General features: G+C 59.0%; 6 protein-coding genes across 8 annotated transcripts; 3 read left to right on the top strand and 3 right to left on the bottom strand.

The window, feature by feature from the left end:
• Positions 1–53353: 53353 nt before the first annotated feature.
• RNF223 (ring finger protein 223) lies at positions 53354–56184 on the top strand. The gene is made up of 2 exons (XM_079698699.1): positions 53354–53486; positions 54959–56184. The coding sequence occupies exon 2, from the start codon at positions 54968–54970 to the stop codon at positions 55724–55726; it is 759 nt and encodes a 252-aa protein (XP_079554825.1). The 5' UTR covers positions 53354–53486; positions 54959–54967; the 3' UTR covers positions 55727–56184.
• An 833-nt stretch (positions 56185–57017) lies between these two features.
• Positions 57018–67352, bottom strand: LOC307048758 (tyrosine-protein phosphatase non-receptor type 11-like; the record flags this gene model as incomplete). The annotated part of the gene is made up of 16 exons (XM_079697960.1): positions 57018–57831; positions 57984–58081; positions 58154–58302; positions 58492–58559; positions 58665–58819; positions 59550–59681; positions 59893–60048; positions 60408–60487; positions 60730–60826; positions 60982–61095; positions 61294–61413; positions 61490–61676; positions 62358–62555; positions 63539–63714; positions 66465–66551; positions 67128–67352. The coding sequence occupies 16 exons, from the start codon at positions 67350–67352 to the stop codon at positions 57777–57779; spliced, it is 2097 nt and encodes a 698-aa protein (XP_079554086.1). The 3' UTR covers positions 57018–57776.
• A 3927-nt stretch (positions 67353–71279) lies between these two features.
• Positions 71280–103916, bottom strand: AGRN (agrin; the record flags this gene model as incomplete). The annotated part of the gene is made up of 38 exons (XM_079728364.1): positions 71280–71678; positions 72540–72726; positions 73078–73181; positions 73664–73969; positions 75104–75194; positions 75277–75469; positions 75619–75735; positions 75964–75975; positions 76204–76315; positions 76430–76594; positions 76685–76781; positions 76872–77006; positions 77099–77328; positions 77797–78012; positions 78125–78317; positions 78543–78890; positions 79008–79127; positions 79207–79321; positions 79481–79608; positions 80060–80197; positions 80285–80599; positions 80692–80797; positions 80873–80997; positions 81104–81247; positions 81403–81567; positions 81650–81766; positions 82485–82590; positions 82676–82824; positions 82908–83108; positions 83201–83395; positions 83470–83688; positions 84756–84962; positions 85151–85375; positions 85464–85688; positions 85894–86109; positions 89561–89608; positions 101259–101520; positions 103710–103916. The coding sequence occupies 37 exons, from the start codon at positions 103914–103916 to the stop codon at positions 72569–72571; spliced, it is 6210 nt and encodes a 2069-aa protein (XP_079584490.1). The 3' UTR covers positions 71280–71678; positions 72540–72568.
• Positions 103917–105985: 2069 nt separating this feature from the next.
• On the bottom strand, positions 105986–107216 carry ISG15 (ISG15 ubiquitin like modifier). Its single transcript, XM_079698714.1, has 2 exons — positions 107166–107216; positions 105986–106714 (listed from the first exon to the last, which is right to left on the bottom strand). Exons 1-2 carry the CDS (start codon positions 107166–107168, stop codon positions 106079–106081), a joined length of 639 nt encoding a protein of 212 aa, XP_079554840.1. The 5' UTR covers positions 107169–107216; the 3' UTR covers positions 105986–106078.
• Positions 107217–117981: 10765 nt separating this feature from the next.
• HES4 (hes family bHLH transcription factor 4) lies at positions 117982–118922 on the top strand (the record flags this gene model as incomplete). Of its 3 annotated transcripts, XM_079698266.1 has the most annotated exons (4): positions 117982–118089; positions 118177–118272; positions 118361–118448; positions 118537–118922. In XM_079698266.1, the coding sequence occupies 4 exons, from the start codon at positions 117982–117984 to the stop codon at positions 118920–118922; spliced, it is 678 nt and encodes a 225-aa protein (XP_079554392.1). The 3 variants fall into 3 exon arrangements, with proteins under 3 accessions (XP_079554392.1, XP_079554393.1, XP_079554391.1); XM_079698267.1 differs by lacking the exon at positions 118177–118272; XM_079698265.1 differs by having other exon boundaries at positions 117982–118272.
• A 12552-nt stretch (positions 118923–131474) lies between these two features.
• LOC307048815 (translationally-controlled tumor protein) lies at positions 131475–132309 on the top strand. The gene has a single exon (XM_079698040.1). It carries the CDS (start codon positions 131552–131554, stop codon positions 132068–132070), a length of 519 nt encoding a protein of 172 aa, XP_079554166.1. The 5' UTR covers positions 131475–131551; the 3' UTR covers positions 132071–132309.
• The last annotated feature ends 6398 nt before the right edge of the window (positions 132310–138707 follow it).

The following is a 138707-nucleotide window of genomic DNA, read 5'->3' as shown; positions in this document are numbered from 1 at the left end:
ACCGCAATGAGAAGCCCCCGCATCACAACCAAGAGTAGCCCCTGCTCGCCGCAACTAGAGAGAAAGTCCGTGGGCAGCAACGAAGACCCAACGCAGCCATAAAATAATAAATAAATAAATAAAATAAAAAGAAAAGACAAGCCAGTTTCACACCACGGATCAGGAGTTAAAGTGGGGTTGAATTTACCCACAGCAGCAGGTAAATTCAGAAGCTGGGGTCCCACTTTGGAGGGACGTGGTTCTGGGCTGGAGCTCTACACCCAGCAACGCGCCTCCACGTCGGGGGAGGGACATGGCATCGAAAGCCACGTGTCTTCCAGGTGCCCTTTCTCAGCAAGGACGTGCTCCACCAGGGCAGGAGTGAACTGAGAAAAAGGAGGGTGTGGGGGCCAGGAAAATCCAACCAGGAGAAGCAAAGGGAATCTTCTGGGTGAAGGCCAGGGGAGATCTCAGGGGTGGAGGGAGCAGCCCTGATGTAGACCCAGGAGGACGGGCCACCACGGGCAAAGGGTGGAGGCTCCTGGACGGACCACTTCAGAAATACCCGTGTGTTTGAACTTAAGCCACTGGCGAGAGTCTGAGGATGAATTAGTCATGAGTGCAGAGAAAACTCAGCAAGCATGAAAAAGGAAGGCGATGATTAACATCATGTATTCAACACATGTTTCAACATGTGTTGAAAACAACACATGTTCTGATTGGAACAGTAACCATGGCCTGTCACAGGCCTGGCGGGAACACAAATCTAACCGCTGAATTCAGAGCTAACTAAAATTATAACGTCATTCCTTTGGAAAAACAGGGGGACTCGAGTATGTTGGAGAGAAGGGGAGAAGAAATAAACCCAACTTCCCTGGGGTGAATTCAACAGACAATACCGAAATCTGAAACCCCGAGAAGTTGTCATTCAATCATGCTGTTGCATAGATGCTGGTAAAGAGTGCAGGAATTATCTGGGAGACAGAAACGGTGCCCCTGTGGCCAGCGTGGGTGGGTGGCGGGACTGCATTTGTCCGAATCTTGCAGAAATGCTTGACTCTTAAACCACATGCAAGTATAACTTTGACAAAAATGAAATTAAAACTCATCTGGTGCCCTAACCCCCCTCTGTGGCCTGGGAACTGTTTCCATAATGCTGGAAGGACCTGTAATCAAACTTGGCTGTGGACCTGTCTGCTTTCACTGTGTTTTCTGGGTAGTGTCTCTCGTCACCTTGCCCGATTCTTCTGCATCCCCAACCTCGCCACGTTCCCCGCCTCTTCTCTGACAGTTGATATTCTGCTGGGACACAGCCCGTTTCTCTGGGTTTTCCCATCATGAGGCCACGTGGGGTCCAGCACCTCCACCCCGAGTCCACCTTCCCAGTCAGGTGTTGTTGCCTCCACCGCATCCTGCAGGAGACCCCCCGGGGTGAGCGCTGTGGTGGGGCGGTCCCAGGTCTTAGGCCCACATCTTATTTCTTTTGTTCCCTCTTGTTACCGCGACCCCCAGGGTAGGACTGAATTTCAGCTTTGATGAAGGAAGCTGGTCCTGCTCTAGCCAGTTCCGAATTCCACACCTCTGGGGTAATTCACAGACACAGGCATTTTGTTAAGTGGAATAAATTTGGTTCCCTTGAAAGAAACTTCTGGCCACTGTCATGTAAATTCAGGTGTCTCAGACCTGCCCCCTTCCTACTGGGCCCTGGATTCCGGCTGTTCTCAGAGGTGGCTGGTCAAAGGCAGGCCCCGTGAACAGTTTCGGGCCTTAACAGTCACCTTTGCCCACTGGAAGCTCGAAAACACCCACAAACATCACCGAGGTCCCCAACTTCTCCTGGGGGAGCCCAGGGATCTCCTCAAGTGCGGCAGAACGTCCCCCGTGGCCTGCTGGGGGGCTCCAGCCTGCCCAGCTATTTCCACCTCCCCCAGATGTGTGCAGAGGGCACGATCCCCACCCCATCGCCCAACAAACAGCAGAGACAGACGGCTCTCTGGAAAACCCCTCCAGCCGAAAAACGCTCTCCCAGAGACCCCCACTCTCCCCACAGGCGCCCCCGGCCCAGGGCATGGCCCCTGCGCTCACCGCTGGGACGTCCCCAGTGGCCCCACCGGGACGCCCCAGAGACCGAGGGCTGGACGGCCGCTCAGAAGGAAAAGCTTTAGAGTTGGGGGGAAGGGATGTTTCGAGCCAGCTGTGCTCAGAAGCCACGGGGGAACCACAGACCCCACGAGACAAGCTCTCCCCAGCGCTTGCCTGGGAGCCGCAGTCCTACCTGGTCCCCACGAGGGCAGCGGGCGGTGTCGCCGAGGCTGGCTCCCCGGCTGCCTTATCGCGGCCTGGCCGGGGGATGCGGTGGAAGCCTTTGCCTGGTACAACCGGCCTCTGCAACACAGCCCAGGAATTCTGCCTTGAATAATTTTTAACTTCTGCCTGGGAGAAAACCAAGGTTGTGTGCAGTGCCTGTCTACACAGAATGCCAGGGGGCTTTCGCTCAGGAGCAAAGCCCTCAACAATACCAGGGAAACCTGCCTTGGCTAAAAAAGAGAAAGAGAAGAGAAGAAGTGGTTACAGGGCTCGGGGAGCCTGCTGGCGGTCAGGCGAGCAGCCGGTCGGTCTCGCCTCATTCTCTGGACGTGAAGCTCTCCCGCCCGCAGCACCCACCTCCCTGGCCTCTAACCCCACACCGGTTCTGTGATTCCTTCCAACAGCCTCATATTTCAAACTGCTGGAGCCGAGCCGTGCCACCCCTGCACCCTGCGCGCCCGCTTCCAGCCTGGGGTTAGCTCTGTGCGCGTCCAAGGTTGGACCCGTGACCCTGCAGCAGCACGTGGCAGGGGCCGCTCGAGCTCCTGTGGGCCCTGTGGCCACGACGGGGGAGGGGCAGTCTGGCCGCCCCCCTGCCCCCCAGGATGGCCTTCACACAGTGAGCTGGGAAACCAGGGCTGTCCTTTAAAAAGACCTCGATTTTCTCCAGCTCTGGGACAGGAGTGACTGATGCTCAAGGTGGCCTGGGGAAGGCCCACTGACCCCGTGAGGGAGGGCACTGGACTCCCCAGGACATGGGATCGCCACCACCAAAGGACGGGTCCAGGCGGCCCAGCTCTGTGCCGCCACGTGGGCCCTGGGCTCAGAGCCCCAGGACCCGCCCTAGGGAGCCCTGCGCGTTGGAGGCTGAGCTTGGTGGGGGGCTGGGGGTGAGGCTCCCGTGCAGCAACCAGAGGTGAGGCTGAGCAGGGAGGCCAGACACGAGGGGCCTGGGCAGGTGGGGCAGGAGAGGGGCTCCCGCCACCCCGCCCGACTGGGGTCCCCACATTCCTCCGGTAGCGTGTGGCCCCTGCACACCGCAGGCTCTACTCAGGGACAGCAGGCAATCAGGAGGGTGGACTGGGCAGCCACAGGCCCATGCTGGGAATAAACCCCAGGGACACACATGCTGGGGAGGCCCTTCAGGGCCTGCCTGCTGGCATGGTGGTCACCCAGGGGGCAGTGAGGAAAGAGGGGACCTGGGCAAGACTGCACGGCCAGGACCCCGACCGCCGGTGCAGCCGGTTGGGTGCGCATGGCTGGGGCTCCTTGGGCAAGAGGGCTTCGGTCCTTCCGACCTTGGATGAGGGGTGCCGGTCCCGCCCCCCCCGGCCCCTCCTGCTTGTAGGGGTCTCCCCACAGGCTGAACTGGTTGTTCTGGGCGCCGGCACTGCTGACCCCACGTTCCTCCCATCCCCCCATTCACTCAGCACTGGATTTCAGGGGGCATCTGTGTAGCCCTGTTTCCAGACCCTGTGAGTTGCCCTCCTCAGGCTGCCCACCCACACGTGCCTGCCACCCCCATACAGCTCTCTGGGGATGCCCTCACCCAGCTGGCCACGTCCCCAGCCGGGCTGCCCCACCACACCTGCCCACCCTGTCTACACTCACCTATGGGTCCCATGCCCGCACACACTCCAGTGCTCCATGTCAGACAGTCTGGTGGTGAGATGGCCCCTCCTGGTGACTCACGTGTGTGTCTCTAACTGCTAACTGGCTTGAAGGTGTCCCCACACGAGGTCTTCTGAAACATGATCATTTTCTCACTTTTTGGGTAGGTTTCCTCTCCTTTCCTGTTAAATTGCAGAGTTCCTTGTGTACCTAGATAACAGTTCCTACGGATGGGCACATTCAATGATCTTCTCCAGTTCTGCCTATCCATTGATCAGAAATCCTGATTTTTATGCATCCCTTGTTTGCCCGAGGGTTCGTGCGTTTGAGGTTGTGTCTAAGGCCTCCTTCCCCGGCTCTCCCAGGCCGCCGGGTGTCACCGACGGGCTCTCCCTGGACCACCTGTCTTGCACGTGCTCTATACCGTGAGCCTGCTTCCCATCCCCATCCCGGTTACTCCATCTGGCCCTGTCATCGTACACTAAACACACATGACTGTAAGGTCTGTGCCTGCAACCCATCCCGTCCCTCTGCCTACATGTCGTTTCTGCCTGGTTTGTGTAACTGTCACCTTGCCATGCGCCCCAACATCTGGAAGAGCTAGCTCCCCTCTTCCCTCTTTTTTTAAATGTTTACCTCATTATTCATGACGTTTTCTCTCATAAATTTTAGAGTAAATTGGTCTAGTCCCTGTGAAACTCCAACTGTAATTTTGACTAGGATTGCATGGACCTTACAGATTAATTAGGAAGAGGCAATGTCTGTGTGTAACATTGTTCTTGTGCCCAAGAAGGCAGAAGACCTCTCCACTGACCCAGGTCAGCACCCCAGCCTTTATCTCAGTTTACAGTTCTCTCCATTCAGGTTGTGTATATTCTTGCCTGAGTTGATTCCTAGATACTTTATTTTCTTCCTTGCTATTGTGAATTCTTTTTTTCCTAATGGGTTATTGCTGGTATAGAGCAATATTATTGATTTTTTCATTAAAAAAAATTGAGGTGCAATTTACATAACATAAAATTAACCATTTAAAAGTGTACGTCCTAGTGGCAGTTAGGACACTGACAATGCTGTGCAGCTACAGCCCCTCTACATGCAGCTGCTTAGCACTGTCTCCCCTGCGAGGGAACCCTGTCCGCATCACACGGTGACTCCCTGTGCTCCTTGGCAACCACCAATCTGCTTTCTGTTTCTATGGATTTGCCTATTTTGGATATTTCATAGAAATGGACTCATACAATATGCGACTTTTGTGACTTGTCTGGCTTCATTCCTATGCTATTGTTTTTTTATTTTGATAAAATACACCTAACATAAAATTTACTATTTAACCATTTTTAAGTGCACAGCTCAGGGATACTAAGCACATTCACGCTGTCATGCAACCGTCACCACCATCCACCCCCAGAACCTTTTCATCTTCCCAAGGTGAAACTCTGTCCCCACGAAACACTCCCTCCCCAGCCCTTGGTACCCACCCTCCTACTTCCAGTCTTCAGGTTTCACTCCTCCAGGGACCTCATATGAGTGGAATCATAACTGTTTGTCCTTTTGTGACTGGTTTATCTCTCACTCAGCCTAATGTTCTAATCAATACTATTGATTTTTGTAGATTGGTTGTTTATTCAGCAATCTTATTGGACTCTTATTCTAAAGTTTTCCCATCTGTTCTACTGCTTTTTCTAGATAGATGATTGTATCTTCTGCAAATAATATTGATTTTTTATCTCTTCTCTTATAATCATATGCCTCATTTGTTTTTCTTTCCTTATCATGTTGGCCATGATCTCCAGTCCTATGTTAGGCAGTAGCCATGATATGGGGGCAGCCTTGACTTCATCCAGATCTTAAAGGGAATGCATTGGAAGTTTCTCCAGTTAGTGTAAAGTTTGCTATGAGGTTTTGATGTGTGAACTTTATCGTGTTAGTGAGCTTCACTTTATTTATTTATTCATTTATTTTTTTTTTAATTTATTTGGCTCCGCCGGGTCTTAGTTGCAGCACGTGCAATCTAGTTCCCTGACCAGGGATCAAACCTGGGCCTCCTGAATTGGGAGTGTGGAGTCTTAACCACTGGATCACCAGGGAAGTCCTGAACTTCACTTTTAACGCAAGTTTTTAAAAAGGTATTTTAAAAATCACGATTAGATTTTGAAATTTATTTAAAGCTTTTCCTGAATCAAATAAGGTAACCACATTTTCTCCCTTAATCTATTGAATTCCTGTTACAAGCCCATTTGCTCATGATGTGCTGTTTTTAATGCACTGTTGCATTTCTTTGGTTACAGAGAGGATCTTGATGTTAAGAGGCAAACCCTACATGATGCCCCTTCGCTGCAAGTCCGCACAGCAGGGCACCTTCCCACAGTGCTGCTTGACCTTCCTCAGCCCTGACCTCCCTTAGCCTTTGCTCATCTATGGGAAGGTGTGCAATGCACAGGAGTCAGGGGTGGCCCAAGACACAGCACACTGAGCACCAAGCTTCCAAATACGAGGAAGACTGCCTGCTGTCCACATTCTCTGTGCTGGGCGCTGGGGTCCAGCAGTGGACACAGTGGGCAGGTCCCTTCCTTGACATCTGGCTGCATCATGAGGCCCCTTTGGAACTAGAGGGACCATTGGTGGAGTCCTCACAGGGACTCAGGTGTTAGCTTTTTGTAGGATGTGAATTCTACTGGCATTTAAGATGCTCACGCAGTTCTCAGACAGAGAATCCAGGCAAGGGGAGTGGAGACAGCATATCAGGAAACAAATCATCATATGCAGGGAACAAGGAACACGTCTCATCATTTCCAATGGAAAACATGACAGGAAAAGAGCTTACTGTCCCGACATATAAGATATTTGAGGGAATTCCCTGGCGGTCCAGTGTTTAGGGCTCCATGCTCCCACTGCAGAGGGCATGGGTTCAATCCCTGGTTGGGGAACTAAGATCCCACAAGACACGTGGCTTGGCCAAAAAAAAAAAAAAGATATTTGAAGAACTGACACGTTAGAATCCTCTGGCCTCAAGGTAACATCTTTTCACAGGGGAATCACCTCCAGGAAGCTGTGCTTAGGCAAGTATCCAGCACCAAGAATCAGAGAAACATGAGAAACAGCATCGAGGGGTGAATTTTGTTCAGACTCGTAACGTTGCTGGGGGAGCCAGGGCACCACCAGAGAAACAGGTGAAGAGCACAAGCCCAAGGGGCGCAGCTGCAGGATCTCGGAGTGTGTGTTTGCTCCTCTCACCCAGTTTGGGGGAATTTATGTCCGGGGCAGCCGGAACCGGAGGGGCCATTGGTGGAATGCAGGATCAGATCTGCGGGGAAACCACGTGTGTATGGGAGGTGGCGAAGGATGAGGTGCCCTCGCCCGGGAAGGAGTGACAAGTAGCAGCAGCAGACAAAGACCAGGAGGGGCCCTGCTGCCCGGGGGCAGGTCTGAGGATGGGGGTGGCCAGCTGGTCCAGGCCAGGGAGGGTGGGAGGGAGGCCACGGTGCTGGAACCATGACCACGACCCCCAAGAGCGGGGGTCAGCGGTGTCCCTGGAGCAAAGCACTGGGTCAGGGCAAGGGTCTGACGCCAGACAGGGGGACAAGGGTCTGACCCCAGAGAGGGGAGCCCGGGCCTGCCCTGCGCCAGGGCTGGTGTCAGAGCTGGCCCCCCATCAGCCTCCACGTGGTGACAGCCTCTCCACGTCCAGCTTTTTGTCCTGTGCCTCTGGGGCAATCACCTCTGCTTGCAGGGATGGCTCAGATGCCCGGAGTAGAAAAGGGCAGCGCCAACCGTGAGGCTCTTTCAGCCCTTGGGGGCACTGGGAGACGGCTTCCCGTGTCCACCAGTGTGTGTGGTGGCAGGGCACTGATGGGCGGCTGGCAGGACCTCCTCGGAGCGTGTGCACATGTGTGCGTGTGCCCGTGTCACCCCACTCACCAGCGGGAAGTGACAGAGGACCAGGTCCAGCCCTGCTGTGTGGCTGCTGAGGACACAGCCTGGTCCTCAGCTGGGAAGGTGTGCCTGGAGAGGCATGTCCAGGTCCAGGCTGTCAGAAGTTCAGGGGACCTGGGGTCGGCCGAGGGTCAGAACCCTTAGAATCCAAAGTCTGGGGAGCTCCCAGGCACATGCCAGCCAGTGGGGTGCCCCTTCCACCAGGCTCCAGCCCGCCTCAAGTCCCGGGGCCCAGGCAGGGGCCTGCAAGGCTGGAGCAGCAGCCAAGGACTCTGGTGATGGAGAAGGCCTTTCCCCCGAGGCCCCGTGAGCTGAGTTTCTGCAACTTCGGAAGGCCAACCACCAGGCTTTCTCCCCAGGGTGAGAGGGATGCAGTGATGTAGCATCAGCTCCTCAGTGCTTCCTTCTGGGGTGAAATGTGGACTCGAGAAGCCTACGGGCTGGAACCTGCGGCCACCCCCAGCTCTCCATGAAGAACGGTGAGGCACCGGGCCCTCCAGCCCATGCAGGCGTTGGGCAGTGCAGCAGCCGGAGGCCAGGCCTTGGGACTGCAAGACAGAGCCGAGGCCATGGGAGATGAGGAGAGAGCCCGCCGTGCCCAGCACTTCGCTGCCGCCAGAAACGCTCGACAAGTGCTGTTCTCCGTGGCTCCCGCTGCACGGCCTGCCCCAGGGTGGGGGGCTCGGTGGGCCCCTGGGTGGGAGGCACCAGCTCTTAAAAGTGGTCGGCAATTCCCGTGTTTAACCAAGGGGCCCTTGGCAGTGAGCCGGGCAGTGGGAGGCAACTGCAGGGTGCCCACGGGCCCCACTCACGCAGAAAGAGCCGTGGAGCCACACCGCGGGCAGGAGATCGCCGGCATGCGGCACAATTTTCCCTGGCGACGAAGCCAGTACTCATGGGGGAAGGTGTGCTGGACTGTGGGAAGGAGCCGCCAGCAGCGCCACTGCACACGGAAGGCGCTGGCATCTCCGTACGCTTCCTTACAAACGTTTTCCTATGCACTGGTGTAAGTAAATCCAAGTAAATAAATACTGGGTTAAAAACCCAATTATACTCGTTCCATCCAAGGCCATGTTGTATCTTCTCACTTTGTTGTTATGACACCTCCCTGATGGGGCGCGGTAGCCGCACAACCTAATGCAGGCACACTGTGGTCTTCATTGCATTTCGCGGATACTGTGTGTTTCACAAATTGAAGTTGTGTGGCAACCCTGCATTATCAGATGACAGTTAGCATTTTTTAGCAATAAAGTATTTTTAAATTAAGGAGTGCACATTGGCTCTCTTAGACATAATGCTATTGCACACTCAATAAACTACAGTACAGTGTAAATATAACATATGCTCTGGGAAAGCAAATGTGTGATTCACTTTATTGTGACATTCGCTGTGTTGGGTGGTCTGGAACGGAACCCGCAGAGGTCGGCCTGTATTATCTGTGCATAACAAGTTGGTTTGGGGGGCATTGGGTGAGCGACCTGCTGCCTGTTTCTGATCAGAATTCCAGGGATGAGCTCAGAGGGCCAGCGGCCTGGTAGGTGGCTGCCCCACTGGTGTCCCCGGCTCACGTCCACTCTACAGATGAGCCACAGGGAGGCCTCCTGGCTCCTCCCAGATCCAGTCAGAAGTAGGTGGAGAACCGGCCCCCGGGCTCTGCAGGCTGGCTGCACCCTGAGCCACACGGAAGGCCGGGCACCGTGGTCCCTTTGGTGCTGCTCCCTGGGGACACTGGGACCACACCGCAGGCCAACACTCCAGGGTGGCCAGAGAGGGGGGCTGCCCCCAGTCAGAACTGTGGGGCTTCCCCGGCCCCCCCGGCCTGTGTCCCCCTCTTCCCCTCCCACCGCCCCCCTTGCTGTCCATCTTCACCAGCTGCACGTGTGTGCTCTTGCCCCCGGGGGCTGAGGCGCCCTGCCAGGATCTGCGCCGGCGATGCTTCACATTTCTGCCTGGGACCCTGGGGCTCTCTTTCAGCTGGCGGCCAGCCCTTGACTGGGACAAAGCCCATCACTCCCTGGATGGCTCAGCTCTATGTGGGTTGGGCTCTGTGGCATGTGGCCCCTCCATGCACCTGACCACAGGTCCAGCGCCCAGAGAGCAGAGGGGAACAGGGTCTGCCTGGGTGGCACCTGCACCTGCCCAGGAGATTCCTGGGGGTCGGTGAGGGGACCGAGGCTAGACCGAGGACACAGCCCCCACCCAGCTTCTCCCTTCAGGGCACCTCAAGGGCCTGAGCAGGAGGTGTCCTGGCTGGAATCCAGGCGGAAGCCAGCTCTGGGCCCAGCCCTGTCCACACTGCCGCTGTGGTCAGGAGACAGGCCACAGCCCCCTTCCTGGCCTTCGAGCCTGTCCAGCTGAGGCCTTGTAGGACATGCCATACCCACCACGGCCCCTCCACAGTGAGCAAGGGCTAGGGGTGGTGCCGTCAGGAGCGGCCTGCAGCAGTCCCAGTGCTGTATCCAAGCTCCGGGGCAAGGGCACCGTTCCACCCCCAGGCTGGGAGCCCTGCCACCCTCGGGTGTGTCTCCAGGCCTCGGCCCCCGCAGGGTACAGGCGCTTCCGGTCCTGCTATTGGGGCATCAGTACACTGTGGGACACATCCTGTGCGGGCTGCCCACGCCCCCTGCACTGGGGATGGATGTCCAAAGCCCCTCAAGCGTGGCCTCCTGCTGGGTGGTGCGTTGCTGTGGAGCGGCCCGAAATCCCCAAGGCGCAGCCAGCTCCCCTCCCACAGCCGGGGCCCCCACACCGATGACCCCTCCCCCCTCCCCACCAGCCGGCCACTGCGGTTTACTCCTGTGCCTCTGCGGCTGTGAGAACCTTCCGTGGCCTTCGTCCCGGTGAGCCCTTAATTGCCAAATAAATATTTGCCCAGGGTGGGGCTTGGTGCTCAGTGCTCAGGGTTAAGTATTACATGGGCTGAAAGTCGGAGGACCCCATGGCCGCCCTGGAGGGCCCGCGGGGCGTGGGGATGTGGCCCGGCCGCGTTCCCAGCCACCCTGTCCAGATGGGAAAGCAGAGCTGACCCTGGCCCGGGGCAAAGGCCAGCCCAGGGACCGAGGAGGACAGAGGCAGGGGAAATCCCGGGAATCGAGGTGCAGGGGAGGCTCTATCCACCCAGAGGTCAGCCAGGACGTGGCTGCTCCTGAGCAACGGGGGACGAGGCAGGAAAAGGCACTTCCAGACCAACCCCGTGTCAGTCAGGTGCTGCTGCATAACAGGTGGCCCCAGCACGGTGCCTGGAAACAGCAGCGTCTCTGCCTTTCTGTGGCTGGGAAACCAGAGTGGCTGGTGTGGCACAAGGCTCCATGGGGAGGGTCCCGCAGCCGCCTGATGACCAGCCCTGGACGCGCCGCCTCCCTCTTCCTCGCACTGCGTCCAGTGAGCCGTGAGTCGGGAGTCGGAGGGCAGGGCTGCTCGGGGCCATGGGATCCCGGGGCACTGGTCAGGATCAGTGCATTTGGTTTGTGTCCTGGAAGCCACTCGTCCCTTGGTGGGCGTTCGTTTGTTTTTGCTGATGGGCTGGCGGTTGGTCGGATAAGACTATAAAGTGGGAGGAGTTTTGAAAAGATGCACATCTGGAGTCAACCTGACTCTAAGGAACGCCGGCCACGTGCAGCCGGCCCTGCGGCGGTTCCTGCCGTCCGGGGAATCGTGGGGACACGTGTCGTCCACCAGGCTTTCCAAGCATTCAATCTGCTTTTCACGGGCACATGTGTGCACTCATCCTATATGCATTTGTCACTCTTTGCAGCAGCTCCGACGCAGTCCCAAGTTCCCACAGCAAGCCAGGGTCTGGGCTGATTTTGCGTCAGCTTGGCTGGGCCACGGGGAGACCAGGTATGTGTCCAGACCTCGTCCCAGGCGTTTTTCCATGAGATTAACACAAATCGGTGGGTAGAGGAAAGCAGATGGCCCTCCTGTGAGGGTGGGCCTCGGCTGATATGTCAAGGGCCTGAATGGCCCCCTCCCCACTAAGGGGATGCCTCCAGCCTCTGGCCCAGAGCGACCCCGCGCTCTCGGGGCCTCCAGCTGGCCGACTGCACACCCCGGGGCTCTCGGCCTCCATGACCACCAAGTCCTCATAATGAATCTCTGTCTGTCCATGTGTGTCCTGCTGGTCTCTTTCTTGAGACCCTGACTTGCGTGTCTGGGTGAATGGGTGGCTGTGGCCACGCGGGCCTCGGTGGGTGGGGGCGGCCTGGGTGTGGGTCAGGGAGGAGGTGGGCCACTGGGGGTCCCAGCGTCCAGGCCCAGGAACCGACCGGTACCCTCCCATGGTGAGGGTGAGGGGCCGTGTGATCGGATGGAAGGGGGGGTCTGAGGTCTGAGACCAGGTACAGGAACACGGCTGCAGGGGAAGGAACAGCCCCTCCAAGTCCCAGGGACGACACAGAAAATGAGGGCGGGGCCCTGTGTGCTGGGCAGGCCTGACAGCCCGAGTTTGCTGGGGCTGTCCCAGCACTGCTCCCAGTTTTGGGGACCCCAGGCAGCCATGGTGGGGGTTTTTTGGGTTCCTGGAACAGGGAGGCACTGGGTGTCGCTGGTCGAGGCGGGGTCCCCTTCTCCTCCCCAGGGAAGGGGGCCTCAGTGCCAGCCCAGGAGCACACACACACACATTTCTGTGCCTCCAGGAAAGGGTCCAGGCCCAGGCCGGCTCCCTCTGCAGTCCGAGGGCCTGGGGCAGCTGAGGCGCTGGCCGCCTGCTGCACAAGGGCGCCACCTTCAGGCTGGCTTGGGAACGCACCATCCCCACGGCCCCAGCCAGGGACGGTTGAGCCCCAGAGGCAGCCAGACCCAGGTCATCCCAGCCCAGCCCAGAGGTTTGCTAATGACAAGCAGGGGACTGGCCTCCCTGCTGGGCTGGGTCCCTGGAGCTCTGAGAAGTTTCCAGCAAAGGTTAAACGTGCTCTTGGTCTTTCAGCTGTGAGCTGGGCGCACGTGGGGCCCAGAGGTCCGCCTGGCAGGCACGGCGTCCAGGAGGCCGGCACCCCCAAGCTGCTGTCCCCACCCAGCCCTTCACCAGGTGACCGGTGACTACACAGTCCCCACGCGGTGAGGACCCTGGAATGTAAGCTCCGGGTGGAGTGTCTGGGCACCCGGCACGGCTTCCTGCTGGTCTTCAGATGACAGTCCCACCCATTGGTCTGCAGGACATTTGCAGGCAGCCCACAGCCCAGGGAAACGGGCCAGGCTGGGGAGGGCCGGGTGGGGGTTAGGGTTGTAAAGAGCAATTAAGGCCACCTTCTAATTGCGGGCAATGAATTAGCTGGTGACTGGCCTCCCCCAGCGTAAGGGGCTGCTTGGGAAGAGCTAAGGACCTTCACCTGCTCTTCCCTGGGCTGTGCAGATGCCCAGCGGGGGTGGGAGTGGGGGACAGGCCCGAGGGGCTCCGTGGGGCTGGGGGTCCTGAGCCTGCCCGTTCCCGCCCAGGCCACATCACCTTCTGAGTACCTGCAGAGAACACTCTCTTACTGTGGGGGCGGGGGAGGGCAGCCCCCAGGGAACCCAGTGCAGAGCGGATAATTGCCTGCCCCCCCCTTCCAGGAGCGGGAAGCAGTGGGAGGCGAGCCTGGGCATGCCTGCTCCCTGGGCGCCCGGGGTACCTCCTTCCTGGGTTGACGCAACGGAAATGCCCACAGGCACTCTGGGAGCCCTGGGTCGGGGGTGTGGGCTGTTTGTGCCTCAGGCTCCTCTGGGCGACCCTGGCCCAGCCAGAGGGTTCCCCCTTTCTGCAGCAGCAGGATGTGGAGGGGCTGGGAACCCTTTGTCTGAGCAGCCATCTTACAGGAAAAGCTGAGCATGAGAAAGGCCACTGGGTTTCAGGAGACGGGACAGAAACAAAGACCCTGAGATGGTCAAGTCCAGTCGGGGCAGACAAGCTACCCCGTTTCCCTGACGGGAACATCTTCCCAAAACCGTGCGTTGCTCGCTGTGTGCTTACTTGTCACCTGGTCCCATGTGTGATCCCGGGAGCACCCCGCAGTCAGGTGAAGAGTGGCCCCCGCAAGGAGCCTTCCAGCTGCCCCCACCCACTGTCGTCTGTTCTCCACCTCCATAACTCTGTCATTTCAGGAATAAGGGTGCTTTCGAGACTGGCTGTTTTTCACCCAGCAATGCCCACAGCCCCCCTGGTGCAGGTGCCCCACAGCTGGCTGACCCGCTCTGCCACCTGGTACACCTGGGTGGTTGCCAGGTTTGGGTTTTACAAACAAAGCCGCTGTGAACATCAGTTTTTTGTGTGGACATCAGTTTTCGTCTCTCTGGAATAAATGCCCAGGAGTGCCACTGCCAGCTTATGCGGTAGGTGATGTTCGGTTTATGAGAAACTGTCAGACAGCCTTCCAGGGCCTGTCCCCTTTCACACCCCAGCAGCAATGCAAGAGTGATCCGGGTTCTCTGCAGCCTCAACAGCGTTCGGTGTTGTCACTATTTTTAATTTTAGCCATTCTGATGGGTGAGTGGTGGTACCTCATGTGGTTTTTTTAAATTTAATTTAATTGTTTTTTGCGGTACGCGGGCCTCTCACTGTTGTGGCCTCTCCTGTTGCAGAGCACAGGCTTCGGACGTGCAGGCTCAGTGGCCATGGCTCACGGGCCCAGCCGCTCCGCGGCATGTGGGATCCTCCCGGACCGGGGCACAAACCCGCGTGCCCTGCATCAGCAGGCGGACTCCCAACCACTGCGCCACCAGGGAAGCCCCCTCATGTGGTTTTAACTTGCATTTCCCTGATGGCAAATGATGCTGAGCATATCTACATCCGCTCATCCGCCATCTGTAGACCTTGTTCAATGAAATGTCTCTTCATGTCTCTTACTCACCTTCTAATATTTTAAACTATTTACAAATGTAATACATTCTATTTCTTTTTCTTTTTCCTTTTTTTTTGGCCTCGCCACTCGGCTTGTGGGATCTTAGTTCCCCGGCCAGGTACTGAAGGTGGGCCCCGGCAGTGAAAATGCTGAGTCCTAACCACTGGACCGCTAGGGAATTCCTGACGTTCTATTTCCTTTTAAACTTTATCTGAACCAACAAAATCCTCCCAATTAAATAACTGCCAGATACCTATTTTAATTAAACTTATATGTAGGCTATTTCAAAAATTCTCTTAAATTTTCAACACTTACTTATATAAGTTTAGTAGGATTTCATCTTAAAGCAACAAATGTAAATAATGTCCTCCCTTGAACGATGATTTGGTGGCAAAGTTCACCATCTCAACAGGATATGCACGACAAACACAAAACATGTACTGATCCCACTTCAACACACAAAAATATTAGCGCCTGACTTTTTGTTTCTCCTAGCCCTCCCCACAGCGAATCAACCCCCCGCCCCAGCTGGGGAGGCGCCCACTCAGGGAAAGTCTGCACACAGGCCCAGGCGGAAACCTCGACCGCAGAGATTTCTGCGGGATGCTGGCTAGATCCAGTCGCTGACCCTGGCGGGTTTTGCTGGCAGCCGGCCCGCATCCCACGTTGCTCCCTGTGGCCTTCAGGGGGCCTCCCCCCACGTGACTGCTCTAAGGGATTTGGCATTTCTGTGGTCCTTAAGACAGTAAATATATTTTCCATTTTAGCCTGCAAATTCTTCTTCAGCCGGATGGGCTCCTAAGAGACGTCCTCATATTCCCCACCAAGCTGATGGAGTTGGGACTGTGCAGCTCTTGGGGATCCTCAGAAGGTCCCAGAACAGCTCTCTCAGCCTCGTCTGGACCATACGGGGCCACCGCCCAGCAGCCACTCACCTGACACAGACTCTTCCTCACGTCCATGACGTGTCCCGCCCCCGCCGCCCACTGCTCCCCAGGCCTTGCCGGGCCTCTCCCTGCCCTTGGAGGGGGCCAGGTAACCCCCTGCCCGCCTTACAGGGCAGGGGCTGGCACTCAGGGAGCTGGCTGAGCCCTGACACTCCACACCCCCGACGACATGGCCCTGGATGCCACTGCCCGGAGACAGGCCTGTGCGGGGGGCCGCTGGGGGCGAGTCCAACACGGCGCTGCCCAGAGCAAACACCTGACAGCTAACACTGGAAGCTGACCCAGAAAGCCAGCATAACTTTCACGTGTATTGCTGGGGATGGGGGGAACCACAATACACACTCAGAGGGCTGTTCTCTCTGAGGAGCAGGAACTGGGAGTTTGGAAGGAAAGGGTGGAGCTGGAGATAAAAACAAAAATAGAAACAGACTTCTGCTCGTAGCTAGATGGCGCCACAGAGCCGATCACCCCTTCCCCAACCGGCTAAAACGCAGGCAAGATCCAGGGGACGACCGCCCTCAAGGTATTGGACATCGGGTGACCGAGGACAGTGACCCCCAAGATGCGGGGCCCAGGGACCCCCGAATCAGGAGATGGAGCTGATGGCCCAGAGGGCCCAGTGCGGCTGGAGTGCCCAGGACGGAGCTGCAGAGGGGCAGGCACAGGCGAGCCCCCGTGCACACTCGGACCCGCGGGGGCTGCGAGGGCACTCAGATGGGCCGGCCTCAGGGGTGAGGAACAGTGAGTGCTGCCCAGAATCTCCTCACAAAGCTCAAAAGAAAGATCCAAAAGGGTCAAACTCTTTCCAAGTAACTTTTGTGCATCCTAGAACAAAGCTCAAATACTGATGGAATACAAAACTGTCCAACACCAAGGTCAATTCACGTCTGGCAACCAACCAAAGATCTCCAAAGCTTGCTCAGACATAAGTAGATAACTTCACTAAAGAAATTGAAATTATGGTTAAAAACCTTCTCACAAAGAGAATTCCAGGCCCAGATGGCCTCACTGGTAAAAAGTCTACCACACATTTAAGGAAGAGTCAAGACCAATTCTCTGCTACTTGGTCCGGAAAATTCAAGAGGAGGCTAACCCTAACCCTTCTATGAGGCCAACATGACCCTGATATCAAAAAAAGGCCTTACAGGAAAACGACAGGCCGATGTCCCTAGCAACACAGATACAAAAATTCTTAGCAAATTAATTCTTAACTTGGAGAATCTTAGCAAATTGACACAGCAATATATAGAAAGGGTAACATATCATGACCAGATGGAACATAAGGTTGGTTTAACGTTAGAGAATCAATGTAATTCACCACATGAACAGACTCTTCTCAATAGATTTTTTAAAAAGCTTTTGACAAAACCCAACATCCATTCCCGGTTACCAAACAAACAGAAAAATCAAGTAGAAGTAGAAGAAACTTCCTCAGCTTAGAGAGATGGGGGTTCCCTGTGGGCCCACGGGTGTGAATTATGGATGAGACTTCCAAGCAGAGGTGTCGAGGGGACAGCGGGTTACATGAGCCTTCAAGAAACTCCTACAAGGAAAGATAAAAGGTGCAGATAATTTTATTGTTCATTTCAGAAACTTTATGGGAAAAAAAATGTAAACACGAGGCTTTCAATAGATCCTACAAAAAGACGCCTCAGAGCCCTTGCCTTGCTGTGTCACCAGCCTGGGGACCCTTTACCCAACCTGAACCAAGCCTCCTCCCCACTGAACACCCACCTTGACCCAGACTCCAGCCACCTGTTGGGGACTCTGCAGGGAGTCAGTCAGTCGAGGATGCACGTACTTCGTCTGTCTGCAGGCTTCTTTGGCAGCATTTTCAGGAAACCCACATTTGACAGGACTGAGAATCGCTGGAGTGAGAAGGTCACCCCGTGATATTAAATGATCTGTTATTAACGGATGGCCTGACCTTAGGGGCACGTGGGGCTGAAGCAGGCAGCGAAGAACACTGTTTCCCCTGCCTTCAGAGAACAACCAAGAAAGTGGAAGTGGACTAAGTCCAACGGAGCAATGATTCTGCAACAGGCACGGCGGGCGGGTGCGGGGCCCCCAGGCGGCAGAGATGCTGCTCTGCTGCCCAAGGATGTTTCTCAAACATCCCAGTGCAGGAACCGTGCAGGTTCCTCCCGACCGCACGGGCCCACGAGAGCTGTCACATTCCCAGGCACAATTTCGTCCTTGAGAGACTTTACCATCGCCATCAAGAGTCACACCATTGGGCTTCCCTGGTGGCGCAGTGCTTAAGAATCCGCCTGCCAATGCATGGGAGACGGGTTCGAGCCCTGGTCCAGGAAGATCCCACATGCCGTGGAGCAAATAAGCCGGTGTGCCACAACTACTGAGCCTGCGCTCTAGAGCCCGTGAGCCACAACTACTGAAGCCTGCATGCCTAGAGCAGACGGAAAAGCAGTGCCACGAGATCGCTCTTGGAGCCGACCGACATTAGCTCCTCCCACGGAGGCCCCCCGAGGGCCACCCTGGGATCAAGCCCCCGCCTCCAACTAAAGAAACTCAGCTACCGCTGTCCTTGGGAAGAGAAGACACAAATGCGACTTGTCCTTCGGCCCCAGGACTCTTACTTGGAGAGTAACCTCACACCGCAAGATGCTTTATTTCTGTTGAAAACTCTGGACATTCAAACTTGGTTTGAACGTCCTGAGGCGGCTCCCAAGGGGAAGAGAACCCGTGGAATTCGGGCCGGATGGCCAGCTGGTGCAGAAGCCAACTGGGAGTCCAGGGGCCAGGCGTAGGCTGGTGCCAGCTGTCCTACAGCACTCCGTACACCTGTAGACCCTGACCCTAACCTGCACCCGACTCTCACTCCGATGCCCACACCGAGGCCGACGGGGTCCCGGCCCTTTGATCGCACACATGCGACCCCACGTGCTGAGAAGCGAGGAGCGTGCAGGACACAGAGCAGAGGCAGAGCCTGAGACCACAAGGCGGACGTCCTCCGGTGCCATTCTGTCGGGACAAACCAGCCTGGGATGCCAACAGTCCTGTCACCTAGAACCCATGGTCTTTGGGGCTGACTGGGGAGCATTCCCAGCGCCTGGGAGGCACCACAAGGCCACGGGGTGGGAGCTTTCGTGGAAAGAACCACCAGTCCGACCAGCTTCACCAGTTCAAAGAAACCCGAGACCACGCGTCTTTCCCATCCGCCCCTCTTCATATTGAATGAGGAAGTTCCGGAGAGACGCGAAATGCCCGTGTTATAGGCGTCCATGCGGACCGCAGTCTTCGGCGTGGGCGCCCGTACCGGTGCAACCGGCCCAGACACTGCTCTCCGAGTAGCCGCCCTTGAGGAAAGTCGGCCCCCGCCCAACGGCACAGAAAGCACGACAAGGGCGGTGGTCGGTCTTACTCTCTTTTCTCCAAGCTCCTCGTCACAGCCTTCCCCAGAGGCAGCCTTGCTGCGGACGAGGCCCCGGGGATCCCACGTACCCCGACCCCACACCGTGAGAAGGGCTCCGCCTGAGGTCCCGAAAGTGGCAGAGCTGGGCGAGGGGCAGCCCAGGAACAGCGTCCTTCCTGGGGAACCGCGCACAGAGGATGCAAACCCCACAGAGGCCTTTTCCCGGCCCCGCCGTCCACCGCGCCCGAGCGCGGGCCGGGCCCCCGGGCGCCGGGAGCGGCCCCCAGGCCGATTCCAGAGGCGCAGCCAGAACCCTGTTCGCAGCGCGGCGCCGCCCTCCGAGACGCGGCTGTGTAACCCCGTGCTGGCTCCGGAATCGCTGCCCCGCCGGACACCGACGGGCAGCCTCGCCGAGCGTCCGCGAACACCTGCCCTCCCGTCCTGCACAGGCCTCCCGTCGCTTCCGCTGCCCTATTCAGGGCCCTAGACTACACTTCCCAGGCCGCTCCGCGCGCGCTTGCAGATGTCGCGAGAACCCTGGCCTGGCACCTACATGGCGGGGGCGGGCTCTCGCGTCGACCGCCGGGAGGTGTAGTTTTAGGCTCGGAGCCACGCTCCCTTGCACCCAGGCTCGAGCTGCGGAGAGACTACAAGTCCCAGGGGGCGCAGCGCGACCGCCTGGAGGGCGGGGGGTACGAAAGAGGAACCCGAAGGGCGCGGGGGTGAGTGAGGGGCCGGGGGCGGGCACGCGGGGGGAGGGCGGGGGGCGGCCCTCGGGGTGTGGACCCCGGGCCGGGCGGTAGCGGCGGGGAGGGGCGGAGGGCGCGGGGTCCGGCCGCCCTGCTCCTCCGCGCCCCCCGCCGCCCCGGCCGCGCGGGAGGGCCCGCGGTGGATATATCGCCCCCACAGTGTCCAGTCTGGTCTAGCAGGGTCTGTGTGCGTCGTCACCAGGACGATTTAATTGATGCTTTAGTTTCGGTTTAATTGAGACCGGGGTTCGGACGCGCGTATCACAGCGTTTCAAGGAGCAGCGTTCGAGCCAACGCAGCTCCTTGGTGCCCGAGCGCCAGGGTGGCCCTTTTGTCCTGTTCCCCGGGCCCCTGCGGGGCCGGGGGCAGAGCTGGGCCCCGTGATTCTCTGCTCCTCCCCGCACCTCCGCAGCAGCCTGGGTTAGCCAGAGTCTGAACGGCCACGGTGATCTCAGGAGCTCCTAGAAGGAAATCAAACCTGGGTTTTCCGGAAAGTTTCTCTTCCTGGCACACGCTCACCCCACCTGGCCCTGGGCGCTCCTCCCAAAGGCGGAGCAGCCGCAGCTCGAGGGTGCTCACCCCCGCACCCCGAGGGCGCCGCCCGCCCCTCCCTGCATCGCCCTGTGCCGCGAGGTAAGCTGTGATTTGTCGCGTAATTCACTTGAAGAACGACCTCTGGTCACCACAGCACTGGGAATCCCGCGTCCCCAAGGCCAAGGACCCCCCAGGTGGGCTCCAAGGGTCCAACCGGCAGCTCCGTCTCGGGGCTGCTGAGGCCCCCGAGCCGTAAGTGTCAGCAGCCGGGAGTGTGTCCCTTACGTCGGTCAGATCGTTCACTGCGCTGATCTTCCTTGAGCGTGGGGGGATTTTCAGAATGGGAAGCAGGAGAATGAGAAGGTCCGCGGTTCTCATATTGCCCGTTGGCGCCCTTTGCTCGCTGAGAGGCTGATTGGAGGTACCCGCACGGAGGCGCTGGAAATGCAGCGGGCCCTCCTGCGTTGTGCTCGACGGTGGGAGAAGGAAAGGGCAGCACACGTGAACTGTGAAGTTGGTGACCACCTGCCCCTCTCCATTCTCCAGCCACAGCTGCCCGCAAGGCTGGAAGATCGCGTCCGCCCCCTGCCATGGTCACCCGGGCAGGGCCTCCTGTCGGAGAGCTGTTTATGTGGTTTTCTGGCCCAGCACCCAACAGCTATTGATGGACCTGAATAATTCTCCCCCCGCCCCGCCCCGGTACCTGACTTGTTACTTGTTCAGAATCACAGTGGCTTCTTCCTTGAAACCAATGCTTCTAAGGAAAAATGAGAGTCATGAAAGAACACATGGTACAATTTAAATTCTCACCAAACTTTTCATTACCTTGTAGAAATTTTTGGACCCAATTCCTTAGATTTTTGGCTTCAATAAGATTTTCAAAATAGAAAATGAATTGCATTTATTCAGTTCGTGATTACATATAATCCACATAAGTGAAGTGCATAGGTTCAGTTTGCCCAGTTTTGACAAATGTATATAGCTGTGTAACTTGCACACTGGCATGATAGAGCATATTTCTGTCATCCCTAAAGGTTCCCTCATGTTGTGTCCCCTGAATCCTTGTGTCGAAGCCCTGACCCCCAGCGTGATGCTGTCTGCAGGTGGGGCCTCGGGGAGGTGATCAGGGTGAGGGTGGCCCATGAGGGGATCGGTGCCCTGATAACAGGAGGAAGACAGAGACCCCCCTCCCTGCTCACACACCAAGGCAAGGCCAGGAGGACTGCGAGAAGGCGGCCATCTGCAGGCCGGGAAGGGCCCTCACCAGAGGCTGGATCTGCTGGCACCTGGACCTTGGGCCTCCCAGCCCCGGTTCTGTGAGGAACAATGTCTGTCTAAGCTGCCCTGGGCTGACTGAGACCTCATAAGCCTTCCCAGCCCTGCCCCCCAGAATCCGGCATGGTTCTGATTTCTGACACATTCCTTCATGGTGCTGTGTTAGACTCCATGGTCTGTGGAGTGCCCTGGCTGTCCACAGCGCAGTGCCCGACCTGGGACGGCACTTGGGTGGGTTGCTGGCATTGTCTTGGGTGATGGGGTCGTGCACATTCTTGCACTTGTGTTCTGTGGGCGTGAGACTGCTGTGTGGGGCCTGGTGGGCAGGGCGGTGTTCACTAGTGTCTTCCATCTGCATCTCCTTGAGCAGTGATGCTGGGCATGCATCCGTCTGCGACACCCGCTTGAAGCATCTGATCAAGTTTTTTGCCTTTTTTAATTTTAAAAAAATTTTAAATATTTATTTTTTTATAATTTATTTTAAACTGTGTCTCAGTTGCGGCACATGGGATCTTCCTTGCAGCATGCAGGATCCTCCGCTGCGGCACGTGGGCTTCTCTCTAGTTGTGGCGCGCAGGCTCCACAGCACATGGGCTCTGTAGTTGCAGCACGCGGGCTCTCTAGTTGTGGCCCATGTGCTCAGTAGTTGCCCCGCAGCATGTGGGATCTTAGTTTCCCGACCAGGGATCAAACCCTCGTCCCATGCATTAGAAGGTGGATTCTTAACCACTGGACCACCTTTCACCACCAGGAAAGTCCCCTGCCTTTTTAAAAAATTATCAAGTTGTAGAGACTTCCCTGGTGGCACAGTGATAAAGAACCCGCCTGCCAATGCAGGGGACACGGGTTCGATCCCTGGTCTGGGAAGATCCCACGTGCCGCGGAGCAACTAAGCCCGTGTGCCACAACTACTGAGACTGCGTGCCATAACTACTGAAGCCCACGAGCCTAGAGCCTGTGCTCCTCCAGAGAAGACACCACAATGAGAAGCCCGCATACCGCAACGAAGAGTAGCCCCCGCTCGCCACCGCTAGAGAAAGCCGGCGCGCAGCAACGAAGACCCAATGCAGCCAAAAATAAATAAATAAAACAAAATCATAAAAATTATCAAGTTGTAATTTCCTCTAGGTCTTCTGGATACAAGCCATGTCAGATATATGTATATATATAGAGAGAGAGTGTTACCTCCCATTGTTTGACTTGCCTATTCGCATTATTAATAGCGTCTTTTTAAAATTAAACTCTTTTGGAGTGGTTTAGGTTTACAGAAAGATGCAGACCGAGGCACACTTGTGGAAACAGAGACGCGACGGTGTTCCGTTACTGTTCCCCGCGCTCCAGGCTGCAGGTCACGCGCTGCCTCAGGGTCCTCTTTCTGCCCGGGGTCCCATCCGGGAGCCTACTTTTTCGTGACCTTGACGGTTTTGAGGAGGACTGCTCAGGTGTTTTGTAGCATGTCCCTGATTTGGGGTTTGTCTGCTGGGTTTTCTCCTGGTTAGACACGGGTTGTGGTTTTTGGAAAGAAGACCCCAGAGGTGAGGTGGCGCTCTCGTCACATCACCTCAGGGCACCTGACGTCCGCACGACATCACGGGGGCTGTGGGCCTGGTCACCTGGCTCAGGGGGTATCTGCCCAGGAGTGTCGCTCCTTGTCCTGTCCTCCCGTCTCTTTGGCAGCCACTCAGAGGGGCAGCCCTCCCTCCCGGGGGTGGGAGCGAAGCTCAGGGGAAGACCCACCGTGTGGTCTGGAGTCCCATAAGGAGGCTGGACTCGTGGGTGTTGTCTGCACTTTGGCGGGGACGCAGCTCCGCGCTGTTGGTCTGGCTGCTCACCTCGTTCCAGCCTTGGCTGCCAGGACCTCGTCGTTGCCGTCTCCTCCCACACCCCGCCCCTGGTTGTGAGCGCTTCCTTCCCTTCTTGCGCTGCCAGGCAATCCAGCTTCACTTCTTCTTGTTGTGTTCCTGCCTCAGCCCTAGAGTCACCCAGTTCTCCGGGGAGCGCTGGTGCGTTTCATGGGAGACTGGGATTTAGAAACCAGGGCCCAGGGCTTCCCTGGTGGCTCAGTGGTTGAGAGTCCGCCTGCCGATGCAGGGGACATGGGTTCGTGCCCCGGTCCGGGAAGATCCCACATGCCGCGGAGCGGCTGGGCCCGTGAGCCATGGCCGCTGAACCTGCGTGTCCGGAGCCTGTGCTCCGCAACGGGAGAGGCCACAACAGTGAGAGGCCCACGTACCACAAAAAAAAAAAAAAAAAAGAAAGAAACCAGGGCCCGGCAGCGGGTGTGGGCGTTGCTGCTGGGGTGCCATTGCCTGTCGTCCTCTTAGCAGATGTGTATCTGTGTACCTGTTCACCTGTGTGTCTGTAACAAAAGTGCTTATATGTAACCTTCTCACTGCCATCGCCATCATTTTCTTATTTGTCCCACCCCAGTGTACATAGAAAGCAGTTTCAGAATTGTTCACCCATATACCTCCCCACTCTGAGAAACAAATTTATCACCTTGAGTACCATGTTTATATTTGGTTTCTTCTTATCGTTGGTCTTACAGTTCCCAGTCAAAACACTGTCTTCCTGTCCCCTTCAGTGTGTTGGTGTCACACGTTGTGATACAGTTAAATTCTGTGGTCACAGTCTGCTTTCCATCCTGACATCCCTGACATTCTGGTGGGTGTTGTTGATTTTTTTGCATGTATTAAAGTCTACTCTCTGTGATATATCATTCTATGGATTTTGGCAAATGCATAGAGTTTACATCCACCATAATGGTGTATTTTCATGAGCAGAAGTTTTTAATATTGATGAAGTTTAGTTTATCAATTGTTTTCCTTTTTTGGTTCATGCTTTCTGTGTCCTATTTAAAAGTCTTTGCCTAACCAAAAGCCACAAAGATAGTCTCCTGTAGTTTCTTGTAGAAGGTTTATAGATTCAGTTTTGTGTTTAGCTCCGTGAGCCATCTCTAATTAATTTTTCCTATGATGTGAGTCTAGTAGTTTCACTTTTTATTCCATGTAAGTAACCAGCTGTCCCAGCACCATTTCTTGAAAAAAACTTTCTTTTCTCCATTGAATTGCTTTGACATCTTATCAAAAATCATTTGACTGTGTTTGTGAGCATCTATTTCTGGGTTCTCTATTCTGTTACATTGGTCTATCTGTTCATCAATCCACACTGTCTTGTGACTTTATAATAAGTCTTCAGGTACGGCAGTGTAAATCCTCCATGCTTGTGCTTTTATTCTTTTTAATTTTTATTTTTTTTACTTTCTGGCCGCACCCCGTGGCATGTGGGATCTTAGTGCCCCGACCAGGGATCGAACCTGCACCCCCTGCATTGGAAGCTTGGAGTCTTAACCACTGGACCACCAGGGAAGTCCCACTTGCTCTTCTTTTTAAAAATTGCTCTGGCTATTCTAGATTCTTTGTATTTTCATATACGTTTCAGAATCAGGTTGTCAGTTCCTCAAAAAAAAAAGTCTGCTGTAATTTTGATTGTGATTATATTAAATATTGGGTCAATTTGGGGAGAAATTAATCTTAGTAATATTGAGTCCTCTAATCCATTCATGTGGATGAATGGAGATACACACATATATGTGTGTGTGTGTTCATGTTGATATATATATACCCTTATTTTATGTCTTTCTATTATTTGGATCTTGAACAACTCTCAGCAGTTTTATCTTTTTCTGTGTACAGGTCTTACACATCTTTTATTAAGTTTATCACCACAAACAGACTGTTTTGAATGCCATTGTAAATGATATTTATTTAGGTTTCATTTTCCAATTACTTGTTGCTAGTATATAGAAATGACAGTTGGTTGTGTATATTGACTTTATATTCTTGCAACATTGCTGAATTCACCTACAAATTATAGTAGGTTTTTAAGATTTCCTAGGATTTTCCATGTGAACAGCCAGGCCGTGTGCACAGAGGCACGATCACTCCTCTTTCTAACCTTGTGGCTTTTGCTTTGTTTTCTGTCATCACTGCACTGGCTTGAGCCACAGGACACTGTTGACTAGACCTGCTAAGGCTGGGTGGCCTTGGCCTCTTCACTGTTACTGTGGCATCAGCTGTGGGGTTTTTGGAGATGCCCTGCCTCACGCTGAGGGTGTCTCCTGTTCTCAGTTTGCTGAGAGTTATCATGAATGGGTCTGAAATTTTGTCAAACGCTCGTTTTTTTTTTGTTTTTTTTTTTTGCAGTACGTGGGCCTCTCACTGTTGTGGCCTCTCCTGTTGCAGAGCACAGGCTCCGGACGCACAGGCTCAGTGGCCATGGCTCACGGACCCAGCTGCTTCGCGGCATGTGGGATCTTCCCGGACTGGGGCACGAACCCGTGTCCCCTGCAACGGCAGGCGGACTCTCAACCACTGCGCCACCAGGGAAGCCCCAAACGCTCGTTTTGCATCTGCTGAAATGGTTACATGGTTTTTTTCCTCTTTAATCTATTAAAGTGGTTGATTGCATTGACTGGTTTTTGCATGTTAGGTCAATCGTTTTTTTTTTTCCCTGAAGTTACAAAGACTTTTTAAAAAATGTTTATTTATTTATTTTTAAATTTTATTTTTGGCTGCATTGGGTCTTAGTTGCCCCGCGGCATGTGGGATCTTAGTTCCCCAACCAGGGATTGAATCCGTGTCCCCTGCGTTGGAAGGCAGATTCTTCACCACTGGACCCCAGGGAAGTCCTACGTTAAGTCAATCTTATGTTCCTGGAAGAAACTCATTTGGTCGTATTCTGTCACGTTTCTGTGTTTTACTGAATGCAGTTTGCTGATGTTCTGTTAGGGTTTGGGGTCTGTATTCACGAGGGATGTCAGTCTGCATTTTTTCCCTCGTGATGTCCTTGTCTGGATTTCTGTCGGGGTTATGCTGGCCTGTGTTTGAGTCTTGCTTGCTGGCCTTATAAACGAGCTAGGACAGGTCCCTTTTCCCTTTGTTTTCTGAAGGACTTTGTTTAGTATTGGTATTAGTTCTTAGTTTTTTGGTAGACTTCACTAGTGAAGCTGTCTGGGTTCACTGTTTTCTTTGTGGGAAGTTTTACAAATATTAATTCAGTTTCTTTCCTTTCATCTTAATTCAAATTATTTCCTTTCATCTGCCTAATACGGTTGAATTCACTCTTGTTTTTCTGTCTTCTTAAGACGGAAGCACAGGTCAGTGATTTCACACTTGTCTTCATCTCTTATACAACCATTAAAAACTATAAATTTTTTTCTAAGTGCTGCTTTAGTTTCCTACACAAAATCTGATAGGTCGCACTTTATCTTTCTGTTAAAAATATTTTAAAATTTCCTATGTTTGATCCATGAGTTATTTAGAAGTCTGTTGTTTAATTTACAAGTATTTGGAGATTTTCTAAATATCTTTTGTTACTGATTTCTAATATAATTCCATTTAGTCAGAGAATATACTCTGTATGATTTTCACCCTTTGAATTTGTTGATACTTGTTTTATGGTCAAACATACGGTCTGTTAGTGAATATTTTGTTTGCACTTAAGAAGAGTGTGTATTACACTTTTTTTGAGTGTCATATTCTGTAATTGTCAGTTGAGTCAAATATTGCCCAAATCTTTTTTTTTTTTTTTTTTTCCTGCGGTACGCGGGCCTCTCACTGTTGTGGCCTCTCCCGTTGCGGAGCACAGGCTCCGGACGCGCAGGCTCAGCGGCCATGGCTCACGGGCCCAGCCGCTCCGCGGCATGTGGGATCTTCCCAGATCGGGGCACGAACCCATGTCCCCTGCATCGGCAGGCGGACTCCCAACCACCACGCCACCAGGGAAGCCCTGCCCAAATCTTTTATATCCTTACTCTTTTTTTTTTTTTTTGTCTACTTTTTCAATCAATTATTGAAAGAGAGGTACTAAAGTTTCCAATCACAGTTGTGGATTTGTCTTTTTTCTTTTAGTTCTCTCAACTTCATGTATTTGCAAGGTTTTATTCAGTGCATACAAATCAATACAAGACGATTGATTTATCTTCTTGATGAATTTACTCTGTTATTGTTGTGAAAGACCGAAGTCTACTTTGTCTGATATCAGTATATCTGCATGAGTGTTCTTATACTCAGTAATTGCATAGTCTATCTTTTCCATCCTGTGCTTTCAATGTTCTGTGTCTTTATGTATAAAGCTTGTCTGTTATAAAGTGCATATCATTTGGTCTTGCTTTTTATCCAATCTGACAATCTCTACTTTTCAAAAAAATAGCTATAATAACTACCATTTATTGAGGCACTTTATAAGCATTATGTAATTTCATTTTTTCCAGATTTCTTTTATTGTAGTAAAATATACATAACATGAAATTTACCATTTTCACCATTTAAAAATATATAGCCTGTAGCATTAAGTGTATTTATGATGTTGTACAACACTTACCACCATCCGCCTCCGGAACTTTCTCATCTTCCCAAACTGAAACTCTGTCCCCATTAAACACTCACTCCCATCCCCTTCCCCAGCCCTGGCACCCACCCTCCTACCTTTTGTCTCTATGGATTTGACGACCCTATGGCCCTCATATAAGTGGAATCATACATTATTTGTCCTCTTGTGACTGGCTTATTTCACTTAGTATAATGTCACCCATGTTATAGCAGGTGTCAGAATTTCCTCCTTTTTTTTTTTTGCGGTACGCGGGCCTCTCACTGTTGTGGCTTCTCCCGTTGTGGAGCACAGGCTCCGGATGCGCAGGCTCAGCGGCCATGGCTCACGGGCCCAGCCGCTCCATGGCATGTGGGATCTTCCCGGACCGGGGCACGAACCTGTGTTCCCTGCATCGGCAGGCAGACTCTCAACCACTGCGCCACCAGGGAAGCCCAGAATTTCCTCCTTTTTAAGGCTGAATAACATTCCATTGTATGGATGGACCACATTTTGTTTATTCACTCATTGGTCAATGGATATTTGGGTTGCTTCCACTTTTTTTTTTTTCTTGGCTGTTGTGAATAATGCTGCTGTGGACACTGGTGTACAAGTATCTCTTAAAGACCCTGTTTTTGGTTCTTTTGAGTAATAATCAGAAGTGGAATTGCTGAGTCATATGGTAATGCTGCACCGCTTTACATTTCCACCAGCAGCAGACAAGGGTTCAAATTTCTCCACGTTCATTGTTTCTGGGTTGGGTTTTTTAAAAATATTTATTTATTTATTTTATTTATTTGGCTGTGCCAGGTCTTAGTTGTGGCATGTGGGATCTAGTTCCCTGACCAGGGATTGAACCCAGGCCCCCTGCATTGGGAACATGGAGTCTTAGCTACTGGACCACTAGCGAAGTCCCAGTTGTTTCTGTTTTTTTGATAGTAGCCATCCTCATGGGTGTGGAGTAGTATATTTGCTGCATTTCCCTAATGATTAGTGATGTTAATCTCTACTTTTTGATGGAGTATTTAGTCTGTTTACCTTTAGTGCGGTTATTAGAGTGTTTGGGTTTAAATCTACCATCTTGATGTTTGATTTCTATTTTTCCATCTGTTTCTCCTTTCCTCCCTTTTTTTTTTTTGGTGAATCAAGTTTTTAAAATTCTGTTTTATGTCCTTTATTGACTTCTTAGTTCTGCCCTTTTGTGTTGTTTTATAGTGGTTCCTATAGAGATTAAATATGTGTGTTTAATTTATCATGGTCTACCTTAAAAGTTAATCCTGTACTTCACAAACAATACAGAGGGTCCCAGTGATCACCTTCTACTTCTAGTGCTCTTGGCCGCATATATTTTACTTCTTGTGCTAGAAAATTGTACAACACAGTTTTTTTTGTTTTGTTTTTTTTTTTGCGGTACGCGGGGCTCTCACTGTTGTGGCCTCTTCTGTTGCAGAGCACAGGCTCCGAATGCGCAGGCTCAGCGCCCATGGGTCACGGGCCCAGCCGCTCCGTGGCATGTGGGATCTTCCCGGACTGGGGCACGAACCCGTGTCCCCTGCAACGGCAGGCGGACTCTCAACCACTGCGCCACCAGGGAAGCCCCTACAACACAGTTTTTATCTTTACTTTAGCTAATAGTCTTTAAAAATAGTTAGAGGTATATTACATTTAATTGTTAAAGTCTTGGATGCCTTTGTTTACTAAATTGAGAATTTCTGGGTCCGGTGGTTAGGACTCTGTGCTCTCACTGCCGAGGGCCCGGGTTCAATCCCTGGTTGGGGAACTAAAATCCCACAAGCCTCCCAGTGCAGCCAAAAAAAAAGAAAGAGAGAATTTCTGTAGAACTGCACCGTACTTGGCTAGACATGCTAAATGTATTAGTTGAACGTTGTAAAACAAGCAGTACCCACTGGCCCCTGTAGAAAACCCTCAGACCCCAGGTCAGTGTTGGGGGTAAGTAGAGGCTCTGGAGCCAGGGGCCTGGCCAGTCCTCACCCTGCCGTGTACTCGCTGTGCCATGTACTTGCTGTGTGATCTTGTGCAAGCCTGTTTTCTCCGCTTAAAAGGGGTCCAGGGACTTCCCTGGTGGCGCAGTGGTTAAGAATCCACCTGCCCATGCCGGGGACACGGGTTCAAGCCCTGGTCCGGGAAGATCCCACGTGCCGTGGAGCAACTAAGCCTGTGCGCCACAACTACTGAGCCTGCACTCTAGAGCCCGCGGGCCACAACTACTGAGCCTGTGTGCCACAACTACTGAAGCCCGCACGCCTAGAGCCCGTGCTCCGCAACAAGAGAAGCCACCATGATGAGAAGCCCATGCACCACAATGAAGAGTAGCCACCGCTCGCTGCAACTAGAGAAAGCCCACGCGCAGCAACGAAGACCCAGTGCAGTCAAAAATAAATAATAAAATAAAATAAACTAATTTTTAAGAAAGGGGGTCGATAATAGACATTGTTGGGAGCGTAAAATGAGTTAATATGAGTAAATAACTCAGAGTGGTGCTTGGCACACAGCAAGTGCTATATAATTGCTGTTCTTGCTGTTGTTACACAGAGCAGGTTCACATCCCTTGGAGATCCAGGATCTGCAGCAAAAAGAGACTTTTTCATCCTTCACAAACCAACATGGGCATGAAAGTCCAGCCCGAGCTGTGTATGTGACAAACCTCTAAGGTGTGAAATTACTTTTCATAGGAGAATAAACCTCAGATTATTAATTTGATCATTCTTTGGGGAATGTTTTAGAGATGAAAGGGGCTACTAAAATAATGTTAAGTATAACTTATTATCTTAAATTTATCTTTTTGCAACTGGATTCATGTTGTTAACCAAGAAGAGTGTTTTAGCATCCATCCCAATTTGCTTCCCTGAGGCCGACTCCTGCCCAGTGGAGATGAGGCTCTGGTGGCACTGCAGTTCTCTCCGAGTGCCCTGTTGCTGACCTCTGTGCCTACCATTGGGTTTCTGAATAGAAAAGCCATGCAGTGGAGTCATTCCCAGCATAGAAGAATCAGCTCCAACAAATGACTCTCCCGTAGATGGCAGTTATCAGCCCTGGACAAGATTAAAAAGCAGCTACCTGAGGACTCTGGAAGAGAGGACAGCAGGCAGATCCTGAGGGCAGCTTAGACTTAGAGGCATGGCCGGCACACAGTGTGTCTCTTGTTTGCACGTCTTTCCTCTGAGGGCAGCACAGTCCCTGCAGGGGTGGTGTGGTGGCTAAAACTCTGGTGGAAAGACCGCGCCCTTCCTCATTAGACTAAGGGGAGGAGCTGGTATCCACAGCTGCTGGGGAGAAATCCTGGAACGAGGAATTCTGCGAATAAACTCTGCTCAGATTTCTGGCCAAGCCTTGAACCGTGCACACACACAGGGCAGGGGGAGAAGCCACCTGCAGTGAGAGCGAGGCCACCGCTTACCATAAAATTGACAGCAACACAGTTTGCAGTTTGAATCTAACGAGATTGATCGCCTGCTAAAGCAAAACCATAAACTCTCTTCAGGGGAATATAATGGAATTCAGAGTCTCTACAACATAACATTTGCAATATACATGTTACAATCTGAAATTACTCAACATACAAAGAGCCAGGGGGGTGTGAACCATCCTCAGGGGAAAGACAGTCAACGGACACCAGTCGTGTTATGACCCAGGTGTTGGATAATCAAACAAGCACTTCACAGCTGGCTTAGTAACTGTGTTCAGTGAGGTAAAGGAAAATACACTCATAATGAACAAAAACATAGGAAATCGCGGTAGAGGAGTAGAAAGTATTTTTCAAAACAAGCCAGTTGGAAATTTTACTGGAAAATAAACACCTGCAATAAAAAATTCACTGAATGGGCATAATAGAATGGAAATGACAGGAAGTAGTCAGACTTCAAAGACAAATCAGTAGAAATCATCTGGTCTGAAGAAAAACTGGGGAAATGATTGAGGGAAAAGCATGAAGAGCCTTAGGGACGCATGGGGCAGTGTGAAGTGTCTCACGCAGGGTAACTATGGAGCCCAGAGGGGAGGCGAGACACACAGTGGGGCAGGAGAAGCACTTGAAGAACAACGATCAGACTCTTTCCAAATATGGTGAAAAACATAAATTTATAGACTTAAGAAGCTCAGTGAGTCCCAAACAGGATGACTATGACTAAAACCATGCCTAGGCACATCATTTTCAAATTACTGAAGACTCTAAAATTAACTTTAAAAATCTTGACGGCAGCCAGAGAAAAACAAGACTACATACACACAGCATCGCAAAGACTAGGAACTTATCATCAGAAGGCAAGTGGAGCTGCATCTATAAAGTTCTGGAAAAAAGATAGTCAACCCTCCAGGAGTGTGTGTTTAATACAAACATTTTCAGAAGAAGGAAAACTGATAGAATTTGTTGCCATCATCTGTGTACTGCCAGACATGCTAAAGAAAGTCTTTCCAGGCTGAAGGAAAATTATACCAGAGTGAAACTCAGGTCTTTATGAGTGAGTGATGAGCATCAAAAAGGGTAAATATCTGGGGGGAATGTTTTCTTTAAAATATGTATTTAAAGGAAAAATCAGAACATGTCTTGGGTTTGTAATGCACACAGAAGAAATACATATGATAACTGTAGCATAAGGAACAGTGAAGGGGATCTGTGGACCCACAGGCTCTGCCTTTACATGAAGTGCTGCAGTATTAATTCTAAGTAGGCTGTGAAACAGTGGGGATGTGTGTTGCAGTCCTAGAGCAATAACCATAAAAATAATGCAGAGAATCATAACTAAAGAACCAAAAGATAAATTGAAAGGGGATTTTTAAAAATATTCAAATAATATAAGAGAAAACAGGAAAGAGAGACAGAGAAAACACCAGAGAGACAGCAGAAAACAAAGAATAAAACGGTAGCCTTAAATCCAAACAGAGCCTCATTATACATTTGCCAATGCCCAGCATCAAGAGCGATCCTAATGTAAATATGGACTTGAGGCAACAGTGATGTGTCAGTGTAGGTTCATCAGAGTACCTATCTGGGGCAGGATGTTGACAGTGGGGGAGGCTCTGCTTGTGTGGGGGCAGGGGGTGTATGGGAATTCTCTTACTTCCTGCTCAGTTTAGCTGTGAAACCAAAACTGCTCTAAAAAAATTAAGTCTTTTATGTATTAAAACCAAGGAACAAGTAGAAAAGTAATAAAATGGTAGCCCTACGTCTAACCACAGTGATAATTACATTAAATGTTAATGGACTAAACTCTCCACTTAAAAGGTAGAGATGATCAGAATGGGTAAATAAGCAAGACCCTACTACATGCTGTCTATGGGAGATTCACTTTAAATATCAAAAACACAGGTTGAAAATAAGTGAATGCAAAATGTGTATGTATACAAATAGCGTAAGAAGGCTGGAGTGGCTATATTAATATCAGATAAAGTAGATTCATAATATGGAGTATTACTAAAGAGAACGAGGAAATTCTAATGATAAAGAGGTTGTTTTATCAGGAAAACATCAATTATGAACGCACCCAATAAAGGGAGTAATAAGCAATCATAGTAGGCAATTTTAGCATCTTTCTCTCACCAGTTATTAGAACAAAAGACCTAAATAAATCAGTAAAGACATAGAGGATGTGAACAGTACTCCCAGGCATCTTGACCTGATTGATATTTGTGGAAAGCCACACCCATCAGAAGCAGAACACAGATTCCTTCTAAGTGCATATTCTGTAACAAAGACCAACTGCTGTGCCCTAAAACAAGTTTCTAAGAAAAGTAAAGTACAGCTGTATTTATTTGCATAGGACGTGATTATATAGAAGACCCTAAGAAATCTGTGAAAAACTGCTAGAACTATTAAGTGAATTTAGCAAAATCTCAGAACTCAAGGTTAATATGCAAATTTTACTTGTATTTTTGTATACTAACAGCAAACTGGTATGAAATGCCCCTGGGAGCCTGGAAAAGGGGAACTGCGAGTGAGTGAACGGCTCAGTCCCCGGGGGGCAGCGGCCGGTGGGGGTGGGGTGCTACTGCTGCGAGGAGCTGGCAGTGGTCCGCACCAGCCACGCTGAATAAAAGCAAGAAGGAGAAGGGACCACGAGAAGCGGGACAAGTGGACAAAGTTCAAGAGGAGGACAAGACATAGTAGAATCAGACGGCCGCTGTCTGAGAGCTGGGGCTACAGAGCTTGAAATGACCCCAGTAAACCTCTGAAATGTTGGGCCCTTCACCGCTTCCTCCTAAGGACTCCAGAGGCAACACACCATATGAAGCATGACAGTTGGCAGATCACTGTGTATATTTTGCAGGAGCACAGACTGAGGTGCTTCTGTTCCTCTGACCTTGAGTTAACCGTTGCTTTCCATTGCGGTCCCTTTCCCCTCAGTGTTCCTCTCCGTTCTTCACTACTAGTCCCACCGCCTTACCAAGTGTGATCGACTCACGCAGGTGAATTAGACCATTTTTTCGCATGCTCTTTTCCTCCCCTGTCTGCCAGTATTACTCTGAACTTGACTGTTTTAACCTGAACCGTTCACGTGGGTTTGCAGTTCCCACTCTGCTCTTCAAACTTTCTGATGTCACGTCACCATGACAGTCCGCACTGGCTCGGGTTACCCTGTGGACATACCTCTGTTAGGACAGTTAGCACATCCGGGGCTGCCCAGCCCAAGAGGTGAAGAGCAGGTGCTCATCCGGGGCAGAGAAGTAATCCCAACAGAGAAAACGTTAAAGAGCCTGGCCTGCGGTTGACTAAGACACCACTTCAAGCGTGGGGACGGTCCTTATACAGAAGTCCTGGCCGGTGATCATCTGGCCTCAAGGAAAACAAAGGAGCAGGTGGCTTACATTGCAGACCACTTTGTGGTTAGAACAGGCGGACATTTGATGGCGCGGGTTTTTAGCAAGAGGATGAAGTCCTTTAGTAAAGGAGAGAGTGCTTCAGCCGGGGGGCTAGTGAACAAAATGCTGACTCCCGACGGCCATAAGCGATGGCACCTAACACCTGGGGCCCTGCCCCTCATCCCTAAAACGACTTGGTGAGTTTCCAGTTTGGCCATTTTTAAGTTTATGGGATAGATTAGGCATGACCCCTCTTGAAAGTTTCTCTGCAAGATATATGGCAGGATATGTCTTTCAGTGTAACAAAATACCATTAAAAGTTGTAACTGCTGCTTTGCAACTTTTGCCTTTTAGTAGAAACTTCTGTTCCTTGAATGACGTGTATTGGTGCATCTTTCTTTGCTTTTATTCTCTTTCAAATAGAATGTTTAATGTTTGACTTGCTTATCCGTATGTCTCCTGGGAATCAGTTTCTGCCCAACACTTCCTGCTGGTTTATTTCATAGGACACTTTTAAGGAGTGAGGTTGCAGATGGGTTCACAGGTAACTTGACCTTGGAAAACTGTGGAGATTGACGGAGGGAACTCGTCTTTGAGCACCTGTTCTCAGAGCAACATTCAAATCTGTAGAAACATACCTAGGCTCGGAGATTCCTAAAGTCCAGTTTAGAGGATCAGACCATGCGACTGTGTTGTTATTATTTTAATTTGTGTAGTGGCCAAAGTTACTTTTTTTTTTTAATTTTTATTTATTTATTTATTTATGGCTGTGTTGGCTCTTTGTTTCTGTGTGAGGGCTTTCTCTAGTTGCAGCAAGTGGGGGCCACTCCTCATCGCGGTGCGCATGCCTCTCGCTATCGCGGCCTCTCTCGTTGTGGAGCACAGGCTCCAGACGCGCAGGTTCAGTAATTGTGGCTCACGGGGCTAGTCGCTCCGCGGCATGTGGGATCTTCCCAGACCAGGGCTCAAACCTTCCCAGAACCCATGTCCCCTGCATTGGCAGGCAGACTCTCAACCACTGTGCCACCAGGGAAGCCCCAAAGTTACTTTTTAAAAAAATTAATAAATTTATTTTTGGCTGTGTTGGGTCTTCATTGCTGTGCGGGCTTTCTCTCTAGTTGTGGCGAGCAGGGGCTACTCTTTGTTGTGATGCATGGGCTACTCCTTGCAGTGGCTTCTCTTGTTGTGGAGCACGGGCTCTAGGCGTGTGGGCTTCAGTAGTTGCAGCATGCGGGCTCAGCAGTTGCGGCTCACGGGCTTAGTTGCTCCACGACATGTGGGTTCTTCCCAGACCAGGGCTCGAACCCGCGTCCCCTGCATTGGCAGGCGGATTCTTAACTACTGCGCCACCAGAGAAGTCCCCAAAGTTATGTTTTAAAAAGTGTTCATGCTTTTTGTAAAGTGATTTGTTCTAAGCACATTAAAGGTCATTCGAGTGTTCAAAAAAAAAAAAGAAAAAAGAAATTAGAGGGCTTCCCTGGTGGCGCAGTGGTTGAGAGTCTGCCTGCCGATGCAGGGGACATGGGTTCGTGCCTCGGTCCGGGAAGATCCCACATGCCGCAGAGTCGCTGGACCCGTGAGCCATGGCCGCTGAGCCTGCGCGTCCGGAGCCTGTGCTCCGCAACGGGAGAGGCCACAACAGTGAGAGGCCCGTGTACCGCAAAAAAAAAAAAAAAAAAAAAAAGAAATAAATTAGAGATTTAATTATATTTACAATAATACCTAAAGACAAAATATTTAGTAATATGTTTAACAAAAGATGTGTAAGAGCGCCTCCTCACTGAAAGCCACAGAACATTGCTGAGAGAAATTAAAGACAACTTGAAGGGACTTCCCTGGTGGTCCAGTGGCTAAGACTGTGCTCCCAATGCAGGGGGCCCGGGTTCAATTCTTGGTCAGGGAATTAGTCCCACATGCTGCAACTAAAACAAGATCCCGCATGCCGCAACTAAGACCCGGCGCAGCCAAATATTTAAAAAAATAAACAAAGACAACTGGAAGAAATGGAGAGAGAGCACGTTTGTAGATTAGAAGACTCAATATTGTTAAAATGTCAGTTATCCCAGTCAGGATTCCAGAAGGCTTTTTGTAGTAATTGTCAAGATGATTCTAAAACATGGAAATGCGGGTGACCTGGATTCGCCAAAGCAATTACACAAAGCTGGGCTTCACTCTACCTGACTTCAGACTTTCTGTAAATCTTCAATAGTTGAGACTGTGTGGTACTGGTGACACACAGATGAATGGAACAGAATAGAAAGTCCAGAAGTAGACCCACACACAGACAATTGATTTTCAACAAAGATGTCAGGATAATTTAATATGAAAAGGAAAGTCTTTTTTAACACATGGTGCTACAACAACTGGATATACATAGGGAAGAAAAATGAACTTGATCTTTACTTCACACCATGACACAAAAGTAACTCAGAGAAAACACAGGAAATCCTTATGACCCTGAGGTCAAGGCAGAGATTTCTTAGGACGCAAAAAGCAAGAACCATAAAAGAAAAAAATGGATGCATTCGATTTTATCAAAATGAAAACATTTGTTCTTCTAAAGCTACTCATTAGAAAATGAAAGACAAGTCACAAAATGGGAGAAAATATTTACAGTACATATATCTGACAAAATACATGAAGAGTTAGCACATAATAATAGACAGATGACCCAGCCGAACAACGTGGCCCAAAGATGTGAACAGACACATTATGAGAGATGTAAGATGTGTGAATGGCTGACAAGCAGGACAGAGGTGCTGACTGTCGCTAGTTACCAGGGAAGCGCAGGTTGGAACAGCAGGAGAACCGCTGCCCGCCCACCGGTGCCAGGCCACTAGCTGGCAGGGCCGGGGCAGGTGAACCGCCCAGGGCAGCTGGGACTGCACACAGAGCCGCTGCCCGAGAACAGCAGGGCAGCTTCCCAGAGAGTTCCCTTGACCTGGTGCTTCCAAGTATTTACCCAAGAGGAAGGAAAGCAAGCGACTGTGCAGGAACGGGCCCAGGAACATCCCCAGCAGCGTTAGCCACTAAAATGTGGAAACAGCCACATGGCCATCAGCAGGCAGTGGGCAAGGGAAGTGTCCTTGCAATGGATGCCACTCAGCCACGAGAGGGCAAAGTACGGAGGAATCTGAAGATCGCTGTGGCCATGCTAAAGGGCAGGAGCCCGACACAAGGTGCGCGGACAGTGTGGTCCGTTCTCCTGAAATTCCAGAAGACACAGTCCACGTGCAGCGGCCGGGCTTGGCCAGGCGGTGTGGACACTGTGCTCAGTCGTGTCCACTGACTAGCAGACAGAGGTGTCAACTGAGACCTGATTCCTGAATCAAAGGTGTCAATGCAGCTGTGACACCAGTAGTTGCCACCTGAGGGGATTTCACGTTCTAGAAAGGGGATGGTGCCGCAGGGAAGAGCAGGTGTTCTTTTTGGTTTTGGTTTTTTTTTTGCGGTACATGGGCCTCTCACTGCTGTGGCCTCTCCCATTGCGGAGCACAGGCTCCGGACGCGCAGGCTCAGCGGCCATGGCTCACGGGCCCAGCCGCTCCGCGGCATGTGGGATCTTCCCGGCCTGGGGCACGAACCTGTGTCCCCTGCATCAGCAGGTGGACTCTCAACCACTGCGCCACCAAGGAAGCCCAAGAGCAGGTGTTTTTAATGGGGGGACTTGACGTGGGGTGGGGCGGGGCGGCGTCTGCTCCATCAGCCTGGACTGAAGGCAGCACAGAACGAATGGCAGGACAGACCCCAGCCCGGGACCCCCAGGCCCTGGGCCAGTGGCCGGAGGGGCTTCTCGTCCCCCAGCCCCAAGTGCGCCCTCTCTGGAACCTGAACCAGTCCCCCTCACGCGCAGCTCCACCCTGCAGCTGTTTTTGTTAAGAAAAAAGTCTTTTTAGAGGTGACTTTTATGTGTTTGGCACAGATTATAATTGTGGTTCCCACCTTTCAGAATAAAAACCCGACTAACGATTACTTCCGGGGTTGTGCAGGCTGGTGTGTTTCCCCGGTTACGTTAGAAGTGTGGCACCGTGAGCACTGAATCACGTGGGCTGGCACGTTTCATGTGCTTTTAGTGTCAGGAAGTTTACTTGCAGTCTGTGGTGGTATTTTGTCTGTTTGCTCTCTGGATCCATCACCCTGCCAGAAGCACCTGTACCCAGTACTGCCTGTGTCATGGCTTTTATTGCCCCAGCTGGATGTTTTTCACGCACCCTTCCACGATGACAACGGGGCAAATGGCACAAAACTGTAAGACCGAGGGCCCCTGGCCAGCCTGGCCGCCCCAGAGGCACCCTTGCCATTCCGTCTCTGGGTGAAAATACTGGAAATCGAATTCGGGTCTTATGAGGACAGGATGAGATGGCGGGTGGGAGGGCCGTCTGAGCTCGGGGGCAGGACTGGCTCACCCAGACCCCCTCTGCTCAGTCCTTCTTCCTGGAAGCAGCAGCGAACGGTGGGAAACTGGCGGAGGAGGGAGTGAGTCCGTCGGATCCTGGTCCGGGTGGGCTGAGCCGTGGGGGTTCCTGATGAAAAGTCCAGTTGGACCCCGAGCCCCAGGCGTGGTTTGGCTGCGCTTGACCAGCAGCACGGCCTCACCTGTCCACCTCGATTTGCAGGCCCCGGACCGAGGGTCTGCCGGGCTCCAGGAGGGCCAGGTAAGCATCCTACGCCCTGGCCCCTGCCCGGTGCCCTGCCCTGCCAGGCGTCGCCTGTGGCCACACAGCACCCCTCTCTCTCGCAGACCCTGAGCTCCGGGACATGGCGCTCCAGCGCGCCGTCCTCCTGGCCAGCCTCCTGGTGGAAGTTGCCAGTAGATCCTCAGGAAGTGCGGTGAGCACCCGTCACGTGGCTCGTGGGCTCTTCACCCAGGGGCTCGCCCTTCCACCTTTAGGTGCCACCCTTGTCCTGGCCCCCGAGATGCTGGCCGTGCCCACTGCCAGGGTCAGAGGGGCCTGTGCCTCTGGGCGGGCAGCAGACGCACAGCCCCGCCCCGGCACCCGCTCCACTCTGCCTGCTAGAACCTCCTTTCCCTCTGCCCAACTAGACCTCTTTCTGGAGCTGAAATAGGGTCTCCACAGAGCTGCCCCCACTGGCACTGGCCACAGCTAGTGGGGCGGACAGAGACGCCCACTTCAGGCTCAGACTCGGCCAGGTCATGGCTCTCCCAAGCCGGTGACACAGGTGTGCCAGGCTGTGGTTTCTGGAGGTGCCCGGCCATGTCTGCACACACGCAGCTGCTCGTCCTCCAGGATGGTGAGCCTTCCAGCCACTCTGCCCCTGCTGGGTTGGGTGGGACAGGATGGCCAGGCATCCCTCTCGGGCTTGGCCTCGGCCCCCTGGAGTCCAGGACGCGCCCACCATTCCTCAGCCGCCCTGAGGTGCCCCTTGCAAATCACGGTGTGCCAGTCTTGGGAAACCAGCTCGGTTGGTCTGAGCACACGGAGCGGAGCTGCCCGGACGCCCCTCGAGGCCCCTGCCACCACCCGGTCTGTGAGTGCAGTGCCCGCAGCGCCCACTCCTGCGCGTGGGCCTGGGCTTCCCTTTGTGGGGGCCGAGCTGGACCCCGATGGAGGTGCCTGTAGACTTGCAGAAGCATCACAGACGCGTCCAGGAACGTGGGCTGTTTGCTCGGGCGCGCGGGCAGACACCCTGTGAGGGCCGCACAGGCCTCTCACTAGGGAGGCCAAGGGGGCCTGGATTCATCTTCCTGTTTCACCACTGCCCAGAAACACATGTGCTTCCTTTCTTAGCAGCTTCATCATTTGATTTTCAAAGCCACCAGCTGCAAGTGGCGACTAATATAAATAACTCCATGGTTGAAATGCCTGCCCTGTGCCCACCTGTGGCCCGCAAGGCGCGAGGTGGCGGCTCTTCCCATGACCCAGGAGACCCCCGTGAGAAAAGAAAGGGCTGCAGGGAGGCCCCAAGGGGAGGGTGGGTGGGCAGTGGAGGAGAGGACCACCCCCTGCCCACCAGGCTGCTCCAGCCCACCCCCAGCTGAATCTCTGGGTGGGCCCCGAGGGATCCCCCGTGGGATTCCTGCCTTTGGGAGTCCAGGTGCCACGGAATGTGCCCTGGCAGGTCCCAGCCCAACCCTTCGGTTGTTGGTTCAGTCACCAAACGCTCGCTGGACACCAAGTCCTGTCCCAGGGAGCGTCCGTGCGGTGTGGCCGTGCGTCCTCACCTTGCTCTGGGTCAGCGAGGCACAGTCACCGGACACTGACTACAAGAGGCCAGAGCCCCGGGTGTTGGGGTGAGCTTGCTGGGAGCCCCTCTGTGGATACCGCCCTGGGCCTGGCCCGCACAAGCTGCCCGGCCGCAGGGTCTGGAAACTCACCACTATCTCCCCTCTAGGGCCAGCAGCCCAAGTGTTGTGTGGACGTGATGGACACCAACGCCACCTGCCCAGGCACTAGCCTGTGCGGCCCAGGTGAGCTTTGGCATAAGCCAGCTTAGACGGCCTCGGGAAGGAGGGGCCAGAGGTGTGGGCAGAGGCAGCGAGGCTGATGGGGCCTCGTCCTGGGAGGTGGGGGCAGGACCCCAGGAGGACACGGTGGCTCCAGGCCTGCGGGGTGGGGGCAGGTAGGACTGCCTGTTCCCTCGCAGGGAGCTTCAGCTGGCCTGAGATAAGCTGACGTAAGACAGGAGCAGCAAAGTACAGAAACGTGTACAAGTTTTACAGGACGCGAGAGGAAGTGGAGTCCCAAGTAAGTGGCAGAATCTCGGCGCTTACACATCAGGTTGAACAGAGAGGCGATTGTGGGCAAGTGGCTGAAACACTGGGGCGGCTGAGGAGGACGGGGGTGACTGTAACACGGTCGCCCAACTCCCGTCTCCTCCTGGCTGGGGGCGGGGGCAGCTCCCATATGGGGTTCGTCCCCTCCCCACTGGAAACTTTACCTTCAGAAAGTTTCACGTATTAAAAGCCAAGTTGGTAGCCGTGGAGAGATTTGGGTTAGAAGTTGTGGGATAGGAGGTCGGCAAAGGGGAGAGGAAACAGATGGAACAAGCAGAAAAGAACCAGATAAGCACCAGCTCCCGTGTCTCACTGACCCTCAGTCCTGGGACAGGCCGTCCCATCAGACTCAGTTCAGGAGGAGGATTGTGGGTGGGCCCCCACCCGTGAGGCCTCTGTGTGTGGGCAGTAGGTGGGGAGGGGGCAGCGTGGAGACCCTCGACGCAGCCCTGGTCTCTCAGGAACTTTCCCCGTGGCCCGCCATTGCCGCAACCTGTCAAGGTGACTGCCCGAAGTTCACATCAGTTTGCAGGGCTTTGGGAAACAGCAGTTTTGGTCCTTGTGATTCCAAGTCAGAAGGTGGGGAGAGAAGCGGAAACGATAGTATGGAGAGTCAGAGCCAGACAGTGAGGGAGACTGGGAGATTTCAGCACCCGGTCCAGTTTACAGGTGGCTGGGCCTCAAGGCCCAGATGAGCAGGACTGGAATCTGCTCCAACAGGCAGATCATAGTTTCCTACTGAAAGGTCACTTCTCTCTGCAGCCATCCCCCTTTCTACCAAAGAGAATCACAGTGACACTAATTGTCTTAAAAATAAGCCTGGCCGGGCTTCCCTGGTGGCGCAGTGGTTGGGAGTCCGCCTGCCGATGCAGGGGACGCGGGTTCATGCCCCGCTCCGGGAGGATCCCACATGCTGCGGAGCGGCTGGGCCCGTGAGCCATGGCCACTGAGCCTGCGCGTCCGATCCTGTGCTCCGAAACGGGAGAGGCCACAACAGTGAGAGGCCCGCGTACCGCAAAAAAAAAAAAAAGCCTGGCCTCACTAAACTTGGCCTGATTGTTTAAGGAAATTTAGCCACAACAGCGACTGACCACATAGGCTCTTTTTAAGTCTGCTTTGCTGGCCTTTTCACAGGGCCTCTTGAGTCCAGGAAGCCAAGCCAAGGACTCAGCACCAGACTTTGCCTGCAGTACCTATAGGTTTGGGTGAATTCCCCTCTTCTTGAGGTCCCCACATCCTGAGGTTCCTGGCCCTGCCAGACGGTGACCTTCCTTACTCACTGGGCAAGGCAGGGAACCCAGTGAGCCAGGCCCTGGGCTGTTTTTCACGGGGCTTTAAGGCTCAGCAAAGTCACCCTTCGCTCCTTAGATCTGGTTACTGGTCCTGCCCGCAGCTGTGCTTTGTCTCTGCACACACAGCGCAGGGCCTGCTTGTGGCCAGCAGCCCTGGCAGCTTCACCAGGGAGCCCAGGTACCCTGGGGCTGGCGGAGGGAGCTCTCGGGAGAATCGTTGCCTTGGCGACAGGTCTGTACCCAGGACCCCGTGCTCCTAGGCCTCCTCGAGCAGCCCCCCAGAGGTCAGCCCCTCCCAAGAAATGCCGAGTGAAGGGAAGGAGCGCAACTACCTCGGAAGAGAAGCCCTGTTCTCACAAGAGACGAAGGCCTGTTCCTGACACTTGTACGATTCCACGTTGGGTCTGGCGTGGCCTCCTGGCACGGCGCTCAGCCCGTCCGCCCCCGTCACTCTTCAGACCCTGCCATCTGCTTGGCGTCACAGCAGGAAGGCCTTCCTCGGAGGGGACCCGTTGGTGTGTAGAGTGCGTGCTGGTCAAGTCTGTGCTGGCCTCCAGCACCTGCAACCAGTATTTCTCCAGTACGTTCTCTCAGCCCGTGCTACGTGCCAGGGTGTTGAGAAGAAATAAAGGTGTAAGACACAATTTCTGCCCTTAAAGGGCGCAGTTGGCAAGGTGGACTGTCTGCAGACCGCTGGCTGGCAAGAGCTGGACCACTCCCAGCTCCAGGGCAGGCTGCAGGCTGTGGGGAGGCCGCTGGCCGTGGTGCTGGTCAGGGCAGGAATGCGGTTCGAATGTGCTTGGGCCGCCGGCGGGCAGCAGCACACTGGTGCAGACGGACCTTGTCCCTCGTGGCGGCCGAGTGGGAGTGCGCTGCAGCTCCTGGTGGACGTGGGAGGTGGGGCTCGCCTCTGGTCCCCTCAGCGTGTATACTCGGCACCTGTCGATTTCGGGTCCCCATCCGGGCCTCTGCAACCCTTTCCGAGACATCTGGCAAGGGGCCGGTGGGAATCCCTGTGCGAGAGAGGGCTGGCTGCGGTTCCCGCGGAGGCGGTTCTTGTTCTGAAATCCATCCAAGCTTCCAGAGTGGGTAAACTAGCGTCCTGGAATAAATGTGGTTTTACAGACTCAAAGCATAGCGCTTCCCGAAGGCAGCCGGCTGGCGTGGCCTTGCTTTGAGCTGAGCCTCCTGTCTCCCGGCACAGGCTGCTACGGGCACTGGGCCGAGGACGGGACCGTCAGCTGCATCCGCTGCAGGAACGGAACTCACAACAGCTCCGAGTGCAGAGGCTGTATGTCCCCCCGCCCCTCCCCCTGCCTGCTTCTCACCAAGAGTCCACACCTCCTCCAAGTTCTGGAGGAAAGGGTGGGAGTTCTCGTCGTTGTCCCCACACCTGGGCCACTGTCCCTCGGTGGACACCCCCCAGGAGCCCTCTCCCCGAGTCCTCTTGCCCCCCAGGACAGCTGTGGGTTGGGGGCTGCTCTGCGCCCACGGCCACCTCCCTGTCTCACTTCCGGCCCACTTGGGCTGCATCTCTGGCTCCCCAGGGGTCCTCCGCGGGGCCCCTGTGCCTGGTCCAGGACCTCACGTGGGTCTGGGCGGCCTGTGGAGCCAGCCGCACTGACTGCTCTGCTGCCCGCAGTCGCTGCCCGGGGCGCACACTTCCCCATGAACAGGAGCGCAGGGATGCCCGGGCGGCCGAGTTTTGGTAAGTCTCTCGGCTCACCGGACCAGTCCTGGGGCGGCACGGGGGCACCATCAGAGCCATTCCCAGCGCAGACCCAATCACCAGTGCTGGCCATGGCAGGGCCATGTCCACAGTCAAGGGCAGGCTCCACCCCAGCCAAGAGCTCTGTACCGGGACCCAGCCCTGGTCACGGAGCAGGACCCCGGACGGTATGGAAGCTCGGCCGGCTTTGAAGTCAGGGTCTGGGCTTGATTTAAAAGGGTGCGTGCTGGGCTTCCCTGGTGGCGCAGTGGTTGAGAGTCCACCTGCCGATGCAGGGGACACGGGTTCATGCCCCAGTCCGGGAAGATCCCACATGCCGCGGAGCGGCTGGGCCCGTGAGCCATGGCCACTGAGCCTGCGCGTCCGGAGCCTGTGCTCCGCAACGGGAGAGGCCACAACAGTGAGAGACCCGTGTACCGCAAAAATAAATAAATAAATAAAATTAATTAATTAATTAATTAATTAAAAGGGTGGGTGCGGCTGGGGTCGCTTGGTGTGGACCCCCACGTGCCTCTGAACGGGCTGCACGTCTTAACCCTTTGCCTGGCTCAGAGGCCCCCCAGCCCCTTGGTCCCTGGGAGCTCAGGATGTGCAGTTCTCCAAGGTGGGAGGGCATCTGAGGTCCCCTTGCACCGTTCCCGGTGGCTCTTCTAGGACATAGGTCTTGGAGGGGACTGTAGACGCTGCAGACAGGCAGACGTGCCCTCCACACCACCTGGTCCTCAGGTGCAGACACGGGAGACGCCCTGGTGCCCCGCCTGTTCCTGCTGCGAGGCGTCCTGTCGTACCTGAGATGCTGGCCGAGCCACAGGGAGTGGCCAGGCTGCGGGGGTGTGGTGCCCAGGCCACCAGTGACCACTGCAGTCACGGCGCGGGACCTGCCCCAGGGTGTAGCCACCTCTTCTGAGGTGACTGGGTTGCGATGGGGGTCATGACCCCCCAGACCCCGGTCCTTCAGCAGAGGACACGTTAGGCCTTCCCTGTGAGTCTCAGGACCGGAAGCAAGTGGCCTTGTGCTGGCGTGTGCCGACCAGCAGTGTTTGGGGCAGGGTGGGCCCAGACAGCCCCAGCTTCTTGTGATGTGGGCCTGGGCCTTGCAGCAGAGGGTGGCAGATGAGGCCCCTGCAGTCCAGTGTTGAGCCCGCTTCCAGTTGGCAAGTTTGGGGCAGTGTAGCTGGAACCTGTCCCTCCTGAGGCTCTAGCGTGGCCGGCCTTGTGCCTGTGTGTCAGGGTCAGAAAGGCGCTTCCCACGGGCACCTAAACGCAGAGCCTCCAGCTTGGCATCCGCCCGCCGGCCCGCCTGAACCTGTGGAGGTGAAGACGGCGGGCATCTTGGTGCTGGGAGGGCCACCCCGGGTGACAGCTGACCAGCTCCAGAGAGGCGAGGTGGGGTGTATCCACGCGCCAGGGCCTTGGGGGCCCCAGAGTCTGCACTGAGTGTCAAGGGAGGAGACGGGGGGCTCGGGGGCCAGGATCACTGAACGTCTTGACAGCCCACGCCTCCGAGAACCTGAGGCCTGGGCAGTTCGAGTGCAGGGGGGACCCACACCCCTATGTGTGAACCCCTTGGCCCATGCGGGAGTCCAGGTGTGCACCCCGGCAGCCCTCACCTTGCTTGCAGGGGGCCCCCAGGTGGCAGCCTCCCTCTTCCTGGGGACGTTTCTCATCAGCTCGGGCCTCATCCTCTCCGTGGCTGCATTCTTCTACCTCAAGCGTGCCAGTAAGCTGCCTGACGTCTTCTATGGAAGAAACAAAGGTACCCCTCCTGCCGGGGTGTGCCCGGGGGCACGGAGCGGGGCTGGGGCCGAGATGCAGGTGTCGGTGCGAGGCCGCATCTGCGGCACCCTGGAGGGGACTGGGTTGTCACGTGGCTCTCGGGCCTGAGGATAAGAGGGGCGGTCACGTCCTGGGAGTGCTCTGGGTGGATGTCGTGGGGTCTCAGTGTGGAGGGTGATGGGGGTAGACACTCTGCAGGCCGGCTTGTCTGCTGGGGGTGGGGGCGGCTGGCCCCAGAGCGCTGGCGGGACCACCAGCGTGTGGTGGGAGATGGGGCCGGGCAGGCTGAGGGCACCGCTGGGCACAGGAGTGAGGGACTGGAGTGAGCCTGGAGCCGGGGACCCTCTGCAGGCTTGTGGAGCCCCCAGGCTGATGGGCCCCCACCTCAGGCCTGTGGACCCCTGCCCAAGCTGAGGGCCCAGCAGCAGAGGCTGAGGGTCCCTCCCAGACGGAGAGACCCCTGCCCCGAGGCTGAGGGACCCCCCCCAAGGCTGAGGGCCCCCCCAGGCTGAGGCAGCTGGGTGGCCTCCAGGTGACACCTGTGCTCTCCCTTACAGCCCCCGGCCTGCAGCCTGGCGAAGCTGTAAGTACCTGATGGGTGGGCTGAGGCCCCGTGTGTGTGCGTCTGGGTGTCTCTGTGTCTGGGCTGGGGGCCATCCCGTCTGCAGTTCTCACTGTGCCTTTTCCCCTTCTCAAGGCCGCGATGATTCCCCCACCTCCATCCTCAGGTGCGTCAGTGCTTCCTGTCCCTCGCCCTGTCGGGATGCCTCGTCTCTGGTGGGAATTTCAAAACGCCAGGCCCGTGGCCGCTGCAGGGGTGCCGGCCAAGCCCCCCTTCATCAACCACAGCTTTCGTGCCTTTTCCCTTTTATTCCTGAGATGCTGTGTCTGTCGAGGGGGCAGGGTGTTCCCAACACGGGTCAGGGGTCACCCCTGCCGCCCTCAGCCCTCCACCAGGTCCCAGCTCTGCCTGAGCAGGGAGCCAGTGGCCAGCACGGGGCCCTCCTGTGGTCCCTCCTGAGCAGTAGCTGTGTCACAGGTGACCCTGTGAGCACAGAGGTCACATCACACAGGCCACCTGCCTCTTCCCCAGACCGTGTTCCTGCCACCGTGTGGAGGTCTGGAGTGGGGACAGGTGAGGACATCCTTCTCCTTGGGGACAGAGAAGTCCCTCGGTCAAGGCGAGATCTGCCCTGTCCAGTGAGACACTTGTCTGATCTCTCCAAAGTGGCGCCATGTCCAAGCACAAGGTGCCTGCGTCAGTCTCCTGGGGCGGCCGTAACAAAGTATGCAACCCAGGGGCTCGGGAGAACAGAAGTGTCTTCTCTCACGGTTCTGGAGGCTACCTGCTCCCTCCGGAAGCTCTGGGGCGGGTCCTTCCTGCCTCTCCCGGCCTCTGGGGCTCCAGGCGTCCCTGGGCTTGGGGCCGCATCTTCAGCTGGCTTCTCCCCTCTGTGTCTCCCTCCCTCTCCCGAGGCCACTGGTCGCTGGATTTAGGGCCCATCAGATAATCACATCTGCAGGGACCATTTTTCCAAGTAAGGTTGCACCCGCAGGTTCTGGGCCTTAGGACATGGACACGCGTTTGTAGTAGGGGGGATACCATCCACCCTACAGCGCATCACATGACCTGTGCCTTTGTGTTTGGGAGAGCCGGGCCCTCTCCCGGGCCGAGGGGCGCCAGGTGTCCGGGAGCTGGAGCCGGTGGGCTTCCTCCCTGGTGGCTGCTCCAGCCCCACTCCCGGGAGCCCCAGGGAGGCCCGCGACCTCAGGCCCTCCCTGCCGCCCCAGGCCCCACTCTGATCCCGCCTGTCTCTGACCCCGTTTCAGTGCGGAAGCCGCGCTACGTCCGGCGCGAGCGGTCCTCGGACAGGGATGTGGGCCCCACTGCCGTCTCCTCCGTGGAGGCCCGGGTGAGCAACGTCTGATCCCGTGGCCCAGCCACAGCCCCGCGTGCTGCTGAGGGGGGGCCCACACGAAGGCTGGGCGCTGCCCAGCGAGGCCTCAGGACAGGCCTGCACGTGGCCCTGGCTCGTCCCTCTCCGGCCACAGGTGTGGAGTGCGAGCCGCCTGCCCGCGGGCCTTGCCCACCGCACACAGCTGCTCAGCGTGACGGACCCGGGGCATCACTCCAGCCTCCGTCCCTGAGCCGCGTGGGGTACAGGCTCCTTGGAGAGACAACCTGCAGGACCCGGGCGCTCCTCCGCCTTGGAGCCCGTGGTGGGCAGACCCCCTGCACCCGCTCTGGGAGCAGTGAGGCCGAGGCCTTCGGGGGGTCCGGCCGCATCCACACACAGGCAGTTTGGGGCCTGCAAACCGGCCCCTGGGCTCAGGCGCCCGCAGGGCTGTCCTGCACGGCCACAGCTGCCCGTTTCCATGCACTGCAGGAGTGATTCGTCTGGTCTCCTGCTGACTCTTTTCTGTGTTTAAGCAGAAAGCATTTTGTGTAGAAGTCCAGGAGGCACGCTGCCCTCATCCGCACCCCGCCTGGGCCCCAGGCACTGCAGGTCCTCATCCACCTTGGGACTGACACTGGCCTGAAGCTGCTGGAGGTCATGGCCCCCCAGGGACGTGTCAACCCGGGGCCACGTTTACCTGTGACTGCCGCCTGGACTGGCTGTCTCGCTGGACCTGCTGAGGGCCGCCCTGGCTGGCAGTCCCGTCCCGCCGCCCCCGCCCCGAGGCAGCAGCCCGTGTTCCCTGCCTCGGCCCGATGCGGACGGACGGCTCTGGGTTCCTGTGGAAATGGGGGAGCGTCGGGGTGCCCACTGAGCATGGGCAGGGTGCTGCCTGACCTCCCCAGAGCCTCCACGGGGACTGACGTTTTCTCCTCCGGTGTCTGGTCCACGTCTGCGGGGCCCACGGCAGGGCCTGTGTGGCCAGCCTCCTGCTTTCTGCACTGGGGTTCCCACTGGGGTGTTTGTGGTTTATGGACACGAGCTCGGTCGCCAGGACGTGAACGATGACTGACCGGCAGCCGAGAGGGGCGGCCGCTGAGATCAGCGTCAATAAACCACTCAGGCCCTTCTCGCCGGCCCGAGGTTCACCTGCTCCTCAGCGGGGGGGAGCCTTGCTGCCGAGCCCTGCCTCGCACTGGGGAGGGCGGGGAGCCCTCAGCCCTCAGGACCTTAGCCTTGGGAGAATGGGGCTTGTCCCAAGCTGCCTCATGAGAGCAGGACTCCCTGGTGGCCCCCAGCCGTCAGGACCGAGATGGGAAAGAGTGTGGGTGCCCCCTAGGGGGGCTTTTCTGTAAAGTGACTGGGCCCATGGGGGATGTGAAGTCACGAGTGACTGCAGGCCCCCGTGCAGCCAGGGCACCCATGGGGCCTCTCGGGGAGGTCACCGTGGTGCCCGGCTCACAGCCCCCAGGAGGAAGCTACACGTGGGTACAGAGTGCAGGCTGGCGGCACCTTGGGGAGGTGGGGTCCCGTGGGTGGGTGGCCCTTGGAGGGACCTTTGCCGACTGGCAGCAGGCTTCATCCCAGGCGTCCCAGCCAGAGCCGGGGCAGGGCAGAGAGCCTGGCCCGCCCCGTCTGAGGCTTGCAGCCATCGGGGCACCCGGGGGGTGTCTGCTTGGCCCTGGGTGCTGCGTCAGCACAGTCAGGGCTGCGGGGAGGCTCTGCCCTCTGTTCTGGGGGGCGGCTGCCCGAGAACCTCCTGCCTACAGGCTGACAGCTTTAAGGGGCCGTGGGTCGCCCACGGGGTTCCTGTGGGCACAAGATGACCCTCGGCTTCCCCAGGGCCCCCCAGAGCCCCTCTTCTCGAATGTCCTGTCCCCGGCCCTGCCTGCAGCCCCCAGCCTCAGCTGTGCCCCATCCCCGGCGGCAAAACTCAACTCTGAATTTGAACCTGCAGCCCTCTGGTCCCCACACTTGAGATGCTTCCCGACTTCCCAGGCCTGTGTGGCCTGGGCCCTTGGGCTCTCAGCTGTCAGAGACCCCTGGGCCTGGGTGCGGCTGTCTCAGGCCCCCAAATAGTTGGGGGGGGCATCACTGGACTCGTGAACCCATGACCCTGATGGGCATCCTGGCGAGAAAGCAGTGGGCAGGGTTGGGGGGCACCCGAGATGGGGGTGGGGCAGCTGGCAGGGGCAGGGCGTCTGGGCCGGGCACCATGCACAGCCGCCTCCCCAGTTTCTCTCCGTCACCCGTTCCTCACCCGGACTCCAGGCCCTCACGTAAGAAGCCAAGATAAGGCCAATGTGTGGGGTAATCAGTTCAGGCCAAAGCAGGCAGGTGGGGCACCCATCCCCTCCCAGCCCCACTGTGTCAACCACCACGGGGAACCCCATGCCCCGGGAGGTGAGCCCGGCCTGGGGCGGGTGCTGGGCACGGCCCTGGGGTCACGCTGCAGCTTGCTCGTTCATTCATCCGCTCACTCAGCGCCGAAGAAGCACCCAGAGCTGTCAGAAGTCAGAGGTCAGCAAGAGGCTGCACCCACTGCAGAGGTGGGAGGTGGGAGCACAGGGCAGGGCGAGCAGGGCCTGAGGGGGTGACCCGAGGGCAGAGGGCCTGGCAGGGGCCTGGGCACCGGGCCCCAGCAGGAGCTGGCTTCCAAGGCCAGGCCGACTTTGGGGACCAAGCTCACTGCTGGATGCTGGAGGGACAGGACCGGAGGAGTCCCCTCGAGGCCAGAGGGCCTCACCAAGCCTGTCGGGAGCCCAGAGTGTGTGTGGGGACGGGCGGGCGGTGGGGGAGGCCGGGCGCATGTGCGCCCCCTGAGCCCCTGCTTCAGCCCAGCCTCTGACCTGTGGGGGACACCAGAATCTACGCCCGTGTGGGGACCTCCCCACACTGGCTGTTTCGTGTGCCCCCGGCAGCCCTCAGGGATCTGAAGCCGGTCCTCACCCCAGTCCTGGGGGCAGGGGGGCCGTGGCCAGCGGGGGCCTCGGGGGGCAGGCCTCTCTCCTGCCCCTCTGGCCAAGGACAGCTTCTGTGTCCAGCCCAGGACTCCCAGGTGTCCTGAGGGCTCCGGGACCCCACATCTGAGAGCCGCGACTGGATGGGGGTGCTCGCCGTGGGCCTCGTTCTCTGCCCGGTCCGGCAAGTGAGTCCCAGCCCCGGGGTCACGTGCCGGCCGCCATGCTCCCCTCACACGTGCACACGCACGCAGACACCTGCACATGCAGACACCTGCACACGCAGACACGTGCGCTCGCACACCCAGCCAGGGTGGGTTGGTGAACAGCTCGGCCACTCAGGCGAAGCCCACGCTCACACCTGGAGCAGCTGCTCTTCCCGCGTGAAGGTGGAGAGCGAGCAGGTGTGTGGGGACCAGGTGGGCCCCAAATGTGCTGAGATCCCGTGCGGTGAGCCCTGGCCACCACCCCAGATGGCACATCCCTCAGGTGTTCCTGTCCCCTTGCCTCTGGGCACTGACTGTCCACCGAGGAGCTCGGAGATTCCCAGGAACCCTTGGGAAGGTGTCCTCAGAGCACCGAGGACGCTTCCTGGAGGCGGCATGTGACCGACCCTGAGTCACGACGCTCGTGGGAACCAGAGCCCCGTCACACACGGACTGGCCCGCCCCTCACAGAGACTCCTCGTTCTCTGGGCCCCCACCCCTTCTCCGAGTCCCCACCCTCCCCCTCTGAGCCCCACCCCCTCGTCAAGCCCCTGGCTGAGGCTCCTCCCCCTTCCTGGAGCACACAGGGGAGCCCCAGCCCCTTCCTAAGCCCAGGTCCCCTCCCCTCCTGCAGCCACCCCACACCTCAGCCTCCTTGTGGCTGCAGGCCTGGCTGCCCTCCCATCCCGCTGTGGCTTCTCCTGGGGTCTGGCCCAGGCAGCCTGCTCTGTGCACCCACTTCCTAACCCTGAGGGAGGGTCTTCCTCTTGCTGACCTCTGACTTCTGTTGGCTGTCAGTGCTTCTCCTAGTGCTACTGGGGCTGGGCAGCCTCCGGGGGTCCTGGACTACCCACTGAGGAGTCAGGGGGCCCCTACCTGGTGGGTGGGGATGAGGTGGGCCGTCCCCCACCAGGGTGGACCACTGCTCCCAGCCTCACCAAGCCCAGCATCCCCTCCCCACAGGCTCGTGATTGGGGTCCCACCTCAGGTGGGCTGGGCCCCAAGTCTAGATCAGGTGCACACTGAGGTGTGCTGCGTGCAGCTGGGGGGTGGGGGCAGGGAAGCCACGGGGCGTGGGGGAGAGCCTGCTGTGACCCTGGGACCAGGATCCGGTGTCAGATGGGGGAGCCCCTGGCTAGGACCCAGGGCCCTCTGGCACAGCCTCACCCCCTGCATCCTGGCCTCCAGCCAGGCCTCTGCACGGGCTGGCCCTGTGGGCTGCTGGGACCCCGTACCTACTGGCTGAAACTGCTCCCCGTCCCCCGGGGAGACTTCCGGCTCCCCTGGCTGAGTGGGCGCTTCCCTGGAGTCCTTGCCCTACGTGTGTAACTGAGGTGCCCCAGCAGACGCTCCCCTGAAACAAGTTCCTGTGGCCAGCCTGGCGCCTGGCCCGCCCTCACCCCTGGCTCAGCCCTTGGGTGCTCCCAGCCCTGACCCCTCACCCCACTCTCTGGACCCAGAGCAGGGAGTTCCCTCCAGGCCCCCAAAGGCTGTAAGTGGGGAGGGATGGGCGGGGGCAGCAGAAGCCCCAGTTCGGGTGGTGCTGCTTACGGTGGGGGCGGCCGCGCGGATGAGGTGGGCGCCGGGGTGAGGGGCAGGGACCCTCCGGGGGGCCCACCCGGGAGCTCAGGTGCCGCCACCTGGAACAGGGTTGGTGAGCAGCTCTGTTTCCGGAGGGGCTGCTCCGGCATCTCAGGGGCCATGGGGGTAGGGGAGAGCTTTCAACCAGGCATCCGGCCACCCCCCCAGACCTGCCCAGACTACAGATCCCTACTGACCCCCAGCCCCACCCCAGGCTCCACCCCAGACCTCTCACTTCTGACTCCCCGCCCTCGGCTGGCTGCCCAGCCTGCCAGGGACAGGACAGGAGGCCAGCCAATCCTGGAAGCGGGCCGCGCCCCTGGCCAGCATGATCCCGAGCAAGCGTATAAATACACCTGCCGGGAGCCCACGCCCAGAGGACTGACACCTGCCTCAGACAGCGCTCCACACCTGGAGGAGGACACACACCCGCCCCCCCGCGCCCCGGCGGCCCTCGAGAGGAACAGCGGCCAGGCAGTGCACAGGCCGGCCTGGCCTGGAGGGGAAGGACCCAGCGCTGCCCGGACGCGTGAGCTCGGGGCCTCAACCTGGCCGTGCCAGCCAAGAGGGTCGTGCCCGGGCCCCGCTGACCCCGGCTACCAGGTAAGGCCGGCTCAGCTGGCACTCACCTCTCACCTGTACAGGCTCAGGGTGGGGCACCTCCTCAGATGGGTGGGGCCTCCATGCCAAGGAACCGGTTATATGGGGTGAACTGGCTGGGGGAGGACAGCCCGCAGCACCCCCAGACCCTGCTGAGGCTGCTGCCTGGCCTGCGGCAACTGCTGTCACCAAACGTAATGACATCTCATGCTGCAATGCCGGGGCACTGGTGACATCACGGTGATGTCACCGTGACTCACAGCGGTCACCGTCAGGAGGCGGCAACACCTGAGCCTTCGTGGCACGTCCCTGCGAAGTCATCCCACCATCCCTCCTGGACTGACCAGCACGTCAGGGTCAGGTCACCCCTGGGGGGCCTCCTGGGCTCCACGGGGTCACGTGGCCAGCGTCTTCCCAAGGCCCTGGCCTCCCCTGTCCGTCGTGAAGGTGAAGGGCGAGTCAGCCCCTTACCTGCCCTCCCCCAAGCAGGAGCCACGTGGCCGCCTGGGGAGGAGGCCTGGGCCCCGTGAAGGGGCAGCGGGCGAGGGGGGAGGACGTCCCACTGCCTCCCGACGGCAGCTGCGGCTGGTGTGACCCTCCCCGGGGGCGGGCCGGCCTGGAGACGGTGGCTGGGGCTCGTCCAGCACCCCGCGCCCCCCGCTCCCCTGGCCACAGGCTGAGGAGCGCTTCCAGGCCCTGAGGGCCAGCATCAGGTGGCCCTGCAGGTTCAGGCCGTAGCTGGGAGACAAACCTCCTCCTCGGGCCACGGCCACCAGGCTTGCTCAGGCCCTCCAGTCTCCCGCAGCGCATCCAGCTCAGGCGGGCTCTAGATCCAGAGTCCCAACCCTCACCCAGCCAGGCCTGGCACCCACCCTCACACAACTGCCCGCAGGTCGGGTGCGCGCCAACCAAATCGGCCGCCCACACTGGGATCTGTGTTCAAACCCACTCCACCTGACCCAGAGCCACACTCCTCCCGTGAGAGCCCGGGTCCCACTGGCTGTCACCCCAGCCTCTGAGCTGCCTCTTCTGCACCGTGGATGTTCTGTATCACGTGCCCGTTCTGTATCACGTGCCCAGGGCCCACCCCGGCAGAGCCCCGATGCAAATAGTTAACTGTTGTGGGCCATTGTCATCATCACCTTTATTTCTGCCCAGTGGCACGTCCAGGTAGGCCAGGGCTGGTGGGAGGAGTCTACAGAGCAGTGGTCCACAGGGCCCAGGCAGGCTGGGACACCCCAGGATGCTGACCCCTGACTCAGCAGGTGAGGGGCTGGGGAGCGCAGGGTTACAACTTGAGCAGAAAGACCTTGAGCCAGGGACACGTGGGACTTGGTGGGGGTGCCTGCAGATGGGCAGTGTCCTTCCCGGAATCTCTGGGTGATGCAAGAAAGGGACGGGGAGACAGCGACAGACAGACCTTGCAGGAAAGGGGCAATCGAGGTCACTCACAGGGGTCTCTGTTTGTCCCACAGCCCAGAACCATGTCATCAGGCCCGCAGGTGTGGCACACGGCCACGCCACCTGCCGGCAGGAGCAGGCCCACAGCCACAGTGCCCAGGTCCCCCGGCTCAGCCAGCAGCCCCAGGTCCCCTGGCACCCCTGGATCAGAGAAAGTGGCCTCCCCTCTGGAGTGCTCCATCTGCTTCTCGGGCTACGACAACGTCTTCAAGACACCCAAGGAGCTCTCTTGCACCCACGTCTTCTGCTTGGAGTGCCTTGCACGGATGGCAGCCACCCAGCCCGCAGGCCAGCCGGGTAGCGAGGCCGTGCCCTGCCCGTTCTGCCGGCGGCCCACGGCCATGCCCGCTGCCGGGGCCCCCGCGCTGCACACCAGCCGCCAGCTGCAGGCTCGGATGCCGGCACACCTGCGGCGGGAAGAGCCCGTGTGGCTGGAGGGCACCAAGCTGTGCTGCCGCCTGCCGCCTTCTGCGCCTGGCCCTGCGGCGCCTGGCTTCGTGTATGTGGACGTGAGCCCGAGCAAGCCCGCCACGCCCACAGCGCCCGTGCCCACCCCGGGCCCTGCCCGCCGTCGGGGCTGCCTGGCCCGCTGCTGGGCGCACCGCAGCGACTGGAGGCGCGCGGCACTCATCGCGGTGCTGCTGTTTGTGCTCTTCTGCGTGGTGCTCTGGCCCGTGCAGTGCGCGCTCAGGACCGGGAGCCTGCACTGCCTCCCCCGGCCGCCCCCCGCCGCCGCCACAGCCGCCACCACCTTCTCGCTTGGGTCCCTGGCTGACAACTAGGGTTACCACCCTCACCCCCGGGATCCCAGAGGAGCCCCCTGGGATCTCTGAGGAACCCATACCCGGTTCGGCACACCTGCCCCCCCCTCTCTGGGCCTGGCTCCTATCGGGTGGACAAAATGGTCCCCCGAGCTCCCAGGGATCACAGATCCCTATGGGCCCCAGAGGCCGCCCCCCTAACTTCCATCTTGCAGATGGGGAGACTGAGGTCCAGGAGAGAGCTTGGCGAGGCCCCCTCCCCGTACACACTGTGAATCGCCCGCAAGACCAGCCCCTTGCTGAAAAGGGAGCGGGCTCGCCATCTTTCTTTTATTTTCACATTTCGCCCACGGCTCCTCCCTTCCCCAGGCAGGGCTGGCCCCTCCCCTTGGGTGGCCAGGGGGACAGAGGGCAGTGGCGGGGAGCCCAGCCCGCCCTCCTGAACTGTACCGTTTTAAATACATTACTTTGTACTCGCAGTGGTAACGGGTCCTCACCCTGTGTGTCCTCTTTCCTGCATCTTTAAGCCTCTCCCTCCAGAAAAGCCCCCAGTCTGCCCCTTCCGCAAAGACCCTCAATCCAGAGGACACCCCCACTGGACTGCACTCCCAGCAGCACCTAGGGTGGATGGCCGCAGGTTCTAGAGGGTCCCCTCCGGGCTGTGGATGGGCTGTGGTGCTTCTGGACTTGGCTGCCCCCGGGGCCGTGAGGCTCTCCCAGGGAGATGGGGAGGGCCTGGAGTACCTGGGGCAGGCGGGACTGGTGTGGGGCCTTGGCCTGGTCCAGAGCCCTCCTCCACAGCCCCCACCATGGTCACACCAGGCCGCATCCCCCAGAAGTCACGGCCCCACAGTCCTGCCTGGAGCCCTGACTGGAGGGCCGCAGGACCCCGTGGTCCCCGGGAACCGAAGCCCAAGTGTGCACGGAAGCGGGGCTGGCGACAACCAGCGTGTCCTGAAGACCCACAGACCTCAGGTTCCTCCAGCAGACCCTCCCGGGCCAGGCCTGGCTGGTGAAGCGAGTGTCGCGAGGGCGGGCAGGAGTCCTGCCAACCCCCACCCCTCCCCCACCGGGTTCTGCCCTTAGCCCCAGGAATCCTGCACCACCAGCTTGGCATGGCAGAGAGGCCAGGCCGGTCCCGGCTCGCACAGGTCCAGCCTCCTCACCCCTCACCCCAAAGCCCAGGACTTCCTGCTCCTACCAGCTGGGCCTCTGGCTCAGGGACACCCTGGGGAAGCTGGGCCCAGTCGTGGGGACCCACATGCTCCCTTTCTCCAGGCCCCGACAAAGACACAGAACTGAGAAGAAGGCATTTTACTGAGGAGACCACAAAGCCACAGGAACATCCGTGATGGGAGGGTGCAGCTTGTGGTGGACCACAAGGCGGTGACATCACACCATCACAAACCAGGCAGGCACACACGGAACCTCGCCCTCATCACCGTGGTCACACAAGCACGTCACATATTCTCTCATTCAACAAACATGTCTACACGTGACCGCAATGTGACGGTCTGGGCTAGGCCTGGACACGGCAGGGACTGAGCCACTGCCTGGGCCACATCCTAGACCACGGCTGTGGGCAGGGCTGAGAAGCAGCTCTGAAGGGGTGGGGGGCATGCAGGATGCAGGGGAGAGGGGCACAAACGCTGGTGACCACAGACGGGCACTCACTTGCTGGTCACTCGAGTCCCACATACAGGCTGACACTCAAACGTGTGGCACACACAAGGTCACACATAGTCACTGCGCCGTGCAGGTGGTCACCGGTGGCCTCCCACACTGAGACAAACCGCAGCCCTGCAGCCTTGCCTCCTCTCCTCCAGGAGGGGCAGGGACACCGGATCTCCTGACCTTCCCTCACCATTTCTGGACGTGCAGACCTGGTCAGGGAGGGTCTGAGGGGCTAGACCCGGGACCCCCGCCCCCCAACCCCGCAACTATCCGGGCTGGGCGCCGGTCTGCACAGTCCTAAACACAGTCCTTTGGAGGAACGCGAGGGCCGGCCTTGCTGGGCTCCCGCCTTCTTGCACGGCTCCAGCCCCACTCGGGGCGCGCGCACTCGGGGCCCTCACGGCCAGAGGCGCAGCAGGTTCTCGTATACGTGGCCGGAGGCCTCCGGGGTGCTGCGGGCGGAGACGGGCTTCGGCTGGGGGCCACCTGCGATCCCGCCCCCTCGCCCGGGCCACGCCCCCACGCCCGGGCCACGCCCCCGAGGCCTCCCTGCCGGGACTCCGCCCCCCCCCCCCCCAACCCCGGTCCCCGACGCCCCACTCACGCCGCCGGCGCCCGGGACGGCGCGGGTCCGGGGCTACAGCCGGGGTCGGAGGGCGAGGCGCCCACCTTCAGGGAGTCGCGCTCCTCGTGCGGCTCGCGCTGAGGGGAGGGGCCGCTGGTCACCATGGTGATGCCCCCGCAGGTTCCGCCCCGGCCCGGCCCTGCCCCCACCTGCTCGCGCAGGCGTAGCTGCTCGCCCCGGATGTACCGCTGCAGCGCCAGGTACACGAACTTGTACTGCGCCTCGGTCTGCACCATCCCCGAGCGCTGCCGCCGCACATGCTGGATCGTCTTGGGGACGTCGATGTCGCAGTCCAGCCCTGGGGATGAGCGAGCTCAGGGCGGGGCGGTGAGGCAGGGAGGAGGTGGGAGGGCCAGATGAAATAGGCGGGGCCGGCAACTGCAGGAGGGTGGGGCTAGATGGAAGGGGAGGGGCAGGTACCCGGGGCGGGGCTAGATGGGAGGGGCGGGGCTCGATTGCGGGGCGGGGCCTGCCTGGGGTGGCTCACCCTGCCTGCGAATGACGTCCACCAGGATGTCAATCACAATGATTGTGCCAGTGCGTCCGATGCCGGCGCTGTGGGGACGGACCAGGAGGCCTGTGGCCAGTTGGCGGGACAAAGCCGCGGCCACTTCCCCGGTGGCACCTGTGCCGCCAGCCCCGCCCCGTCCCTGGTCGCACCTGCAGTGCACTACCATGGGTCCGGCCCCTGGCATGCTGCTCTGGGCCCGGTTCACCTCGTCCAGGAAGCCAAGGACGCCGGTGGGCTCGGCCGGGACCCCGTGGTCCGGCCAGCCGAAGTACTGGCAGTGCGTCACTGTGCGCGGTGACTCCTCCTGGGCAGGGCGGGCTGGTGAGCGCCAACCGGGGGGGTCTGGGCAGGTCCCAGGCGCCCCGCGCAGTGTCGGGGCTGACGCTGCTGTGACCCTCGGTGGGGAGGGGCCCAGGGACTGAACCGGGAGGAGGCAGGCTGTGGCGCGGTGGGGTTTGCCAGAAGGAGTGACCAGCGGGGCCCAGACAGAGAAAGAGGGAGTGGGAGGAAAAGATGGGATTCAGGGCTTGGGGGACCCCCAGATGGCCCCAGGAGGCTCAGGTGCCCGGGGAAAGGAAGAAAGACGTCTGGGGGAGGCAGCAGCTTTCTGGGAAGTGAATTCTATTTGGGAAAGGCCAAATGCAGAGGCTGGCAGGACCCCCCAGGTGGTTAGACAAAGGGAACTGGCCAGGAGGGATCTGTGCCTGGGACAGGAATGGGCGCCACTAACATACAAAGGAGGCCGAAGGTGCTGAGACGGCCCAGGGAAGGACCGGAGGGAGAGGTGCATGTGGGTGTGAGCCCGCCCTGGAGCCAGGCAATTGTGGCTGAGAACGTGCCCGATTGGGAACACTGCCCAGCAGAGCCCACGCCAAGCCTGTGCCCACTGGATTGAGGGACGTGGAAGCCACCAGGGCCAGTGGGGTCGGGTGGAGGCAGGGCCAGCCCAGGGCCTCCTCACCCCAGCGCAGACCCGGGGACTTCCCGACCACTCTGACCCTGGCCCCACAGGTCTCGTTGCCCTCCAGTCTCACCTGGTCTGCCCGCCACACCTGCAGCTCCCTCACACAATAGCCCTGGGCCTGGTGCTCAGCAACGTTGCACACACGCAGGCGGCCATACTCTTGGCTGCCATGCAGCTCTGGCCAGTATCGGAAACACTTGTTCTGGGAGGGTGGGGGCATGGCATCAGCCATACTGGAAGACCACCAGCACCCTTGCCCCTCTGCCCTGTGGGACACACACGGGGTCTCTTCAGTGCCCTCCCTGCTCCCCCAGCGCCCCTAAGACTGAAGAAGCAAGGCTGGGCCAGCACCAGCACCGGTCCAGTGGGGCAAACGGCAGGAGGAGGGGAGGAACACGATCCTGAGCCCCTACCCGGCCTCGCTCCACCTCTCTGGTGGTCATGACGATGACACGCGTGTTCTCCTGGTGCACCATGGCCCAGAAGGCAGCCACCGTAGTTGGCAGACAGCCCTGGGTGGCGATGTACACCTTGCCTGGTCCACGGCCTGGCTTCTCCTCTGGGTCACCCTGAAAGGAGGTGGGGTCAACTGCCTGCTGTTTCCAGGAATTAAAGTGCCAGAGGACCAATGCAAGTTGATGCAAATGATATGCAAAGTAGCCCAGTGGCTCACACACAGTCTGCCGAGGGTGGGAGGGTCTTAGGACCAATATTTAGTCCAGCAGGCTCTGAGGACCCTTCTGAGGACCCCTTGTGGACTGCCGCACCCTGAATATCTGACTGTGCCCCTGACTATCTACTGTCTTGCCAAGGTCCACAGATCACTTCACGAGCTCCAGGCTCATTATTATGGGGGATGGGGTGACTGGTGTTTGATCCACGCGGGGCCACGCATGCAGCTGGCCACCCACACCTCATGCACACTCACCCTGATGTAGTTGGCGTTGATGTAGTCGGCTCCAGGCGCGCTGTCCTCCACATCGCGAAGGATGACACGGGTGGTATCAACTGGGAAGGGAAGAAGCCGCTTCGGTCTCCAGGGCAGAGGGGATGCTCGTGGACCCCACCTGCTTCCTGGCCCGCTGACCCGTGGTGAGCAGAGACAAAGGACAAAAGGGCAAGAGGGGGCATCACACCACTGATGGGGAACGACCCCTGCCTTCACCCCCCAGGACCCCTCTGCCAGATGGGCCCGTGAACGTGGTGAATGGAGCCCTGGCCCCCCATGTGGCCCCAGGCCCTGGCCTCACAGGGGAGGATGTTCTTGTATCGGTTCTTGGGCTTGTTCTCCAGCCGCTGGCCCTCCTTCCGGGGATACAGGAGCCGGCATTCCTGCTGCTGCAGCATCTGGGGGAAGTGGGGCTTTAGCCCGTGGCCCCAACCCTTCCCCGGAGCCCTCAACACCCACACCCCCTGACCCACACCCCTCTGCTGGCCCTTGCCACAGCCCCAGAGGATGGGAGTCGGGGCCGGGTTGGGGGGAGTGGGCAGCAGCCCGGCACCTCGAACTCCTCCCAGAAGCCCAGCTTGGCCTTCTCGCTGGCGTCCATGGCCTCGCTGAGCTCCCGCACACGGCTCTCAATGCTTGTGGCGCTGATTCTCGTGGTCTTGAGGGGCTGGCAGGGAGAGGCCCGCGTCCAAGCTTAGTAGGGTCCAGTGGACCCCACAGTGCCCCGGCCCCCACACCCTTGCCCTCGGCCACCCTGCGCCAGCCTGGTGTCCTTTTTCCCGGGTGGGGCCGTGCCAGAATCCCTTGCCCCCCCCAGGTGGAGAAGCCCCCTCAGAGCCCAAGGTTCAGGTGCCCAGGGGCGTACCTGCTGGAGGTGCACTACGGTCCCCGACCTCTCCACCAGAGGGTTCTTCCTGTAGCATTCCACCAGATCTCCCAGGGTGTGAAACCGCTCGCCACCTCCCACATCGTACTTCCCATCTGGCTGTGGGGGCGGCAGTGAGCGGCCGGTGGTGCCCCCTCCCCTGGGTCACCCCCCAACCCCGGCCACTGCCTCCTACCTGGAAGTGGATCATGACGTGGGTGACGCGTGCCTGGCGGTCTGCCCTGTCCAGCTGCTGTGTGAGCACTGACAGCACGAAGTCCCCAGGTTTGCTCTGACTCTCCCGAACCAGAAAGCTGCCCGGGCGCCCCTTCTGCATCAGCAGCTTCTCGGCCTCCTTGCCAGACAGGTGCCCGTGGTACCACCTGGCCCGGGACGGCACAGGTGAGACCAGGGGCCCCGGCCTGGCCAGGTGAGGGGCACAGACCCACATGTAGCGTAAAGCTCTGAGACACAGATACCGAGAGAGGCACAGACCCACCCAGACCTCGGGGGCCCAGGCAGCACCCGCACCCAGGCCAGCCTCCGTCAGCCCTGCCCACCTCTCCGACCCTCCTCCGACCCAGAAAGCAGCAGGAGGCAGGACAGGCGGGCTCTGCAGTGCCCCAGGGTGACCACCAGGTGGCAGCCTCGTCCTCAGCAAGGAGGGGCAGGATGGTCTCCCCAGGCCAGCCCCACCCTGCTTCCTCGGCAGATGCAGCTGGCTCAGACCTCCGCAGTGCACATGGGGAAACCGAGGCTGGGGGAACCTGTTCTCCCCAAGTCACCAGCCAGGAGGGCAGGGGGCAGGCTGTCTGCAGCCCTCCCACCCCGCACCCACCCCTGTGGCTGGTGCCTGGGACCTGGAAGGAACGAGGCCAGAGCCCCAGGGGAGGGGGTGCAGGACGCTCCCTCCGCTTTGCCACAGCTGTGCCCGAGCCTGACCCTGAGTCCTGGGGGCAGAGGATACCCAGAGGCCATGCCCAGCGGCCCCTGCCCCCTCGGTCACTCGCACGCACACCTGTGCAGACACAGATGCCTGGCTAGATGCAGACCCAGCTGCTTACCGTTCCGACGTGGGGTCCTGGCAGCTCAGCGGGTGCCAGAGCTCCACGGGGGCCCCGCCACGCTCTCGGAGCAGCCCCTCACGCTGGCCTGTGTAGTGCTGCACCAGCTCGGCCAGCGTCGCGAACTTCTCCCCTCCATACAGATCGTAGTAGTCGCCTGTGTTCTGGATCTTGATGTGGGTCACCTCGTTGTGGCGCCTGGAAGGGCCGGTGCGCCAGCCGCCGTTGGGGGTTGCTGCTCCCATCACCACCCTCAGCTTCCCGAACAGTCCCTGGGGTTTTCCTGCCCTGAGATCCCTGCTGTCCCCCTGCCACGAACAACACAGCCAAGGCCAGGCCCCTCCCCTCTGCAGCTCCCCATCCAGCCAGTGTCCGGGCCCCACCCTGGGTGGTGGGCACCCCACCCCCACTGCCCCTGGGGCAGCCAAGATGGGGCTTGTGGACCACAGGCCTGACTCTCCCTTGGCCTGGAGGCCGAGGCCGGGGCAGCCTCTCCAGACAGCCTCTGCCTCCCTCCAGACCACCTGCCCAGGGGCTCCAGAGGATGGGGGCTGGGGCCCCGAGACTGCTTCCCCAGGTGTCCCCGTGTGGCCTGGGAGGCCCCAGGGGAGAATGTCTGTGTCTCCAAGGTGAGGGAAGTCCATCCTGAGGGCTAACCTCATCCCGCCTGCTGCCCAGGTTTAGTAGAAAACCCAGAAGGATCCGGAGCCCTTTGGGCAGACCCCTCCCCAGACCCCAGACTGACCCGCCTCACCCAGGTGGACACGGATCCGGCTGTCCACTCTGCTGGTCGCGACCCCTCCTGCCCATCCTCCCCGCACATTGGCCCTTTCAGGCCTCCAGTGAGACCCCCAGTGGGCGGCATCCCCAGGAGATGGGGGCACAATCCCGGCCATTGAGGCCCCTCAGAGGGTGGGAGGGAGGCCCTGCCGAAGCCCACCTCACGGAGTCCTCCCTGAGGGCCTCTCTAAGTGGCCCCCTCCTGCCCAGAGGCCACCTGGCCAGGAATGCCAGACTCCCCCCCAGGATCTCATCCCCAGCAGGGGTCCTCACTGCCCACCCCCTCTGGAAGGACTGGAGAGCCTGATCCCCAGCTGTGCCCCCAGCTGAGGGTGTTCCGACCCCTTGAAGTCTTGCGGGACCTCGGGACCTGTCCACACCTGGCAGCACCACCCACCCACCTGACGGACAGTGTGAAGCCCCCCGGGCGGCTCTTGCTGGGTCTTGCCAGGAAGCTCCCGTGCTGGCCCTTGGACAGGAGCAGCTGCTCCGCCTCAACCCCGCCGATGTTGGGATGAAACCACCTGGAATGAGGACAGCAAGTTGGTGACGAGAGAGCCAGGATCACTGGGCAGTCCTGACCACACCCACAATGGCTGCTGGGGCTGCCCTGCACTCACCACCGTCCTTGAGCCATGACCACAGGGTCTGGGGTCCGTGGGGAAGGAGGGGGCGTTGGGGGGGGAGCGGGGACACAGATGGGCAGTCACTGTCCCACAGTGGCAGGTGGGGAGGGCAGAACCCCTCCAGAGCCCCCACAAGGACACCAGCAGGAACCTCAGCTCAAGCCCTCGGCCGTCTCTCCCCCCGCCCACCGCCCACCGGGCGTCCCAGCTCAGCTGAAGGCACTCGGGACCCCCCACGGCCACCCAGGGCTCCCTTCCTCCCCTTACAGCCCAGCAGCAGACCCTGGTGGCCCACCCCCCCCCCACCTTCACCGACCCTCCCGGTCCTGGCCACCACCCTCTCCCAAGGGACCCCAGCATGGCACGCCAGTCACTGGGTCAGCACCCCCGGAACAAGAGCACAGCCCACAGGCCCGTCACCCCCGAGAGCGCCCCCCACCCCGTTGCCGCCTGCCAGTCCCGGCCCTTCACCCCCACCAGGCCGTGCCCCTCAGGGCCTCTGCCCCAGCTGTTCTCCGCTCCCGGCCCACATCGAGTGACAGAGGGTCCCTCTCCCCTCACTCTTAGACACTTATTCTGCTTTATTTTTCTTCACAGTACTGGTCACCTTCTGGACATATGTTACATATTTATTGGCTTGTAGTCTATCTCCTTGATTTAAGCTCCACAAGGGCAGCGTGTACGGCAGGGTTGAAAACAGAGCCTGGGCGTTAACGAACATACTTGAATTCAGAAGTGAGTGACCTACGAATGGGTGGTGGGTGCTGGGCAAGCCCAGAGAGTCACCATCTGTTCTGCTGGGGGTCCAGGCTGAGAGGGACTCAACCCCACCCCTGCCGCTGCCACCGCCCTGGGACTGACCTTCACAGCCTCCCGCAGGAGATGGGGGGACGGGGCAGGGGGACCTCATCAGGACTGCACATGAGCCCACGGCTGAGGTCATGACTGCTGTTAACTTTACCCGGGTGGCTTCTGTCTCTGTGCGTCTCCCAGGAATTTCTGGGCCTCGTATTAAATCATACTCGTGCGGTGGGCCCAGAGCGTCTCAGAGCAGGGTCCCTGCACGATCCCCCAGAGGGACACTGTGACACAGTAACTGGCCTTCCATTGGCAACACTGTGTCTCCCAAAGGTCACTGCAGGAAGGGTTTGGGATCTCTGGTTCAGAGGTGTGTCCCTGGTTCACCGCGCAGGTGACACATGGTGTTGGGGGTAGTCCTGCCCTATCCTGCATCCAGTGGGAAACTGGGGCCCCCGACTCCAGCTCTGCTGCCTTGCGACCCCCCAGGCCCCGCCCAGTTGTTCACAGTCATAACCCGGGCACAAATGGGGTGGGGCTGCTGTGCCCTGGGCAGACCCTGCCCCGCCCCACAGCTGACCCAGTACCATCTCGCCCCATTGAGAGAGATCTTTCTGGAATGGGAATCAGATCACATCTCTTGCGTAAAAGCCAGCCTGCACGCCTCCTCCGGTCCTCCTGCCGCTCCCTTGCCTCTCCTGGGCCCCCTTCGTCCCTGCCATCAGCTCCTTCCTGACCCCTCCAAGGAGCCACTGTGCTCAGTCTACATCGCACTGTCTGATGCACAGTCCATGGCAGGTGTGGGGTGTGCAGGTGAATGGATTAAAATTCAGCAGAATCATAATCCCAGTTCCTGGGTCACAGTGGCCACATTTCACTGCTGAAAGCCATGTGTGGCCACTGGAGGCTGTTGACTGCGGGTGGGAAAGAAATACTTCCAGCATCACAGAAAGTTGCGGCCTATGCTGGTCCACACTGCCCATCTGCGCCTGAGTCCCCACAGACCTGTCTCCCTGGGCTCTCAGGGTCTCCCCCGGCCTCCCAGGACCAGTGGTCAGGCCTCCTTCCAGAAGCACGCACTCCACATGGGAGTTCCCCACACTCCCCTGCTTTGCCACCTCAGCCGGCCTGGGTCCTCTTCCTTCTTCTGACCCCGCGGTGTTGGAGCCCCACCACCTGTGCCCTACACGTGTCTCCACGTCCACGCACTGTCTACACCTCCAGCCCCACCTGGGCTCTGAGCTTCAAGCTCATAGACACAACTCTTTCCAGTATCTCTGTCTGAAAGGTAACAGCATCTCTATCTTAACGTTTGCAAAATTCGAAACTCCTCATAGGGCCCCTGAAGCCCTGTTCTTCTATGCAGTCCTCACTCAGTGAAGGGGGTCACCGCCCGCCCATCACTCAGGTCCCTGCCCTCAACTCCCCAGCACTCTCCCAACGCTGTGCCCTCTTATCCTGACTTCCAAACACCCCAGAACCAACCACTTCTCCCACCGCCCTGGGACCAGTGCCCACCGGCTCTTGCCTGGACAGCAGGATCGATTCCAGGTCTCGAGGCCTCATCCTTCACCCTCAGCAGAGCCATGGCAGACAGAAGGGTTCTCAGAAAATGCGCATCAGAGCCATTTAAACCTTGCCAGGTGTCCTGCGTGGCTGTCAGGACGCTCACACACACCTCAAGGACCCCCCACTAGAAAGCCCCTCCCCCCGTCGTCCATCTCTGTTCACTGACCTCACTCCTCACCTGGCCACCTCCAGCCGGCCCTACGGGGCACGGCTCACACTCCCTCCCTGACCATCCCGCTGCCCCTGCCGTCAACACTGCAGCTGCATCACTGCCCCACCTTCCACGTGTGGCACCTGCAACAGCAGACGGGCACGTACAGGCTTCTGCGTTTACCTGTCTCCCGGTGTCTTCATCACCAGACGTGAGCCCCGGGGAGGACAGGCTCCGTTCTGACCTCTGTGGCTCCCCAGGGTCCATGTACTGGTTCAGAGAGGCCCAGAAGCTCAGGTGACCTGCCCAGGGCCACCCAGAGCTCCTATCCAGCTCTCCCTGGGGGAAGGAGGGATACCACCAGCCAGGCACTTCCTGGGCACTTTTTGGGCCTGGGGTCTCAAGCTCCCTCCCGCGCTGGCTCTAGAGGAGTGGGACCTGGGGGTGATTTGGTCGAGTGGTCCAGCAGATGAAGCTGCCAGGGAAGGCTTCCAGGGGGAGGAGCTGCCACATGATGCCCTCCAGGGCCAATCACAGGACAGGAGGCGAGGCCACCAGGAAAAGGGCGAAGGCCTCGTGCCGTCAGAGACATGGCAGTGTGTGTGTGGGGGGGGACTGGAACCCAAAGGAAGGCCTCCGACCCCCCCACCCGGGGGCCACCCACTCTGCTGAACCACATCCTGTGCCCAGATGCCGCCTCCCCCAGTCCCAGCAGCCTCAGACGCCAGTCCAAGATGGGCGATGCCCAGAGCGTGGGACCAGGGGCAGAGGGGGGAAGGCCCCGCAGCAGAGCCGCGGAGCGGGGGGAGGGGCACGTCGCTCGTCCTTTCTGGGGCTCCCGCTCACACTTTCCGTCCCGCTCTCCTCCCTGAAAGCCGCCCCGGGTCTATCGGGTGGAAATCTCCGGGGGGGGGGGGGTATCCTGAGAGGCCACAGCAGCTGCAACCCCAGGTCGAGGTAGGCCTCGCTCCCCCGACCAGGCCCAGCGGTGGAGCCAGTTGTCCGCAGGCTGGCGCAGCCGGCGGCCCCTGGCCGAGGGGTGGGACGAGGCGGGGAGGCTGCAGGTCCCATCTCCAGTCTCCACACCAGGGTCACTTCTGTGCCAAAGGGCTCCCTGCTCGGTGGCAGGTCGGTGACTCAGCTCTGCCCTGGTCACATGGTCAGGCAGGCCCGGGAGAGGGGCAGGTGAGGTGGGCAGGGCACACTGGGCTCCCCATGGGTCTAACAGCCTGGGCCTGTCAAGGCCAAGCTGAGTCCAGTCGGTGCTCCGGAGCCCAAGAACAGCCCAGCCTGAGCCCACTGACCACTGTCTGGTCCAGCTTTCTGTGTGGCCTTGGTGTCCCAAATGTAGATGGCACAGCTCCAACCCTGGGACCCTGGGAGACCCATGAATGGCCTGTCGACATGCTTACACACATGGTACAGGGGCTGGACACACCTGCAGGGAAGACATTGTCATGATGGTGGGAGATACACAGACAAGTGGGGAGGGTCCCCCCTTGGAACTCCGGGGCTGGGGACCCCAGAGCACAGTCAGTGTTCTCCAACCCCCCGCCCCCAGCCCCTCCTGGTCCCAGAGGAACCTGAACCAAGGCCTGTCCTGTCTATGCAGAACCGAACTAGCCAGAGACACGCTTTCCTCTCCAATCTGGAACCGGGCGGGAGCTCGAGGGTGCTCAGCAGCTCCCCGTAGGACCCGGCTCCTTCCCAAGCACCAGTATCAACACATCAAACAACAGCCCTAGGCAGGACTTGCGCCCAGCCCTGCCCACAGCGCCGGAGTCCTGGGGCGAGTGGTGCCGATGACGGGGCCCGTTGACCCACAAACCACAGGGCGGTGGGAAGGCGCCACAGGGTGGGGGCAGGTGTAGGGGGATGGGCTTCGCTTGGGATTTGGTTGGGCCTGCCCGGGCCTGATAGGGGTGTGGGCAGGGACCCAGGGGCCGGAGGAGTGACAGTCCAGATGGTCATCACAGGGTGGGGCGGGGAGGGTTGGCGAGGGCGGGCAGAGCCGCACCCGGGGCTTTCCCAGGCTGGCCCAGGGTCACATGCACATGACACGGACATGACCTTTTCTGAGCACCAGAACTTGCCTGGGGGACAAGAAGGAGTGAGGCCGAGTGGAGCCGGAGGGGTGGTTCCAGGCAGACCCCGAAACATCCTCCTGCCTGAGCTCCAGCTGGATGTTAAACCTGGGAATCGCAGGGCTCTGGGGCTGACAGGTTCTTGGAGACCCAACCCACCTCCACTGTTCCTGAGCCTGAGCAGGCCCTCGGCCCTGCCGCAGGCCGCCGTGCCAGCCACACCACAGCCCTTAGGGATTCTGGAGCCCCCACCGCTGCCGCGCTGCCCTGGCCCCGCAGATCGGGTCTTGTCCAGCCCCCTCACTGATCTAGGGAGTCACTCGGGGTCTTAGGGCGACCCTCCCTGTGACCTCCAGCCTCACCAAGCCCCAGAGGGGGGTGTTCCGGATGTGCCAGGAAGTGGCGACAGGCGTCTCACAACTGCGGCTCGCCACTGATGTCCACATCCAGCTGGGGTCTGAGCTCACAGGAGTGTGTGCACACCCCGGGGTGGGTGGGGGGGCTGGTGGAAAGGGCAGGAAGGGCCCCTTCCTGTACACGTCCCGTCTTCCCTCTTCACGGAGGCCAGAAGCTGGCTTGACTTGAGCCCTGTCCCGGGTCTCACACACACCCCTGCCAGGAAGCTCACCCCTAAACCTGGTCCTTAGGAGGGTCGGGGCAGCGGGGGGTGAGCCTGTCAAGGGAGGGCTGGTCCTTGCAGGTCAAGGGGCCACGACTAGAGGGGGAGACCAGAGCCTCCAGGATGGCCCCAGTTTCAGGACTGGGGAAAGGGGGGACCCCGCCAGGTGTAACACATCTCTGGTGGCCCAAAGCGAGCCTGGAACAAGGCAAGGAGTCCAGGGGAGTGAGAGAGAGAGGGTCTGTTACTGACCTGACACGTGCTGCCCACTCTAGGCTCCAGCCACTGCCACCCGAGAGCACCATCCATTCCCTAGGGTCAGGGTACCTCTGACCCCCCCCACCCAGACCCAGCCCCCGATCGGAAAGAGTCCTATCCACCCGCCGGGGTGAGGCTGGGCCCCGCTGGCCCGGGACGCGTGGAAGGGGGCGGCTGTCAGAAGGTCAGGCCTGAGCGCCACCGATCTGGAGCAGGAGGCGCCCCGGGGAGCATCTCGCCCGCACCCCCTGTCCGCGCCCGTCGGCCGGAACCGCACGTGGTGGGGTCCCGGCTTTTGGCCACCGGGCGGCCGGGCTCACCTGCGCGAGGTCATGTCTGCTGGGCTCAGGGTGCTCCGGCCGCACGGAGGAGGCCCCGCCTACCTCGAGGATCCGCCCACCGGAGCCCCGCCCACCGGGACACCGCCCCGCCCACCCCAGAGGCCCCGCCCCTCCCGAGCTCCCTTAAAAGGAGCCGCGCCCTCAGGTCTCGCTACGGTGCTGGGAGGCTGCACCAGTTCCCCAGGGTGCCGGGCTTCAGGACGAGGGGCTCACGCGACATCACGGGCTCGGAAGGCGAAGGCGCCAGGCGGCCCTGGTCCGAGCGGCGCGGAAAGTGATTAATTATGTGTCCTGTTCGTCTGGGTGCTTTCCTCCCAAGAACCTTTCCAGCTCCGCCTCCGTCCTGGGGGAGGAGGGGCTGCACTCCCCACACCCTGGGGGGAGGGGCTCGGAGCTAGAGAAGCGGGTGGAACAGGTCCCACCCGCCCCGCGGCCCGGAGGGGGACCCCAGAGGGGCGGAGCTGGGAGCCCACGTGATAACCAGCTCTTCCCTCTTGCCGTCCTGGCTTGGGCTGCCGGCTCCCCTTCTGCCCACCTCTGCCACCCGCCTAGTCGCCACACTTCCTAAGTGATGCTGACACCCCCTTGACCTCAGGGCCTTTGCTCCTGCTACAACTGCCCCCACCAGGCCGGCTTGTCCCTGGGGCCCGCTGGCCAATCGCCTGGGGGTTCCACCCTTCCTTGCCTGGGCTCCTAACCTTGGGATCCCGTTAGGACTGTCAGGGCCTGCCCAGCGCCCCCCACCTTTTCAGGAGTGGTACACCACCAGCTTGGAACCTTCTGCTGCTTGCAAGCCCTGATCCCAAATCACCACCACCGGTGCTGAGAGCAGGTGAGGGTGCTCCTTGCCCTCCTTGGCTTTTCCTCTTCCTCACGGTCCTGACAACCGGGAGGGTCCTGCACCCTCAGCACTGGTTGCCCCGAGAGCCCCTCCTTCTGGAAGCATCAGCTCCCAGAGCGCCCTCTCCTGGTCCTCCCACCACGGGGGTCTCTCCTCCCCTCGCTCAGCCGAGCCCAACTACTCCCTCCTGTGCCAGGCCGCAGCCCAGCTTCCCCTCTGCCTGGTAGCCCACGGCCTCCTGGACTCCACTCAGGCGGCCTCAGCCCCTCAACCCAGCCACTCCAGACGCAGTAGGCGGCCTGCCCAGGTGCCCCTGCGCCTCAGTCAGTGCCTCCTCTCCCGTGTCCAGCCCACACCGGCCCACCAGGGCTCCCTCCCCCCAGGCCTCACCTCCGCCCCATCCTGGCTCCCCCGAGGCCCTCCTTGCCCTTAGTACCGCCAGCCCGCTCTCCTCGCAGCCCCTCTTCCCATCCTGTGCTCACAGACACCCAGACGTAGGCTGATACACGTGCAGACGCGCACACGCACGCACACGTGGCGGGGGCTGCGGCCCGCCTGCAAGGCCCGCCATCCCTAAGGAGGCGACCTGGGGTGTAGGCCTCACAGGCCCACCCGGCCAGCCCCTCGCACCACAGTGTGCGCACTCACCGCTCAGGGTCTCCTCGCCAAAAGCAGCCCCCACCCCAGCACAGGACCCCCTCCTCCATCCAGAGCCACCTAAGGGAGCTTGAAGCCTGCATCCACCACAAAGCTCAGCGAGGCGCTCCCGGGCAGGAGCCGGCCGGGCGGGCGGGCAGCGCAGGGCCAGGCGGGGCCGAGAGCAGTGGTGTTGGTGTGGACAGACGCAAGCGCCTCTTGCAAGTGTTCAGACTTTATTTCACGGTGATTGACACAAACACAGATGGGAGTTAGTAACAGGACTTCTGAGGCTCCTGCAGCCTCTGAGCCTGACAGCCCAGCCGGGCTGGGGGAGGGGCTGGGGGAGGGGCTGCCACCCCCACCAGGACAGGTGAGGGCGGCTGGGGGGACGGGACCAGATGAGACCTAACACTGCAGTTTAAGGCGTCTCTGGCTTTGCAGCCGTCTCCACCACCCCGCACCTGCCCCTTGGTGTTGCTTAGACACCCAGCCCGCTCCCGGTCACTCCTGGATAAGGACAGCCACTCCTCACACCAGAACTGGACAGGTTTGCTGTGCGGTGTCCTCAGCTGCCCTCGGGCCAGGATAGGAAAGACAACAGCCCCGCCACCCCAGCTGTCAAATAAAATCAGTACATAAAGACTCTGCAGTTGGTGGCCAGGCCTGGACGTGCATCCTCAAGAGGGGATGCTGGCCCCCCCAGGCAAGCAGGCAGTGACGTCCACGTCACAAGTGGCCCCACGCCCTCTCAGGGCTCCTCGTGGGGCCTTGGGGGGAGGGGGGAGACACAGCCATGCCCAGGGTGGCTGGGTGGATGGGCAGGGCCAGCTGCGGGCCAGGGTGCCCTGAACAGGCCTGTGCCCGGCCTCTGCTCTCCAGTGCCCTGGGACAGGTGGACTCAGCTGGAGGGAGGGGCGCAGCATGGCCTCAACAGTGACATCGTTTCACAGGACTGGCTCGAGAGGCCTGGGCTCGGCGGGCCCTGGTGAGGCTGGTCCTGCCCAGCACAGGCAGGGAGGAGGGGCGGCTCAGACGGGAACCCAGAGAGGCCCTGTGGGGCTTGCACAGAGGAAGGGCCCCGTACACCCTACAGTGCCTACCTTCTCTGGGGACACAGGCCTCACCAGATGGAACATGGGCCGTGTGTGTACGCAGGGCCTGCCGACAGGCTGGGGAACACGGGGGCCAGCACAAGTGGATACTCGGGGCAGGCGCAGCCTGAGAGGCCAGGACACGGTTTCCCAAGGCAGAGGGGCACGTCCCAAGGCTGCTGAGTGAGCCAAGCCCTCCGTGTGCAGCATTCCTCCCCCAACCCCTTGGAGCCCCTTGGCACCAAGTGTCTCTGCAGCGCGCCTGCCTGGATGGGCAAGTGGCCTGGATGGGAGGGAGGCCGGGCCAGCAGTCCCTCCGGCTGACACATAGGCAAGAAAATCATATCAAAAAAGCAACAAGTTTACAAAAATAGAAAATAATTACAGCGGGGTGGGTCGTGGCTGCATTGTGGCTCACGGGGCAGGACAGGGCCGAAGGTCCGGCTTGGTGACGGCATCCTCCAGCAGGTGCAGCGGGCGCCGACCCACCACCACGTCCCGCAGGCAGCCCACGAAGCCCGTGCCGTAGGCCTTGGGCAGGGCCTGGCCCGCAGGCAGCTTCTCTAGGCCACCTGCAGGAACACAGAGGAAAGGTCACTGGGCTCAGTGACAGGCAGGCCAGACACTGGCGGGCAGAGGGGCCCACTGCATCTGAATGACCAGGTGAGTTACCTGCAGCCCGCCAGTGCCCGGGGGTCACCAGGGGACCAGCAGACGAGCTCCAGCCTCCTGGCCCCACACCACCCAGGGCACGGCAGGGGCTAAGACAGGAGAGGAGAGGGCCCCACCCCAGCTGGCCCATCTGCTGTCCTGGATAGCGCTGACAGGGGTGCCACTCTTCGTTGCCAGCTCCAGGGGATGGGACCTGTCCCTCAGAGACCCTTCGCTGTCCCTCCCCTGGCTTCCCCCCACCACTCACTCACCCAGCCACAGGGCTCCGTCTGTGTCCAGTTGCGTGGCACCCAGTGGGGAGGAACCAGTCACAGGGGCCTCATTGCCCACCTGAAGGGAGCCTTCCCTCTGTTCCCTGGGGGTGTGGTGGGTGGGGTGAGGCCATCAGGTGGCTCCAGGTCCTGACCCCTCCATCCCTTTCGCCCCAACACCACACCCTGGGGACCGTCACCAAGTGTCACCCCTGGGGGCCAGGATGGAGTGGCACTGACCCCAGGAGAGCGCCAGGCGGCCAAGGGCAGGGGGACCTCCTGGGGGTCAAGCTTTGCTGGAGGGAACGGCCAAGGCTCAGACCAGAGGGACATGTCCCCAACCAGCGTCTGGGTAGAGCAGGGAAACCCCTTTCAGATCAGGGGTTCCCTGGCCATCACTGCTTCTCCTGGACCCCCTCATCCCTCCTCCCGCACTGGCAGTGACCTCAGGTCGGGCCACCAGCCCTCCTCACCCTCCTCCTCTACCAAACTCCTACCCTAGCCACGAGTGGCCAGGCACGCCCTGGCCGGGCAAGTCCAGGCAGCGCCCACTGCTATTCTTGGTGGCCCCAGGATCCCTGCTGACCTGTGTGCCCTGACCCGCAACCAGCGGTTGGTGCTGACTGGTACGGTGGAGCGCAGCACCATGGGCTGGGAGCCCAGGTCGTAAGCCAGTTGCAGGCGCCCGTCCACGATGGCCAGTGCGATGTAGTCGGCCCGCTCTGTGGCTTTGCCACTCCACAGCACCAGCCCCTGCGTGGCCTCGGTGCGCAGGCTCAGCTCAAAGTGGTTGCTCTGTAGCGCCTTCTCGCTGGTGGGCAGAGGGCTCGTCAGGACCTCTTGGGAGGGTGGTGGGGACGGGGTAGGGGTGGTAGGAAGGTGAGGCGCGTGACTATAGAGGCCATAAGGGCTAGTGATGCCACCGGGGCAGCTGGATGGGCAGGTGGTGGACACCACCAGTGGGACAGATGGGCCGAGAGATGGATGGTGGGAGGTGGGGCCAGACGGGCAATCAGAGGAGTGAGGTGGACAGACACAGGGACAGCTCGGCAGAGAGATGCTCAGAGAGATGGGAAGGCAACAGGCAGACAGCAGGGGCCAGGGGCCGCTGCTCACCTGGGAAGGGCCCTGGAATCCGGAGTTTCAGGGCTTAGATGCAGGAAGAGAGGGAGGCAGGTGAGCAGGGGCACAGACAGGCTGCAGTGCAGGGTGGGGCGGGACCCAGCAGCAGCCCCTCCCCACACCCCGTCTCCACCAGTGGAAGGCGGGAGGAGCAAGCATCCACGGAAGACACACAGGACCCTGGGACGTCGGCTCCACCCACCAAGAGCCCTGGCCATGACACACGTGCAACACACACGGGCAGACACAGAGCTGGTGGGCACGGCCCAGGCCAGGTGCAGACGGAACAGCTGGGGCATGGGCGACACGGAACGAAGACCGAGGGCCCCTGGTCGGGAGAGACCCCTGGATGGGCCCCCCCCCCCCACGTGGGTGTGCGCACACACGGGAGCACATGGACTCATGTGCACACCGAGACGCACGTGCTCGTGTATGCACACAGACACGTGGGCATGAATGTGCACGTCTACAAGTGTGCACACGTGCACACGCCGTGCCGGTGCCCCGTGCGAGGGGAGCAGCTGCAGGGGGTGGAGGGGCGGCCTGGCATCCAACACACATCTGGGGGAGGGGTGACTCCCCACTTCCGAGCTGGGAAGCAGCCCCGGGCAGCACCAACAGCTCCCCCAAAGCCCCACCCTCCTCCACTGGGGACGCCCTCGCCCTTGGGATGTGCTGCCTGGTGGGTGGGGAGCAGAGGGTGGAGACAGTGAGGGTGGAGGCGGAGCTACTTACGCTGGGATCTCATTGGTCAGTTCGCTTGGAATCAAAGAGACAGAGACAGTGAGAAGGAAGGAGGGCGGACGAGGGGCGGAGGTGGGGGTCCCACGTCTAGCCCTGTGCGGCTGCGCAGACAGGACCAGAGGGCGGAGGGCGGAGGGGCGCCTGGCTCCGGAGGGCACACTACCTCTCCGTCACGGCGTTGAGGTACTCGATGTAGGTCCGTCCGTCAAAGGCCAGTGTGTCCAGGTCCCCGGCCGACTTCTCAATCAGGCCTGTGACACAGCGGGGTGAGTGTGGCCTCGGGCGGGCTCCCCCCGCCCCGTCCAGCCTTGGCTCTGTGCCGGAAGCGCTCACCCTTCTCGCAGTGCAGCCCCGAGAAGCCCCCAGGACACAGGCACTCGTAGGAGGCCTCCCGAGGGAGACAGGAGGCCCCGTTGAGGCAAGGGTGACCCTCGGCCTGGGTACAAGGGTGGTCTGCAAAGGACGAGACACCCACCGCCCGCACCACGTGCTCCCGGGTCAGCAGCTGGCGGCCGTTCAGGGAGACCTGGGGTCGGGGAGCAAGAGCCTCTGTCCAGCTGCGCGGACGGCCCCCGTCCCAGGAGGACACGAGCCCCCTCTGGGATGGGCCCTTCCTCGACACCGTACCAGGGCACCGCCCCCCCCCCCCCAGGGCCCCAGCCCCGCCCCACGCACCAGCTGGATGGCACCATCCAAGCCAGAGGACACGGCGGCTGCCCGGGCCAGCTTGCTGAAGTCAGGGGCCCCCCCCACGTAGAGCGGCTCCTTCAGGTTGAGGACGGTGTGGGGCACCTGGGGGGACGGGCAGCGGGGTGAGGGGCTGTGGAGCCCACCCACCGGGCAGGAACAGGCCGAGCCCCAGGCCAGGGCCCGCCCGCCGGTGATGACCCACCGCGCGCCCTCCAGCCTGCTGGAAGCAGCGCTCAGCACAGACACGCCACACGGGCTGAGTAGGGGAGGAGCTACGCTAGGGGCGGAGGCGGCAGAAGATGGGGGAGGCAGGAGGAGAGGAGGCGGTACCTTGCGGGATTTCTGGCATCCGGAGAGCGAAGAGCGAAGAGCGAAGAGCGAAGAGCGAGCAGGGTGGGGTTGCAGAGCGAGGGCCGGGGAGCAGTGGGAGCAGAGAGGAGACAGACAGAGGCCCAGGGCGGAGGAGAGAAAAGAGTCCAGTGAGCTCGGGCTACGGGGCGGGGTCGCGCGCCTCCCGGGAGGGGGAGGGCGGCGGCGAGCGGGGGCGCAGCCCAGGAGACACTCGCTCACCGGGGACTCCCCCAGCACACGGGGCCCATCGTCGACCCGCATGGCTCCTTTGCGTCCGTTTCGCTCCAGGGAGACCCTGGTCCAGGCGCCCAGGGCCACTGGCTCCTTGCTCCTGGAGAAGGGGGGGCGCCGTGAGCGCACTGGGGCTCTGCTGGCCTGCCCGGCAGGGGCCTGAGGGACACTGCGCAGGCGCCCAGGCCGGCCCCCTGCACCCCGTGCGGCCCACCTGATGACCGCTGCCCCCTTGCCCAAGTCGTAGCGGAACTCCAGGACACGGTCGTGCAGTGCCAGCGACACGAAGTCGCCCTTGCCGTCTGTCTTCTGCCCGTTGTAGAGGAGGAGGCCGCTGGCGCCCCGGGCCAGGAACACCACCTCCAGCGCCATCTTCTCCCTGGGGTCACAGGAGGGCAGGCGCGGGTGTCTCGATGCCTGGATGGGGTTGGGGGCTGCTTCCCCTCATCCACCCCTCTGCCCAACTGACCCCAGGTCCCGCTCAAAGGTGTGCAGGCCTTTCAGCTCCAGGTAGGAGAAGCTGTTGAAGTCGGCCAGGAAAGGCTGGCTATCCTCCCGCTCTGAGACTGCGAGGACAAGAGAGGATCACACAGCGTGCCAGGCCCTGACCCCAGAGCCCCCACCACCCTCCCTGCCCTGAGCGCCGCTGTCCCCACCTGTCTGGCAGAGGCTGCCCTCCCGGCCCCGGGGGCACTCGCACTTGGCCTCGCCCTGGGGCAGCACGTGGCAGGGGGCTGCCCCATGGCAGGGGTTCGGCTGACAAGGGTCCTTCTCGTCAGCACAGGTCGGGCCTGGAGGGAGGCAGGTTGGGATCCCGGGAGGCCTGAGTCCCAAGCACAGACACACAAGTCCCCCCAGCACCCGGCCCAGGGCCCGCCCTCACCAAAGCGGCCGGGGAGGCACCGACAGCGGAACATGCCAGCTTCCAGGGCCTGGCACGGGGCCCCGCCGAGGCAGGGGTTAGGCACACAGGGGTGGTCCCCGCACTCGCCCACTCCAGAGCTTCGTGTCACAGAGCCCTGCCAGTCACTCAGCTCCAGCCGCTGGTTGTTGATGTCCAGCAAGCGGATACAGCCCCTAAGCCCGACGCCGACAGAGGTCCGCTCGAGCACCCTGCCACCAAGATGAGAGGGTCAGGGGTCAGGGGTCAGAGGCCAGAGCTGTCTGTCCTCTCTCACAACCAACTGTGACAGTGGCGTCCCTCAGTCAGCCAGGGTCGTGAGTCAGGGCTGCTACCCGTCCCCAACCCCTCTTTTGGTCCTCGCAAGATGGACAGTCAACCCACAGAATCAGGAGGCGGGTTGGGTTGAGAGTCAAGGGTCGGGACTGAAGGTCAGGGCCAGCCCAGCCCCTCCTTGGTGATTACATGGCAGCTTGGTCCTCAGGATCAGGACAGAATCAGGATCGCAGTCAAGGGCTGGGGTTGAGGCCAGGGTCACAGCCGTGGTCCACACCCATCCTTCCAACCCTTTTGTTATCCACAGGGAGCTTGGACCTCCTGGATGCCACCCCAAGAGTCAGGGATCAGGGCCAAGGTCGGGGGTCTGCGGTCGGGGCCACGCCCCCCTCCTCCATGCTCACACGGAAGCCTGGTCCTCCGGGACGCCACCCACAAAAAGGTCCATGTCCAGGTTGAGGCCGTCAGTGCCACTGGGGCTCTGGCCCAGGACAGGGGTCTCACCGTCCACCGAGAGAGTGCCCTGGCGCCAGTGCCGAGACAGCTCCAGGTGATGCCACCGGCCGGGCTGCACGGGCACTGAGCTGGTCAGCACCGCGGGCCCCGAACCTGTGTCGAACCTGGGGGGCGGGAACAGGCGCTCGGGACAGCCAAACGGAGCCAGGACCACAGGCTGGCCCTGCCCCCCAACCCCCACCCTCATCCCTGACCCCCCAACCGCCCGCCACCCACCTGAGCTGCACGCGGCCCCCCAGCAGCGCCAGTGCCAGGAAGTCCTTGCCCCGGGCATTGCCGTTGTAGAGCAGCAGACCCTGGGGCTCCAGCGCCCGGAATTCAAGCGCCAGGCGCAGGGTGTGGTAGGCACGGAGGGTGGGGAAGGCCAGGAAGGAGTGGCCCCCGAAGGCCGGCGTGGAGGGGCGCGGTGCTGCAGGAGACGGAGGGGCAGTGGAGGGCACAGAGGACCCGGCTGCCCGGGCTCTGACTGCTGGTCCGAAACCCCCAGCGCTTTCCCCGGCGCTGGGCCAGGGAGTCCAACCGGCCCCCCACCCCAGCCTGGCCCCCCTGCCCGGCCCCCCACTCCCGGCGGCCCGGCCCTCCCCAACCTGGCCCCCTCTGCCTCCCTGCCCCTCCCCCGCGTGGATGACCTTACCCTTCTCGCAGACAGCGCCCCCCCTGCCCGCTGTGCAGTGGCAGGTGAAGTCTCCACCTGAGCCCTGGTCCTGGCAGGTCCCCCCGTGGAGGCAGGGCTGGGAGTCACAGGGCCTTGGGATCTGCTGGATGCCTGGGAGTGGGGGCCGGTGTGCAGGCATACGGCTAGGGGCAGGGGTGGGGGGCTGGCGTGCGGTGAGGGGCACTGTGGTCCTGCTGACGGGCCGGCTTGTGTGACTGGGATAGAGGGCCCGAGGGGTCACAGCTGAAGGTGGCAGGCGGGCCACAGTGGTGGCTCTGGCCGTGGCTGCAGCAGGGGTGGCTCCCGTGAAGAATGCAGGAAACCAGTCTGGGGGTAGGGGAAGCTGTCAGGATCCGCGAGGAGCAGGGATCCCAAGCACAGTGCGCGGCGTGGGGGACGGAGGGTGGGGACAAGCCGTGGCTGGCGGCCGGACCAGGCTCTCACCGAAGTCCATGAACCGCACGTGTTCCTGCAGAGGCCGCCTCACGCCCAGGGACCGGCGCCTGGATGCCTGGATCTGCCGGACCAGGGCCTGGCACACATCGGGTGCCCTGAAGGCTGTGGCTGGGGAGGAGGGACCCTGAGCGTGGTGGAGACCAGGGCAGCCCCCCCACTTCCCGGGGGGACTGGGGTGGGGGCTCACTGGGGTCGAAGTGCACATCCACGATGGCTCGGACGGAGTTGCCGGGCCCCAAGTCCCGCAGGTGGACACTTCGAAAGTCCTTCTTGACATCCGAGTTCCGGAAGAGCTCATCCAGCTGCGGGTGGAGAGTGAGTTGGGCTCCAGGGAGCTGCCCGGGCTGGACCGTTGGGCCCTCCCCCACCCCGCCCCCGCCCAGCGCTTCTCTGGGTCTGTCCTGGGAGAAAGGCCAGTGGCTGGGCAGGGGCTGCCACCCTGGCCACGGCCCCACGCTCACCGCACTCTCGATGCTCCTGGCCGTCTCCCCAAACAGCTCGGACTTGGGGTCAGCCATCTCCGGCGTGTAGAACAGCTCCTGCCCCTCGACCCCCTCGAGCTCCAGCACACCCTGGAACACCTTGGTGGCTGCGGGGGAGGGAGCAGTGAGGTCCTGCCTGGCACCTGCCTGGCCTCTGGGCCAGCCATGGGCACCGGCCCCAGCAGCAAGCCACGCGGGGTGCAGGGCAGGTGGCGGTTAGTCAGATGGTCATGAGGTTAGTGGGGACCCCGGGGCAGGGCTGGCATCGGTTACCAGACAGACTCCTCGGAGCAGTGCCCCAGGCCGGCTTTGCAACAGGAAAAACAAGTTAGCCACGGGGTCCTGGGCACCCACGCGTGCGCGGGGGCCGAGAACACACGTTCTGTGTGTATGTACTGAATCCCCAAGACCGCTTGCACATGTGTGCTAAAATCAGAAGATCACAAACCCTGGGTGCCCACCTGCTGGACAGGCCTGTGGCCGGGAGGAGAGACAGCATCTCCGGATGTGTCCAGGCCATTCCTCACGCTCCCCCCTGGCCCCCGGCCGCCCACTCACCGGGACAGTTGGAGCCCTCTGCGTCCAGTGAGGCTGTCTTGCCATCTGAGCAGCAGCCCATAGGCCAGTTGTAGCAGGAAGCCCTCTCCATGGGCGGCCCGGGGGTCCCAGCGCTCTCTCTCTCAGGGGGCTCGAGTCCTGGGGAGGTGCCGTCTGAGCCCAGCCCCAGGCGCAGCCCTCCTGGGCCCTGCCCTCCTGCCCCCATGTCCCGGAGCCTGTGCTCACCTCCCGAGCCAGCCGCACTGGCCTCCAAGTCACCACTCAGCTCCTCGTCGCCGCTCCCATCGGCGCTGCCAGACTCGCCAAAGGCAGATGCGGCGAGGCTGGCTGCCAGGGAGGGGGCGGTGGGAGGCATGGTCAGCACAGGCCTTGCAGCGGTCCTGGGGATGCTGGCAGTGGTCCAAGGTTGCGATGCGGGTCGAGGGGTACTGCTGGGAGCCAGGGAGAGGGCACTGGGTGGAGGCAGCAGTGCCTTGCTCAGGTCAAGCCCTGAGGTGGCCACAGATGCAGATGTCGGACGGGGGCCGGAAGTGATGTCTTCTGTAAGGAGAGGAGGTTCCAGGTGGCGGGGCTGGTGGTCAGAGCAGGGTCAGGCCTTCCTGGTCAGTCTGGGGCAGTGGGTAAGGCCTTACCCTGGCAAGGGCCGAGGCTCTGGATAGAGATGTCCAAGCCCTGGCGGCAGGCGATGGTCCTCAGCTGGCACTCGTTGCCATAGGTGACTCCATCTGACCCACAGACCTGGGGCACAGGGCACGGATGCTGGGAGAAGGCCCCTCCGCACCCCTGCTACCCTCCACACTACCCGTCCCTCACCTTGGTAGCATTGGCCCCTGGACAGGCCGGTGTCGGGCACACGCAGTGGGCAGAGCCAGCCTCCTCCACGCAGGACGCCCCGAACTCGCAAGGCATCTCCGCACAGGTCTTGGGTGCAGAAGAGTCTGGGGCACAGACACGGGAGAGCCCACTGGCTCAGGAAACCCCGTCCCTATGACGACCTCATCCCCAGCACAGGGGGCCAGGGGCAGTGCCAGGTCTGGCCCTCACCTGTCTCACAGCCAGCAGGGCCCAGGGCACGGCCGTCTGGACACTGCCCGCACCTGGGTCCGGCCACCCCGGGCTTACAGGAGCACAGCCCGGTCATCTGTTCACAGTCGTCCCGCACGGCCCCCTGGGGGTCACAGCTGCAGGCTGGAAGGCAGGGGAGGAGGCTGAGACCTGTGCCTGGCTTCCCCACGGGCTCCAGAGCCTGGCCCAGCCCCTGCCAGGGGGGATGAGGAAAACAGGGACAGGGTGGACAGGCAGCAGTGCTCAGCTGGGGACCGATCATGGGCCCTGTCACTCACGGGTACAGCCACTCCGGCCATCGGTGACAATACCACGGAAGTTCCAGAAGCCGGGCTCACAGCGGTCACACTTGAGGCCCCCCACGCCCGGGCGGCAGGAGCACTGGCCTGTGGCCGGGTCACAGGTGCCACTGTAGGAGCCGTGTGGGTTGCACTGGCACAAGCCTGCAAGGCCAGGGCAAGACAGGGTCACTGCAGCTGCGTGGCTCTGCCTGGCTGTGGGTCAGGGCCAGGCTCGGGTACTCACTGGGGCAGCCGGCCAGGCCCACGCCCCGGGCAGCAGTGATGTTGTCCAGGCAGCAGCCGTAGGGGGTCTGAGCGCAGTGCAGGGGAACCGCAGGCAGCAGCGGGGCCAAGGTGGGGGCTGCAGGGAGGGGCAGGGGTTGCGATGCCAGGCAGGGCCAGACGCTCAACCTGGGCACAGCCACTCTGCCTCAACCAGCCCCGCTGTCACCACTCAGCCCTCCTGATGCCGGCTCCCACCAGGGCCCGGGGGTCTGCAGCTCGGGTCACAGGTGGGAACCCCATACCACACATGAGAACAATAATGTGTCTGCACGCCAAGTACCAGCAACATATGAAACGCCCACAGATCGTGGACGTGAAGCCCCGTGTGCACACATACAACCAGAGCCGCACGCTCAGATTAATGGGCCTCTGCAAGGTGGCAGGCACACATGTACACCACATTCCCCCGCGCACAGACACACACAGGAGCACTTGTGCGTGCACAAAGATACAACGATTGCCGGTCACCATCAGTCTCCTCCCAGAAGAAAAAGTGCCCAGAGGGTGGGCCTCGCTGGTTCACTGATGCCCCCCTGCACACAGTAGGTGCTTAGTGCACACTTGCTGACCGGCAGGCACACATGTCCACGCACCACAGCTGCACAAATACGGATATACACTAACAGCACACACTGCAAACACGACACACGTGTTCACACACGCCCACCACGGCATACACGCAACAACTTCGAACAAGACACGGACCCCCACAAGCCTCACACCCGTGGGCACACGTACCTTTGAACAGGCCTGTGTGCCCACACACAGCCGGACACGCCCGCACGCCCACTCACCACTGCAGGCTCCCTGGGCCACGACGTACAGCTCTGGCCGCGATTCACACCCGGCCTTCTTCAGCTCACACTCGGTGCGGTAGGTGACCCCGTCCGAGCCGCACACCTGGAGGAACGGTGTCAGGGCAGGTGTGGGCGGCCACGGCCCCTGCCTCACTGCTCAGTGGGAGTCAGGGGAGGGGGGGCCTCACCGGGCTCCTCAGGACACTCTGGCAGCTGAAGTCGCAGACGCACGGCCCGTCCTCCGAGTCCTCGTCCCAGATGCCGCCTCGCTGCCGGCACAGCTCCTGCCCGCACTCACCGGGCTCTCCAGAGCCCGAGCCTCCCGAGCCGCACTCGGCTGCGGGGAGGAGGCCAGGTCATCTCGGGGTCCTGGCTGAGGCTGGCGCCCAGCAGCCCACACCAGCTGCCCCCCGAGCCTACCCTGCTCACACGGCCCCGCCCGGGCCTCCTCTATCTGCATCTGCTGCTGGCAGGCCGCCTCGCGGAGCTCGCAGGAACTGCGGTAGGTCACGCCGTCGCTGCCACACACGGGGCCGGGCGGAGGGCGCTCACACCGGGGACACACGCACCGCCCCGCTGAGCACACGGCCCCGAAGGCGCACACTGTGTCTCCGCAGGTCTCTGCAGAAGGCGGGGCCGGGCGGGGGTCAGCTGATACTGGGTGGAGGAGGCACGGGACCACAGCCCGCCGGGTGCCCCCCAGCCCCACTCACGGCAGGGTCCAGCCGAGGCCACGTGCAGGCTGATCTGGCGTGTGCAGGCGTGCACGTGCAATTCACACTCGCTGGCATACGTGCGCCCGTCAGAGCCGCACACGGGCTGGGCCGAGGCCACGCACTCGGAGGGGCACACGCAGCGCCCGGTCTCAGCCTCGCACAGGGCTCCAAAGCGGCACTGCCCACAGCGGTCTGGGGAGAAGGCTCCATCACCACGGTGACGAGGACGGCCACCCCCCAGCTAGACCCACTCATCCACCACTGACCACAGGGTCCTCGGCGAGCCACCCGGATCTCCCGCCCAAGGGCGCAGGCCGTAGCCTCCAGCTCGCACGTGCTGCCGTACGTGACGCCATCGCTGCCACACACGGGATCGTAGATGCCTGAACACGCTCGCTGACACGCACACTCGGCTTCCCCATTCTTCACAGCACACACCGCCCCAAATGGACACTGCACCCCGCGGCATGGGGACGGGGGCTGGTCTGGGGAGAATGTGGGTACTCAGCAGGGTCCCCACCTGCTCTCCCAGGCAACGCGCAAAGCCCCCAGCCCCACGCAGCAGACCCTTTCCCAGGGTGGGGATGGTGTAGGAAGAGTGGACCAGGAGAAGGGCGGGATGCGTAGGACACAGCAGAGAAAGGGACAGACGCAGGACACACATGGACAGGGACACAGACTCAGACGGCCCCAGGTCCCTGCATGAGTGTGGGGCGGGGCTGCCCTCTAGACACAGGAGCTTCTGGACTGATCTCAGGGGCTGGTGGGAGGGCCAGGTTTACCAGCCCACCCAGGCCACTGACCCTTGACCACCAGCAGCCCTGGGACACCCATGCGTGGGTGCTCTCTCTGTGGGGGGAGGAGTCTGCAACCCAGAGCCACACCCAGGGCCACACGGGGGAGGAGGTGTCTGTCCACTTGCTCTGAGGACCACAAGGCCAGGCAGCAGCGAGCCACCCCCCCCGTGCCGCGCGGGGGGCAGACCTCGGGCTGTGGGCTCCTGGCGGCAGGCGCGGTACCTCATCCTGCCAGCAGGTCAGGCTGGAAGACACAAGAGGTGGAGCCAAGAGGGAAGGGAGAGCAGAGGAGAGGAAACAGACGCAGAAAGAGAGACCGGAAAGATGGACAGACCGGCCGACGGGGACGGAGCTAGAGGTGGGCAGAGCCCCAGTCCACGCAGGACACGCCGTCTCTGCCCGTTCCTGGTCCCTCGAAGCCCGACTGAGACGCTGCCTCTAAGGGGGCTGTGTGTCCCAAGAGTGTGGGACCCGGAGGACTTGAGGGCTGTCGGGCAGGTCCCAGGGAGCCTGCCCACGGACCCCTGCCTCTGCCCCCCATCCCCCCGGCGCTGCAGCACCTTCCTGACAGATCCCAGCACCCCAGAGCCCGCTGACGGACAACAGCCCTGCCCAGGCTCCCCAGAGTGACCAGCTGTCGCCCACAACCCCAGGAAGGAGAAGCATGACTCAGGATGGAGATGGTATGTGATGACAGGCAGCAGGGACTGCCGGACCAGCCTGCTCGCAGCACGGAGCCCGCCCACGGTGCTCACCACACGGGCCCTGGCGTTTGGCGGGGATGCTGCGCTGCTGCTGACACTCGGCCTGCTGGCGCCAGCAGTCGTTGTCATACGTGTGCCCGTCGTGGGCGCACACGGGTTTGTAGGCCCCATCACAGATGACACGGTCGCAGGAACAGCGAGGGCGGCCTCGGCGGGACAGACACACGGCACTGAACTTGCACGCCTCTGGGCACTGGTCTGGGGGGGCACGGAGGTCAGAAGAGCCAGAGTACCATGCCAGCCCCCACGCTGGGATGTGCAGGGGATCCACGGGCACATGAGGTGATGAGTGGGGACCCATGAGGCATGCAGGGGAGGGTGGGGACAGGCAGGGCCCTGGGTCATGCAGAGTGCCAGGGCGGGGCCCTCCCCCAGGAGCCGCCCACCTCGAGGCTGGCACTGGCCAGAGCGCACTTTCTGGAGGAGGAGGCCTCGGGTGGCCCCGGTTCGGCCCATGACGCAGTCGTTACCGTAGGTAACCCCATCATCCCCACACACGGGCTCCTGCCTCGGGGGGCAGCTCTCTGGCCGCAGGAGCATCTCAGGGCGCCGCGTGCGTGGATCCACACGGCAGATGAGGCTCAGGTCGTTGAGGGCGCCCTGGCAGGGGTCTGGGGGCGGGAAGGCGGAGGTCAGGGCACTGCCGCTGTGCGCACACACTGACTGAGGTCCTGCTACACGCGCAGGGGTAGCGCTCACCGCAAGGGCCATCGAACTTCTTGAACACGTTTTCCTGGTGGGCGCAGGCTTGGCGCAAGAGCTGGCACTCGCTGGGGTAGTCAGTGCCGTCGCTGCCACACACGGGGCCCTCGGGGGCCCCCAGGCACGTGGCAGGGCACAGGCACGTGGCTGTCAGTCCATCTGCGGAGCGCGCACAGGTGCTGCCAAAGCTGCAGGTTACATTTGAGCAGGGGTCCCTGGTCCCTGTGGGCGGAGCAGGGTGGGGTCACACTGGCCGGCGCCCGGCCCTCCGCGCACCCCCTCACCGCAGGCCCCGCCCTCCTCATCCCTCCTAAGGCCCGCTACAGCACCCCCCCGCGCCGCGCCCCCACCAACTGCAGGCCCCACCCCCCTCACCACAGTCTCCGCCCCCCGCATCCCTCTCACCAAGGCCCCGCCCCGCACTCACCGCAGGGCCCCCGGCGCAGCAGGCGGATGCGCCTCTGCTGGCTGCACTGCGCCCGCTGCAGCTCACACTCGTTGCTGTAGGTAGAGGCATCCGAGCCGCACACGGGCGCCACCACGCTGGGGCAGGCGCTCTTCTTGCACACGCAGGAGGCTCGGCCCGGCTCCTCCGCGCTGGGCTCGCAGACGGCGCCGAAGCCACACAGCATTCCTCGGCACGCTGCAGGTGGGGCGGAAGACGCGGCGGGGTGGGTAGGGGCCCGGCCCCTGCCGCCTCCAGGCCCACGGTCGTCATGCACACAGTCCAACGTCCGCACACCTGCCAGGATCTTGCACAGACGGTCACACATGCACATGCGTTCGTGCTGGAGCTCACAGGAACCCCGGGTGCGCCCATCACAGCCAGGGCCTCATGCCCTCCCCCTCTCAACAACGCCCCCCCCCCCCCCCCCCGCGCAGAGCCTTCTCTGCCCCCGCCCCCCTCAGCCCCACAACTGCGGAAGGGGCATTGCATCTGCTCCTGACCCACTCCCCACACAGAGGAGAGACAGACAGACAGCCCCCAGGCCGACTCTATCACAGGGAATCAGCATCCCCACCTCAGAATCAAAGCCCCTCTTCCGACTGTGACCTACCCCTCAGAACCCCCGCTCCCTCCCTGGGAGCTGCTCCAGTGTCCCCACCCACACCGGGTCCCTGCCACCTCCCCAAGGACCAGCTCCTCTGCCTTTCATGGACCGGCCTGGGGTCATACAGCCGCAGGACAGGGGGTGGGGTTATCTGAGGTCGGGTCGCATGCTCCACCCTCGGCCCAGAGCCCAGTGCCCTGCGGCCCCCACCCCTCTTCTCACTGCTTCCCCTTCCTGCTTCTCTGGAGGCCTCCCCTCTCCTCAGGCCTGTCCCCACTTGGGCTCTTGTCTGCCCACTCCCCCACCTGCCACGTCCCCACAGCCAGCCTCCCCCAGCTCCGTGCTCTGCTGTGGCTCGTGGCCTGCCCTCCCTCCTAGGCCTCCCAGCTGCAATCCCTCGCTAGGGCCCCGCGGGCACCCACACAACTCATCCTTCCTCACCTATCCTCCTGGGCCCCCACCCCCTCCCCAGGCCCTGCCGCGCCACCTCACACTCAGCATGACCTCCTCAGGGACCCTAGCACACCGGGCCCTGCGGACCCGACTGTTTTCTTCTTTAAACATTTTAGTTCTCAACTTTGCAGTGTCGCCAGAGCACACCCGCTCAGAGTTGCAGAGCCGTCAGGACAGGCCCTCCTGGGCACAGTGTCAGGGCAGCGGGCAGGCTGACTCCTCAGGACTCCCACCCAGGTGACACCCCCACAGGCAGGGCAGGCCCATTACGGGCTGCGGCTGTCTGGATCCAATAAATGTTTAATTGGGTCCACTTATCATTAATAAGTTATGGGGGTCGGGGGGCGCCCCCCATCACCTCCCAGCAGGCTCAGGCAGTGGGGCAGGAGGAAGCGGCCTCAGCTCCGAGGGGCGTGGAGCAGCACAGGGAGCTGGCGCTGTCACCATAGCAACAGCCCAGCCCAGGCTCCCGCGAGTCTGTCTGGGAATCCCCGCCCCCACCCCCCAGGGGCTGAGTGAACTGGGGCTGGAGGCAAGGGAGGGGCCAGCATGGATACCCCAGCCTGAACTCCCTGCGACCCGCCTCTCCTCCCCCCACCTCATCTGGGCACCCACGCAGGTGCGTCATCAGATCCTGGAGCCAGGCTGCCCCACCTGCGTTCACCCGCCAAGTGATCGCCTCGCCCTACCTCAGCATCTCCTCCAGTGAATGGGGACAATAGAACCCACCCTCCAGGGTTGTTGTGAGGCTAAATGGGCCAATACCTGCAAAGGCTTGGAGAGGCCCAGCACTCCACTCCGTGCCGGGTGGGGGGTCAGCCGCTGCGATGACTAGAGCAGTGAGGGCTGCCAGCATCTGGGCCACCCCTCCGTCCTGGCTCAACACTTCGTCTACTCGTAGGCCCGCTCCCCACTTTCCGTCTCCCGCGGTCTCCTTCTCTCTCCCATTAGCACTTCCTCTCACTTTCAGCCCTGACTTGCCCAAGGCCCTGGGGACCCCCGGCCAAACCCAGGGGCACTTGCCCTGTCTGGCTGGCTGCTCTATCTGGCTTCAATTGGACCTGCCGAGCAAGGTCTCTCCCAGGGTCATGACCCCATGGCCGAGGACTTGGTCACCGCACAGCCTCTCGGGCTCCCTGCCCAGCTGCTCTCTGTCTGTGCCCTGGGGCTCAAGGCTCTCTCTCCCTCTGGTCACCCTGGTCCAGCCGGACACCACCCAAGGTCCTCACCCCTGGGCCAAGGACACCTACTCCTGTATGACCAGTAGGTTCCTCATCCCCCAAGACTTGCACACGCATCATGCAGGCTGCCCCTCCTGAGCGCAGGTGGGGCGCCCGGAGACCTGCCAGCTTCACGGCCCTTGAGCGTCACCTCTGGGGCTCTGCCGTGCTTGGCCTCCTGAAGGAGCCTCACTCCTTCCTGGCCCAAGGCTCCCTCAAAATGTGCGATGCCGGAGGCGGTGGTGGCTTTTTATAGCCTCCGCCGGTTGGAGTGGGTATATTTAACTCTCTCCCCAGACTTGGGTAGGTTGGAGGGTGGAGCGCATGCCCTGAGCCCTGCCTGTGACCAAGAATGTGCTGTGTGTGCGCCTGGGAGGGCTGACGATGGTCATGTGGGGTAGCTGTCCCGAAATGTGTGATGGGGTCAGAGGGCAGGTGTGGGGCCCATGTGGGATCAGAGGGCAGGTGTGGGGCCCATGCGGAAGGCTGTGGGGCGAGCCAACGCATGTGTGAAGGAAAAGAGACACAGCAGGGCTTGGGGCTTGAGGAGAGAAGGCTGAGGACGCCGGGAGAGAGGAAGGTGTTTAAATCCAGCCAGCTCCAGGCCTCTTGTCCACAGCCTGTGAGAGGCTCAGTCCTGGGCCCAAACCCCCAGCCCCGTGCAGACATGCCCCCTCCCACGGCCCATCCCATGTATGGACGGCCCTTTGTGTATTTCCAGGGACCTGCGCCGTGCCTGTGAGCAGGGGGCCCAGGCACTGAAAGCAGAACTGGGAGCAGCCTCCTCTCCCAAGAGGACCCCAGGCCACCCCTTTCCCCTGCCCTCCTGAGGCACTGACAGCTTCCTCTCTTCCCCTCTCACATTAGCTTAATTACAGCAGCCCCCCAGGGAGGCCGGGCCCCAGCCCACAAAGCAGGTCAAGAAGGCCAGGCCCAGCCTGCTCAGTCCAGGAACAGACCCGCCCATCCCTCCTCAGGCAGCTGTCGTTGGTCCTGCTGAGGCCCTCTCCCTGAGCCTCTGGCCGCCCACGCCCTCCGTACACATCTTCTGACCCATCTCTCAACCTTTGGGCTCCAGGACTAAGCCAGTCCCAACTTTGAGGCCAAGATGGGGCCAGGCCAAGATGGGGCCAGGCCAAGATGGGGCCAGGCCCAGGGACTCCGGACCCCACTTTCCTTTTGCCGTCCGCCACTGTGGACTCCCCAGGAAGGACCCAGGTTCCCCCATCCAGCCTCCTGCTGCTCCAGACACAGCTAACATGTCTGATGTACACACCCCAAGAATGATCCCCTGACCACCAAGAGTGCCACCGTCCCTCCAGGCACAGATTGCCAAGCTCAGTCTGTCACCAATTGAGCCCTCACTCACCATCCGGAGGCGTTGGGGGCACTGGCGTGAAGTGGGTCCCAGGTTTGTCTGGAAAAAAACAAATCTCCAAGTCAGGCGCCGCCCCCTCCCCGGCCCGAGCCAGTCCTTCCATAGTCTGTCCCACTGTCCAGCCTGGAAGGGTCACCCCTGCCTGCACACATCCCTTCCCTGGCTCCACTCTGAGCCCTGAAGGTGGACAAAGACGGCAGAAGCCCTGGCTTTTCTCTGCCCCTCCAGCTGCACCATCATGGTCTGACACCTGTCAGGGAGGCCCAGTGGCAGGGGTGTGGGCGGCCACCTATTCCCGAGATGAGCCCCAGGCCCTGCCAAAGCCCCCATGCCCAGCGTAGCCAGCTGTCCCCAACCCCCCAATGAAAGTTGTCTCTGTAGCTCAGGATGAGGGCCGGCCCCTGCCGCCCGCCAGCCCACAGACAGCCTTCGGGGGGCCCAGGCGTCCAGAGAATGACCCATGGTGTTCCCAGAAGATGCAGTGGCCCATCTGAGCCACGTCACAGCTGGTGGCCTCTCTGTGACCCTGCCTGTCCCCTCATCTTTGGTCGCTGAGGCAGGGGACCTCAGCGAGCAGAGGCAGGGTCACCTGGGCCCAGGAGGCTGCCACACCCACAGACGTACAGTTGTTCAGGAAGAGTAGCACCGCGAAGCCGAGCGTGGCGGTGGCCAGGAGGATGAGGCAGACGTTACAGGGGATCATGAAATATCGCACCAGCAGGGAGACCCCGCGCCGCCGCCGGGGGTCCCGCTCCAGCGGCAGTGGAGGCATGGCCCGGGATCCTCAGCCCCCACTCTTGAGGCGTGGGGGTCCTCACGGGGCGCCCTTGGGCCTCTTCGGTGCCACTCGCCCCATTCTTGGACCCCTGGGCCAGCTGACAGCCGCTATATTCTCGAAGTTCAGCTCCAGTCACAGCTGGGGAGGGTGGGGCACCAGGCCCCCTCCACAGCCCTTGAGGCTCATAAAGGGAGGTGTGCAGAATTCTCCTGGAGTAGAAATCCCAAGTTTGGGCTCGGAGGGAGGCGGACGAGGAACCGAGGGCCAGCACCACCCCTGCCGTCCACACCGGCCAGGGCCTGGGCCGGAGGCGCCAGCAGCTCTCCGCGGGGCTCCCGCTGGGCTCGGGCTTCCCAGAGCCAGCCTCGGGGAGTCCCGCAGCCCCGGATCCTGCCCGCGCGGCTGCCCAGAAGAAGCCGGTCGGAGTGGGAAGGGCGGCAAGCGGCCCCTCGCCCGGGACTCGGCGGGTCCCGGCTGCTCGGTCCCCGGCAGAGGCGGGAGCGGCGACGGCTGCGAGCGGGAGGGGCGAGCGCGCCTCCGGAGAGAGAGAAGAAAGAGCCGGCCGCGGAGGGCCGCGCCCGCTCCCCGCGCCCAGGCCGGGGCCGAGGCGGTGAGTGAGGGGCGAGGGGCGCCGCGGAGGGAGGGCGGGGAGCAGAGACAAAGGAAGACGCCTCCGGGGACCCCAGCGTCCGCGGGGAGTCGCGGCTCGCGCCGCAAGGAGGATCGGGCGGATGAGGACGGGAGGGCGACGGCACAAAAGAGAGCGCAGGGGCTGCGGGCGCTGGGGGCCGGCTGGGGGGACCGGGGAGGGCGCAGAGGTGGGCGCTGGGGCTGGGGAGGGCGCAGGTCGGGATGGGGGCCGGGGTCGGGGATGAGGGGGAGCGGAGGCTGGCGCTGGAGAGAAGGCAGGTGTGAGGGCGGGGTGGGGGTCTGCGGAGTGGGGGCGAGCAGGTGGGCGGGACAGGGTCCCCTCCCGCTCCCACCCGGCTGGGCTGGGCTGGGCTGGGCTGTGCGTGTGAGCGGCGGCGCGGCGGAGTGTCCGAGGGTCTGTTTGTGTCCCCGCAGGGGGGATCGGCCTGCACGAAGGACCCGGTTCTGGGCTGCGGTCTGCGTGTTACCGCGTGTGCGTGTCAATGTCTCTGCTCCTGCTGGCGCGACCCAGGCACTGTGGGGGTAGCGTCTCCAGGTACATACACACAGGTGGGGAGTGGGCTGGGCTCAATTCACAGGGTGCGCCACCCCACCCTAGGAACTGACAGCAGCACCTCAAACCATCCGCGCACCCCCAACTCGCGTCCGCGAGGTGACAGGATCATGCAAATGAGTCCCATGTAAATGAGCGTTATGCAAATAGTCGCGGGGCTCCAGGCCCAGACCGCAAGCCTGGAGCGCCCCCCAGAGGCCTTCCGGGAACGTCGAGACCCTGACGTCACAGCGGGCCAGGGCGCGCGGCCCACCTGGGACTCCCGTCCTCCCCCGTCACGTGTGCAGCTGCCTCACAAACACGTCCCTGGGGTCCTCCCACACACACCTCGCTCACTCCCTGCCCGTCGGGTGGGCTCTCCCCCGCCCTTCCTTGGCTGGGACAACCACCTGCCAGCCAGCACCCAGTTCTTCAGGTCCATCTCCTTGGACTCCTTTCAGTTCTGCGCCCAGGCACACTAGTACCAAACCCCAGCAGGGTCAGCCCACCCTGTCCGGGTCCTCCATCACCCACAGCGGAGGTCTTCAAACCTCTTGGAGCCCTGGAACCTGAGGGTCTACTGAAACCTTGCAGGAAAAGTCAATACACAAAGTGCTCCCCCCTAACCCTGGGCCGCAACGGACCCAGAGTAGCAATCTGTCAGGCCTCCTGGAGACCCGGCCCCTGGCTGGCCTCACTCTCTCCTCAGGGGAGCCTCCCACCCCCTCACCTCACCTCACCTCACCACACCCTGGCACTGCCCACACCACACTGAAAGTGGCGATGCCCCGGACTTGGAGCACCCAGGGCAGGGTCTGACTTTTTATCTCCTCCGGGCAGAGCTTGGCCCACAGCCCAGAACTTGGTGTGGTGAGCCCAGGCAGTGACACACTTCCCATTTACTTCTCACTGCAGCCCCCAGGACTGCAGTTTGAATCCCTTGACTCAGGGAGGGGCCCATAGACAGTGCCAGGGTTTAAAGCACAGACGTACGCACTGGGCACACGCCCGCACAGGAGCCCTGTCTGCTGTCACTGCAGCTTGGGACATCATGGGTGGGCCCTGCTGGGGGAGGGGAGGCAAGGGGACCAGAGTGTGGGAGGGGCAAGCCCTGGGATCAGGGGGAGCCCGTGCTGGCAGGGCAGGCCTCCCCCAGGCAGAGACCCTGGACTCTGCCGGCAAATGGGCTGGCCTTAGGGCTCACGTGGTGGTGGTGGCGGCGGCGGTGCTCAAGGCCTGTCAGGTCTGGCCTGGGGAAAGGGGACCCGCATGCAGCCCGGTCCCTCCCAGCCCCAGCCCGAGCCTGAGCCCCCACAGGGCTTGGATGCCTTCAGAGAGACAAAGGGCCATTGAGGCCTCAGAGCCGGCTGGGGGAGGGGAGCTCAGGCTACCCGGGCTATTTTGGGATCTTCAGACTCAAAATCATTCAGCCCTGACCAGGCCACAGCAGGCTCAGACCCCAGGAACAGAGGGTGCTCCGAGCCAAGAATCGGCCCCCCTCTGGGCTTACACACAGCAACATGCTACCGCTCACATGTGTACACACACACTCGATGTCCCAGGTCTCACGTACGCAGATACATGTACACCCACTCACTAAAGTCTGCACAGGCACTGGGTGTCACACGCTCACCTGCGTGCATACACACTGCACGCCCTCATGCAATGCAAAACTTGCCCCTCAGTCACACAATACACTGGGTGTGCCCCCAAGCACACGGTGTGGTTGCGCCCCTCCAGGTGCTTCCCTGAGAAGGAAGATGGGGAATGGAGTCTAGAGAGGATGGGAAGTCCTACCTACAGGACCCCCCCCCCCGCCGACCCCTTTCTTACGCAGATGACCCCTCCCTCACACCGGAGGGGCCGGGCCCAGCTCCCCCCGAAAGGAGGGGGTGGGGGTGGGGCGGCACCGCCCTCCCGGCGGCGAGCACACACCGCGCGTGCGCACACACCTTTAATGTCGGGCCTCTCGGCCGGCGGCGCCTCGGCTGGTCCCGCGGAGCGCGGGGTCCGCCTCTCCCCACCGCCGGGACCTCGAGGGTACCCCGCTTGTGTGTGAAGCGCATCGAACAGTCGAGCGCCGGCCGCCAGGCGGCCCGGAGTCACAGGTGTCTGGCCGTCCCGGTGGGGGAGGGGAAGAGGACGGGGCAGGGCGGCCCCTTCCCCCAGCCCCGGCCTCCTGGTGTCTGGTCTCAGGCTACGGCCGTCCCCTCCCCCTCGGCCTCAGCAGACAATGGGCGTTTCACGGCGGGACGTCGCTGCTGGACCCGGGCCCGCCGCTGGGAAGGAGCCGGCGTCCAGCCCGGGCCCCGATCGCCGCCTCAGGTGAGGCCGAGGCCGGGAGGCGCCCAGGTTTGAGTCCGCTGGCTGTGTGCCCACCCACCAGCCCCCGGGCAGGGCCCACACTCTGCCGGTTAGCCGGCGCCGCCGGGCGGTGGGACTGAGTGAGAGTTTGGGGAAGGGGCTCAGCAGGACCAGCTCGCAGGGTGGCGACCGCTGGCTGCTTGGACGGCAGCTGCGGCCGCTGACCCCTGGCTCCCCTCCTCTCTCATTACTCAGCCTTCATCCTGCCCGGGGCCCAGCCTCCCTCAGCAGCCCGTCTGCGCTCCTGCGGGGGTAGGCTCAGTGCAGGAGGTGTGTCCCGAGTCGGGTCGGCTCTCTGCACCCTGGGAGGTTACCCTGGACAGAGGGTGCACTAGAGATCGGAGGGTCGGGGGAGGCGGGGTTATCTGTCCAGAAACCCGAAGGATGGGGAGAGGGGTTTGCACCTCCGGACAGAGGCAACTACAGAGGCCCAGGTGAGAACGGGCTCAGGAGGCTGCAGGAGGCCAGGAGGGGCCAGCCTGGTGAGGCCTCAGGCCGACAGGGGCCATGGGCGGGTCCTCCGGCCTGGGGAACGCTGGGAGGAGGGAGCCCAGTCCAGGACCTGGACACCTGCCAAGACATAGGCTGAAGCCACCAGGGGGCGCCAGACGCACAGAGGAGGGGGACGGTAGGCACCTGCAGAAAAGGGGGACGCGGTGGAGCTGATCCATGCCTTCGGTCCCTCCCCTCCAGGACAGCCCCAAATCCACCTCTTTCGGCCAGGCCCTGCCCATCTCCGGGAGGAAAGAGAAAGCTGGAAGAGCCAGGGTGGCACCCACGTGTGGTCAGTGCCTGGTGAGTGGAGACCCTGTGTCCCGCTGAGGGCCACGCCAGGCAGTGAGGGATGCACAGTCCAGCACAACGGTCTGAGCTGGGGGACAGTGCTTCCTGGAAGTATTGACCAGCTGGATGTCAGGATGAAGAGGAGTGACAAACAGACACACCTACTGGAACCAGAAAGGCAGGGGACAAAAGGGCAGAGAGACCGGCCAGACAGGAGAGAGCCGCAAAGACGGAAGACCAGACGCAGGACAGGAGATTGCAGAGGCAGCCAGGGTGCAGGCGGAGTTTCTCCCATGGGGGAGGGTGACCGGGACCAGCAGCAAAGGCGCAGCGTCAGGTGGGAAGGCTCCTGCTCAGAGGGGAGGGTCCCCCTCTTCCAGCCAGTAGGCTGTAGCTCTTGAGTGCAGGTTTCCAGCTCTCTGGCTCGCACCACGCCCGCAGCTGCCTTCTCCCACCCCTCAGCCAAGCTACAGGGACTGCCTGCTGTTCCCTGCATCTGAAACCTTGTTGTGCTGTCTTTCCTGCCCGGAATACCCTTCCCCCTTGGCCTTCGCTCCTCCACACACAGCTACACCTGGCCTCCTTGGAAAGCCCGTCCAGAACCTCGAAGGGCCCTGTGCAGGTGGCAGTGGCAGGCCTTCCAGCGGCCCTGTGAGGATCTGCTGCTGGGCCGTGAGCGGACGGGTGGCTGAGGAAGGAACCCACGGATGGATTCACAAATGGACCCTAGCGACCCTCACCGCCTCCCCTCCAGGGAGAGAAGTGGACGCACATTGCTCCCCACTGGTGGGTCAGGGACAGGCCACAGTCTGGCCCAGATGCTGTGCTCTTATTTCGCCCTAGTGTACACGGGAAGCCCGCATCTGTGGCTGGAGGGACAGACTGCCTGCTTCTGCCGGGGCCAGCGCGGGGCGGCCCAGAGGCAGCTGCCGGTGGGAGGGGCAGGGAAGCTTCAGGCCCACCTCAGGCCAGAGGCAGACAGCCTCTCCTGACTTGCCACACCTAACCCCTAATGGTGCCAGACTCAGGGTCCAGCAGGCACGAGATGGGACAGGGAATCCGAGTGGCCCCAGCGACTCTTCCTGTCCCTACCACAGTCCTTCCATCTCTGGCATCGAGAAACCCAGAGGCAGAGCCCACAGGAGGCGGGGCCCAGACCTCGGCCGGGTACGGGGAGTGGGAGGAGGGCATAGCTGGACACTGGGGCAGCAGGCAGGAGACGGGAGCCACATGAGGGCAGGCCCCTGGGACACAAGCCAAGGTTGCCTGCTACCAGCCCGCTGGCAGAGCGCCTGCAGGGTCCCCTCCCCCGGCTGATACAAGGGTGGCAGGAACCACAGCCCAGCTGGGGTTTCAATCAGAATCGTGTGCCGGTTGGTACACCTGAGGCTGCAGGCACACGTGCAGGCCACACCGCTGGAAACAGCAGGCTGCCTGGGAGGACAGAGAGCGTGCCCCTCCCATGCCTCTGTGCCCTGGTGGGGAGGGGAGTGGGGAGGGGCCATCTTGCCCTTCCCAGGTCCAGCCGTAGGCAGCCCCTGGCAGGGGGCCTTCCTCAGAGGAAGTTCTCAGGATCTGCTCTGGGGGGAGAGGCCCCTTCTAGGGGAGCTTCCCTCCCCACTGGAAACTCCACCAGAGGCCTAGGTCGCCCCTGCCCGGCTCCCAGCCACAGCCTGGGACTGGAACGTGATCCCTCCTGAGCCCCAGTGTAGCCCGTGGGGGCAACAGGGCCCTCTCATGAGCTGCATCAATGTCATCAGGGTAACTGTCACTAGGGCGCTGTCTCATTTCTGAGATCCCTTTTTCTCTTCAATGAGAGGTGGGCACTCTCTGGGACTCTGGGGGGTCAAGGGTTACCGGGGCTATTTCAGTGATTGTGCCTGCAGCCCCCAGCCCGGCTGGGCCTTGGGGGCCTGCGTGGGGAGCCATGGTTCCCCTATCTCAATGGTGAGGGGGGGCTGGGGCCAGCAGAACAGGACAGGAAAGGGGGCCCATTTTTCATCCCCCCCCGCCGCCCCAGGCCTCTAGACAAGGGTAGCACTCGCGGGGGGGGGGGGGGGCAGTTGGCCTGGAGCCCGCAGGTGGAGGCAAAGGACTGGGGCGGGTGCGGGGGCAGGAGAGAGGCCTGTTTCTGCGGCTGTTTTCCACCTTCCTGTGGTGATAGGGGTGGGGGCAGGCTTTGCTTCTCAGGGGGCCGGGGGGAATTAACCCTTTAGGAAGGAAGCAAAGCAGGCTGGAGGAGGCTGTGCCGGCCTGACTGTAGCAGGGTGAGGGTGAGAGTGACCTCTGGCTAGATCCATGGCCCTGAAGTCTGGGCCCACTCCCCTGCTCACCTTACCTGGCAGCCCCATGCCACCCACTACACTCCCCCCACCTCAGCCTGTAGGATTGGTGTGGCAGGGGTTTGTAGCCCCACACCTGGGTCAGCTATCCCTGACCAGGTGAATCTAATTTCTCCTCTGTGCACATGGGTCCCAGCACCCCCAGAGATGCTGTAAGGGAACAGGCAGGCCCCACCGGAATCCACTCTGTTCAGCACCCTGGGGGAGGCCAGTATAGACAGCAGGAGAGGGGAGGACAGTTCCAAAACAACTTTTTTTTGCATTTCCAATCTGCAGGGGAGAATGGAGGCCAGCGCTGTTCTCTGGGTGTGGAGCAGGGGGATGGAGTGGGGTCTGGAAAAAGCCAAGAGCTGTTTCCACTAGCTCAGTCCGGCACAGTGAAGGGACACGATCCAAAGGCCTTTGGTTTCAGGAGCAGCCCCCCACCCAAGCCCCCGGGGCTGCCCCAGGGAGGACGCCAGCCAGCCCACCGTGGGCCCAGGGGAAGTCAAAGCCGGCACAGGTCCATTCTAGCGCTGACTATCTACCACGGACCCCCAGGTGGGGAGAGGACAGGCAGCGGGGGTTCACGCCCCACCTGAGCTGATGCCCCACCCCTGGCTGCTGGAAGGAAGGAGAAAGCCTGGGCGGGCAGCCTCCAGCCTGGGCCTGCCTCCTCTCCGAGGACCTGCCTGGGGGAGGGGCCGAGAGGGCGCTAGGCGGGTCTGGAGGGGTGGGGTGAGAACCTACAGTCTGGAAGAGGGAAACAGGGACAGGAAGCAGCCACCTCCCACCTCAGGGAGGAATGTGGCGGGAGTGGGAGGCTCAGAGGACTTGGGGTACAGCAGCTAAGTGCCAGACAGCAGAGGGGGCCCGCCCCGGAAACTCCCCCTGGACTTCCACCGGCCCCCGCTCTGCTTCAGGGACAGCCAGTCCCTGTCTGGGGGTGTCTGCAGCCCACATCCAGCTCCGAGGCCACAGGGCCTGCACCAGTGCTGGGCCGGCGGCCCAGGACCCAGCACCTCTCCAGCCTGAGCTATATAGGACTGCCTTCCCAAAGGCCCTAGAAGGCTGGCCTGGCAGGGAGGAAGGGAGGGAGGGTGCTCACTGGAATCAGGCTGGCCAGGCTAGGCCACGGCCGCCAGGACCCCGGGCTTCAGGGCTGGGCAGGGCTGAGCTGGGCCAGAGCCAGACTCACCGACCCTGTCCCTGTGCCAGACCTGGAGAGGGCAGACAACACTTCCTTTCTCTGCTCCTGGCTCCTAGTGGGCAGGGAAAGGCCTGGGAAAGGGCCCCAGGCCTGCGTCCCTCTCAGGGGCTTCAGGGGGCCCCAGGCCCAGTCTTCATGAGGTGGGGGAGGGGAGGGTGGTGGGAGTGTATGGGTGCTGCCCAGACCAGGGCAAAGTGGCTGAAGGCTGGAGGAGATGCCTGCTCAGCTGCCAGCATGGGCAGGCTCATGGTGCGTGGGCGGCTGGCACTGGAAAAGGCCAGGCCACTTCCCTGACAAGGCAGGGGACGAGGGGCTCCTTCCTGAAGAGGCTGCTCGCTCTGCAGCAGAGCAGCGGCCTCCCTCACCCACAGGTAGTGCAGAGGGAGGGACACATACCTGTCTCAGTTATGCTCGGAATGTGGCTCCCCAGGCGGAGGACAGGGGAGGAGCTTCCTGGGGGCTGGAGGCTGGGGAAGCGGCCCAGAGCCAGGAAGACCCTGCAGGCCCTGGGGGAGAAACTGAGGAAGGCAGTCCCAGTAGAGCTGGGGCCCAGGTGGGGATGAGCTGGGGGCATCCAGGGAGGTGGACCTGGCAGGATGTGCCCCTGACCTTGGCGGCTGTGGGCCTTTTGGGGGCCGGGGAGAGGTGTGTTAGAGACAGGGGTCTTGGGTGGTCTTGGGGTGACCTCCACAAATCAGTGGCTGCCCAGCCTTCACTCTGGGCCCTGTGGGGCAGGGGCAGCTGTGGGCTCCCAGGAACAGAACAGGGTCAGAATCAGACAGGGAGGGGTCATCTTAGTTCAAGCCCTGCCCATCCCTAACCCTAACTCCTCACTAGGGTGAGGCCTTGGCTCCCTGGAGAGCCTGGACTGGGGTCTGAGGTCCGCATCTCCCTCCTCCCAGCCGCATCCTGCTGGGGAAGGTGGGGAGACGACTGTCTCTTCCTCAAGCCTGGCCCCAGCTCCAGGGGGCCTTTTTCCTCAGGCCTTCGGGAGGCTCCAGGGGGAGGCACCCCCATCTAACTGGGGTCCCTGGGATGCACCCACCCTGCCCGCAGCCCCTGCCCCTCAAGGCGCCCCGGTTTGCTTCCAAAGAAGGGATCCGTGTCATGGGCTCAAAACTTCCAGGGCTCCCCGGCCCCTTACAGTGGACCCCAAGCTTCTCACTCTGGGCCCCGCCCCTCCCTGGGGGCTTCCCCTCCACCCTGGCTCTACCACAAGGCTCCAGGCTCCAGTCGAGGCTCCTTCCTTTCCTTTCCTCTCCACGAACCTCCTTCCCCAAGACCCTCCTCCTGACAGGCCCACCCCAGAAGAGTCTGGTGGCCTCGGCCCCTTCTGGGTGCTCATCCCATCGCTACACACTGGCCTGTGGGTCCCAGCACCACTCTCCCCCCACCGGCCCCACTGGAGCTGGGGGCCTAGCCTGGTCCCCATCCTGGGCAGCCAGCATACAGTAGGTGGAGTCTCGCTGGGAGCTCTCCCTGGGGGCCCTCCTTCCCAGGTGTCCCTCTGCCCAGCCTGATGTATCCGGAACCAGGGCCCGGCCTGGGTAGAGCAGGATCTGGCAAGACGGCAAATCTTGTTCTGCCCGGGGTGGCCCTCCTGCCTCATGCCCTCTGACCCCACAGAAGGCCTCAGTTACTGAGTCGTGGACCCTCAGGCTGGACCCGTCTAGCTGCAGAGTTGATGATGCGCCTTCTTGATCTTGCAGAAACAGGGACCTGACGCCTCTCCTTAGCCCCCAACTCATCTTTCAGAACTGGGCATCACACGCCACAGCCGGCCCCATCTCCATGCCACCCTCCCATCTTTTCCCTAGACCACGAGCTTCCAGAGCAGGGCCAGGGGCTCCAGTCCTCGCCTGGTGGGAGGGCCATGCTGGGACCTCCTCAGCTAAGCTGGTGATGCAAGGGACCAGGGACACAGCCCCACTAGCCTCTCTGTATGATGTTGCAGGCCGGGACCCCGGACACAGCCCCAGGAGCAACGGACTACAGGCTGAGCAGGATGCTACCGGGCTCCCCACTTCAGGCCCTACCCCTCGCCCTGCACAGTCCACCCCAGGCCAGATGGGTCCACCACCCAGGACCCCGCAAGAGCCAAGTCAGCATCACAGCAGTAAGTTGGGTAGAAGATGGAACTTCCCTGCTGGCCAACAGAGCAAATCAGAGGGACAGGGTCACCTTCCCAGGACAGAAAGTCAAGGACCCTTCCCACTGCCCCGGGAGGAAGCGTTCTCTCCTCTCTCCGCCCTCCCCGGTACATCCCTTCCCAGGCAGCCATGAGGGGACAGACAGGATGTGAGGGCGACGGGCAGTTCCTACGTTGTTCTCCCTGCTACATTCCGCAGCCAAGGATCTCAGCCCCCAGCTGGGATTCTCCTGGGTTGAGGTGGGCGGGTGAGCCCTGGTCATGTGATTCCTGCTCACCTCTCAGAGGCTGGGGTGGGGGAGGGATGCTCTTGGGCCATTCAGAACGGACACGTGGGGAGAGCGGACAAGGAAAGGTTCTGTACCTCTGTGAGGGGATCCCACACCCACTCAAACTCCTGGAAGCAGCCCACTCCACATAACTGCCCCTCCCAGAAACGACAGGCCTCTTGGAACACATGGCGAGGTAGCCCCACCTCCAGCACAACCCTTAAGCCCCACCCCAACGGGTTTGCTCAACATCTGGGCCCTGTCTAAACAGATGTTTGGGCTTCTGCAGAACACAAACAACTGATGTTCATTCACCTGGTCCCAGCCTCTCTCCTAGAACAGGGAACTCCGGGAAGGGGCATGCAGCACTACGGAGGGGGAGGGGAGGAAAGAGGAGGCCGGTCCCTTTGCAGGGCTGGACTCGCTTGGCTCCAAGGCCAAGAATGGCGGCACCTCCAGGGCCAGGGTGGGGAGCGCTGCTTAGGTCAGAGACTGGAGCTGAGATGGCTGGGAAGCCAGGGAGCCGGGACTCAGAACAGGAGGTTGGACCACAAGATGCCAAGTGCGCTCGCCTGCAGCAAACTCTCTCCTGCCCCCCAGGCGCCGCCTCTGCTCTGTGCCCCGTCACGCACCTTCCACGCAGTGTTCCACCTCCTCCAGGTTCCGCAGGGTGATGCGCATGAGGCTGGAGTTGAGCATCAGCTCGTTCTTGTGGGCCGGCCACAGGTACGGCGGGGCAGGGTTCACGAAGAAGATCCTGGTGTCCCCGGTGGACACCTGGTTGTCACAGATGAGGGGGTCTCCGAAGCCGCCAATCACCACCTTGTTGCCTCCGTCCAGCAGGCTCTCCTGGGCCACCACATCTTTGCCCTTCAAGTACCGCCAGACCCGAACCTGGGGTGGACGTGGGGGGTGCACAGGTGTCAGGGATCCTCTTCCCACTGGGGAGGGGTGGCCGCAGAGGCCAGAGGCAAACACCAGACTGGCACCTGGGCTTTTTCCTCTCTTCCCACCTCACTTGCTCAGGCCAGATGTCCAGAGTAGATAGACCCAAACCCTGGGCAGATGTGTGGAGATCTTTGGGTCAGCCCCCCAGGAGGAAGCTGCAGGGAAGCACACACACGATGGATGCCACTGCCCACCCATGTGTGTCACACACTAGGACACCTGGCCTGCAAACACACCCCTTTCCTCAAGAAGCAGCCCCCCAACCGCCAGGTCTAAGTGACCCCAGCCACCCCAATTCCAATAATGTCCATCTCGGCTCAGGCTGCTTACGGGAAGGGGACCCAGCCGGCCTGGGGTGCCTGCCTTCCATGCCCCCCTCTCCCTATCGGCCCACCCACTGCTCCGGCCCACCCCTGGGCAGAGCCAGGAGCAGCTAAGGTGGATGATGAAGTTCCAGGGTGATGAGCTCTGAGCTCAGGGCTCCGGGCCAGCTTGGCTCCGTGCAGCCCTGTGGGTGGGCGAAGACACCATGCCCCCCAGCAGGTGAAACGCCCTCCTCCTGCAAGGCTCCTACAGTGAGTGCGGTCGAGGCAGCCTGTGAACCTCAAAATCAGGCCTGGGCAGCACAGGGCAGCCCCGCCCTCCCCACTCTGCTCTTGGGGCCCTGAGGGTACCTGCTCTGACAAACCAGGCCCTGGGACGCCCACGGCCTGCTGGGGGTGGGGGGAGGAGGGTCGCAGGGGCTGCAGTCGGAACAGGCGGCCCTAAAGGAAAAGGTCCATAGGGATACGTGCCCATGCATGCTGCGCCTCGGAAGACACCCCTTTCCTCGGGAGCGCTGGGGGGCCAGGACTTCCAGAATGGGGAATGAAAGACAATGGTGGCCCGTCCACCTGCCTGCCCCTGCTGGGAGCCTCGGGTCTGAGAAATCTGCAGGGACTCCCTCCACCCTCCAGTGGCTCAGGGGAGGTGGGGGAGCCTTGGCCAACTCCCCACCCCCGCCGCCAGACACACAGTAGGCTCTAGAAGGACAACAACTAGCAGGGGAGGGCTGGGTGGCTTTCATCGCCTCCCCCCACCCCAGCCACACCCAGGAGCAGCGGGGAGGAAGTCGGGAAAATCCTGCAGGGACTTGGCAAAGTGCCCTGGCGGTGGTGGAGGGGAGGGGGCCCGGCGGGGGATCCCAGCTGTAGCCCGCACAGGCCAGGCTGAAAGAAGCTGCCACCCCTCCCCATCTCCAAGGAAGAGGAATGATCCGATTTCTGGTCCGGGAGGTGGTTTTAGGGGCCAGAGGGGGGCAGGGCCCTGGGTCCCTTGAGCCCTCCCTAGGAACAGATTGTGGGAAAAACCCCACCAGACCTATCCCAGGGGGCTCCCAGATCCAACTGAAGGAGAGGCCGGGGAAGTCCCCCCTCCTTGTGGCCGGAGGAGATCAGGTCTCTCCGGAGCAGGATGGGGCACCTGCCCTGCACCCCGACACTTGAGGCTCAGCAACGGCCCCGCCCACTTCTCTGCTCCGGCCCCCACACCCATCACTGCAGCATGCCCCACCAGGAGCCCTGGGGTTGGGAGATAAGATGTGCAGCCCTCCACTCTCTCCTGACCACCCCTTCTCGCCTCTGGGGGGAGGGGGGCGACAGCACTGACCACAGGCCAAAACCCCACCTCCACCGCAAGCAGAGAGCGTCCCCTGCCCTCGCCCCTGTTCCTTTTCTTTGGCCGGTGGGTAGGGGGTGCGGTAGCCGAACGTTCTCCCTGGGGGGAGGCGCACTTGTTTCCAGTAAGGGAGTGGGCTTGGGTTGAAGGGGCAGACACGATCAGGTCTCCGGGGCCTGGGCACCGCGAGGCGGGATGGCAGCGGCACCGCAAGAACTTTCCCTCCAGCGCTCGCGAGTTTTCCCAGACCCGGCGCCCCACGCGGGGGTCGGCGGTCGCCAAGGGAGCGGGCGCGGGTGCTGCGGAGCGTCTGGGGCTCGTTCCCACGGCCCGGGGCGGGGGTCTCAGCGGGGCGGCCGGCGTCGCGATGGGAGGACCTCCGGGCGAGGGGGCCGGGATTGCGGGGGAGAGGCCCCAACCCAGGCTTCCAGGACGGCCCGAAGGGGGCTCAGGGTCCCGGGGGTCGCGCGGGGGCCCACCTTGCACGAGTACGTGTGCTGCACCGGGTCCACGTTGAGGATCTCCTCCACGGTGCCGGTGAGCACCACGTTCGCCTCCTCCTCCCGCCTCTCCAGCGCGCGTTCGGGGCACGTCCCGTCGGCGCCGGGTAGGGCGCGCGCCGCCACCACCAGGAGCAGCAGCAGTGGCTGCAGGGGAGCCTGGCCGGACGGCCGCAGGCTGGCCATGGCGCGGGCGGAGGACGGCGGAAAGCGGCCGGAGCAAGCTCACGGGCCGGGCCGCGCCAGGGACTGGACTGGACAGGACGGGACGCAGCTCCTGGGAGGCGGCGGGAGCGCGGGCGGCGCGGGGGCGGGACGGGGGCGGGACCGGGGGCAGCACCACCCCCTTCCCGCCTCCCCCCCCCCCCCCCCACCGCCTCCCGGCCCGCCCGCGCCCGCCCCCGCCCCCGGCCCGCCCGGCGCCCTGCGACCCGCGGCGGCCGCGAACAAAGCGCCGGGACGGCGGCGCCGGGCGGAGGCCTGGCTGGGGGAGGGAGAGGGCCAGTCTGGGTCGGTACAGTGTGGGTGATGGGCCGGGCCCGGCCGAGGGGCGGGGGCGGGGCGGGATCGAGGGTGCTCTCCCTGCTGCGGCGCAACCCCCACGGACGCCCCTCCCCCGCCTGCGCGGACGTTCCCCACCCCCGCCAGGAAATGCGGCTGAAATCGGGTTAATGCATAATCTGGAAGCGACGTGACGGGACTTCCAAGGGGCTCCAGGCTGCGCCGGGGCTGGGGCGGCGGGGGCTCCCCGGCCGCGGGGAGGGGCTGCCAGATCCGGGGCCCCGCCGCCCCTCGAGCCCTGCAGGGCTGCGCCCCTCCCCCGTCAGGTCCCTCCTGCCGGGGGACCCCAGCCCCTCGCTGGAACTGGGGACGGAAGCTCGGCCGGCCCGGGACCCCCGGCCTGCCGGGACCAATGCGGGCCGGGGGCTGCGGCGATTGGTCGCAACGGAGCGCAGACCCGCCCACCTCCCGGTCCCGGGTCAGCTCCGGACCCTCTGCAGGGCTGCGGGCTCCCCCTGCTGTCCGAGGCGGCGATCGCGTCTGCGGTGGACGGCCAGCCACGCCCCCTCCCCAGCTCCCCCAAGGCGCTTCTCCAGACATTCCCGCAGGGTCCAGGGCGGTAAACCGAGATCCAGAGGGTCCAGATTAGACGCCGACCTAGCTGAAGATGGTGGGGGTGGGGAGGGAGAGGAGATCCCTCTGTGCCTCCAGGGCCGGGCCTGCCGCACATCCCCGCACCCAAGCCAGCCCCAGACCTGTGAGCCGGAGGCAATGAAGGGTGAGCAGCAGCGGAGGCCCCTCGGGAGGGCCCTACGTCGCCTAGACCCGGGTGGGGGGGGGTTCAAGAAAGGAGGGGGTGTGCTTACACTTGTTAAGTTACAGGATGACAAAGAGGTGAGGTTGGGGGCCCAGGAAATGAGGTTGGAGCCAGGAGCCCTCCCCCACACACACCTGCATGTCTACACATATCTGCCACAGGCAAGCCAGACCTGGGGGGTCCCCCAGCTCAGATACGGACCCCCACAGACCAGAAAGGGGGCTTCTGGGTCTCCAGCCAAATGCCACTGAAGAGTCTGAAGGCTGAGGACTGAGTGTCCCCAGAGTCATGGACTTTGGCCCAGAGAGGTGTACGTTCTATGCTCCCCCGCACCCCCACCCCCCGTGTCCAGGGCTGACTCAGCCTGGCTCCCGAGTGGCTCATGTGGAAAACTGGCACAGAAAGATGCATCCGGTGTGGAAGTGGCTGTAGTTTTGCCAAATTAGGTGCCCCTTATCTGGGACAAACTCTTCCACGTGGATGGGAGGACCCCCATCCCAGACACCCCCCCACCTACTGGCTGCGGCCCCTCCATGAACAACCCTGAAGGAGGGCGTATTTGCTGATTCAGCAGCTCGCCCTGATGGTGATGTGAGTGCCCAAGGCCCTGTCACCACTTTTCCCCAGACCAACGCAGGCTGGACAGTGTAGGCTGATGGTTCCTGGAGGGTCAAGAGGCACCCAGCCCCCAGCTGGTGTGGGGAAGCCTCCCTCACAACTGGCCCAGGCAGGCCCTACGGACTCACCGCTTCCAGGGACACTCACCTTGTGGCCTTTGGGACCTCGCCAGGCCTTCCCCTCCCTGTGCTATCTGCTGACCCAGATGTGAGGAGTGGGGACCATTTGTGTGGACCATTTGGGCTGACCATGGCTCAATGTGAAGACAGGGACGGGCTCCAGCAGATATGCCTCTTTTTATTTCTCTAGAAGTTAATTTCCCAAAGACGTGGGGACACATTTTCAGTTTCTCTGGGGGCGGGCGGAGGTCATGATTTTGATCCCACTAGGCTTGTCCCTTAACTTGGCCATCCTAGCCTGCTGATTCCCCCAGCGACCCTGGGTCCCCTCTTACCACTCCCTCCTCCACCCTTCCCCCAATCTCACCAGAAGGGTGCAGAATGGTGCTACAGAGGGTGCAACAACTGTATTCCTGGTGCTCCGTGGGGCGCCCTCCCCGCGGCCCTCCTGGCCCTGCCCCGCCCCCGCGCAGGCGCAGATTCATGAACACGGTGCACAGGGTGGTGAGGCCGTACTCCCCCAGCTGGCGCTCGTCCTCCATGGGCTTCCCCTCGAAAGTCAGCCAGAACTGGTCGGCTTGCACGTGCTCCTTATGGCACACTTGCTGCTTGAGCTCGGCCACCCTCTGCGTCAGCCGGACCACGTAGGTGCTGCTGCGACCCTTGTCATTCCTCACCAGGATGCTCAGGGGCTCTTTGCAGCTCTGCACCATCAGCAGGACGACGCTGTCGGGGCCCAGGCCCTGGCAGACCAGGGGCACCCCGTCCTGTAGCACCTCGCGAGTGTCCGGGTGGGCCAGGAGCTGCTGGAAGGCGGGCACGCCGATCTGCTGGGCGATCTGCTGCTTCAGCTCGGATGCCAGCATGGAGTCCCTCAGGGGCACCAGGATCTCCTGGCCCCCTAGCATCTTCACCTTCAGGTTCCTACCCTGTGGGCATCACACAGGCTCAGAGACCCTGGCACCAGTTCTGGGACCACTGCACGTGTGACACTGGCAGTGGGGCAAGCTGTTAGACCCCGGGGATGCTGCTCCCTCCTCTCCAGCCTCCCCACCCACCAGGAGGGGCACACCAGGTGCTGGAGAGTGCATGCGGGCATTTCTAGAAGAAGAGCCACCACCCACAACCATCATGTTGCCTCCCTTCACCTGCTAAGATGCCTCCCTGTGCTGATCCCAAGGGATCTCAGGGTTGGCCACTGGGCAGAACCCATCCCAGACCCTGCTGTCAGAAGGAGCCCTGTCCCTCCCCTCACGCTTTAGAACCTGGGGGTTCTGAGCAGCTCTGCCTGCTTTGCACATGTAGGTGTTCCGCCCCTGGGAGATGCCACCAGGGAGAGGGGTATGAGCCCACCTGCCCCACTTGTCAAACCCGCCTCACCATGGCTGTGGGCTTTGGCGCCAGGTCCTCCGCAAACGCTGGTTGGCTGCCTCTCCGCTCTCAGCTCTTCTCCAGCCCTGGCAGCTCAGCCCTTTTAAAGCCTGAGCAACCACGTCAGAGGGCGGTGTCGGGGAGCCAGCCACACAGTAGCGGAATTCAGCTTCAGTTTCGGTTTCCTTTTCCCAAGGCGGGCCCTGGAGTGAATAGCAGAAACAAAACAGAATGACAATGACTAGGAACTGAGGTAGGGGTGAGCTGGGGCTTTCCACCTGGCCAGCGGGGCCTGGGGACTGTGACAGCATCCCGGCCTCCAGGGGTGTGTGTTCAGAAACCCCCTGCATGTCCCAACACCTCGGGTCCTTTGCAAGATGTACACACATCATAACATGAGCTAACAATTGGAAACTTTCACTTTCCATTTACCAATCTGCAAAATTAGTAAACTCGGAAATCATTGCCAGGGTTAATTCAGAAATAACATAAAATAGTGACAATCTAAACTACCCAGAGGTAACCACCATTTGTTTATGACAATATTTGTTCAGATTGTTTTTTAATTAATTAATCAATCAATTAATTCACGGCTGCTTGGGTCTTCGTTGCTGCGTGGGGCTTTCTCTAGTTGCGGCGAGCGGGGGCTACTCTTTGTTGCTGTGCGTAGGCTTATCATTGCAGTGGCTTCTCTTGTTGCGGAGCACGGACTCTAGGCGTGTGGGCTTCAGTAGTTGCGGCATGTGGGCTTAGTTGCTCCGCAGCACGTGGGATCTTCCCGGACCAGGGGTTGAACCCGCGTCCCCTGCATTGACGGGCGGATTCTTAACCACTGCGCCACCAATGAAGTCCCTGTTCTGATTGTTTCAATGAAAGAGATGTATCTTATTTTCTACAAAAATGAACTCCTGGACACTATTGACAAAGTGAAAAAAAAACTATACACAAAATGGTAGAAAATATTTGCAAATCACATGTCCGATAAGGGTCTAGTATCCATAATATACAAGGAACTTTTACAACTCAACGACAAAAAGGTAAACAACTCAATTAAAAGTTGGGCAAAAGACTTAAATAGACATTTTAAAATATAAAATATATAAATGGCCAACAACCACATGAAAAGATGGTCAACATCATTGGTCACTAGGGAAATGCAAATCAAAACCACAGTGAGGGACTTCCCTGGTGGTGCGGTGGTTAAGAATCCACCTGCCAATGCAGGGGACATGGGTTCGAGCCCTGGTCCGGGAAGATCCCACATGCCGCGGAACAACTAAGCCCGTGCGCCACAACTACTGAGCCTGCACTCTAGAGCCTGTGAGCCACAACTGCTGAGCCCACGTGCCACAACTACTGAAGCCCGTGCGTCTAGAGCCCATGTTCCGCAACAAGAGAAGCCACTGCAATGAGAAGTCCGTGCACTGCAAGGAAGAGCAGCCCCTGCTCGCCGCAACTAGAGAAAGCCCGCGCGTAGCAACCAAGACCCAACGCAGCCATAAATAAATAAATTTATTTAAAAAACAAACAAACCCACAGTGAGATACTATGTCACACCTGTTAGCACAACTATAATAATTTAAAAGGGAATAATGGGCTTCCCTGGTGGCGCAGTGGTTGAGAGTCCGCCTGCTGATGCAGGGGACACGGGTTCGTGCCCCGGTCTGGGAAGATCCCACATGCTGCGGAGCGGCTAGGCCCGTGAGCCATGGCCGCTGAGCCTGCGCGTCTGGAGCCTGTGCTCCACAACGGGAGAGGCCACAGCAGTGAGAGGCCCGCGTACCGCAAAAAAAAAAAAAAAAACAAGGGAATAATAACAAGTGTTGGTGAAGATGTAGAAAAAATGGAACCCTCATACATTGCTGATGGGAATGTGAAATGGTGCAGTCACTGTGGAAAACAGTCTAGTCATTCCTCAAAAGGTTAAACAGAATTTTCACGTGACCCAGCAATTCGACTCCTAGGGATATGCCCAAGAGAACTGCAAACAGGTGTTCAGATAAATGCTTGCACACAAATGTTAACAGTAGCTCTATTCACAGGAGATGAATGGTAGAAACTGGGGGAGCAACCAAACCCATCAGCAGGTGGATGCATAGACAAAGTGTGGCATCCTTGTAATGGAATATTACTCAGCCGTAAAAAGCAATGAAGCACTGACGCAGGCTACAATGTGAATGAACCTTGAAAACATGGTGCTCAGTGAAAGAAGCCAGACACAAAAGGTCACATATTGTGTGATTCTACTGATACGAAAGGTCCACAAGGGACTTCCCTGGTGGTGCAGTGGTTAAGGGACTTCCCTGGTGGACTTCCCACCTGCCAATGCAGGGGACATGGGTTTGAGCCCTGTTCCGGGGAAGATCCCACATGCCGAGGGGTAACTAAGCCCGTGCACCACAACTACTGAGCCTGCGCGCCACAACTACTGAGCCCACGTGCCTAGAGCCTGTGCTTTGCAACAAGAGAAGCCACCACAATGAGGAGCCCACACACTGCAACAAAGAGTAGTCCCCGCTCGCCGCAACTAGAGAGAAAGCCTGCGCGTAGCAACAATGACCCAACGCAGCCAAAAAAAAGTTAAAGAAGAAAATAATTAGGGCTTCCCTGGTGGTGCAGTGGTTGAGAGTCTGCCTGCCGATGCAGGGGACACGGGTTCGTGCCTCAGTCCGGGAAGATCCCACATGCCGCAGAGCAGTTAGGCCCGTGAGCCATGGCTGCTGAGCCTGTGCGTCCGGAGCCTGTGCTCCGCAACGGGAGAGGCCACAACAGTGAGAGGCCCACGTATTGCAAAAAAAAAAGAAAAAAAGAAAAAAAGAAATGTCCACAATAGGCAAGTCCATAGAGACTGAAAATAGATTAGTGATTGCCAGGGGCTGGGGGGCACGGGGCATGGGGAGTGTGACTGCTTCATGGAGACACGGCCTCCTTTGGGAATGATAAAATGCTTTGGAACTAGATAGAGGTGATGGTTGTACTAAATATACTAAATGCCATGGAATTATATACCTTAAAATGGTTAAGTTTATGTTAAGTGAACTTCACCTCAATAAAAAAGAAAACTGAAAAAGAAGAAGCCCTCATGCTACTCTCACCATTTTGTAAACTGCTTCATTCACAAGTATATCACAAACATTTTTCCATATAAATAGATACTTTTATGCAAGTTGTTTTCATGGCTGCATATGTTACCCATAGTATAATGAGTCCATTATAGAATAGAGTGTAATTTAGTTAACCAGTTCCATATTGTTGAATATGTAGGTTATTCCCAAGTTTTTACTATCACAAACAGCACATCACAGGCATATGTTAGCTAAAAGTAAAACTAAATACTTAGGGAATTCCCTGGTGGTCCACTGGTTAGTACTTCAGGCTTCCACTGCAGGGGGCATGGGTTCAGTCCCTGGTCAGGGAATTAAGATGTCACATGCTGCATGGCACAGCAAAAATAAATAAGTAAGTAAGTAAATAAATAAATAAAATAAAAATAAATACCTAAAAATAAATACTTTTAAATACATTAAAAATCAAATAAATAAATTTTTAAATAAATAAGTAAAAGACTGGAAAGAAAAGCAAATTGTTTTGCATATGAATTGATCATTCCACCTCCCCTCCCCCAAAATAATCTCATATGGCACCAAAGTTGTTAACATGCACAAAACAGTTTAAAAAATTGTTTCTTTATATTATTTTAAGTTTCTATCTTGACTTATTCCTTGCATAAATAATATTAGTATTATAAAAAGAAAACCAGAAGCATAACAAAGAATACAGAATGTGAAACTCTCTCAATCTCCTTCAGATGACCATTATTTTGTTCTTGTTTTTGTTTTTGGCCGTGCTGTGTAGCATGCGGGATCTTAGTTTCCTGACCAGGGATCGAACCCATGTTCCCTGCATTGGGAGCTAGGAGTCTTAACCACTGGACCACCAGAGAAGTCCCCAGATGACCATTATTAAACATGGCAAAGATACAACAAAATTTTTAAAAAAGAAATTAAAAATTAAAAAATTTTTTAAATTTAAAAAGAGAAAACAAAAACATGGCATATATGTCTCCTGCTTTCTTAATACTGACATACAGTAATAGAATCTTTATTTTCTTTTAGTTACCTCATTGAATGTCACCTGCTTTTGACAAGAGAAACTAAACACAAAGGCTTTAGGCAGGCAAAGTGATAGCACCTGGAAGCACGTGTCTCTGTGTCTTGGTGGCTTTTAAGTCACCACAAACTGGTGGCTTAAAACAACAGAAATTTATTCCCTCACAGTTCTACAGAGCAGAGGTCTGAAATCCAGGGGGACTAAATGACCAGGGTTGGGGCTTTCCTGGTGGCGCAGTGGTTGAAAGTCCACCTGTTGATGTAGGGGACATGGGTTCGTGCCCCGGTACAGGAAGATCCCACATGCCGCGGAGTGGCTGGGCCCGTGAGCCATGGCCACTGAGCCTGCGCATCTGGAGCCTGTGCTCCGCAACGGGAGAGGCCATAACAGTGAGAGGCCTGCATATCGCAAAAAAAAAAAAAATGACCAGGGTTGTCAGCCTGGTTAAAAATAATCTGATTTTATGTGGCTTACAGAAGACACGAATCATCTGAAATATAAGGATATGGGAAACTGAAAGTAAAAGGATGAAAATAAACCTACCAGGTAAATGTTAACTAAAAGGAAGCCAATGTGGCTACATTAACAATTTTATTAACAGATTAACAAAGAAATCTTATAGTCAAAGCATTATTAGATACAGAAGGTTGCATAGCAATAAAAGGTTGAGTTCACTGGTAAAAAAAAAAAAAAAGATTTTAAATTTGTATGCACCTAATAACATGACCACAAAATATATAAGTTCTAGTCACAAACCTGCCTGAATATCCTATTTATGAAATTACAACAGCCACTTATAAAGGGGTCTTTGGTTAATATTTGGTTTCATTTATAAACTAACTTAAACTTCCTTAAACCTTTAAGACAGTATCTATATCATGTTTAACACGCTTGCTTTTTTTTTTTTTTTTTTTTTGCGGTGCATGGGCCTCTCACTGTTGTGGTCTCTCCCGTTGCGGAGCACAGGCTCCGGACGCACAGGCTCAGCAGCCATGGCTCACGGGCCCAGCCGCTCTGCGGCATGTGGGATCCTCCCGGACCGGGACACAAACCCGTGTCCCCTGCATTGGCAGGCGGACTCTTAACCACTGCGCCACCAGGGAAGCCCCGCTTGCTTTTTAAAATAATTTTTTTTAATTTTTTATTATTTTTTTAACACACTTGCTTTTATTTTTAAGCCCTTCAATGATCTAACAGCAGCAGTAACAACAAAAAACCCTCCCAAGAAGTTCGCAGTCCTCACCACGCACACCCGTGCACCCTGATCCAGGGCACATTCCCTTCTCGCCCAGGCTACTGCGGATACATCCCCGAGGTCGTGCTTCTATTCTGCCCCCCATAATTTGTTGTTGGCCCATTACCCGAGTGACCTACACACAACCTTCTTTCCCATGGCTTCCCATCACCCTCGGAGTGACCAGAGGAGCTTAGGCTTCGTCTGGCGACTCTGCTGGGCCTCTCATCTCCTCTCCTGCCTGCCTCCCCCCACCAAGCGCTTGGCTCCAACACTGGCCTCCTTGCCGTGGCAAAGAGCTTCTGCAAAAATCCAGGCCGAAGGTGGTGGAGGCTTGCAGCCGGTGGTGAGAGAGCAAGAGGTCAGAAGTGGGTGTTCGGACACATCAGGGAGACAGCTGCTGTGGGACCTGATGGGGAAGCATTGGGAGTGGACTCCAAGGGTCAAGGATGCTGGCAGAATGTTCGTCTGAGAACTCGGAGAGGCTCAGATGCAGAGGAGGCTGGAGCCTCAGTCAGGCTCCCTCACCGGGCAGAGACCTCTCCAGCTGTCTGGACAGAAAACTTAGTGTGAAGACTTCTTCCCCAAGTACCAGAGGACTGAAAGGCACGAGGAGAAGCTGGGGCCCTGCTGAGTCACGAGGGGCGGGAGACAGGACCTGAGAGAAAGGGCTGGGGATGTGGAGGAAGGAGGCAGGACCCCAGCCGACGCTGTTAGAACAGCGGCCGAAGGGCGCTGAACCTTCCGCCTCAGGCTCCAGCCCCGACCTGTGCCCCTGTGGGTGGGGCTTCCGGTGGGTGGGGCCTCCAGGGTGGGTGGGAAACTGAGAGCTACAGTCAACGCCCAGCACCTGGCATCCGGAGCTTAGTTATTGACACTACACCAGGACACCCCATGGAGGCGAGGAAGTCCAGAAGGTTGGAGGATCATCCGTATGGATTTTGAAATCACGAAGAACTGTGACAAGAGTGTCTGGAGAAAGTGACAGGGAACCAGGAGTAAACCCTTCAGGAAGGGCGGGGTCGACTCCACGGTTGCGGTCGACTGTAGTCTGTGTGGTCTGTTAAGCAAGGGGTGGTCTGTTAATAAGCTGAGCTTTCAAAGCTGGGGCTTTTTTGGTGAAGAAGACACCGGTCTGGACGCGCCAAGCAGGAGGGACAGGGAAGCTCACCTCTCCCGCAGAGCGGTGGCCCAAGGACAGTGGACAGAAAAGCAGCACCCACGGGGGCCCACAGGGAGGCAGCGTGCCAGGCAGATAGGGGTTGGAAGGAGATTCTGTCACCACCCAGAAGTTGGGGGACATGGCTCCCCAGATGTGGAGAGGTGTCAACGCCCAATTCAGCAGAAAGATGTTGACAGTGCCCAGATCACGGGGAAGGTACCGTCATGCATCAGGTGTTGGGAGGATGCTCCCACTACCTGGCATCAGGTGGCCGAGGGAAGGTATGTTGGTCTCATGACCTGTAAGGGTGGAAGACGCCCCCTCAGTCACAGGGGTGGGGACTGCCCTTGAACCTCAAGCCTCGTTGTCGGCATCCTGGTGCTCCTGGCCTCTGCCTGGGTCCTGGGTATCTGCTTCCCTCATCTCTAGCCTGAAGGCTGGATTCCTCCAGCCCTGGCCTCTGCCACTTTATCATCCCAGCGACCAACTCCCATGCTGCAGGAGAGGACCTGCAACGGTTCTAGCCTGCTTACTTGGCAACTCTGGTCCTGGCTGCCTGAGTCCACAGGCCGCTGCCTCTTGGCAGAAGAGGAAGGAACAGGAGGGTAGGGGGTGCCGGAGGGGCTGGTCTGTGATGTCTCTGATGTTCTGGGGCTCATATGCCTGTGGAATGCTGAGGGGCAGAGTGGGAATGCAGGTGCCGCCCCCACGTTGGCGGTTGGGAGGGACGTGTTCACAGATCGCACGTGGCAGACCCCCAAGGGACACTGTCTGAATGCTGTTGTGTGGAACGCTGTCACGGTCGGCAGAGGACCATCCCTCCCCCCCCAACCCAAGGCTGGAGCCCAGTGTCTGGCCTGGAAAATACACCCGTCTTTCCACACAGACTCCCCCACTGACTTTCCTGCCTCAGTCCCCTGCTCCCCATACCCGGTGGCCAACAGTGGGCCCTGGAGATGCCCCTGGGACCACCAGCCAAGTGGGGCTTGGCCCACTCAAGCCTGGATCTAGGAGGACAGCTAGTTGGCCTTTGATGGCTTGCAAAAATCAACTCAAACTCGTCAGATGGACAGCCAGGGCTGCAAGCTCCTGCGCCCCTATTCCTGCCAGAGAAAGGAAGGAACAGGATGGGGAGTGGGGTGGGGAGGGGGGAGGGGGGAGGGCCAGATCCAGGGCTTGGGCCTTATTCCAGCTACTACTGTTGTGTAACAAATGACCCCCAAAGGTCACAGTAACAACTGTCCTATTCTGTGAATCAAGAATTGGAACAAAGCACCCAGGAGCAGCTGGGAAGGCGTGAGGTGGGGGCTCTGAAGCAGCAGGTTGGGATCACCTGTCCAGCAGCTGAGATTTCTGGGCTCCTGGCTCAATGGCCTCTCCTTGGGGCCTCTCCATGGGGCCAGTTTGGGCTTCCTCACAGATGGGCAAATGGGTTCCAAGAGTGGGTTTCCCAAGACAGCAAGGTGAACGTGTGTGGCATTTTTAAGGTCCAGCCTCAGAATTCACATCTCACCCCTGCCCCTGTCTTTGCTGGTCGATGTCATCACAAAATCTCACCAAGGTGCACCATAAGGGCATTTGGAGTGGGAGATGTTGTTGTAGCCATCTTTGGAAAATGCAATATTCCACGTCAGTATTCCTCAGCACTACTTCCCAACTGCAGCCCAGGACTCTCCCTCCTTGCTCAGAGCAAGGGAGCCCCTACGACCCCCAGGAGACCCGGCCGCCCTACCAGAGATCAAGCCCAGATGTAAAAGGCGGGGTGGGGGGAGGGCCAGAGGTACGAGGGCCCAGAGACACGACCACACAGACGGTGTGGGTGACAACCCAGGGAAACTCACTTTGCTCTGGGCTAGTGAAGGCTCCTTGCCGGGGCTGGGGCTGGGAGGCCAAGACACAGGCCCCTGGAGACCCTGGGTGGGGAGGGGGCGTCTCAGAGGGCAGAGGGTGCACAGGGGCACATGGCCGAGGTGAGTCCAGGCGGCTCCTCCCTGCCCGCGTCTGCTTCCTTCCCCCAGGCAGTAACAACTGAAGCTGACACGTGCTGCGTGTTTTCAGAATAGGAGCTCATTTATCTTCCCAACAACCCAGGGATAAATGAAAAGATGGCCCATTTTACAGGTGAGGAAACAGGTACCGGAGGGTAAGCGAACCCGTCTAACCACTAGCAGGTAAAGAATGGTCAAACGTGGCTCCTCGAGCCTCTCCTTGCGGTCTGAACCCCCTGCCTGTGTGGTCTCCTGGGGGCGGGGGGCTGAGCCCACCCAGACCGGGTCCCAGCGCCCCGCCTGCCGGCCTGGGGTTCCACCGACGCTTCCCAGCGGGGCACTCGCGAGCTTTCTCTCCTGCGCGCAGTCCGCCGGCGGGGGTGGGGGCGGGGTGGGGACTCCGCGACCCCCGCGGCCTCATCCACCGCAGGGCTGGTCCCAGCCACCCCAGCGCCGGGGCAGTCAGTGCTCCCAGGGCTTTCTGCGCTGGGTGGGTCCCCACGGCCCGCTCCTGCCCGATGCCCGCGGCTTCCCAACGCTCCCCGCCCCGCACGCTCCTCTGGGGCTGCGCCTCTGGGGCCTGGCCTCGGGGGCGACAGCCCACAGACACACCCAGTGTAGCCGCCTCCCGCCCCGCCCCGGGCGCCCCCGCAGACCGCTGAGAGGTCGGTTTCGCGCCGGGGGTGGGATGGGGGGTGTTCCAGAGGGCGAGGCTAGGGCCAGACTAGGTTGGCCTCAGAAAGGAGAAAAGGCGTCTACACCGTGACCCCGGGCTGGGACCCCGGGAACTGGTGTTGGGTAAGGGGCCAGCCGGAGACCCCACCCACTGGGTACGCCTAGCACCGAGGTGACCCTTCCGAGCTGCCAGTCGGCCCACTCCGCTGCTCCGAAGAGCCCAGCACGACTCTCCCAGCCCCTTGCCCACCTGCCCCTGCCCCTCCCCCCTCGGGCCTGCGGTCCCTTCCCACCCCGGGCATCGCCACTTCCTCCCGGGCCTTGCAGGTCTGCCTCCTTTCCTGGAACCCACCCAAAGAAGCCGTCCGGACCACCCAGTCGAGAGAGGGCTTTCCTCTCACCCAGCAACCTACCCATTTCTTTTTGTCTCTGGCAACTGCGACATGACTTTGCTGGTTTGCCGTCGCCCCCCGCGTCGGATTAGAGCCCGGGAGACGCTTCCTCAGCCCCAAGGGCAGGCCGGGTCTACCGTGGGCCTCAGGAGACATCTGTGCGATGCCCACGAGACGGCCGCCAGGCCACAGTGGGCTGGAACCCTCAGTACTCAAAAGACCAGAGTGCCGGCGCAAGGGAATTCAGAACGAAAACATCAAACGCGAAAATAAGCTTAGCACTCTTTTTTCCCCACAGTGCCGCTTTGAATTAACAAACAAAATTTTAACAAGTGTCCCTCATTTTTTGTGAGCCCTACTTTGCTGGTGCTTGGCTCACTGTTGGGTAATCTGGAAGAGAGTGACATCACCAGCGACCATGACATCACCCCATCTGGCTTGTGTCATCGTCGACCTTAACCCTGAGACGTCACCAGCCTGACCAGTGACAGCCTTACATTCTGTTCCATGACGTCATCCTGCCTGGCTGATGACGTCACTCCGCCCGCCTTGTGGCATCACCTTCACTGGTCCCGTGATACCACTCTGCCTGTCTACGACCTTGGCCAGCCAGCCTCTCTCCTGCCCAGCGGCTGGTGTTCCACGTCCACTGTGTCACGGGCCTCGTGCAGGTGCTGCAGCCGGCGGGGGTCAGATTCGCAGGCCGCGCGGAGGCCCGAGGGCCCGGCTGGGTCCGCGGAGAGCAGAGGCGCGTGGGCCGAGGCTCGCCGGCCCCTCGGGGGCGCCTCCCGGTTCCCCTCGCGAGTTTTCCTTTCAGATTTCCCGCGGCCCCCGCTCGCTCTGAAGGTGAGCCTCGCGCCTCCGCCCTCCCGGAGAGGTCCCCTCCCGGCGCACCGCTCGGAACGGGGGAGCGGGCGCGGCGACTTTCCCGCCTCGGCCCGGCGTGGCCAGAGGCGGGCGCGGGCGGGGTGCCCCGGCTCGCCTTTGTCGCCCGCGGGGTCGGTGGGCCGGGAGCGGACGCGTGACTGACAGCCGGCGGGGGCTGCGGCCGGGGGCGGGCTGCCCGGCGCCGGCGGCTCATTGGCTGGCGCGAGTGTGGGAAAGAACGCGGAGCCGGATTCACACGCCCCGCGGCGGCGCTTCCTTAAATAGCCAGGCGGTTGGCTGCGCGCGCTCGGTCCCGGAGCCTGGAACCCGCGGGAGAGGGGCTCGGGAAGCCACGCGTCCGGCCCGCCCTCGGCCCCGCGCGGCGCGGGGGCGCACCATGCCTGCCGACACCGCGGGGAAGCTGAGGGCCTCGCCGCCGGCGGGAGCGCCGGCCGGTGCCCGCCGGACCCCGGACCAGCCCCGGAGTGCGGCCGAGCACCGGAAGGTGGGGACCCGGCCGGACGCGGTTGGCAGGAGCGGGGGGGAGAGGGGAGCTGACGCCCGCGGGACTCAGCCGCTGCCGGCCCCGCAGTCCTCCAAGCCCGTCATGGAGAAGCGGCGCCGAGCGCGCATCAACGAGAGCCTCGCTCAGCTCCAGAGCCTCCTCCTGGACGCCCTCAGGAAAGAGGTGAGTCGGGGGCGGGAGGGCGAGATCGGGGAGCCTGGAATCCCGGCGCTCCTGGGCTGCCAGCCGCCCACACCGGCCCCGCCCCCAGAGCTCCCGCCGCTCGAAGCTGGAGAAGGCGGACATCCTGGAGCTGACCGTGAAGCACCTGCAGAGCCTGCGGCGCGTGCAGGTGACAGGTGAGCGCGGGCGGCGGCGGCGAGGGCTCTGGGGCCGGAGCCGCCGCCACCGCAGGCCCCGACCGCCTGTCCCCTGCCGCCCCCGCAGCCGCCCTCCGCGCCGACCCGGCAGTCCTGGGCAAGTACCGCGCCGGCTTCCACGAGTGTCTGGCCGAGGTGAATCGCTTCCTGGCCGGCTGCGAGGGCGTCCCGGCCGACGTGCGGTCCCGCCTGCTCGGCCATCTGGCGACCTGCCTGGCCCGGCTGGGGCCCTCGCGCCGCCCGCTTCCACCGGCCCCCGCCGCCGAAGTTCTGGCGCCCGCGGTGTACGCGGGCCGCCCGCCGCCGCCGGCCTTCGACGGCCCCTGCCCCTTGCCGCGCTCCGGGGCGGTCTTGGCGCCGCCCTTCCTGCCGGGCCGGACGGGGGCGCCCCTCGCCGCCCCCGGGGCCGCGGCTCAGGGCCGGGGCGCACCCTGGAGGCCGTGGCTGCGGTGAGGTCGCGGCCCCAGAGCCCGCTGAGACTGTGTCAGAAAATATTTATTTCCAGAGACCGCGTCGGGAGCTTTGTTTTGTCGTCTTCGTGAAGGGTCCAGTCCGGCAGAGGCCCGGCAGCGGGGTCGGCTGATGTCTTCGCGCGAGCAGGCAGAGCGGGCCGCGGGGGTTCTGCTCCCACCTGGGCCCGCAAGTGCCCGGCGCGGAGGTTCGGCCGGCCTTGCGTTTGCCTGTATCTAACTGCGCTGGAGCCGCGACCCGCCTTGAAGAGGTTGGGGGGGAGGGTGTGTGTGAGAGGTCCCTCGGGAAGCTCAGGCAGGACGGTGACAGTCATCACTTTTTCCAGAATGTCTCCCAGTGCCGGGAAGCGGTCCTGCAGCTTCACTGGGCATGTTCTTTCCCACTCTCACTCTCGAGGACCCTGGAAGGTGGAGACATGTATTTTCACACTGTTGTCTTGGTGCTGAGCTGTGGTGAGGCCTGACTGTCCCTGAAGCTTCGGTTCTGGCCTGTTCCACCTCCTGCCTTCTTGTGGCTGACCGCAAAACTGCTTGTGCCCACCCATGCGTCAAGCCTGCCCCAGGCCACTGTCTGCCCAGGAGAGGGGTGCCAGCAGGAGAGGGCATCTGAGTCCCAGCGGCAGGGAACGGGGGCCAGCCCGACAAAGGGCACTTAGTGCTGGGGCTCTTCTCCTGCCAGAGTCCAGCCCTGCTGTGTGCCCCATCCTGCCCTGAGAAGGGAGGTCCCCCTACAGTACGAAGGAACTGGCGTTGGTCCGGCCTACGCATCCGTCCTGAGCACCGGCTGTGTGTTCACCCTACAATACAGCGATCCTAGGCGGCGTTGGGCATGGCCCCCCACCCCCCCACCCCAGGAGTCGCTGTCCTGTGGTCCCAGGCCTCCCCAGGCTGCTGCTGGGGGCTGTGCTCCAGGTGCGGTGAGGGGTGGTCCAAGGCACGCAGCTGGGAGTGCAGTGTCTCATCCTGAGCCCTCCTGAGGCTAGATCTGTTTCCCACCCACAGCCAAGTTCACCTGATGGTTGCCGGCCGCCTGCCTGGCCAGGGACCATCACGGAGGAGAGGGTGAATCACTGCCGGGGCTGGCCTGCCCTCCTCCAGTGGCCCCATCAGCTCCCGTGTCCGGGTCGTGCGCAGGGTTCACCTGCCCTCCCGGACTCAGCCGTGCACACCCGGCAGGGCCTGCCACGTCCCACCAAGCCAGTTCCTCCCCGACCTCTAGCTGCCTGGCCCATCTCCCTGAGTGTCCAGGGCCCAGGCCAGTGGTCCTGGCCGGTTGCAGCCATGCAGGCCAGGTGCCGCACCCTCTGCACACAGGCCCTGGGGAGGCTGGGAGAGCCGGGTCACCAGCAGGACTGTGGGGGAGTTGCTGCTGACCAGCCTGGGAGGCCCTCCCAGCAGGAGAATTGTAGAGGGTCCATTTCAGAAGCCAGAAGTTCAGCTTGGCTCGGGGAGGGGAACTGCTCAGGGAGGGCCTCAGTGCAGGAGGAGAGGGCCGGGGGCTTTGGGATATGAAGCTGGGTGGGTGGGTCCGTGGGTAGGGGGAGCACCCCACCTGGTGGCCAGAAAGAGAAGGGCTGCCCGGGAAGGTCACCTGGAACTTGGGTCATCACACTCTCCCTTCTCCAGGGAGAGGGTGGTGACAGCACCAGACCAGAGCCCCCCCCAACTCCGTCCCTGGGCCTTGCCCCCTCCCTTACCTCCTTACTTCCTGTTCCTGGTCATCTGTTCTCAAGACGCTATTGCCAAAGGGATCTTTGCACCGAGCACCCTGGTAGCCCCCCAGGGACCTCTCAGGCTCAGAGGGAACCACACTGTTCCTCACACAGGCAAGCTCCTCCCGTCTCCATCCCTTTGTACTCCCCCCCCCGCCCCATTCTCTCCCCACTTTCCCACCTGAGGCAGTCACCCCAGGCTCCGAGGGCTCTGGAGGCCAGGGCCGTGTCTGTGTCACTCACTCCTGTCCCCAGCACCTGCTTGGAACAGGAAGACGCTCAGGTCGGGCTCAGGCCTTACACACCTCGTTAATTAGCTTGGATGAAGGAGGAGCCAGGAGGTTTGCAGAGGGTGTCGCTCTTGGTTAGATTAGGGGGGTGTGAGGGAGCACAGCGGGGGCTGAGGCTGGGCCCCTCCCCAGGCCGCCCCTCCGCAGTATCCTCGTCTGTGGGAGGAGGCCACACCCCTCTCCCCACTCAGCCTGGACACCTGCGCCATCCGCGGAGAGCTGGGCAGGGGTCTCCCCCTCACACCAGGGGCTCTTCCTACTGCCCCCTCCCCCCTCCTCCGCCCCCTCCCATGCCTCAGAGGGGCTCTGGGTAGTCCCTCTGTCCCCCTCCACCCCTTTGGCTTGGCTTTTGTCTTGCAGACCTTTCCTGCAGAATAATGGAGGAAGCATCTTCTCCGGTGGCTGTGTTGGGGGGTGGGTGGGAGGAATCAGAACTTCCTCCTCCTGGGGGGAGGGTGTGGCCAGAAGGCCTGCTGATCATTTCTCCTCCACTGGCGGATGGAGCCTCATTCATCTGTGGCCTCCTTCCAGCCCAGTTCCTGGCAGGGACCAAGGGTCAATAAATGTTTGCTGAATTCATGTGCAAGATCAGGTGATCTGCCTGGCTCTGTGGGTGTCTCATCCCTGTGGAGCCCTGTGACGCTGGGCCCCTCTGTCTTGCCTGTGGTGTCAGGGCTTGGGGACCAGACAATGACAGCAAGTCATAGGTGTTTGAAATCTGGAGAAACAATTAGTCCTCATGGTGACAGAAGTCGGCCTGGCCAGGCCCATGAAACTCCAGTCACTTGGGAATTTGGGGTGGGGCAGGGCCTGGGGCTGCTTGGAGCCCTTGCTTGTGAGAGGCCTTAGCTCCCCCCCAAGAACTCCTGTGGTTGCCCTAGTATCTCTAGGCCCCAGCAGCCTCGTCCTCTCCCCTGGTACGCACTGGCATGCCCTGGCTCCAGGACCTCCCTTTTCCCAAGGAAGAAGCTGAGCCCAGAGGGTTCTGCAGCTGTGCCTGGCTCTTCTCTGCTCCATGGAGCCCTGGGGGCCATACCCATCCTAGGATGCACCCTTGGGCAAGGAAGAGGCCGTGGGGTTGATGGCCTCCCAGGAGGCCCCCAGGAGCCCCCAGCTGGTATTCAGCCTTGTAAATGTACTGAGGTTGACCTGCGTGACCAGTAAGGTCCTGTAGATAATGAGGTTGCAGGGGCATCCTGGCCCACCTCTTTGTCTCTCACATTCTCCACTCTGAGGGAGGCCAGCTGTTCTTTGCTATGGAGAGGCCAACAGAGTGTGGTGTTTAGAAGCAGATCCTCCAGAACTGTCGAGCCTTCAGATGAGACCCCAGCCACTGCCGGCATCTCAAGGGCAACCTTGAGAGATGAGAGCCAGAACCACTCAGCTGAGCAGCTCCTCGACTCCTATCCCTCAGAAACTGTGCGAGATAATAAACGTCTGTTGTTTTAAACTGCTGAATTGTAGGTTAATTTGTCATGCAGCTATAAATAACAATAATGTTTTATGTAAAATTAAAATAAATATAAATAACAATAGCAATAAACAACTAATGTACCCACCGCCACCCAGGGCCACCACCACGTGCCCACTTGATGGGGTTGTGGAAGAGGTCAGGCGGGGCGGGACCCAGAAACAGCCACTGAAGCTGTAGTGAGGAGCGGAGTGGGTTGGCCTGATGTCTGCCTGGAAGTTGCTTCCCCGTGAGCTCCAGCTGGGGGTGCAGGGACAGCCAAGGCCCATCCCTGTGGCTTCTGGGCAGGGCAGGGGCCCATTTCTGTTCTTGTAACTGACAGGGCATGGCGTTGGGGATTCATGGGCCTCAGACTTCAAACAAGGACAGGTGTGGGAGATGCTCCATGCTGAGACCCACAGAACCCAACCTGCCCCAGGGCCACACTGACCTGCCCTCAATGGGCATGTCAGCCCTTTTTGCAGCCTGGTATCTATGGTGACCAAGAAGCAACTGGCTGCTGCTGCTTCAAAGGTGTCTCTTCCTGGTGGACTGCCTGACCCTGACACCCATCTGGTGGCTTTGGGCTCCCACTTCAGAGAAGGAATCCCCATGTCTGTGTGGGGAGGTGGGGGCCCACTTCCTGCCTTCCCATCCTTACCCATGCGTGGGCCAGAGGCTGGGGGGGAGGAGGGCTTCCCCAGCTGCGCTCGTCCCCCCAGCACCCCTTGTCTTGTCTAGCACAGTGGGGTAGGGGTCAGCAGCTCTGGGTGTGGGGAGGCAACTCTGTCCTCTCCTGGCCCCTACGCCCACCCCCCAACATGTGAGCTGACCACGGCCTGGGCCATACACGCACATGCAGGGGCCGGGGGCTGGCCGGGTTCCAGCCGGAGCACCCCCAACTCCTGGCCCTTCCTTTTCATGGCCTCTCAAGGCCCCAGGCCTGTGGGGCCCTGGGCTTGGGCTTTTGCTGCCAGCCTGAGGTTAGAAAAGTGTTAGGCAAGACATGGCCAAGCTTCTGCCTCTACTTGGATCAGGAGGCTGGCTCTGGATGAAATGCCAGGAGGGACGGGGCATCATCTGGCTGTGTGTACATGGGACTTTCTTCTCTCTGTGTCCCTAGGAGTTTGCTTTGTTGAATTAAGAGGTGAAGGTAACATCCCAGGACTGAGCTGACCGGTCTGCCCACTTGGAGTCTGCAATCTTTGGTCGGACTTTTCCAGAGCAGAGACCAGGTCCAATGGACTAAATGTTTGTGTCCACAACCCTTACCGCCTCCCCGCCTTCCCTGCTAATTCATATGTTGAAACTTGCCCCCCAAGGTGGTGGCCTTAAGAGGGGCCTCTGGGAGGGGATGGGGTCATGGAATGGGATTAGTGCCCTTACAGAGGGACGAGACGGGAGAGCTTTCGCCCACTCTGTCGGCCATGTGAGGACACAGCCGGAAGGCAGGCTTCGCGCCTAAAAGGGGTCCTCACGGGAACCCACCCGTGCTGGTACCAGCCTCTGGGTCCATGATGAATACATTGCTTTCTTTCTTTTTTTAAAATAAATTTATTTATTTATTTGTTTTTATTTTGGGCTGCATCGGGTCTTTGTTGCTGCGTGTGTGGGCTTTCTCTAGTTGCCGCGAGCGGGGACTACTCTTCGTTGCGGTGCGCGGGCTTCTCATTGTTGTGTCTTCTCTCGTTGCAGAGCACGGGCTCTAGGCACGTGTGCTTCAGTAGTTGTGGCTCGCGGGCTCTAGAGCGCAGGCTCAGTAGTTGTGGCACACATGCTTAGTTGCTCCGCGGCATGTGGGAGCTTCCCGGACCAGGGCTCGAATCCTTGTCCTCTGCACTGACAGGTGGATTCTCAACCACTGCACTACCAGGGAAGCCTGATGAATACATTCCTATTATTGATTTGTCCTGTTGCAGCAGCCAGGCTGACCAGGACGCCTGGGCTTGATGTTACCAAGCAGACTGGAGGCTGGAGGTAGCGGCTGACTTTCCAGAAATCGCTGGGACAAACGCCTGCCCCCTGGTGAGGACAGAAACTAAAGTTTCGGGTGTCTGGGCTGATGCTCCTTGCTCACGGGGTCCCTCCCTGCCGCACGGATTTGACTTGTGTGGTAAAGGCAGCTTCTTCCTGGGTGGGGAAGAGTCCCAGCCTGAGCCCAGAATCCTGGGGAAGGTCTGGGCCACCCCAGCGTGGAGCTCGGGAGTGTGTGTGGAGTAAATGGAATGATGCCTGTAATGTGTCAACGAAAATTCAATTAACTATCAAGATAAGAAGAAAAAAAGGGAATTTTATTGGAGCCAAACTGAGGACTGTAACCTGGGAAGCAGATTCTCAGAAAACTCTGAGAACTGTTGCACCTGTTAGAAGTAGAACGCATAGTCATACACTGGTTTTGTTTTTGTTTTTGTTTTGGCCATGCTGCACAGCTTGTGGGATCTCAATTCCCTGATCAGGGATTGAACCCAGGCCATGGCAGTGAAAGCTCGGAATCCTCACCACTAGGTCACCAAGGAACTCCCCTCATATACGTTTTTTAGACAAAGGCTCTCACATCAAAATGACCTACTGATATTTTACATAAAGGTCACTAAGGATACGTAGTCCAGGTACACACCCACAGAAGAGCAGCAAGTCACCATGACCCCCCAGAATCGGGAAAGAACTCTAGTCTTTTTTTTTAGATGATTTTTTTAAGATTTATTTTTGGCTGCATTGGGTCTTCATTGCTGCACGCGGGCTTTCTCTAGTTGCGGTGAGAGGGGGCTACTCTTCGTTGTGGTGCGCGGGCTTCTCACTGCGGTGGCTTCTCTTGTTATGGAGCACGGGCTCTAGGCGCGCGGGCTTCAGTAGTTGTGGCACGTGGGCTCAGTAGTCATGGCTTGCAGGCTGTAGAGCGCAGGCCCAGTAGTTGTGGCGCACGGGCTCAGTTGCTCCACGGCATGTGGGATCTTCCCAGACCAGGGCTCGAACCCGTGTTGCCTGCATTGGCAGGTGGATTCTTAACCACTGAGCCACCAGGGAAGCCCAGGGACTCTAAGAAGTTACATTGCTGGCATCAGAAGAAGAAAATTGATCTTTCCTGTGGAGCAGGCGCCCCACCTTGGAGGAGCTCCGGTTCACGTGTGATGCAGATGCACATGGCGGGTCAGGGAGGGAGGAGGCGCAAACAAACACGCGGAGAGGATCTTATGTTTAATTTTCTCTTGTCCTGCCTTCAAATATAAGGTGGGTTTTTTTTTTTTTTTTTTTTTTTTTTTGCCCATGCTTCAGGGCTTGCAGGATCTTAGTTCCCCGACCAGGGATCGAACCCGGGCCCCAGCAGTGAGAGTGCTGAGTCTAACCACTGGACCGCCAGGGAATTTCCAAAATATAAATTTTATTTCATCAAGTGTCCCAGTCCCAAAGGGTGCCTAGAGCTTGGTGGCTGTGCTGACAGGGCCCGCAGTTGTGACTGGTGCAGCTGTGACGCTGCTGCAGGTTTCTCAGCTACATCACTGGAACAGTGATGTGGCCTTGAGGAAAGTTAGGAGGAGGGAAGGGGAAAGGGAGACAGTTACCACTTGTTCCTGGAGCACACCTGCCTCTGGGCTCTCAGTAACCAGCCCACCAGGATAGTCTCCACCTGGACAGGTAACTGAGGTGAACAAACGCACAGAGCCAGAGGTCCACCATCTCATGGTCAGGACACACAGTCAATAAATCGAGTCCGACACAGAGGCCTCTCAGAGCCAGCCAGGGCCCTCCCCACAGAGACTCAGGCCTCTTCAGTCTGCTCTGTGTTTGGAGAACCTGCAGGTCCACACCCTGCCCCCACATTCCACGCGGGGCGCCTGTGCAAGACAGCCTCAAGCTCCCCACCAGTGGTTCAAGGATGCGCCTGACACAGCCCGGGACTGAGCCCTACCTCTGCTGTCACTGTGACCTTGCGTGCTGTCACTGTGTGTCACAAAATCTCAAATGTAAGACGGGATTAGTAATAGTACCTGCCTGTGGAGCTGGGTGGTTGAGAGGATTAAATAAAATAAATAATCTGCATTATGACAGCTTCCAGCCAAGACTGAATAGCAGGGGCCAGATTTACCCTTCTGTCTAAAATAATTAAAAAACTGTTTAAAATATATGAAACTGCAGACCATGAAAAAGAGTGGTCCCTGGGCTTCCCTGGTGGCACAGTGGTTAAGAATCCACCTGCCAATGCGGGGGACACGGGTTTGAGCCCTGGTCCGGGAAGATCCCACATGCCACGGAGCAACAAAGCCCGTGAGCCACAACTACTGAATCTGCGCTCTAGAGCCCGCGAGCCACAACTACTGAAGCCCACGTGCCTAGAGCCCATGCTCCGCAACAAGAGAAGCCACTGCAATGAGAAGGTGTGCACCACCTGCACACCTCAACGAAGAGTAGCCCCTGCTCGCCGCAACTGGAGAAAGCCCACGCTCAGAAACAAAGACCAAACACAGCCAAAAATACATAAAAAAAAAAAAAAAAAAAAAGCCCAGCTCTTTAAAAAAAAAGAATAAGTGGTCCCTGAGAAGTGGAAAAGAAATGAAGTGAGCCCTACATTGCCCCAGCTGACTGCTTGGAGACAGTTTCCAGGCCATGGTGCAGGGCAGGAAGCCAGGCAGACTCCCTGAGTTAGGGAGGTTAGGGGCTGACAGTCCGGGGGACCAATGCAGCTGGAGTTCACAGGACAGGATGTCAGAAGGAAGAGAGGTGGTGCCAGAGACAGAACTCCAGAGAGCTGCAGGGGTTCCCCTCAGACCTGATTAGAACATCCTCGTGCGGAAACTCCTCCAGGCCGGGGAAAGGACCACCCAAAGAATTAGGTGGCAACCCCTGAGTTCACACAGGGCCAGACACAGTTCCAGTCTCCACTAGCCAGAAGTGAAACCCCATAACTACAGGGCAGGTGGCAGAGTGCCCAGCAGGGTCTTGTCCAACAGTGAGGAACGATCAGCATAGGTTAGGCACTGTTCTAGGCCTGCCCAACAAAGTTTACAAACAAGACCTGAAAGGATCAAACTGCTTCCAAATAACAGCCGCACCCAGAACAGAGCTCAGGAATGTTTATAGTAGTATAAAAATATCCAGCACCCAATACATTAAAATTCACAATGTCAGGCATCCAGTAAAAATTTACCAGGCATGCAGAGAAGCAGGAAAATCTGACCCATAATGAGAAAGTTCAATCAATTGAAAGCACCCTAGAAATGTCGCAGGTGATAGACAAGGGCATTAAAACAGTTGTTATAGCTGCACTTCACATGATTGAGAAGCTAGAAGAAAGACTGAATGTCTTGGAGACAATGAAGGTACAAAAACCCCAACTGAACTTTTGGAAAATTATGATGTCTGATGTAAGAAATACATTTGGTGGGGGTAATGCAGACTAGAGATTAGACATTGAAGAGAAAACTATTAGTAAACTGCAAACATAAAAACTATTGAAAATAAAACAGAGATTTAAAAAGTGGTGACTGGGGGAAGAAAAGAGCATTAGTGAGCTGTGGTCAATGTCAAGGGCCTGACATACATGTAATTGGCGTCTCAGAGGAGGGGAGAAGGTGAGAAACATTTGAAGAAATAATGACAGGAAGTTTTACAATCTTGACATAAATGATAAACCCACAGATGCAAGAAGCTCAAGGAAACTCAAGCACAAGAAGTTTGTTTATTTATTTATTTATTTATTTATATTTATTTATTTGGTTGCCCCAGGTCTTACTTGCAGCAGGTGGGCTCCTTAGTTGCAGCTTGTGAGCTCCTTAGTTGCATCTCGCTGGCTCCTTAGTTGTGGCATGTGAACTCTTAGTTGTGGCATGCATGTGGGATCTAGTTCCCAGGGATCGAACCCAGGCACCCTGCATTGGGAGGGCAGAGTCTTAACCACTGCACCACCAGGGAAGTCCCAAGCACAAGAAGTTTGAAGAAAATTGCATCAAGGAACATCATAATCAAATTGCTAAAACACAGCAATAAAACAATGATTTCTGCTCTCACAACTTCTAGTCAGAGGTGTGGGCATAATGAAGATGAAGATTCACCAAACAAGCTCTATACATTGGTTACCTGTGTACCTGTCACCACTTTCAAAAATCTACAGACAGTTAATGTGGATGAGAACTATCTGCTGATTGTCCAGTAAAATTATAGAACTGCCAAAACAAAAACAAAACCAAAACAAACAAAAACCAAAAGGTGTGGGAAGTTCTAGCCAGGCCAACTAGGCAAGAAAATGAAATAAAATGCATCCATATTGGAAAAAAGAAGTAAAACTATCTATGTTCAAATGACGCGATCTTATATGTAGAAAGTTCCATGGAATGCACTAAGAAAAACTGTTAGAACTAATGAATGAGTTAAGCAAGGTTGCAGGGCACAAGATCAATATTTTAAAATCAGTTATATTTCTATACGTTTTCAACAAACAATCTGAAAATGAAATAAATCTAGTCAATTTATAATAACATCAAAAAGACTAAAACATTTATGAATAAATTTAATAAAGGAAGTGCAAAACTTATACTTTGAAAACTATACAATATTGTTGAAAGAAATTAAAGAAGACCTAAATAAATGGAAAGATATTCCACATTCATGGATTGGAAGATTTAACATTGTTAAGGTGACAGTACTTCCCAAATTGATCTATAGATTCAACACAATCTCTTCAAAGTTGCAGTTAACATGTTTGCAGAAATTGACAAGCTGCTCATAAAATTCATATGGAAATCCAAGGGACCCAGAATATCCAAAACAATCTTGAAAAAGAACAAAGTTGGAGGACTCAAACTTCCTGATTCCAAAAGTTACTGCAAAGCTACAATAATCAAGACAGTGTGGTACCAGCATGAGGTTGAACATATTGATTTATGGAATAGAATTCAGAGTTCAGAAAGAAGCCTTCACTTTTAGTCACTTGGTTTTCAACATGGATGCCAAGACAATCCAGTAGAAGAAAGAACAGTCTCTTCAACAAATTGTGCTGGGACATCTGAATATCCATATGCAAAAGAATGAAGTTGAACCCCTTCCTCACACCATACAGAAAAATTAACTAAAAAGGGATGATATACATAAATGTAAGAGCTAAAACTATAAAACACTTAGAAGAAAATATAGGCGTAATTCTTCATGACCTTGGGTCAGAAAGGACCTGAAGTCAGGTCCAGAAGACAAAGCCTTCTTGGATATGTTTCCAAAAGCAAAAGTGACAAAAGATTAAAAAAAAAAAAAAAAAGATAAATTGGACTTCATAAAAATTAAAAACTTTTGGCTTCAAAGGAGATTATCGAAAAAGTGAAAGACACATAGAATGGGAGAAAAATATTTGCAAAACATATTGACAAGAGGTTTGTATTTTAAAAATATAAATAACTCTCTCAACTCAATAATAAGACAACCCAACTAAAAAATTGGAGAAAAATCTTAATAGACATTTCTCCAAAGATATGTAAATGGCCAATAAACACATGAAAAGATGCCTGACATCATCAACCATCAGGGAAATTTAAATCAAACCACAATGAGATACCACTTCATATCCACTAGGGTAGCTATAATTAAAAAGACAGATGGTAACAAGTATTGGTGAGCTTGTGGAGAAATTGGAGCACTTATACATTGTTCATAGGAATGCAAAGTGGTGCAGCCACTTTAGAAAACTGTTCGGAAGTTCCTCAAAAGGTTAAATGTAGAATTACCATATGACCCAGAAATTCCACTCCTAGGTACATACTCAAGAGAAATGAAAATATGTCTACACAAAAATGTATGCATAAATGTTCACAGCAGCATTATTCATAATAGCCAAGAAGTGGAAATAACCCAAATTCCATCAACTGATGAATGGATAAATTTTAAAATGTGCTAGAGAACTTCTGTGGCAGTCCAGTGGTTAAGACACCATGCTTTCACTGCAGGGGATGTGGGTTCAAACCCTGGTTGGAGAACTAAAATCCCACATGCTGCTCGGCATGGCCAAAAAGATAAATAAATAAATAAATAAATAATACGTACATACATACAATTTATTTACATATCTTACATATCTTATTATTTACATATCTTACATACATACACACACATAAAATGTGCTATATCCATACAATGGAATATTCTTTGGCAACAAAAAGGAATGAAGTACTGATACATGCTATGACATGGATGAACCTTGAAAAGATTATGCCAGGTGAAAGAAGCCAGACACAAAAGGCCACATATTGTGTGAGTCCATTTACATGAAGTGTCCACAATAGGCAAATTGGTACAAAGTAGATTAGTGGTTGCCCACGGCTGGGGTGGAGGTCCAGGGAAATGGGGAATGACTACATATGGGGGTACGGGATATCCTTGTGGGGTGATGAAAATGTTCTAAATTTGTTTATATTGATGGTTGCACAACTCTGACTATACTAAAACTATTTAATTTAAATGGGTGAATTGTATGGGGTGTAAATTATATATCAATAAAACTGTTAACCCCTTCCCTATAAAAACAGCAGTAAAGAGAAGGTTTTAAGAGCCTCTATGGAAAAAAAGACATGATATATACAGAGGAACAAGGATAAATGATGGCTGATTTCTTGTTGGAAACAATGCATGTGAGGAGACAGTGGAACTACCTCTTTACTGAAAGTAAAAACTATCAACCTAGAATTCTAGAAACAGAACCACCCATACCTATATGGTCAGCTGACTTTCAACAAAGGTGCTAAGACAATTCAGTGGAGAAAGGAGAGTCTTTTCAACAAATGGTATAGGTACTGTTGGATATCCATACACAAATAAAATAATCTGGAACCATATCTTTACACCATATACACAAATTAACTCAAAATGGATCATAGACCTAAATGCAAAACCTAAAACTAAAAAAAACTTCTTGGAGAAAATTTAGAAAATCTTTGTGATCTTTGGTTAGGTGAAGATTTCTTAGATACAACCAAAAGAACAATCCATGAGAGAAAAATGGATAAATTGGAATTCATCAAAATTAAGAACTTCTGCTCTTCAAAAGACATTGTTCAGAAAATGAAAAGATGAGCTTTTCCGCCCGCTCCCCCCTCCCCCCGAGCGCCGCTCCGGCTGCACCGCGCTCGCTCTGAGCTCTGTGCTCCTAAGCTAGTGCCACCGTTGTCTCCCTCCAGTCGCCATCATGATCATCTACCGGGACCTCATCAGCCATGATGAGATGTTCTCCGACATCTACAAGATCCGGGAGGTCGCGGACGGGCTGTGCCTGGAGGTGGAGGGGAAGATGGTCAGTAGGACAGAGGGTAACATTGATGACTCGCTCATTGGTGGAAATGCCTCCGCTGAAGGCCCCGAGGGCGAAGGTACCGAAGGCACAGTAATCACTGGTGTGGATATTGTCATGAACCATCACTTGCAGGAAACCAGCTTCACAAAAGAAGCCTACAAGAAGTACATCAAAGATTACATGAAGTCAATCAAAGGGAAGCTTGAAGAACAGAGACCAGAAAGAGTAAAACCTTTTATGACAGGGGCTGCAGAACAAATCAAGCATATCCTTGCTAATTTCAAAAACTATCAGTTCTTTATTGGTGAAAACATGAATCCAGATGGCATGGTTGCTCTGCTGGACTACCGTGAGGATGGTGTGACCCCATATATGATTTTCTTTAAGGATGGTCTAGAAATGGAAAAATGTTAACAAATTTGGCTGTTTGGATCTATCACCTGCTCGTCATAACTGGCTGGCTGCTGCTTTTCATCCACACAACACCAGGACTTAGACAAATGGGACTGATGTCATCTTGAGCTCTTCGTTTTGATGTTGATTTGTTTGGAGCGGAGGCATTGTTTTTGAGGAAAAACATGTCATGTAGGTTGTCTAAAAATAAAATGCATTTAAACTCAAAAAAAAAAAAAAAGAAAATGAAAAGATGAGCCACAGACTAGAAGGAAATAATTTCATATCACATAACTGATGAAGAACTTATGTAAAGAATATATAAAGAACTCTTAAGACTCAACAATAAGAAAACAAATAACCCAATGAAGAAAATGGGCAGAAGATTTGATCAGTCATTTCATGGAAGAAGATATATGGATGCATTTTTTTATTTTAAAAATGTTTTTGCCACGCGGCTTGTGGGATCTCAGTTCCCCAACCAGCGATCAAACCCAGGCCCTCGGCAGTGAAAGCGCCAAGTCCTAACCACTAGACCACCAGGGAATTGCCTGGATGCATTTAAACACACGAAAAGATGCTCAACTTTAGTCATTAAGGAAATGCAAATTAAAACCACAATGAGGGACTTCCCTGGTGGCGCAGCGGTTAAGACTCCACACTCCCAATGCAGGGGGCCCGGGTTCGATCCCTGGTCGGGGAACTAGATCCCATATGCATGCTTCAAATAAGAGTTCACATGCCACAACTAGGGAGCTGGAGAGCCGCAACTAAGGAGCCCGCCTACCACAACTAAGACCTGGCACAACCAAATAAATAAATAAAATTAAAAAATAAAATAAAATACCCTCTTTAATAATCGTTTAAAAAAAGAAGCAAACAAACAAAAACAAAAAACAAGAAAACCCCACAATGAGATAGTACTAACCATCTACTAGAATGGTAAAGTTAAAAAGTCTGACCAGGGCTTCCCTGGTGGTGCAGTGGTTGAGGATCTGCCTGCCAATGCAGGGGACATGGGTTCGAGCCCTGGTCTGGGAAGATCCCACATGCTGCGGAGCAACTGGGCCCGTGAGCCACAACTACTGAGCCTGCGCGCCTGGAGCCTGTGCTCTGCAACCAGTGAGGCCACAATATGTGAGAGGCCCGCACACCGCGATGAAGAGTGGCCCCTGCTTGCCACAATTAGAGAAAGCCCTTGCACAGAAACGAAGACCCAACACAGCCATAAATAAATAAATAAATAAATTTAAATCATATGGGCTTCTAAGAAGACCTCTGCTTTAAAAAAAAAAAAAAAAAAAAAAAAAGTCTGACCAGACCTAGTGCTGGTGTGGATATGGAGCAACTGGAACTCTCAGGAACTCCTCCTGGTGGGGATGAAAAAATGGTAACCACGCCAGAAAACAGTTTACCCAAGAGAAATGCAAGCACATGTTCACACAAAGACTTAAACACAAATGTTTGTAGCATAGCCCCAAATGTCCATCAACAGGTGAATGGTAAACAAATGTTGGCATGTCCAACAATGGGACACTACTTATTAATTATAAACATAACTATTGGCTACACAGTGGCATAGATGAATCTCAAAATAATTACGCTCAGTGACAGAAGCCAGTCACACTGCACTCTTTTGTACTACAGCAATGAGTGCCTACTGTATGATCCCATTTACATGAAGTCTGGACGGTGCCACCCAACTGCGGTGACAGGAGGGAAAGAAGGCCCCCGTGGCTGCCTGGGCAGAGGGGGGCGGCAGAAAGGGCACAGGAACCCTTGGGGTGACGGGCGTTTCACTCTCAGGAGTGTGGTGATGGCTTCCCGGGTGACTACACCTGTCAAAACTCAGCTAACTTTACACTTTAAATATGTGGAGTTTATCATATTAAATTATACATCAATAAACTATTAAAAAAGGAAAAGTAAAAAGCCCCTAATCTGTGTAAAGCATTTAAGACTGCCAGGCGTGTAACAGCTGCTCGTTGAAAGTCGGCTTTTATTTTTGAGGGCTTATGTCTCAAGGTCAAGGGCTCAAAGCAGGCTAAGTGGCTTCGGGAAGGGGCCCTGGCGCCCCCAAACACACCGCCCTCTCAGAGCCAGGCGCCGACGGCTCTGCTCTGCCGACTTCCGGTGGAGCCCGCTCGCCCTCTGGTGGCTTCCGGCGGTACCGCAGGCCGCGTGCCCGGCGACGCCACTCCCTGGCGGCTCCTCCAGCCCGTCCGTCTACACGCGCTCGCGGGCCTCCACAGAGGCCTAAGGCCCCCAGCGCGGAGCTGGGTCAGAAGCGCGCAGATGCCCGTGTGCTCCAGAGCCCTTCCCACGAGGAGGCCCATGATTGGGGGGCGAGGAGAGAGAGGGGACGCCTCGGGTAACTCCAGCCACAGCTGGTCTTCAGAAGGAACCAGGTCCACCGCGCCCTCCCCACAGCCTCCCCTCGGGTCCTGTACTGCCTTCTTCCAGGGCAGCCATGGCAGCTGTAGAAAAGCCCCCGCCCCAAACCCTCCAAGCTTCCTCTGTCTGGGGAGTCCATGGGGGGCTCTGCTGCTGTGGCCCTGTAGACAGACACACACGTGTGCGCCACGGAGTCGTGATGGGGCGCTGGGCCAACTGGTGTCCATGTGGAAACAAAAAGGTGTGACAGGACCCCCATCACCCACCATCCACGAAAATCAGTACCATGCGGGTTGTAGCCCCAGTGAGAAAGGTGAAACGATGAAGCTCTAAAAACGTGGAAGGACATGGCGAAATCTTCATGACTCTTTGGGGCAGGCAAAGAGTTCTGTAAAAAGACAGAAGCAGGGCTTCCCTGGTGGCGCAGTGGTTAAGAATCCACCTGCCAACGCAGGGGACATGGGTTCGAGCCCTGGTCCGGGAAGATCCCACATGCCGCAGAGCAACTAAGTGCGTGTGCCACAACTACTGAGCCTGCGCTCTAGAGCCCATGCTCCGCAACAAGAGAAGCCACCGCAATGAGAAGCCTGCGCACCGCAACGAAGAGTAGCCCCCGCTCGCCACAACTAGAGAAAAGACCGTGCACAGCAACAAAGACCCACCGCAGCCAAGAATAAATAAATAAATTATAAAAAACAGAAACAGTGATAAGCATAAAGAAAATTGTTGATAATTTGGACTATGTTAAAATTTAAAACTTCTGTTCATCAAAAGGCACTGTTAAGAGATTGAAAAGTTGAGATGGGGGGGAGATATTCATAGTACAAATATTCAAAACAGAATCCTTACCCAGAATGGGTAACAAACTCCTACAGATCAATAAGAAAAAGGCATAGAAAAGAGGCAGAAGCACTGAAGAGACACACATCTTCACAAAGGAAGATGCCAGTGGGGACTTCCCTGGTCGTCCAGCAGTTAAGACTCTGCGCTCCCAATGCAGGGGTCCAGGGGTTCGATCCCTGGTCAGGGAACTAGATCCCACACGCTGCAACGAAGATCCTGACTGCCGCAACTAAAGACCCGGTGCAGCCAAATAAATAAATAAACATTTAAAAAGAAGATGACAATGGCCAGTAACTTCATTCTTAAGGAAAGTGCTGCACCAGGCGGTGACAGGCCGTAGGCAGTGTGGCTGCAGACACGCTGAAGCGAGGGCACAGCCACCCCGGAAGGCTGTTGGGCAGTGTCCTCTAGAGCTGGACAAATACCTCTGACCCCACAACTCTCCAAGACCGCCCAAAGAAATGTTCCAGAATGTTCCTAGCGTCACTCGGAGTAGCTGCAAACTGGAAATGACCCAAATCTCCATCCACAGGAAAGCGATGCACGGATCACACATGGACCACCCTCAGCGGCGAAGTTGACCAACACAGCCTTAGCCACCGAGTCCAGAGCCTGATGAGGAGCAGGGAGGAGGACTGTGGGATGATTAGAAGACAGAGAGCATGGGTACTGGTCTCTGCCCCGTTCCAGCACAGAGTGCCTGAAAACCTGGGAATTTCCTGCTGAGAGCACAGGAGCATCTTTTGTTCTAATGAGGCTCCTGTGGGGGCTGGTCACCAGAAAGACCAAGCCTGATGAGAAGCGTGGAATTTTCAGCCCCGCCCCCATCCTCTTGAGAAAGGAGAGGGGCTGAAAACGAGGTTAGTAATCGATCATGGCTGTGTGAAGAAGCCTCCACAAAATCCCGAGCGCTGGAGATGGGTGGAGCTGCGTCCACGCCCCTTCCCACGAAGCCCTGCCCATCTCCCAGCCTGGACCCTCATCTGCATCCTTCATCCTACCCTTTCATAATGAACTGGTGAGCGTTAGTGAATGTCTCCCTGAGTTCTCTGAGCTCCTCTAGCAAATTAATTGAATCCAAGGGGCAGTGGGTCGTGGGAAGCTTCCGCCAAGTCGGACAGAAGTGGTGGGTGACCTGGGGACCTGCTCCTTGCCACTGGCGTCGGAAGTTGGGGGCAGTCTGTGGGACTGAGCCCCTAAGCATCTCCAGATATTATCAGAATGGAGTTAACCTGTCGGACATGCAGCTGGTGTCACCGAATTGCCTGGTGTGGGACACCCCCCCACACACACACACACACACTTTTGACGACCAGTAAAGGAGACTCACAGGAGAGACACAGGAGGGAAACCTGGGTTTTCCCAACACACAGAGGCAGCGAGGAGAGACCCCAGACCAGACTTGCCCACCCGGGGCGGCCGAGAACCCCACCCGACCTCGCTCTTCCGGGGTGACTCGGCCTCCTCCACTTGAAGCCTCGGTTGTCGTGGTCCCCACCTGCCCAGTCTCAGTCTCCTGGACCCTCCTCAGAGGCCACCCTCCTCTCCACTCCAGGCCCTTCTTCAGATGTGTTGCTGTCAGAAATGATCCTATTTACCTGTTAGTTTCAATGTTTGCTGTCCAACCCCCCTACTCCCTCCTCTGTCCCCAGCGGAAGGGGTTTGTGTCACAATGACCAGGCTGGGGATAGGCAAGACCAGCCTCGAGGGCAGGATGGCTCCGAGCAGGGCCTTTGGGGCCCAACTCTGCCACTTACTAGCTGTGTGGCTATGGACAACTCACTCACCCTCTCTGTGCCTTACCAAGCTCAACTGTGAAAGAGGGTCCTCCTGGTGTCCCTCTCAGGATGGACACATTTTGGAAAAGTGCTCAGGGTACTGGGCAGGGTGGTGCCTGTAAGGGGCTGTTCTCAGAGGCCACGTCTCCTGCCCGGCTCCTCCTGGTGACCTGCAGGTGGCAGCACCAGACCCCTGTTCCTGGAGAGACAGACTGCGCTGCCACCCCCATTTTGGGCCCCACTTGCTGGAGCCTAGGTCGGGAGAGGTGCTGGCGGGAGTGACCAGCTCTCTCCGACCCCTCCCAGCCCTCTTCAGAGGCCCACTCCCATGTGGGTGCCTCCACTGAGAGCCCTCAAGGACCCCACTTGTCTCCCAAGCCCCATCGGCAGCTTCACGATGGGGCCAGAGCAGGGAGGTGCAAACCCTGACCCCAGGTTGGCGGTGGCCACGTCCAAATGACCTCTAGGAACGTTCCAGGACCAGTCACTTCCTGGCTCATCACTCTGTGGCTCCCTCTGTCCCCCACAGGTGTCAGGGTAAAGCTCTGAGACCCAGAAGCACCTGGGCTAGTCTTGGGGGGTGCCAGCAGGCGAGGTGGCAGGAGGAGTGGGGAGGGCTGAGTTTTCACAGTGGGCGGGGCAGCTGTCCACTGTGAAAGGACAGCCTTCGGCCAGGACAGGCAGTGGAGCAGCCTTCAGCCTGGGAAAGGGAGGTCCTGTGGGCCTGACTGCGGATCAGCATTCTCTGACTGGCATCTGACCTGACCGGGAAGGCGTCCCTCACGTAGCTGGCAGCCCCTCAAATGCCATCTATTTGTGGCCTGTACCCTGCCGCCTGGCAGGAGACATGTGACTGTGGGGCTGTGGTATTTTGAGCAGTGGGGGTGGGGCCTGCGTGGTGAGCCCTGCACCATGCCGCTCTGGGACAGGCAGCTTGGATGCCCAGCTCCGCTGCCCCGGCTGGCTGTGGGGTCCCAGGTACAGTACTGTCAGCCCCTCATTCCCACCCTAAGGGGTCCCGAGGCAGACAGCCCCCACAGGGACCTCCCCTAGGACCAGAGGGGAGGGCAAGGTGCAGCGGGGTCAGGAAGCCACAGTGCCCTGGTCTCAGGCACCTCCATCTCAGGACTTGCCTGGCCAGAGTGACCTCCCACCACCCTGGGTCCAGTGGCAGCTGACCAAGGGCCAAAGGACAGCCCCCTCTAGGGGGCTGAGAGGTTAGGGGTTGTCAGCCAGGTAGGGTTGCCTTAGTTCACTGAGACGCGGGGAGGGGACCTTTGCCGGCTGGGCAGATCTGGTCAGGGGCACAGACACTGAGGATGGCCCCAGGGGGGCTGGTGGGAATCAGGAGGCTCATTTCTGTTCTGGGACCTCCTGCCCAGGCAAGGGCAGAGTCAGGCTCTCCCTGATGACCCCGGAGTGGGCTCTGGCCAGCACTAGCTTGACCTTGGTAAGCTCAGAGGAAGCCCAGCCATCTGTCCCAGCCAAGGCTGGTGGAAGGTCATCACCAAAGACTGGTCACCTGCTGGACACTGCGGCTCCTCCCCCCATGGCCAGCTGCCACCTGAGGCATGTTGGGATAGTCCAGAGCTGACTATTGCCCAGGTACACTGAGCCCTGGTGGGTGGTCCTTGAAATGGGCT

Source organism: Hyperoodon ampullatus (genome assembly GCF_949752795.1).
Source record: "Hyperoodon ampullatus genome assembly, chromosome: 2".
Taxonomy (NCBI): Eukaryota; Metazoa; Chordata; class Mammalia; order Artiodactyla; family Ziphiidae; genus Hyperoodon; species Hyperoodon ampullatus.
This window is presented reverse-complemented; position numbering and strand designations above follow the sequence as displayed.

What these genes read in the sequence shown, in the direction of transcription:
- LOC307048815 (XM_079698040.1), top strand. Translation starts at nt 131,552, where the DNA reads ATGATCATCTACCGGGACCTCATCAGCCATGATGAGATGTTCTCCGAC.
- RNF223 (XM_079698699.1), top strand. Translation starts at nt 54,968, where the DNA reads ATGTCATCAGGCCCGCAGGTGTGGCACACGGCCACGCCACCTGCCGGC.